The following is a 103,902-nucleotide window of genomic DNA, read 5'->3' on the forward strand; positions in this document are numbered from 1 at the left end:
CCTCTCGCTTACTAAACCTCCCTATTCATTGATACTCTGTTCAGGCAGCCGAAGCCAAAATATCTCCTTGCCGTAGATAGATGGAATCCCTTCACTGGCCTGGAAACGTAGCCCCCTCTTCCACTCTGGGACCTCGAGCAGATGAACAGCCTGCAAGGCTTCCCCAGTCTGAAATCATGTTAAAACCAATACTGGTGCCAGGCCCACATAGGATTCCCACATTGTTTCATTTGCAGAGTGTGAAGCTGAATGCTGGTCACATTGAACAAATGACACTTCATTGAACCCTGTGCACTGCTCTGTTCATGTGGCTGGGTTGCTTCCAGCCTTATTCCCCATGTTCCTTATTCCCCTGGTGTCATGTCAGTAACAGTCTCTCCAGGGAACACGGGCCCTCCAGCTCCAGTTCCACTGGTCAGGACACATCTTCCCTATTTTACAAATATTTTAATAGAAACATGAAAAACAAATAATTGATACTCAACCCTCACACCCAAAGGCCCTTCAGCCAGAGATTGCAAGCAAACAGCTGAGTTGGAGTCTTCTCGTTACCACAAACTCAGTTGGTTAGGTAGTCCTTAAGATAGTTTGCTAGACTCGGAGACAGAGAACAAAAGAATGGCCATACGGGGTCAGACCAGTGGTCCATCTAGCCCAGTATCCTGTCTTCCAACAGAAGCCAATGCTAGATGCTTCAAAGGGAATGAAACACAACAAGGAAATTTACTGAGTGATCCATCCCCTGTCGTCTAGTGTCAACTTTTGACATTCAGAGGTTTAGAGACACCTAGAGCATGGGGTTGCATCACTGACCATTTTCTTTTTTTGGATGAATTTAATCTGCAATTCATGGATTCATAGATATTTAGGTCAGAAGGGACCATTATGATCATCTAGTCTGACCTCCTGCACAACGCAGGCCACAGAATTTCACCCACCACTCCTACAAAAAAAACCCTCACACCTATATCTGTGCTATTGAAGTCCTCAAATCGTAGTTTAAAGACTTCAAGGAGCACAGAATCCTCCAGCAAGTGACCCGTGCCCCATGCTACAGAGGAAGGCGAAAAACCTTCAGGGCCTCTTCCAATCTGCTCTGGAGGAAAATTCCTTCCTGACCCCAAATATGGCGATCAGCTAAACCCTGAGCATATGGGCAAGATTCATCAGCCAGATACTACATAAAATTCTTTCCTGGGTAACTAGGATCTCACCCCATCTAATAGCCTATCACAGCCCATTGGGCCTATTTACCATGAATATTTAGTTACCAAAACCATGTTATCCCATCATACCATCTCCTCCATAAACTTATTGAGTTTAATCTTAAAGCCAGATAGATCTTTTGCCCCCACTGCTTCCCTTGGAAGGCTATTCCAAAACTTCACTCCTCTGATGGTTAAAAACCTTCGTCTAATTTCTAGTCTAAATTTCCTAGCGGCCAGTTTATATCTATTTGTTCTCGTGTCCACATTGGTACTGAGCTTAAATAATTCCTCTCCCTCTCTGGTATTTATCCCTCTGATATACTTATAGAGAGCAATCATATCTCCCCTCAACTTTCTTTTATTTAGGCTAAACAAGCCAAGCTCCCTGAGTCTCCTTTTATAAGACAAGTTTTCCATTCCTCGGATCATCCTAGTAGCCCTTCTCTGTACCTGTTCCAGTTTGAATTCATCCTTCTTTAACATGGGAGACCAGAACTGCACACGGTATTCCAGGTGAGGTCTCACCAGTGCCTTGTATAACGGTACTAAAACCTCCTTATCCCTACTGGAAATACCTCTCCTGATGCATCCCAAGACCGCATTAGCTTTTTTCACAGCCATATCACATTGGCGGCTCATAGCCATCCTATGATCAACCAATACTCCAAGGTCCTTTTCCTCCTCCGTTACTTCTAATTGATGCGTTCCTAGCTTATAACTAAACTTCTTGTTATTAATCCCTAAATGCATGACCTTACACTTCTCACTATTAAATTTCATCCTATTACTATTACTCCAGTTTACAAGGTCATCCAGATCCTCCTGTAGGGTATCCCTGTCCTTCTCTAAATTGGCAATACCTCCCAGCTTTTCCTACCATAGTGGGTCTGGGGGTTGGAAACATGGTTAGCGGGAGCTTCTCAGCAGGCCAGTGAATAAAGATGGAATCAGAGCATACCAAGGTGTCATAAATATAAAGGGAAGGATAAACCCCTTTAAAATCCCTCCTGGCCAGAGGAAAAATCCTCTCACCTGTAAAGGGTTAAGAAGCTAAAGGTAACCTCGCTGGCACCTGACCCAAATGACCAATGAGGAGACAAGATACTTTCAAAAGCTGGGAGGAGGGAGACAAACAAGGGGTCTGTGTCTGTCTGTATGCTGCTTTTGCCGGAGATAGAACAGGAATGGAATCTTAGAACTTTAGTAAGTAATCTAGCTCGGTATGTGTTAGATTACGATTTCTTTAAATGGCTAAGAAAAGAACCGTGCTGAATAGAATGACTATTCCTGTCTGTGTGTCTTTTTTGTAACTTAAGGTTTTGCCTAGAGGGATTCTCTATGTTTTGAATCTAATTACCCTGTAAGGTATCTACCATCCTGATTTTACAGAGGTGATTCCTTTAGTTCTATTAAAAGTCTTCTTGTAAGATAACTGAATGCTTTTTCATTGTTCTAAGATCCAAGGGTTTGGGTCTGTGGTCACCTATGCAAATTGGTGAGGATTTTTACCAAACCTTCCCCAGGAAGTGGGGTGCAAGGGTTGGGAGGATTTTGGGGGGAAAGACGTGTCCAAACTACGTTTCCCAGTAAACCCAGTTAGAGTTTGGTGGTGGCAGTGGAGATCCAGGGACAAAGGATAAAATTAATTTGTACCTTGGGGAAGTTTTAACCTAAGCTGGTAAAAGTAAGCTTAGGAGGTTTTCATGCAGGTCCCGACATCTGTACCCTAGAGTTCAGAGTGGGGAAGGAACCTTGACACAAGGTGATAAAAGGACCAACCTGTGGCATTGGCTTGATGTAAAATGAGGGATTCCCGCACCGCCCCCCCCCACCCCCATGGACAGAAAAATCATATGCTCCTTCATCTCTTGGCTGGCACTTCCACCTCAGCTGGACCAACCCACCCCATCAGGTACTTTGGGACAGGACCCTCCGTCAGCAGGGGAAAAGGGAGAGGGTCAGAGAGGAAATGTTTATTACTGTGCACTGGGAGACTGATGACCCCTGGGGTGCTGGAAGGCGAAGGAGGAATGGGATGAACAGTGGGAGGAGAGAATGCTGGCCCCAATTCCTCAAGCATGACCAGAGGAACAGGGACCAGGACCGGTTACTTTGGAGCAGCTGATAGACCTGGTGGCCACTGGTCTCAATAGCCACCTCCAGTACTAGCACAGAGCCCACTGCAGCATCCGCTCTACACGTACAAACCTTAGGTCTGGGGCTGCACTGTTCGCCAGGGTCCCACGTCCTGCAGCCAGAGCAGGCCCTGGAAAACTCTGCAGTTGGGTGGTCAGTGAACAGCTGTATGCGCTGGAACAGACAGCTGTACCCTGCGCATGCCATCCATGCAAGGTGGGCAACACATTCTGTTGGGGGCAGGAGAGCAGGGGGCCCACTTCTGATACCCAGTTCCCAGTGGGGGATTAATGATTTTGCCGCCCCGAGGCCCTGAAAGAATTGCTGCCTCTGGCCCCATATGAACTTGTTTTAGTTTTTTTTTTACAAATTTGTTTGAACTAAAATGAATCTAAATATCATTAAAATAATTGAACATTTACAAGTTTTCTTATAAATAAAATGACAAGTACAGCGGACCCTCGCTTAAATGCGCGTCTGTATAGTGCAATTTCGCTTACAGTGCAGGACCGCGCATGGATCCAAAACCCCGCGTTCAAGCGGGGGTCCGCTGCAGTTTAGGATTCTCGCAAGTGTGTTTACTAAATGGCGTCGCGCCGTCATTGGTGATTTCAATACGCCCTGTGATTGGTAGAATCGCGGTGTCACTGATGCCACGATTACAAAAATGCTGCTGTTATAAATTTGCTGCCCCTGCAAATTTGCCGCCCTAGGTGATAATAGGCTGCTGCCAGTTCCACCACCAGGGAGACTGACCTTGTGTCTCCGACAATTGCGCTGATCTGCACTCTTTGTCTTTCGTGGTCCTGTGTGCACCAACACTTTACTTCATTCTGCACATTGGTCAGTAGTTATCTGGGGACTGGCTGTGCTCCATCTGCAATGGCTTTAGTCATGTTTCTTTTATTTTCAGTCTGTTAGTTATATTAATAAATTGGCTCGTTTGGACAATACGAGGGGGTGCTTGCTGTAGAAGGAAGATGCAGGAGGTTGTGTCCTGAACTTTTCATAAAGTATCTAAATCTCATAATCACATAACACCTCTACCAAATTGACAACACGCAGTGTGATAGGTGCAGTACAACAATATCAAGCCTTACGGCTTCCCAGTCCCACAGCGCATGCCCCATCATGGCACTACAGGCCCCTATCCCAGCATCACATCTCCTCATACATGTTACCCTGTTTGCTTGCCTGGATCCAATCCCAGTGATGATTGGGGCACTGTCTGGTTGCTTGTACCAGGCCTACAAATCAGCAGCATCTTGACCCCACTCCATGCAAAAATGGTCGCCTTTAGGCTTACAGAGCGCAATCAGGCCCCAATCATACTGACGGTATCAGCCACACTCGCCACCAAATGGTTTCTAGAGAAAACCATCTCACCTTCAGCCTGCCCAATGGGCACTCCGTCACTATCCTGCCACAGCTCAGTGTGTAACGGAACCTTCTTCGGCCAGCCCATCTGAGGTCAGAGGACGGTTTCATAAGCCATGAGAGGACAGGGGAGGTGAGTCCCCCTAAACAACAGTGGGCATTGGCACCATTTTGATACCCATCTCATTTGGAGGGAATATGCTCTCTCCTTGACTGAACAAGTAAACCCCAGATCTCCTCATGCACCATGCCAGTCCTTCCCTGCTGGTGCTCATGAACCTGTGACTCTGTGGTTGACCCAGGCCTGCAGAACAAGGGAGTAGGACCCTTTGTGCTTTATATTCACTGGTCCATTCTTGCAATCAAACTATGGGTTTCTACTCAGGGTTTTTACCTGTCCCCTCGAAGGGGTTAACCTGCAGCACTGCTGCTGCTTGGTTCTCTCGGGGAGGCAGAAGGTGTTGCCCAGAAAAACTCTCAATCTTTTGGAATGGGAACTGTTGCTATGGGGAAACCAGCTTCCAAAGTAATTGGTGAACCTGGACAAATCAACAGGACTTTGGACACAAATTTAGAGATGGGAAGTTGATCTGGGGTTTCAAACTTTCCTTCTACTGAGGGAGTGACCCAGACTCTACTCTCAGCTCTGGAGAGAAAGAACCTGGACAATGTACATGATTTTAACAGGAACCATACTGGGCCCAGGTGCCTGACATGATTCTGCTACAGAAGAGTCCAATGAGATGTTCTGAGCACAGCAGGATTACCTGGCTGAGGGTGTCAGAGAAAAGGTGGAACTTGTATCACATGATCTAGAAACTCCAGAAAATAACCTGATAACCCTTATATGAGCTGCAGGAAGAATTTATGAACTGAGAGAGAACGTGGCTGGAACTGGCTGAGAAAGTCACCAGGCTGCAGATCGAACTAGAGAATGGTTCAGAGGGCTTGTGACAATCAGACAATTTCAATCAAATTAGCAGAAGATTTCTCTGCCCTAGAGTCACAGCTTCAGGATACACAGGAGCAGTTGCAGGAGGAGATGCACCAGAATCTGAGCCTCAGCACTAAGCTGAGGCAGATGGAGGAGGAGAAGAATCGCTTCAAAGAGCAGCAAAAGCAGAGCAAGCTAGGCCAGGAGGTCCACCTGTTGACTGAGGATCAGAGTAATCCTTAGTGACTGGAAACCCCAAGAGGAAGCTGAATATCGTTGCAGCCATTCTCAGTGCTAAAGGAGGTGAGTGTGTCTGTATTGAGGGAGGATCTGTCCATTAGCCATGCAAACCTAGTGGTCAGAACAGGAATCCATCCTACTTGTTGGAGAAAGAATCGGAGGGCTCATCCTGAGGCGTGGTCTGGAGAAAGCCAGGGATTGGAGCCAGGAGTCAGAATAGAACCAAAGGGCAGAGTTGGAGCCATGGTCAGGAGGCAAACCAGTGGTCAGGGCCAAGAGTCTAGGAATCAGGACTTTAAAGGCAGGCAAGGACTAGGGATGGAGTGAATCAGGCAAGGGTGGAGAAAAGACTCCAGAGGAAACAGGTCTTATGCAGCGGAGGGGTGCTGGTGAAACACATTAAGTATCAACTGTGCTGCTGTTGCTACTAGGACCAAATGTTGGTCTGCTGGCTGTTCTGACCAGTCAGGTAGCACGGTCACTTAGTGCAGCAGGTACATTGGGCCAAGCTGAGCTCATAGGGTTGCTGGGCAACTGAGCCCAGAGGCAGGCTCTTCCCCAAGGAGTTGAAAACAGCTTTACACAATTTTAACCAGGGTCACAGCCTGACCTCGCTGGCCATTCCACGATGTTCCAGACACCTGGTCCTTGGGCTATGCAGCAAGTTATCAATTATGATATATTAAAAACTCCTGGGGATCACCCTGGTTGTATGTATCCCATTAGGCATAGTGCTGGCCCAGCTTTGCGGACATCATTTGTGGATAGCAAGACCAAGGTAAGTGACAAAGATTTACTAGACCTTCTGATGCAGCCAAAGAAATGGCCACTTGGTTGGAGAATTTGACGAAGAGATGATCATGATGGAGCCTACTTTAGGTAAGGAATAGTTCTGAGAGGGGAGATATGTACTGGAGTATGGGCTCTTTAAGGCCAGAAGAGGAAGTGTAAGAGGCCAGTTACACCTTCTCAGGTGTCTAAAGTAACCAGACAGACATTGAGTCAGAGGACGATGGACCCAGGAATAGTTAGTGTCTGGGAGGCCAAAGGTATAGGTGAAACCCAGGTTATTGCTCCTTAGGGTCTGGGACAAGGCTTGTAGAAACAGCAGGGCAAGGCTCCTTTCTTTCCCAGTTACCCCAGACACGTTTGGGGTTATTAGACCCACCTGGGAAGTATTAAGGGAGTGGTGAGATGACTGGACAGGTGAATCAAAAGGAAGCCTCAAGATCAGTCAAGGAGGAACTGCTGGGAGCTCCAGAAAGAGGAAGAACTCAGCTATCACAGAGCCCCTAGATGGAGGGCTGTGAAACCCTGCTCTATAGGGTGTGAACTTGCAGGCCAGGGAGGCCAGGAATTGAACCCTATAGATGCAGAAGGCAGACTGTGGAAACCCTGAATCCAGGGGCTCACATTGAGGAGCTGAACTAGGTTGAATAAATTAGACCCCAAGAGAGGAGAACTATTGGTCGAAAGACTTTTTCCTGTAAGTGCGTTATTTTGGGGAATCCCAGCTGGAAACTGAAGGGCCACCCCAGACCACGTGGGAGTGCCCTGGGGCAGCACCTGTCCACAGTCCCAGTTTCGGATGGGATAAAAATTTCATATTTTGAAAAATTGCAAGCCAGGAAAACCACTTCTCACCAAGTTCTACTATTTAGGTTTGCTTGTTCCCAGTGTCCCTGTACCATGTCACTGCTTCCTGAGCACCTTGTCATTGCTTGGGATGGCTCTGCCAGTGCCTCTGCCTTAGTTTCTCCTCACCTGGGTTTTCTGTCTCTCCCAAGGCTTCATGTTGCTCAGTCCTCTGGCTGGGTCACTCTCCATCTTCAGCCCCATTCAGAGTACTCAATATCCAAAATCAACAGCACCTGGGCAGATAGTCTCAAGTTAACATAAACTAAAGAGCTTCCACGCCTCCCGTGCTCAGCTGACAGTTCTGCTCACTCTCATGGGAGCACGGACTCTCTGGGCTTTTCCCCACTGGGAGTCCAAATACAACACAAGCAGAAAGAGTCTCCTGCGCCCTCCTGGGCTTCACACTCTCCTTAAACAAAGTCTGTCTCGGTTCTTACCGGAGCGCTGAGTCCCAAGGCTTTTCCTGGAGCCTGGCCCCTTCTTTGCTAATGATGGAGAATTCACCACAGCCCTCAGAAGATCGTTCCAGTGCTTAATTACCCTCACTGTTAAAAATTCGTGCCTTGTTTCTATCCTGAATTTACCTACCTTCAACTTCCAGCTATTGTTTCTTGTTATACTTTGTCTGCAAAATATAAGAGCCCCTTATCAAAGTTTTAATCTTCATCTGTGTTCTTTTAGACTGTGATCAAGTCACCCCCTAACCTTCTCTGTGATAATCTTTCTTAAATATTGGGCACTGGAACTAGACATTGTACTTGAGTAGCGGTTGCATCAGTGCCAAGTACAGAAGTAACATAACCTCCCTGCTCCTACTCAATATACCCTACTTTATACAGCCAAGGATTTCATCAATTCTTTTGGCCACGGCATCGCTCTGGGAGCTCATGTTCAGTTGATTATCTACCATGAGCCCCAAGTCTTTCTCAGGGTCACTGCTTCCCAGGATAAGGCCCCCCAGCCTGTAAGTATGGCCTACATTCTTTGTTCTTACATGTATAACTTCAGATTTGGTCGTATTTAAACATACATTATTTGCTTGAGTGCATTTTACCAAGAGACCCAGATCATTCTGTATCAGTGACCCGTCCTTTTCATTATTTATCACTCTCCCAATCTTTTGTCATCTGCAAAGTTGGCCAGTGAAGACTTTATTTTTTCATGCAGATCACTGATAAATAGCATAGGGCCAAGAACTGATCCCTGCGGGACCCCACTAGAAACACACCCACTCGATGATAAATCCCTATTTACAGTTATATGTTGAGATCTGTGTTGACCCATAACCCCTGATCTGCTCTGAGGGTGCAAGATTACATTATGTGTCATGTACTGAGGCATATTAAAATGAGTCAAGATAGTAAAATATGTGCTAGTAGAGCTGTAATGAAAGACATGCAAGTCAGTAAATGAAAGAATCTGTATAACTACTAAGCTGGGCTTACCAATCCGCTGAGGCTTGTTAGTAGTTATAATAGCAAAGGAGTTAGCAGGGCAGCTTAATTTAAAGTTGTGAGATTTAGCAATAAAGTTTTCAATATGCAGCTTGGGATACCCAAGGACAGCACAGAAGCTGGAAAGAATAGATTTCTAGGGGACCTGGGGGTACCGGCTGTAACATGGACAAACTACATTTATGTATTGAAAGAATTGGGAAAAGAGTGATACAAAGAGCTTATGCAAGCGGAACCTAAATGATGGGCCCCAGAATGACAAATATGGGCAGTGGGCTGAGACCTAAATTAAAATGTTCCCAGATGTGTGGGAGATGTAAGGGGAAAGGGTGTAAAAAGATATTTACAGTGACATATATTACCTCACTTACCTCCTCTCTCTCATAAAAAGATGGTCAGACCAACCCCTAGTTGGAACATTGGTATGACAGGAAGGTGGAAAACAGATCCTCCCTGCCCATTTCCGGTGCTCTCCACTTACTCTTCTCTTCATCTTTGTCTCTAGTGGTCTCCATAATGCTGTGAGTATGTCAGCCTTGGGGTGCTTTGTTATATGTATTTGTTTCTGTATAATTATGCTTATTTTTGGATTTATTTGGATTTTAAATAAAATCTTCCTGCTCCTATTTATATGATTCACCCATCTCACTCAATAATAACCTTAGGTAGCTCCCTGAGTAAGGAACCTGTTACTAGTGACCACTGCAATTTGCACCCTAAACTTATCGAAGGCTAAACCTGTCAGGTAGCCAGTTTTTAATCCATGAACACAATGAAACAATTTATTAAAAAAAATTGTAATCTCTCCAAAAAGAAATATCAAGTTAGTTTCACAGGATCCATTTTCCATAAAGCAACATGGAGGTGGGGGAATGGTCCCATTATTGTGGGGAACTTTCCTGGTTTATACACTACCCCGGTGGACTTGGCTAGTGGAAGGATCTGAGTCCTCGCTCCAATTCCCTTTACCCAGAGGCCTGCCTGACCTTGAGGACTCCCCTTCCACTCTCCTGGGCAGCAGAGTCCTCATAACCCCGACAAGGCTGGGCCCAGGATTCCTGGGAGACTCTACCCCCAGTCTTGTCATGGTCACTTAGGACAGGGGCTACGATGTCCACACTTTGGGGTACTCTCTTCACACCAGACGCTTCCATGACTCACCAAGTATTACATATAATTGAAAACAAATACAATTGATTAAATAAAATAATAAAAAATAAGGAAAAAAATGTGACAGATTAAAGGAAAACAAGTAACCCTGCCCCATGGGCACGGGGAACCACAAACAGCTGTCTCTCGAATGTAAAGGAAGTTTCACAGTCTGCTTCAAACCTGTTCCAGTGCCCTGACTGTGCTGCAGGGATGCAGTGGGTTGGACACTTTCTCTGGTGGTGGCCACACGCCCTCAGGCTCTAGGTGGCAGGACCCATCTTCCCAGTGTCACACACACACCCCATCCCGATTAGGGTTTTCATCCCCCTCCCAGTCCAGCCTGCAAGACCTCTTGACTGGTGGCATCCTTGAGCTGTACCCTCACTCTCCAGGGTCCCCCCTCACTCTCCCCAGCTGCTCACTGCACCTGGCTCTGTCCTGCTCCAGCCCCAGTTCCCCTCTGCCTCAGTGCTGCCACTGCTCTGCCTCCAGCTCAACTCTTTGGGCTGCTCCTCTGCCCCCTCTGGCTCTGGCTGCTGCAGCTCTGCTCCCAGCTCAGCTCTTCTCTCTGGTCCTGGCTGTTGTGGCTCTGCTTCCAGCTCAGCTCAGGCTGCCGCTGCTTTCTCCTTAGCTCGCCTGCTCTGGCTAAGGCATCTCCAGCTCACATGGGGGATGGGACCCAGGGCTCCTGACTCCTTCATTGGCCTGCGTGCCCTGTCAGTCAGGCTGACCTGGGGTGTTAGCTTCTCCTCATTGGCCCTGGGGTCTGTCCGTCTCAGGGTCTTGATTTCTTATTCAGCCTTCCACTTTCTTTGGTACTGGGAGAGAGCCAGTCAAAAACCCCAGTAAGTTTCAGTAAGGGGACTGTTGGCCCCTTAAACAATGTTAATTCTTTATTAATTGAGTCCCAGATCAGAAGTTCTGTTATTTTTACCAGGGATCAATGTTGCTCTGACAGGCCTAGAATTACCTAAGTCATGTTATTTATACTTTTTAAATATTGGCACAACATTAGCTTTCTCCTCGGCTTGTGGGACTTCTACAGTGTTCCAAGAGTTATCGAAAAACAACATTAATGCTTCAAAGAACTTCTTTGCCACCTCTTTTAAAACTCTTGGTTACAAGTTATCCAGACCTGCTGATTTTAAAATGTCTAACAGCCGTCGCTGTTTAACATTCTCCTGGATTTCTGCTTCTTCATCATCCTCACGTGATATGATTACATGATCTGACCTTTTCCCAAATACAGAATAAAAGTATATCGTGAACATGTCTGCTTTTTCTGAATTGCTACTTTTTCTGATTCTGCCATTGCCATTTAGCAATGCACTGATACCATACTTATGATTCTTTTTGTTGCTAGTATATTTTACAAATTCCTTCTAATTGTCCTTAATTCTGCGGCCACAGATTTCTCCTTCTAAGCCTTTGCTTCCCTTATGAATTTTCTACAATTCCTAATTTCTCATATATATTCATACCTAACCTGTCTGCCACTTGTCATATATGTATTTTATCGCTGCAGTCACTTCTGTTCTAAGCCAGATTAATTTAATTTTTAACCGATGCAGCTTGCTTCTTTCTTCTTTAAGCCTCCTGGAAATAGACCAGTTGATTGGTTAATTATTAGTTATTATTATTATTCCTATTGTTATTACATTTATATTATTGCAGCACAAAAAGGCCCATTCGGGTCACAGATACAGACAAACTCCCAGCTCCTGAAAGCTTACCATCTAAAAGTCTCAAGAACAAATGCAGGATTGAAGATGGGAGATGTAACATAGAAACAAATTAACATGGTGAGGATGGGTACAATTTCCTATTTTGTTGCTTTTATTTTTAAGTCGGGAGAGGGCAGAGTGAGGGAGAATGGCAGGACTGGGCCAGGGAGGAGGGTAAAAATAAGGGGAGGGAAAGAAGAGGCACAGCCACACCCTATCAAGCCGCTCATTTTGGAGTAATTTGCCAGAATCACAACTGAGCTGAGTCTGAAGGAGGGATTTGAAGGAGGATTAGGTAGAGGCTGCAAACATACAGAAAGACCAGTGTGGGAGACAAAGCAAAGGTAAAAAGAAAAGGAGTACTTGTGGCACCTTAGAGACTAACCAATTTATTTGAAATAAATTGGTTAGTCTCTAAGGTGCCACAAGTACTCCTTTTCTGTTTGCGAATACAGACTAACACGGCTGTTACTCTGAAAGCAAAGGTAAAGAATTAAAGACATTTCCTTTAATCCAAGTAGAATCATAGACCCATAGAATATCAGGGTTGGAAGGGACCTCAGAAGGTCATTTAGTCCAACCTCCTGCTTAAAGCAGGACCAAGTATTTGTGACAGTTCTCCTTAAAAAGAGCCCAAGGTAGGTGTGGTGCTAGCCAGTCATCATTCTGTCCTTGCCTTGTGTCTGTTCCTTTATTGTCTGACTCACATGATTCAAGTAAACTTGTTTCCAAGGAGCCCTCCTTCTACTGACAGCACTGATGGGCATGGTGTATGCAGGACATCCTTAGGGTTGCCAACCCTCATGGTTTCGCTGGAAGTCTCCTGGAATCGGGCGTTATCTCCCAGAGGCTACTGCAGCCAATCCAGGAGATTTTAGGCATTAAAAGTCTGGCGGCGCTCCCTGCCTGCCCTGGCCACACGCCGCTCCCGGAAGCGGGCAGCACATCCCTGCAGCCACTGGGGAGGGGGCAGGGGGTCTCCTTGCATGCTGCCCTCACCCTGAGCATCGACTTCGCAAATCCCATTGGCCAGGAACTGCAACCAATGGAAGCTGTGGGGGCAGTGCCTGTGGGCATGGGCAGCACTGAGTCCCCCTGGTCTCCGCTAGGAGCCGCTGCCAGAGGGATGTGCCAGTCACTTTCAGGAGTCTCCTGAGGTAAGTGCCACCCGGCCGGAGCCTGCACACCTCACCACTTCCTGCACCCCAAGCACCTGCCCCAGCCCAGAGCCGACACTCTGCACCCAAACTCCCTCCCAGAGCCTGCACCCCCTCCCGCATCCCAACCGCCTGCCCCAGCCCAGAGCCCTCACCCTGCAACCAAACTCCCTCCCAGAGCCTGCACCCCCTCCTGCACCACAACCTCCTGCTCCAGCCTGGTGACAGTGAGTGAGGGTTGGGGAAAGCGAGTGATGGACAGAGGGCAGATGGAGTGAGTGGGGGCGTGGCCTCGGAGAAGGAGAGGGGCAGGGGCGGGGCCTCAGAGAAAGGGAGGGGCAAAGGTGTTTGGGTTTGTGCGATTAGACAGTTGGCAACCCTAGATATCCTGCTATTACAAGTGAGGACCACGGCCTACTCAGGAAGCCCTAGGCTGTGCCTCTGTCACTAGTGATCATAGTCAATGCAGGAGCCCCAGAGACTACATCTACCATCAATGGCCATGGACTCTGCAGAGAGCACGAAGAATTGTCAATATTGCAGATGGCACTGAGGTAATTTCTCTTCTACAACAGCTGATCTGAGTGGCACAATCTAGTTCTAGTGACTTGTTCTTGTCTACAGTTGGGCATGCCCTACAATGGGAATCTGGTCTTGTAGTGATCACCTTTGTCACAGGGAATTTTTTCCCTAGTTTAAAAAATTACCAGCCGCTAATGTCTCCCAACTCATGTTCAATACGACATAGAATCTATTGGGGCGAGAAACAGCACGGATACAGTTTGCAGAGAACTTTTCTCTCCCGCACCAGAGATGGGGGTTACCCGATGATCTGAGGCTGTGGTAAACCTGATGTCAGGAGGGGGCTCATCACTCATATATGGTGATGTTTGTTGCTTTCAAGTTTTATTGGATGTTTTAGCTGCGTACAGTCACAGATAAAACCACTGATAATAACTAAAAAGGCAGATGAGTTTGCTATTGGTTCCTTTGCACAGCTGATGCCACCCTCTGAATGTATATATTTCCCTTCCACTGCTTTGTTGTCACTTGTCAGACACAGCGGAGCCCTGGCAGGTGTTTAGGGGCAGCCAGTGCAGTGAGTGGGGGGACAGCAAGTCAGGCTGGCAATGAAGGCACATCTCTCCACTCCGGTGCTGTGGCTTCTTCTCCTCACAGTTCAGGACATAGCAGGTAAGTCTCCTCTGTGCTTCACCAGGGGAGCTGGGTTAACTGGAACTAAGGTGGTAACTTTTACAGTCCGCTTTTTACCATCTGCATTTGGCTCAGAGGTTGTGACTTTTCCTTTTGGGATTGGACCTTGCCACTGTTACCGAGGCTTTTACTACTTTGAGATTGGACTAATGCAATGACCTCTGTGTGGGGCTGCACCTTAAATCCATTCAGAGAATGAAGCTGGTGCAAATAGCTGTGACTCACCGAGCAGGGCATCTTGCTGGGAGCGTGTTACAGCCTGCTGCACGATCTGCACTGGCTGCCCAGCTCTGGGTGGAGGTTAAGGTGTTACGGTTTTGGTTATGAGATCAGCTCTCTCCCCGTGCCATACGGCCACAGCTGTGGTCAGCAGGGTGCCCAAGCTGGTTCCCGCTTTTATACAGGAGAGGGGTGGCTGGCTGGGTGCTCTTTGTGAGGGCTCCAGGACTCTGAAATGTGCTTATCCCTTTGAACAAAAATAGCCTGAATTTGGTGACCTTCTGGGCCCACTGGAAAACACAGCTTTTTGATGGGGCATTTGGGGAGGTCCCAGGCCGTGTGTCACATAATGAGAAAGGGGTGGGAAAGAGTTTCTGTGGGTGTCTGGCTGGCTGAGTTCCTGTTGAAATGGTCACTTAATGCTGCTGGGATTTGAGTGTGTTATCAATGGTGTCCGGCTGCCTAAGGCCTTGGCTAGGCCTCAGTTTAGTATTTTAAATCCCAATAAATAAATGTCTGGTTGGTCCAACTCCAACAGTTGCAAGGGTCAAGTCCTGGCTCCTCCCTCCCACATTCACTCACTGAAGCCAGTAGAAGTTTTGCAAGTGCGAGGTGAGCAGGATTTGACCCAGATATGCCCAGAGCTGATTCCCCACACTGAGGGGATGTGGGTGAGGGGATGTGGGTTAGGGTGCAGTGTGCAATGCCCTGTGCGCGTGAGGGTACTGGAAGCTCTGTCAATAGGAAGATTTATCCTGCAGGAGACCTGCCTCCTTCCCCCAGGGTTTCTGCTGGAGCAGAAACACTTTGAATCCTAGCTGGAGCCTAGGGAAGCCCGACCAGCACAAGCTGCATGGCAGAGGTGCTGTATCAGGACCTCTCATGGCCACATTGGTTTCATTCCCTCAAGGCCGCCCCTGCCCAGTTCCAGCGCTGCTCTCATTCCTCCAGCACAGAGGGGGCTGCAGGCTCTTTGCCAAGCTGTGTCCCAGCTCCAGGAAGACTTAACACCAGTGTGAGGGGAAAAGGGGCATGGGGGGCTGATCATGGGTTATAGCAGCAAGTGCTGGTGCAACGCACGGAGTGAATCTGGACCAAAGTCTCCAAAACAGATTAAAAATCATATTTAAAATTGAATGTGGGTCCGAGATATGATTCAAATAATACAAAAAGAAAAGGAGTACTTGTGGCACCTTAGAGACTAACCAATTTATGCATCCAGTGAAGTGAGCTGTAGCTCACGAAAGCTTATGCTCAAATAAATTGGTTAGTCTCCAAGGTGCCACAAGTCCAGCTTTTCTTTTTGTGAATACAGACTAACACAGCTGCTACTCTGAAACCTGTCAAATAATACAGTGACTGGAACCTGCTGGGCTGGTGTTAGCAGCACGAGAATGATCCATGTGTCTGGCAGGGCAGTGAACTGCTCAGCAGTAGCTGGTTCATGGGAACCCGATGTGCTGCTGCGTCAGCCTGAGAAACTGACCCTGACCTTGATAATCAGCAAGGTCAGTCCCAATTATTGTCTTCGAGAAAAACCTGCCCTGATGTATATTTCACAGACAGCTCAGTAACTGTAGTGCGTAGGGGGCTGGTACCCAGAAAATGCTGAGCAAACCAACCCTCTAGCAGGTTACTTGGTGTTTATATTTCAGATTCTCAAGAAGTTCAAATATAATGTGCTGGGGTTAGAGCCCATGACACAGCTGTGCATGACCAAGCAGAGAATTGTGAGGTGACTCCTGGTGATCAGACTGACAACGCAGGGGACAAATTACAGCTCAATTATTTGTGGGATAGTGTCATATAGCGATGCCAAGCACATGTTCAGTTGAATGTTATTTAGCTGGATTTATGAGCAAATGTGCACCATGCCCTGAATATTTTTATTTTCTATGGGAAATTTGACAGAGTGGCGCAGGGGAGTAACCATGCAGGGGAGATTGTAATGTAGCTACTTTTCCCTTTCTCTCAATGCCCCCGTACCCCTCCATGAGCCCTGAGTAGAGGCCAGGCCACTCTTTGCCAGAAGATGGTATTTCACAATGGTTGACCTCTTTAAATTGTGCAGACAAACACATTTGTAAAATGATGTGGCATCCAGGCAAAGAAATGAAAAAATACCAGAGATAGATCAAAGCTCATGATACTATTAAAACCATCCAGTCATGTTATTCAATCTGTCTTTACCCATCTACTCCTCTGCCAGAGTGGGGTGCCAAACTGCAGGCTGAAAAGTCACCTTTTAATGCACCCAAACTGCACTTACCCTCCCCTCACCCCTGAGACGGGGAACTGCCGTCCATTCTGCCTTCGTTCTGCCTCCTGGTTCATTTCCTCTGACAGAAGAAGGGCTGACTGGGATATAGTTTGAGACCCACATGAGCTAATTCACACTCGTACTCAGAACTTTTGTTACCGTTCAGGGGTGAGTTAGAGATACTGGAGACCTTCACACTGACATCAACCATTCACATCAGCTATAATGTCACCGTAACTTGACCAGATTGATTGAGTCTTTTGCAAACAACATTTCCCTGGCTCACCCCACCCCACCCTGCAACTTCTCTACCTGAGACTGTGAAGCACACCCCACAATCTAGAGGCTCCTCCCCTCCCCACCCTCCCTCCTGCTCCCCATATTGCAGACCCCATTCCCCTCCCCACTTCTCCCTCATGCCCCTCTGCTCCAGACCCCCACCTCCCTGCCCCTCCACACTCCTCGCCTCCCTCCTTCCTGCCTCCTTCTCCAGACCCCTCTGCTCCCTCCCCAGCTCTCCCTCCTCCCCCCATCTACACCCTCCTCCCCTCCCCAGCCTCTTGACCCCCACAGTAGACCCCTCCTCTCCCTTCCTGCTGACCCACCTTTCCAGAGCCCCCTTCCCTCCCCTCCCCATCCCTTCCTCATGCCCCTGCTCCAGACGCCCATCCTACTCTTCCCACTCCTCAGTCCTGCACACACACCACCTCCACCTCATTTCCTCGCAACCCCTGAATCTTCCTCCTGCCTCCCAGGACCCTGCTCCCCTCACTCTCCCCTCCTCCTTGCACAGGGTCTCTGCAGCCCCTCACAGTCCCTGGGTCCTGTCCAGTCCCCTGAGTCATACAGGAGCAGCCATGTTGCTGTGGGCTTCAGTCTCATTGAAAACAGTGGTAGGTGGCAGCCAGCTTTACTCAGGGCGGCCTCATTCCCACATGCTGACAGACTGTAGGGAGATGGCGGCATCTTGCTGGCTTCAGCCCCTCTGACAGTGACAGGAGATGGCGCCATTTAGAATAAGGGAAACTCGGTGAGTTGGCGCCTTTCATCGTGTTCTCACGAGACAGGTAAAAACACCCCAAATTGCCAGAGTGGGGATAAAATGGCGAGAGCTGCAGCAGTGACAGCCCCGAGTGGGAGGCCCTGAGACGGGATCAGGTGGCCCCATGAGGCAGCTCTGGGCATGTCCCATTCTCATGGCTCTTGGCCCTGATCCCCTGCTGCCAGGCGCGGACTCTGCTGTGATAACACTGGGGAGGGGGCTCCCTGCTCTCTCTGACCCTGCTCTGTGTCTCTCTTTGAAGGTGCTGATGAGCTGAGGCTGGCGGATGGAGGCAGCCCCTGTGCCGGGAGAGTGGAGGTTAAACACCAGGATCAGTAGGGTCGGTGTGTGATTCCAGCTGGGACATGGAAGATGCTGAGGTGGTTTGTAAGCAGCTGGGATGTGGATCTGCTGTCAGTGCCCCTGGCTGGGCTCATTTTGGACAAGGATCTGGACCAACTTGGCTCATTCTGGTTGATTGTGATGGTGACCAGTCAGCTCTCTGGGACTGCAGTCATGCAGGATGGGGTGCATTCCAGTGCTCTCATTCTCTTGATACTGGAGTGATCTGCTCAGGTAAGAACTTGGCCAACCTGCCCCCATCAGAAACTCCCCATGAGGGAGAGGGGACTAAACCAATGTGAGACATTCCTGGTGACTCAGAGCTGTATTGTGCCCTGCACTGGGCAGACGGGATGAGCAGGCTGTGCCATCCTCTGGGCCCCTAGCAGGGGGCAGCTGGGGCAGCTGTTGTGGGGTAGCCCCATTAGCAGGTGTGTGCTGATACGTACCTGGGTACAGCAGCCCAGTGTCTCCCCGGGCCAGCAGCAGCTGATGTGACCCTTCCTGTGGCTGCTGGAGCTGGAGCTGGGGCCAGGGGGGTGGGGGAGGCGAGTGCTGTGTAGCTTTCCCCAGAGTTCCCTGAGGCAGCAGGGGAGGAGCCCTGAGCCTGCCTGTGGCAAGGGGGAGGGGCCAAAACAGCTGGGGTAGGTGCAGGGGGCAAAAACTGGTTACACTGCACCACACAGCTCCCTCTTTCCCCCAATCTCCCCGGAGGGTCAGACAGGGAACTCCCACATGGTGCGTAGCTCTTTGCTCCACAGCCTGCCTGGCAGCCTTCCCACGCAGGGTGGGCTAGATTTACCCCCAGCACAGTGTCATGGAGACTGCACCTGGATCCTTCTGCACTCTGCATTTGGGAAATAAACGTGCATCAAAACTAGTGCAAGAAATATGCCTGTATTTGCACAGAGTGACTAATGCACTGAGAGAAACAGCCCCTGATGCAGGTAAGACTTAGTGTAGGACCATGGATCGCTACATCTGGCTGAACAGGGATAAAGCCTCTTTGTTCTGATTAGCTCAGTCTGCACCTCTCGGCTAGTCCCTGATGACCACCATTAGTGAGTTCGCACCTGAGTGCTGGGGTCAGTGGTTTACGTCTCCCCCTCCCACCTTACTATCACTTACTACTCACTCACTCACTTACTATCCTCATTCACAGGATCTCCAGAAACGGTGGGGAATGTTCACCCCTGCCCTGTGCCCTCTCGGCCCCGGCTGTGTCACCACATTCACCAGAAGCCCCCTCCCTTTCCCTCAGAAATATCCCTGGTACAGTGGGAACCTCCTCAACAGGCCCTTAAGTGGAGTAACCCCCAGCACACGGAAGTACGCTGGCTCCCCTCTCATTCCTGTGCCAGGTTCAGCACTTCTGCAAGGATCTACTGGGGCCAAGGTTCCCTCTCTGGGCTTGATTCTGAGAGTCCCATGTAAGGGGAGCCCTGTAGTTGAATGTCTTGGCTGATTCTGTTGTAACTGTCTGAGCTGCACTGTCCTTAGTTTCCAAACTTTTTGTCCCTGAAATACACAAGTGCAGAGAGGAGCTCGTTTGCATAATGGGAGGAGCCAAAAGCAGTAACCTTGCAGCCACACCCCCATTCCCTGCTGGGCCTGTTCTTGTCTCTGCTGCAGCAACTCTGGGATTGTAAATCCTGAAATTCTGGACCTGTCGCTGCTGCTCGGGAGAGTTGGGGAGTATCCAGAGGGTAGAAAGTAACTTGACTGGCTATTTGGGAATTAGGCACAAGCAATTTCCAAGGCAAATACTGAATAAACACAAAGTGGAAACCTATCTTTCTGAGAAACTTTCACTCCATCCATCCCCCTCCAGTGCACCTCCTTGCAGGGATGTAACTCATCATGATCCCAAAACAAATAATGAGCCACATAAATTGTGTCCCCTCATGTTAAGTATTGAAAATTATTTACCTTAGAAATAAAGAATTGTTGCCCTGAGGTTACAAAGATATTTAAGACATTTCCTCAGCACTTTGTTTCATGTGTGAACGATCAGTATGTGTCCTTCGTTTTGGGTCTTTATCACACATTGGCACTTTGATGGGTTCGGTCACAGAGACCCCCTATGACTGTCACCTGATGTGCTGAATTTACCTCTGAGCCCATTTTCCCTGCCAACTTGGGACTCCAGAACCCTGCCTTGTTGAGCCAGACACGTTAGCCTGCTGCAACACAGACCCAGGTCTTGTCAGTGCCCCCAAAGCTCCAGACCTTAAGCAACAACTGCCCAGCAGGTCATCTATCTCCAGCACCCAGACACCCAGCTCCCAATGAGATCTAAATCCGTTTTCCTCTGTAAAAAGCTTATACAGGGTAAACCCATAAATTGTCTACCCTCTATCACACTGATATAGAGATATGCCCAGCTGTTTGTTCCCCTTGGTATTAATCACTTACTCTGGGTTTATCAATAAACAAAAGTGATTTTATTTAGTATAAATAGTAGGATTTAAGTGGTTCCAAGTAATAACAGACAGAACAAAGTAAGTTACCAAGCGAAATAAAACAAACCATGCAAGTCTAAGCCCAATACATTAAGAAACTGATGAGAGGTAAATCTCACCCCCAGAGATGTTCCAATAGGTTTCTTTCACAGACTAGACTCCTTCCTAGTCTGGGCCCAGTCCTTTCCCCGGTACAATCCTTATTAGTTCCAGCAGGCATCTTCGGTGAAAAGCAGGGGCTTTCTCATGACTGGGACCGCCCTTGTCCTGCTCCACCCCCTTTTATAGCTTTGGCACAAGGTGGGAATCCTTTGTTTCTCTGGGTCCCCACCCCTCCTTCTAAATGGAAAAGCACCAGGTTTAAGATGGATTCCAGTATCAGGTGACATGGTCACATCTCACTGTAAGACCTCATTTTTCATTACCCATGGGCTGGCCTATACGTACACAGGCAAGCTTGCAGGTAAACAGAGCCATTTACAGTCAATTGTCCAAGTCAATAGGAGTCATCAGGATTTTACACCACCATTAATGGCCCACACTTTACATAATTACAGTAGGACCTCAGAGTTATACTTCAGATTTCTAGTTTCAGATACAAGAATGAAACATTCATAGAAATAGGATGAATATATTCAGTAGATTATAAGCTTTGTAATGATACCTTACAAGAGACCTTTTGCATCAAACATATTCCAGTTACATCCTATTCACATTCACAAAGCGTGTAGAGCGCAACGTCACAGGCACCACATCTGGGCCTTGGCAGGTGTCACAGATCTACAGGAGCTGTGCTATGCCCCAGCTTTTAAACAATCCTGGGGAAGAACCCCTTCAGTGTGCCAGATCCCACAAGGGTCCCACGCTTCCTTAAAGGTAGGTCACGTAGCCTCAACGCCTCCGAGACAGAGCCTCTGGGCTCCAACACTCCTGTTTCACCCCATATGCTCTGCCCAGTGGGTTCAACTGAGATAGACCCCTGCTTAGAGACTTTTATACTCATCAGGGACCAATGCACCACCCTAGACAGTTAAGTGACACATGTCTTCAGCTCTGCCCCAGTAGAGCTGTGTAATCTTATTGCACTGACTGGGTAGCAATCCTTAGCCAGTTAAGTCACTGCCCTGCCTACCATTCATAAAAATATTACACAGAATCCCCACTTCATCACCACAGTTGAGAGTTCTGCTGCCCAGATACACAGCTGCTGTAAAGTTGCCCAGTGTCTGTCTTAGGGCAAAGCTCACATGTATGAGCCTGCACAATGACCCTTCCCCATCCGGAAAAGCATTGGTTGGATGTTGAAAGGCCCCACTTTATCAGTCAGTAATCTTCTCAGCTGCTTTGCCATTTTCCCTCTCTCTCATTTCTCCTGTCTGCCCCACGGCTTTCACATTCTGCACCCACATGGAACCTGCCTGGGCAATTATCCATATCGCACCAAGGCAAATACAACCCAGTTCCCATAGTTAGGATCCTACCAAATTCACGGCCATGAAATCTGGTCTCCCCCTGTGAAATCTGGTCTTTTGTGTGCTTTTACCCTGTACTATACAGATTTCACAGGGGAGACCGACATTTCTCAAATTGGGGGTCCTGACCCAAAAGGGAGTTGCGGGGGGGGGTCGCAAGGTTATTTTAGGGGGACTGTGGAATTGCCACCCTTACTTGTGCACTGCCTTCAGAGCTGGGCGGTCGGAGAGCAGCAGCTGTTTCCCGGGCACCCAGCTCTGAAGGCAGCGCCCCGCCAGCAGCAGTGCAGCAATAAGGGTGGCAACACCACACCAGGCCACCCTTACTCTGCGCTGCTGCTGGCGGCGGCTCTGCCTTCAGAGCTGGGATCCTGGCCACCAGCCGCCGCTCTCCAGCTGCCCAGCCCCGAAAGCAGTGCCACCAGCAGCAGCAGCAGCACAGAAATAAGGGTAGCAGCATCGCAACCGCCCCCTACAATGTCCTTGGGACCCTCCCGACAATTCCTTTCTGGGCCAGGACCCCGACAATTACAACACCCTGAAATTTCAGATTTAAATAGCCAAAATCATGAAATTTATGATTTCTAAAATCCTATGACAGTGAAATTGACCAAAATAAACCGTGATTTTGGTAGGGCCCTCCCCATAGTCTACACGCCAGGCAGCAATCCTATATACACATGCAGTACACGGGGAGGGGGGAGCATAAAAACAGACTTGTCTCCCCAGGGGAGAACAGCGGCGAGGTCAGCACAGAGCATGGCCTTGTTAAAAATGGTTATCGAGTAGGACCCCGGTATACCAGCTTTGCACGTACTCCAGCCACTTGCATCAAATTTACCCAGGCTTGCACTGGAGGCTAAGCACAGTGTAGAGTTGTGCTAACCACTCCCTCCTTTGTTCAGCCTCATTCTCTTTTGGAGCGTGACTCTTGTCTCATTACCTGCAGCTAGACTGGTTGAGTTAAACCTTTTCACACAGGCAACAACCACTTCAGAGGTGGCGGGTCGGTGTAACTCACTAGTAGTGATGTGTAAGGACCACTTTACTCCACCTTTACACGAGTGCAGCTGCCTACAGATAGCGCTATGGAGACCTGAGCCCTCTGTGTGCACATAGCCCTGCAGTCACTGCTAGAGTTAAACATTTCTCACACTGGTGACCAATTTATCATCACTGGAGCTCTACGAGTCCCGCCCGAGACAGGAGGTCTTTGTTCATTCTTTGCAATGAAGGCCAGACTCTCCTTACTGCCTGGGGACAGACAGCTGCGCATGTCAGAGACTGTGGAGTTAAGTTAAAATTCCCTGACAAAGACTTCTTTTACACAGAGTTCAGGTTGCCCAAGGTATCCCATTCCCTTGGGTTGGGCAAAACTCAAACCCCTGAAAACCAGGTAATCCAGAGTTAAGGTGAATGCCAAGGCAGCCTTAACTCTGCCCCCTGGAGCTGGACTAGCCATTGCCATTGGGAATTGTTTTCAAGTGCTCCAGCTGCAGTCCCTGTGTTAGGTGTAGCTGTACTGAATGGTGGAGGCGATGAGTTGGAGCCACTTGGAAGAGCTGTGATTGTGATATGAGATCTGGTTCTGAGACACCCATGTGATCAAAGGGAAGAGATGCCAATGTACCCGGAGGGATCCAGTATGCATCATTTCAGCGCTGTGTTCTGCAGGGTGTGTCAGTGGCAGAGCATAGGCATCTTCTTGCCATGGGGATTGCAGCAGTGAGGTGGGAGATGGAAGCAGTCCATGTGTTTAATGATGGGACAGTAAAAGGACAGTGTAAGATGAAACACTAAGTAATGGGGAGGGGGTTGTGAGAAGGGGCAAAGGGGTTGTAAAATGTAACAAGTGTGGGGTTGTTTCTGACTGGGGAGGAGGGTCAGTGTTTGCAGGGCACTGGCCACTGCGGACCCTCCTCTGTGACTGTTAAATGTTTTCATTTTCTTGTTTGCAGATGCTCCTGTCCCAGGCCTTTCCTTTCCCTTGCAATGGCTCCCATTTTCCAGTTCATTTGCTGAATGTGGGTCAGTGTCATGGAGGGTCTCAGCCCAGCTTTGGGACCTGTGGCCGGGGTGGAGGCTTAGGTGGGAGGAATCTCTGATCCGGCCAGGAGTTTGCCTGCTCTGCGGGGTGGAAGGTTTCATGTTGATGCCGTCGTTCAACAGGGCAGTAGTGATGCTGGTGCTGTCTGCCCCATGGGGTGCTGGGACTGGGGCTGCCAGTTGCCACTATTGGGGGAAAATATTTGGGAAACTTAGTCATGGTCATAGAAACATTTAATGAAAATCATTGAATTAGTGAATTTGCCTGTTGGCAAATAATGTGTCTGGTTCTTTATAACCATTAACTTCTGCTCAAAAATTGTTTATGAATTTACACTGGGCTGATGGGCGTTCAGTGCCCAATTTGCTTTGACTTTCAGTGAGACTATGGATCCTAAGTGCCCAAGGGCCAGGTTTTAAAAGATATTTAGGTATCTACAAATGCAGATAGGTGCTCAGTGGGATTTTCAAATGTGCCTGGTGCCAAACTCCCAGGAGATTTGGAAAGTCCCAGTAGATGCCTGTCTGCACTCCTAGGTGCCTGAGTGTCCTTTAAAATCTGGCCCTGAGTCACTTTTGAAAATGACATGTAGGCTCCTAGGTTACTGAGGCACTTCTGAAATTTTTACCCTTAGACTAAAATCCAGACCCCCGTACCCAGCCAGAGTAGCTTGGGATATGCGCAGGGTGTTTATGGAGCCCTTTCCCACCCTCATAGGTTGACCAGGCAATGGGTTGATCGTCCCCACTCTCTGATACCCTGTAGATCTGGTGTAGCATAGAGGGCTCAGCCAAAAGCATGTCTCAGCCTTACACAGCACAAGAATATTGTATTATGGAGGAATTTCCTGTGACTCCATAGTTAACGTTACAATTATGGGTCCATTATAAGTTTTATTTTTAACTTTTCTCTTTTTAAGGAGTAATAAATTCCTATTCAAAAGGCACAAGGAAGAGTAGAATATTTTCCTTTAGAATTTCAAAAGTTTTAGCAGCTCCCCCTGGCAATGGGAGCTAAAGGTAAGTGTTTAATATTAACCCTCTGTGGATTGTGAGTGCATTGGGGAATTGGCGAAGGGGTGGAATAGGGGCGGGACTGAGGGTGGAGCGGGAGTTGAGCACCCCCTGGGACAATTGGAAGCCAGCACCTATGCCTGGATTACAATAACAGTCTTACCATGGAGTCACAGACAGTGCCCTTAGACCAGTGGTGTTCAACCTGCGGCCTGCAGGCTGCACATGGCCCATCAGAGTAATCTGTTTTTGGGCCGCAAGACAGTTGTTTACATTTGCACGGCCACCCGCAGCTCCCAGTGACTGTGGTCTATAATTCAAAATTGTAGCAGAGATGTAGTCATCTGCCAGTTTCCCAAAACTCTCTCAGGGCTACCCAGAATAACTCGGGGGATCTCCATCTTTTTGTTTACTTATTCCACCCTGTTAGAATCCAGACAGTCCAGAGATGAAGGATCCTTGAATCCAGCCTTATAGCTTCATCTCACAGAAAACAAGCTGGCAGGGTCACTACGCACATGAACTCTTCCTTTGGTGATGGAGAGTGAGGAATGCATTTAGAGTGTTTGCCTCCGATCATCACACACAATGACCACTTGCTTTGAAATTAGCACTTTTCTGTGAAAGTTCTTCATTTGCATTCCACAAGGCTTCTTTCTCGTTTGATTAGTTATTTCGTTACCGGGCTATACACAGTGGAAATGTTTGCTGTTGCATTATAACGGGATACAGATAAGGGAGAACCATGCAAATAACAGGGTTAGTTTTCTTGAAGATTAAACACTCTTATACATTTACTAATCATTTTGATCAATACTAATGCACACGTGAATGGGCCAGGCTGTGCATTTGTAAGCTTTCAGTGAGACCTGGGGCTTTGGCATGAGCTGGCACCTGGTCTGCGAGCATCACAATCAGAGTGCAGGCTCATCTGTTCGCTCCCGGCACTCTGTCCTAGGGAGACTGTCTTCCTCTATCAGGCCCAGGCAGTGCAGAAAGGAAACCTCCTGAACTGAATGTAGAAGGGACAAGAATCAGACCAGGATGAGAGGAGGAGGGTAGATTGGGACAAGGAGCCTGTGGGGTGGCCGGGGGGGACAGACGGACATTCTGAGACTGGATACTGGTGAGAAGGGAGAAACTGGGGCTGGGAGAGAAAGGGGGAGATGGGAACTGGCTGGGCAAGGGGACTGGGACTGGGAGGAGGGAGGGGGAGGAGACTATTACTGGCTAGGCAGGGTAAATAGAACAAGAGTCGGGGGACAGAGACTGTGACATGCTGAGCAAGGAGGCTGGGAGCTGGGGGAGACTGGGACTGACTGGAGAAGGAGGCTGGGACTGGGAACCAGTGGGGAGGAACTGGGGGTAGGTGAGGAGAGACAGACCAGAAAAGGAGCAAGAGCGTGGGGAGAGTCTAAGACTAACTGGGCGATGAGACTGGAATAAGCAGCCAGGGTGGGGTGGAGAAGACCGAGAGCAGATTGACATGAACATTTAGTGTGTGGCAAGCTGGGGAGTAAATCTCCCCTGCTCTGGTCTGCCAGGCACTGAGTGTCCATGGGGCCCGTGCTGCCACGCTCTAACAGTTCCCTCGTGTGCTTCGATCTGCTCCCGGTTCCCAGCACTGGGGAACTGTTCATGCACAGCAGCAGGGTCCACACGGACACTCAGGGTGCAGCAGGCTAGTGCAGGGTAAATTTACACCCCAGTGATTTACACCCCGCTCTATCTGCTGGATCTCTGGGCAGAGGGGGTGTGTTCATGTAACTCTCTCCCCCTCCCAGCAGCTGTCAGGGAAGAACTCAATCAGACCCTGCTTACACCTGCCATTTCCTTGTATTTTTAAACAATAAAAAACTGGGTTGGGCAGGAACTTTATAAAAATGTGCTTTATTGTCAGGACTTTGAAACTCTGCAGAAAACAGATCGACCTTCACCAATGTAAACCCCCTAATCTGGTACTAACAACTGCTCAATGCCTTGTGCTGCCCACCGAGCAAGTGCCCAGCAGGGTGTCCCTCTCCTCTGAACCTCACCAGAAGGAGGGAGCTGCACACAAACAAAGGGGTATCAGAGCAAAAGTCCCGTCTGTGCACCTTTCTGTAAAACTGCCGCTGCATCTCAGCTGGAGCTGCACGATTGCAGTGGGAATCAAGTTCAAGTTTGTTATAGGGCGTTTGAAGGGCCAGACTGCCTAGTGGTTGGTGCCCCTGAACTCCAGCCCCTGGTTTTCAAGGTCAATTTCCTCAGTCTTTTAGGCAGTGAGGTAGGAAAACCCAGGCCCTCCCTCTCTATCAGGTCCCAGCCCAGGGTCCTGTATGCATCAACCCCTAAATAGGGGAGGCCTCCCAGCAAAGAGTCTAAATCCACTGCCCTGGGCTACTTTCTACCACTGTTCCTTTCATTTGGGGCATGGCCCCCTAGTCCCGTTTGCTGGGTGGCTTGCATACCATAGCGCCCTCTCGTGGATCTTGAGTGGCCCCATGCTGTGGTCCCAGGCTCCTTCAGGTGGGGCAGCCACAAGTTTTGTGAGACTGAACCCCACAATATCTCTGGGCTTCAGGGACCAAGTTACTTCAGTTGACAGAGGCTCCTTGGTCTCCTCCTCAGTCCCCCTTGGCCAGGGAGCCAGTGCTTACTCCCTGGTGACTGCCCCAGCTGGCAGGCTAGTGACCTTCCCCTCAAGTAGGGAGGCAGATAGCTCCTGCCGCTTCACCAGTCAGCCCTCAACTGAGCCAGGCTCTCTCCTTTTCTACACCCCCCAAGGCCTGCCATTGGCTGCAGGTACAGCGGGGTGGGGCTAGTTGGGCCCAAAGGCTCCCTTTAACCCTTGCCGTGCTGGCAGGGTACTTCCACATGCCTCTGCTGAAGGTTGGACAGGAGGATGAGTTTTTCCATGTCCCTTATAGTTATGTCCATTCTTGTCACTAATCCCTGTCTTCCCTGGATAGAGGTACAGGGCCAGCTCATAGGGCCAAACCCAGGGTTCCTTACTCAGGCTGTCAGCTATTGACTGTGATGTGAGTTTGCTTTGTCCAGACTGAGTAGAAACAGAATAAAGGACTCAGGATTGGGCCGATTAAGGATTATTCCAGAAATAACCAGTCAGCCCTCTACAAACTGCCCTGTGCACTAGATATCACTGAGAACAAACACATACGAGAGCTGTGATGTTTCTGCACCAAGCAATTTTTCAAAGCTGCTCTCCTGACTGAATACTCAAAAACTTTCCAAAAGGTGGCAGTCGTCTTCTTATATGCAGTGTTGTTGTAGCCGTGTTAGTCCCAGGATATTAGAGAGACAAGGTGGGTGAGGCAATATCTTTTATTGGACCCATTTCTGCTGGAAAGAGACAAACTTTTGATCTGACAGAGTAGAGCTGTGTGTAAGCTCAAAAGTTTGTCTCTTTCACCAACAGGAGTGGGTCCAATAAAAGATATTACCTCAGCTACTTTGACTCTCTCAACCCCTTCTCGTCCAGCTTTCACTTCTCATTTCTGGTTGGATTCATACCAAACTTTGCCAAAATCATTCTCCTTTGCCAAGGTCCCCTGCCTCAGATGGTGCCCAAGGAGTGAATCAGGGATTCAGAGTCAAAGAGGCTGTTGTCTGTAGGCCCAAGCCTCATCAGTTGCAGCAGCAGCATTGTCATCATCAGTGATCCCTCCATTCAAGGATGATCTCTACCACAGATTTACGTATGGGTCCTGAGATCACTGAGGGATCCGATCCTGGAACCATAGATCTGCCCGCAGTAGGTATAGACATTGCCTGACAGGTCAGCTGCCTGCTGGGAGAAATTTCTTTTTCTTTCCTTTCTTCTTTCTCTTTTCAACTTTGAGGGCAAGGCACTTCTCCTCGAAGCGGGCCACTGCCTGATGGAGGATGAAGTGGCATTGAGATTTGTTGGTTGCTTGGTCCTCCCACCTTCTGATATCCACATGAGTTTTCTTGAGATACGCTTTCAGTGTGTCTTTGTAGGGTTTCCTCTGATTACCACGGGATCTCCGACCATGGGTGAGCTGAGAGTAGAGGCCTTGCTTTGGGAGGCGAGAGTCTGGCATCCGCACACAATGTCCAGCCCAGCGGAGTTGATGAGTGAGGATCATTGCTTCAATGCTGGTGACATTAGGTTCAATGAGATTGCTGGTGTTAGTCCAGCGATCTTCCCTCTTGATGCAAAGCATCTTCCAGAGGCATCTTTTGTGATACATCTCCAGACTCTTGAGGTGCTGTTGATAGAGGTTTCACATCTATAAAGGAGTGTAGAAATAACAATTGTCTCCTAGACCTGGATTTTGGTGTCCTTCCGTAAGTCACGGTCTGTGAAAACGCTCCAGAGCAGTTTCCCAAAGGAAGCAGTTGTGCAATAGATCCTGTGCTGGATCTCACTGTCAATTTTTGCATTTTGAGAAAGTTGGCAACCGAGGTAACAGAAGTCCTCAACTCTCTCCAAAGTCTGTCCCTTGATGGTGATTTGTGGTAGGTCATGTATAAGGTCTTAAGCAGGCTGATGGAGCACTTTAGTCTTCTTGATACTGAGTGAGAGTCATAGGCTTCAGTAAGCTTGTGCAAAAAAATCCAGTGTGGACTGCAGGTCATTCCGAGTGTGCGTGACGACGACACAGTCATCAGCATACTAAAGGTCAGTAATGGATGCCTTGAGCAGTTTAGACTTGGAACGGAAATGTCAAATATTAATAAGCCGCCCATCCATTCTGTATTGAATGTCAACTCCAGTGGGAAGGCGGTCTTTAAAAAGGATCAAAATGACTGCTAAATACATGGAGAACAGGGTTGTGGAAATAACACATCCTTGCTTAGCCCCAGTTTTGATGACGAAAGGATCCATCTCCAGGCCATTACAGAGAATAGTGGCAGTCCTCTCATCATGAAGAAGCCTTAAGCCCTTAATACATTTTGGAGGGCAGCCAAATCTGGCCAGCACCTTCCACAGGGCTTTGTGATTGACAGAGTTGAAAGCCTTTGTCAAATCAATGAAGGCCATGTGCAGGTCCTAATTTTGCTCCCAAGACTTTTCCTGGGTTTGGTGGGCAACGAAGATTATGTCAGTTGTTCTGCGGGATGGCTTGAAACTGCACTGAGATTCCGGCAATATTTCCTCAACAAGGGGAAGTAATCGGTTTAAGAGGATACGTGTGAGAATTTTCCCTGCTGTAGATAGCAAGGCAATGCCATGATAATTTCCACATTCCAACTTATTCCTTTTTTAAAGCTGGTAACAATGTTGGCATTTTTCAAGGCTTCCAAAAGCTTCTCATTATACCACATTTGAAGAAACATGAAGCTCCCAACAGCATAGCTCTGAGGATTTTTGGAGCACACAAGCCGCTTCACCACAACAAGGTGACGGTCCCCGAAGAGGTGTTGCAGCCATGGCAAGATGTGTAACCAATAAAATTATGCTGAAATTATACTCTTGGCCGCTGTGCACCAGAGTGGCACCAGGCACTAGACCTGAGATGAGGGAGACTCTTTCCACCTATTGGGCCCAGGCAGTATGGGGAGGAAGCTACCTGAACTGAATGCAGGCCAGGGTGAGAGGGAAAGTAGATAAGGATAAGGATGCAGGGGGAATATTCTGAGCCTGGAGGCTGGTGGATGGAGAGAAAGTGGGACTGGAAAAGAAAGCAGGAGATGGGGACTGGCTGGGCAAGGAGACTGGGACTGGGGGGAGGGGGCAAGAGACTAGGAATGGCTAGGAAGGGCGATTAGGACAGGGAGTGGGTGGGGAGAGACTGTGACTTGCTGAGCAAGGAGATTGGGAGCTGGTGAGACTGGGACTGACTGGGTGTGACATTCCCCTCTGGTGTTATCCAGACCAGTGATCTGCTAGGTCACCCAATCCTTGACTCTGGGAGCCAGCCTTACCCTGCTCTGCTGTGAGAACCCCCACTCCTGGGTTGCTCACTCACTGCCTCTGGCATGTAAGCTGCTCCTTGGATTGTACAACCGAATCATACTAGCCACTATCCCCAGACACAACCTGAGGAACCTCCATCTTGCAGTGCCCAGTTATGCCCGCTGGACACTGCAAGCTTATCTGAGTTCATCAATTTAACAAAGAAATTGATATGGACCAGGCTTGTTATCCCAAGGGGAGTCCCTGACACACTTCAAACCAAACACACTGCTTCAGGTAGAATAAACAAACAAATTTATTAACTATAAAGACAGATTTTAAGTGATTATAAGACAAAACATAATGTAATGATGTTGCCTCTGGCGGGACACAGCTGAGAGTATCAATTCAGGACAAAACCAACAAGGAGTTTGGTGGCACCTTAAAGATTAACAGATTTATTTGGGCATAACCTTTTGTGGGTAAAACACCACTTCTTCAGATGCATAGAGTGAAAATTACAGATGCAGGCATTATATAATGACACATGAAGGGAAGGGAGTTACCTCACAAGTGGAGAACCAGTGCTGACATGCCCAACTTGATCAGGGTGGATGCAGTCCACTCCCAATAATAGATGAGGATGTGTCAATTCCAGGAGCAGCAAAGCAGTTTTTGTAATGAGCCAGCCACTCCCAGTCCCTATTCAAGCCCAAATTAATGGTGTTAAATTTGCAAATGAATTGTAATTCTGGTGTTTCTCTTTGATGTCTGTTTCTGAAGTTTTTTTGTTCAAGTATAGCTACTTTTACATCTGTTATAGAATGTCCAGGAAGATTGAAGTGTTCTCCTACTGGCTTTTAACACCATTAATTTGGGCTTGAATAGGGACTGGGAGTGGCTGGCTCATTACAAAAGCAGCTGTTGCTAATCCTTTAGAAGCTAAAATCTAAAGATGTATTCATAAAAAGAAAGAAATGTAGATGAGCGCTAAAACTGGTTAAATGGAATCAATTACATACAGTAATGGCAAAGTTATTTTTTCAGGCTTGTAGCAGTGATGGAATAAAGTGCAGGTTTAAATCAAGTCTCTGGAGTACATCCACAGCTTGGATGGGTCATTCAGTCCTTTGTTCAGAGCTTCAGTTTGTAGCAAAGTTCCTCCAGAAGTAAAAAAGCAGTATTGAAGACAAAATGGAGGGGTTTCGAGGGCCTTTTATATTCTTTCCCTTTGTTCTCCTGTGCAAAATCACAGCAACAAGATGGAGTTTGTAGCCACCTGGGTAAGTCACATGTCCATGCATGACTCAGTTTGCAGGCAGCAGCCATTCCTCACATGCCACCTTGAACATCTCAGGAAGACTTCTCATATGTGGATTGGAGTCTCCCAAGGTCCATTGTTAGTTAAGTGTTTCTCGATTGAGCACTCAATCTGCAAATTCCTTTCTCAAGAAGCTGACCAAATGCTTCACTAATGCTACTTAATGACAAGTTTCAGAGTAGCAGCCCTGTTAGTCTGTATTCTCAAAAAGAAAAGGAGTACTTGTGGCACCTTAGAGACTAACAATGCATCCGATGAAGTGAGCTGTAGCTCACGAAACCTTATGCTCAAATAAAGTTGTTAGTCTCTAAGGTGCCACAAGTACTCCTTTTCTTAATGCTACTTAGAATCAAACACATTGAGAAACAAGTACATAGCCAATATTCATAATTTCAACTACAAAATTGATACATGCATACAGATAGCATAATCATAACCAGCAGATCAGAACCTTTCCATAGACACCTCACACGACAACCTTTGTACAATATTTGTTGCAAATGTAACACAGTGGTTGCAACAATGATTTATACAGTCACAGTTTATGTCAATACATAACAGATAACAAGTCAGATTTGGTCAAAAGAAATAAAAGCAAAACCCATTCTAAGCTGATCTTAACACTTTCAGTGCCCTTACAAACTTAGATGTTTCTCACCGCAGGCTTCCTGGTTACTCTTCAGCCTGGCTCTCCCCTTTGATCAGCGCTTCAGTGGCTTGGTGTGGTGGTGTCTGTAGATGTAGGTGGAAAAGAGAGGAAGACCATGGCAAATGTCTCTTCTTTTTACCATGTCCTTTCTGCCCCCATGGTTTTGCCCCTGCCTCCCCCCTCCTTTTCAGAGTGAGGTGAGCATTACTGAATCTCTCCAAGGAAGATTGAGCAATTCCCCTGGTTTGGCCTCATGCTGGTGAGTCATTCATTGTAACTCCCTTCCTGGACAATGGCTGTTCATTGGTTGATTGATATCCTGCCCAGGCATTGGTTACTTTCCTTGCTGTTGCCTCTGGGGAGCTCATATCTGGCTGATTCCCCAATTTACAGCATGTTTTAGTGACAACCATACCACACAATTCTCATAACTTCATATGCATTAATGATCTACACATATGAATAGAGAAATGACTTTCAGCAGATCATAACCTTTCCCCTGATACCTTAGAAGGCATGCTTTATATGTAAGATCACAATTATATTAAAATGAGGATTATGGGGGTTACAGCACACCCCCCACCCCAAAGTATAGAATGCCACACTGGGTGAGGAGTCTGGGACTGGGAACCAGTGGGAAGGAACGGTGGTGGGTGAAGAAAAACAGATCAGATCAGGAACCAGGGTGTGGGGGGAGTCTAAGACTAACTGGGCAAGGAGACTGGAATAAGCAGTCAGGGCGGGGTGGGGAGACTGAGAGCAGATCGACATGAACATTTAGTTTGTGGCAAGCTGGAGTGTAAATCTACCCTGCACTGTCCTGCCAGGCACCAGGTGCCCATGTGGATGGTGTGGCTGTGCACTAAGGCCTTGTCTACACTGCTGCTTAAGTTGATGTAAGTTACGTCACTCAGGGGTGTGAACCCCTGCCCCCCGCCTCCCCCAGAGCAACGTAACTGACATCAACTTAAAGCGTTGTCCACATCTCACTATGTCAGTGGAAGACGCTCTCCCACCAGCAGAACTTCTGCCTCTTGATGAGGTGGGCTCATTGTACGGACAGGAGGGCACCAGAGGCGTAGCCCGGTGGAGAGAACAGGGGGAGCGGACAGATAAAAAAGCCCCACCTGCTTGTACTCACCCGGCGGCGCTCCGGGTCTTCGGCGGCACTTCGGTGGCGGGTCCTTCACCCGCTCCGGTCTTCGGTGGCACTGAAGGACCCCCCGCCACCGAAATGCCGCCGAAGAGCAGAGCGAGTGAAGGACCCACCGCCGAACCCACCACTGAAGCCCTGGAGCGCCGCCGGGTGCGTAAAAATTGAAAAGGCTCCAAAAAATTAAAAAGGCTCCACTTCTGCTCGGTGGGAGAGTGGCCGCTGCCCCGCCCCCCCCCCAGCTACGCGACTGGAGGGCTTTCTCCCCTCGACGTCACCCGTCTTCACCAGACGTGCCCAATCGGCGGCGCTGCATCGACACAGTGGCACTGATCTTCCGTTTTTTCAGTTTGCTTTTTTAAAACCTTAAAACGTTCCATTACTTTTAAGGAACATTCAGTTTGCAAAGTTCAGGGATAAAGAATAAGGAAATAGCAGAATTAAAGTTGTCTTTGCAGCTCTATTTTGGCCCATCTTTACGTATGCGTTAAGATTCAGTCTTTCATGACAGGATAACTTGCTATTTTCTCCACAGGACCCCTGCTTCATTCAGCACACAGAACTGACAGTGCTCTGACTCAGGGTTGTGGAGTGAAGGAGGCTGTTGTCTACAGGACCCCTGCCTCATTTGTTGCAGACGCTGTGAAGTGTGCTGTGTGTGAGGCAGGGGATTGCAGAAGGAGAAAGGAGGGTCTCTTGTTAAGGCAGCTGAATGGTGCCCTGGAGAATTAGAGTCTATCCCTGCCTCTGCCACAGAGTTCCTATGTGATGCTTGGCAAGTCACTTCAACCAAATGTTTCACAGGTGGTCATTAATTGTCTGTACCTCATTTTATGGGTGGCCCCCTTGAGACCATGCACATCTGAGCTGAAGAAGTGCTGAGCACCCACAGCTCTAAACTGAAGGCAGTGGGAGCTGTGCTGCACAAGCCTAAGTCCTCTCAAAAGCCAGGACATGAGTATCTCAGGTTGGGCACCCAAAATCACTGGACACTTTTGATAATTTTGGCCATAGAGTGTCTCTGGGCTTTGGTTCTCCATGTGTAAAATGGAGATAATAACACTTCCCTACCTCCCCAGTGTTGTCAGCTGTTGGCTGTGTGTGTTTTCAGCTCTGCGCAGACAGCTGACGCAGCAGGCCTTGACCAAACTGCCTAAGAAGACCACAGACTCGGTTCAGTGGCAAAGGCCCTCGTTCAGGTTTATTGCTGACGAAGGACGGTACTAGCTCCCCGGATCAACGTCTACAGTTACACTGGCACATGTAGGCCCCTTACCATGGGCTTGGCTCAGTGAGTGGCGAGACTTTCCACTCCCCACTCACCCCCTGCACCCAGGCCAGAAAAAGACACCCGCCCCCGTGACCTGTCTTTTGTACTGTGATAAAATCAAGTTACACATTCCCCCTCTGATGTGGCTAGTAACCACCCTTGACCTTGTCCATGTTGGTTTGACCAAAACATCTCTATCCATCACCCTGTCACCCTGACCTTATCTTTCGGAGGGAGTAATTTTTCCCTTTCACCATCTTTGGGGAGTGTGTTTACACCATAACCCTGTCTCAGGGGTTCTGGTCCCACCCTTCTGGAAGGTGTTTATGCAAGTGCCAGTGCCGAGCACTTCTCATGAGTGTTTGTGGTTTTGCAACACCAACCATGCCTTTGCCAGGTTCATGCTCTGGACAATGGACCCGCACGCACAGTCACAAAAGGGGCTAATGAAGGTTTCACAGGCAAGTACAAGTCTGGCATTCTGAATGTCTGAGTGCTTCACTCTGTAAACGTTAACTTTCTTTCTGATTCATAGCTGTATAGATTTTAAGGACAGAAGGGAGCATTAGATCTAGTCTGACCTCCTGGGAAACAAAAACAATAGAATTTAAACGAATTACTCCTGTACTTCATCTGAACTTGTTTTTGGCTGAAGCATATCTTCCAGAAAGGCACCCAATTTTGTTCTGAATACTTCAGGAGGTGGAGAATGTTCTGCTTCTTTTGGTAGTTTGTTCCAATGTTTCATCAGTAGTACTGGAAACATGCATGCCTTGCCTCTAATAGGAATGTGTCTGTCTTTAACTTCCATCCATTGGTTCTTGTTATGCCTTTCCCCACTAGATTGAGAAGACCTTTACTATGCAGTGTTTTGTCCATGTGAAAATATCTAAACACTGAAATCAAGACACGTCTCGGTCATCTTTTTGATAAGCTAAACAGATTGACCTCCTTAAATCTCTCACTGCAGGGCACATTTTGAAGCCCTGGAATCATTATTGTGGATCTTCTCTGCACCCATTCCAATTTTTTAACATCCTTCTTACAATGTGGACACTAAAAGCAGATGCAGTATCTGTCTCCACGGTGCTGTACACAGAGGAAAAATCACCTCCCTACTGGAGCTCGTTGGAAATTATCTGGCAAACTAGAGTTTCATTGGAAAATGCCAGTTTGTTGAACTCAACATTTATCATGAAAGTGAACTGGGGTTCAATGAACTTTCTCGAAACCACAAGCACGATCTGGTGGAAATATCCATGGTTCCCTGCCAGGTTCCCTGGGGGCTTCTGTTTGTCCTGTCATGCAGATTGTCCCGGGGCTGGGTACTCCAGTCTTCTATGATCTGCAGCTCTGGGGCAGCCCCACCATACAGATTGCCCCAAAATTGGAGACCCTAGTCTTTCTAGGGTGTGGGCTCCAGGGAAGCCCTGCCAATGCTTTCAGGCTCTCTGCCATGGGATAGGAACCTGCAAGCCCTGGGAGCCCCAGCTCTAACCAAGGCTCGGCTCCAGGGTCTGCATCAGGGATCCTGGAAGTCCCGGGATGGATTCTGGTGTCCTAGGGTCTGTGGCTCGGGGCAGCCCTGCCTTGCAGAATGTCCCGGACTGGGCTATTTGCCTATTTTGGCTGCCAGCTGGCCAAGGAGTCTGGAAGCTCAGGGGTTCCCAGTCCAGGGCAGGCCACATGATGAGGCTGCCCCAGAGCCAGCAGTGGCTCTGAGAAATTGACATGCTTGTCCTGATGTTAACAGTGGTGAAACTGACAAGAATGTCAGTGTCACTCCGCATCTGTTGGGGTTCCTGGGAGCAAATTTCAAAGTTGGATACACCGTGGGTTGGAATTTCCAAAACAAAATTTTAGCCGGATTTCCAATTTGCAGGAAATTTTAAAATAGTGACATTTCCTGTACACTGGAAATCCTGCATTTCAGCCAGCTGTCCTCATTGCTCCCCTCTTTCTACATCCAAGGATCACCTTCGCCGTTTTTGCAGCAGCATCACACTGGGAGCTCACGTTCAGTTCTTTGTCTACTATGACCCCTGCAAACAACATGGGCTATATCTGTATTTCTGTGACTATTACGTGCACCTCAGTTCCTTTTACTGCTATTTTCACATTTCCTTCAGGGGTTCAAAGGGTAACCCCCGTCTGAGCTCCCCACATGTCCCAGGACGGCAGACAATGGTTTCATAGAACCCAGTTACTGGTATTTAACTAACAATACAGGTGTCAGGGCTTTGGAACTTTTGCATCTGCCCAAGCTGTGCACAAGTCCCCTTCCTTGGGATGGGCCCCTGAGATGAGAAATCTTAAACAGAGAGCTTGGGAATTGTTAACAGGGGAGCCCTGAGGAACAGAGGGGGTGAGGCAGGTTCTGTAGGGAGGGAGACTATAACACAGTCTCCAGGAGCAGGGGTTCCTTGGATAAGCTGAGTCAGCCTGGGTTTTGAGGGAAAAGCTGAGCTTTAGGTAAGACATAGGCCTGTAGGTCTTCAGTTGCTTTATTCTTTTCTCTGTGATTTCTGTGTTCCTGTGGATAAATAAAAAATAACACTGTCCTGGGTTCAGTACTCGTCAATATTTTCATAAGTGACTTGGTTGATGGAGTAGAGAATACTAGGACACAATTTGTGGGTGACACGAAGCTGAGAGGGGTCGCAAGCTCTTGGGAAGGAAGGGTTGAAAATCAAAATGATCTTGATAAACTGGAGAATTGCTCCAAAATCAGCAAATTGAAATTCAGTAAAGACAAGTGCAAGGTATGAGACTTAGGAAGGAAAAATCAAATAAAAAAAAATGGGGAATAACTCTCTAGGTAGCAGTTCTGCAGAAAATGATCTCGGAGTTATAGTGGATCACAATCTGAAAAGTTGTGATCCTCTTGTGAAAAAGAGAAATGTCATTCTGAATTATATTAACAAGAATGTTATATGTAATACACAGGAGGTAATTGTCCCTCTCTACTTAGCAATGGTGTGGTCTCAGCTGGAGTACTGTGTCCATTTTTGCTCATCATTGTTTAAAAAAGATAAGGACAAATTGGAGAACGTCCAGAGGAGAGCAACAAACAGAGTAAGAGGTTTAGAAAACATGATCTATGAGGAAATGTTGAAAGAATTGGACATTTTTAGTTTAGAGAAGAGCAGACTGAGAGGTGAACTGATAACAGTCTTCAAATAACTGAAAGATTGTTTGTTAACTGTTGTCCACATCCACCAAGGGTAGGACTCAACAATCATTTTAGATTGCAGCAAATGAGATTCAGATTAGATATTAGAAAAAAGTTTTGAACTATAGGGATAATTAAGGACTGGAACAGGGTATGTAGGGAGGTTGTGTAATCCCCATCATTGGTGACTTTGCACAAAAAGTTAGACAAACATCTGTCGGGGTGGCCTAGGTATATTTAAACCTCCCTTGGTGTGAGGAGATGGACTAGATCACCTCTTGAGGTTCCTTCCAACCCTACACTTCTCTTATTCTGTGGTTTTATCAGCTCTTGAGGCCTGCTGATATAAAAATAGTAAAGGCTGTTTAACTTCCTCCTGAGTTACCAATGGACTGAAGAGTAGTTTATCCTTTTCACATAATATGATACATCCTGTTTCTATTCAAAATCAGAAATATTTATTGAATACTTCTGCCTTTTCTTCATCGTTGTTAACAATTTTACCATCTTGATTTGCAGTGGAACTCCACCACTGTTAGGATTTTTTGTTTGTTCCTAGTATAAAAATGCCTTGTGAATCTCCTTAGTGCAGCAACCCATGATTTTTTCCCTGATATCATTAGCTTCCCTTATCAATTTTCAACACATTATAACATCTAATGTATATTAATTGTTATGTAATACCACTGTTTTCCATTTGTTATATATTGCTTTTTTATTTCTAATTGTGGCCTGCATTTTGCCACTCAGCCACGATTGGGGTTCAGGCAAAATGTTATGGCTGTCGAGCATCTAACTCCCTGAGGCCCCTTTGTAAATTCCTGCCTTCATTAAATTTCTATGACACATTAAGCCCCGGCTGGTTGGAGGGCATAGTGCCTGTTCCGGACGTGTGGAAATAAGAGATGGAGAAACATGGAGCACAGTCTGTGATGCCCACTTTGATCTCAAAGCCGCCAGCGTTATCTGTAATGAACTACAATGTGGAACAGCTCTGTCTATCCCAGGAGGAGCTCACTTTGGAGAAGGACATGGACCAATGTGGATTGAAGCATTCCGGTGTGCGGGGAATGAGTCCCACCATGCGTACTGTCCCCAGATATCGCACATCAGTCAGACCTGCTCACATGCAAATGATGCTGGAGCCATATGCTCACGTAAAAATTCAATGCAAGGTTTTTAAAATCCCAGTGATGTGAATTCTAGATTAGGGTGAAGCAATATACAGATCTCACTGTGTAGAGAGCTAGGGTAATAGGATGGCACCAGCTTCTCGTAAAACACAAATGATCCAAGATAAATAGAATCAGATCAAATCCCCCCTGACTTTCCTTTCTTTAACTGTTTGGTATAAAATAGCTCCAAGGCTCCCTCTCTAAACCCCTTCTCCCTTCTCCCCTGGGCACACAGGGTTCCGTCTGGTGAACGGCAGCACAGCGTGCTCAGGGAGGGTGGAGATCCAGGTTCTTGGTGCCTGGGGAACCCTCTGTGACTCACGCTGGGATTTACCGGATGCCAACGTTCTCTGTCGTCAGCTCGACTGTGGCTTCGCTGTATCAACCCCAGGAGGAGGGTATTTTGGGAAGGGAACTGGCTCTGTCTGGACAGACACATTTCACTGTAAAGGGACTGAACTCCATTTGGGCCATTGCCCTGTTACTGCCCTGGGAGCCTCTCAGTGCTCCCACAACAATGATGCCGGTGTGGTTTGCTCAGGTAAGTGTAATGCTGGATTAATGGCACTGGCCCCTCAGTGTGTGACACTGACCCTAGAGCGGGGAAACCTCAGGGCACAGCAAGGGGAGAGGGAGCTAGATTCTAAACCACGTATAATAATGGTAAATGTATTAAAAATAAAATTAAAGTAAACATGACCACAAAAAGAACAGTGATGACCCAGTAATGCCCTGGATTCTCCAGTAAAAACATCAGCAACTCTGTCCTTCCGCCGGGCAGTGGAGCAGGGGCAGCCCTTTGTCCTTCGGGTTTCATAAATGTCACCGATTCACTGTTCTCATCCTTCTCCAAATCACTGCTGTAGTAATTAGAGGGGGAGCTACTAGCAATTCCCAAGATGGAGGTTACATCACACTTTCTCTGATCAAATACTCATACCACCAGCTCTTGAGAAGATTGTATGCCTTCATTGTCTGCAGCAGGCCTTTGCAATTTGGCAAGGGATCAGTGCTGGGGCCAGGGAAGTGCCCTGCCCTAGTGCAGGGAAATCCCTTCCAGGTTTGGCTGAATTAGAAACTGCGGAAAATAAACTTTTCTCTTCTCTCACTTGAGTTCCTGAGGGTATTTTTGGGAGCTTGCCACAGAGAAAGTAGCACTTTATCTCACTTTGGTTTTTTTCTAACTTGTTCACACCTTTGCAGTTGAAAAAACCTCAGAAAGATTCCCCACCCCAGCCAGCTTTCTTACACTTTTCTTGATTTTTGCCAATTTTTTACAGTGGCAGAAAAGATGAAAAAGCAGAAAGGGGGAGAAAGGGGGAAAACCTGTAAACCCAAATATGAAAAGGAAAATTGATTTTTGCATTTTCGAAAAGTTAAAATGAATCAACGTTTTCGTTAGAATCTAAACAAAAATGCTCCTTCCATTTCCGCATGCCAGTCTCTCGGGTGTGTTTGGAAGCTGAAATCCTGCATGACCACACAGTACTTAGCAGGGAGAATGTTGGGTTGTCAACCAGCTCTAATATTTACCTCACATAAAAACGTTAACAAATTAAACAGTGTTATTAGTCAAAGCCAAAGGCACAAGAATTAGGAAATATCAGAATTAAGATTACCCGTGCAATGTTCATTCAGCCCCCCCTGTTCATCTACATTATGACACAGTCTAATTGCATGCACACGTCCTGTTATTCCTCTCCATCCCACCAGCTCCTGCCTCCTTCAGTGCCGTGGGAGGATGGTGCTCAGGGGATGGAGGAGCTGGAGAATCTTTGTTTTTATCCTCATCATTCAACCTGTGACCCAGGGCCTTATTCGCTCTACAGACCGTACAAACACTGCACTGAGTACAGAATTCTTCATTTCTTCATGGGCTTTTCCGTGGTCTCCTCACCGTAGTATCAGAGTGCACTACAAGCATTAGTGAATTTGTCTTCACAACACCACTGGGAGAGAGCAGACTGTTATAATGCCATTTCAAAAGTGACGTAGGCACTTAGAAGCCCAAGAATAACATTTTCAAAAGTGCCTAAGTGACTTAGGGACTTAAATCCCATTTTCTCCAGTGATGTAGGAGCCCAAGAACCCTGGAGACTTCACCTTCTTGTAGCCTAAATCACTGCTGAAAATGGCACTTCGGCTCCGACATCATTTAGCTGCTTTTGAAAATGTTACATACAATGATTAAAGCCAAACTTCCAAACTTGCTACTTATTTGGGATGATTGGGCACCAACCTGAAAGCCTCAGGGCCTGATTCTTCAGAGTGCTCACCATTTCTGTAGAGCTTTATGTGTTCAAAGTACTGTCCAGACATTGATAAACCCTCACCAAACTCCAAAGCTCTATTTTACAGCTGGTGAAACCGAGAGAGAAAAGCAAAGTGACATGCCCAAGGCCACCCAATGAGCCAGCCGCGGAGCCAGGATAAAGCTGAATATTTTGACTCGCAGCCCTGTGCTCGTTCCAGCCGATCATGTTGCCTGACTGTAGAAGAGCGGAGCAGCCACACCTTGTCTTGACCCGAGCAGCAGTTGTGAATACTCAGTACTTCTGCAAATCAGACCCCATAAAAATTGGCTTCAGAGACCTGCTCAGCATCACCTGTGAAGTCTGCGGCAGAAACAGGAACAGAACTGAGCTCGACTGAATGACGGTCACTGCTCTTAACAAGAGCATCCTAGTTCTTCCTGCGCTCCCCTGCTTGTTCTCTTCAGGCCTTCCAGTTTCTAAAGTGAATGAGGCAGGGGCCATACAAGCAACAGCCTGATGCTGCACAACCCCGATTTATCCATCCTGGGCACTGAAAGTGGCCAGGGTCCTGCGGGAAAATAATTCACTAGAAAATTAATTTTAGTGGCCAGCCAATCTGGTTCCCTTGTGGCTAAATGGAGCCTGTGTTATGGGTCTATAGATCCGTAGAGTTTTAAGACCCAAAAAGGCCATTGTGATCATCTGCTTCTCCCCTCACCACAGGGACCCCTCCTGCTTAGTGAAGTTTCAGCTCCCCTCTCTGTCCCATCTTCAGATCCATGTACAGAGTCTCCATAGGGCTCCTTGCCTGACTGGAACTGGGATCTTTAAAGAGAAACCTACTGCAGAAGCCCTGGATTTCAACCTTCTTCCTAATAATGGGCACGTAGCTTCCAGGACTGTCCCCCACAGAGCCCAGAGTCACTGGTGCTGTTACACACCATGACTAAGCCTATGTGGCCCTGCCCAGACCTCTCAACAGACGTCTACTCTCCTCTTTACAACTAATACCTTTGTACCCTTGAGGAAAAAAACCTCGCAGTTCTCATACTTCTTACAGAGGCTGCTACTGACATTCCTAACTAAATTCCCTGCAGCCCTGCCCTGCCTCTCCTAACTAGCTACCCAGCCCAGACCCTGGTTCTTGGCGGGAACTCCTCAGCACATGAAGATGCTGATTTCTCCCTACAATTGCTGGAAGGAGAATCCCTTCTAAGGAAAAGCACCTGGTCCCTTCCATACGAGCTCCATCCACCATGATACCATGTGGCCTTCCTGAGGGGCTGTGGTATCCAGTTATACCCATGAGCCTCCTCGGAAAACCCCAAATCTACTCTCTACCCTCATACTACACTGGCTGCATGCAGGCATTCTCCTGCCCAATCTTAGGGTGAACTCCTGGTTCCATTGAAATCAATGGAGGTTTTTGCATTGCCTTCAGTGGGGCCAGGATTTCACTCTTAGCCTTGAAATGTTATTTGGGTTCCAAGATCCTTGAGCTGTTTGGATCCAGTGCACACACACTGCACCCGTCAGGTTGCCATACTAGTACATACTGTGCTCAACACAGCCAGTGGGTGTGCCCTGCACTGACTCTGCTGTTGTCTTTTCACATTGTCCTGGCTCCACCTGTGCCTGACTCAGTAATTCCTAACTTACCACCTTGCTGTAGGACTCTCTGATTCTGAGACACACGCAAACATTGAGATTCACATCCGAAGGGAGTCACAATATCCACCAACAGAGAATGTCCTCTTCCCCTCACCCCCCGCCCCCACAACCTGCTTAGTGTGGTGTGAATTGATCAGCTGGAATCTTACCTTGGACTCAGAGATGACACCACACTTCAGGGGACAGCTCCAGTCAGAACCACCAGTGCCGGGAACCATCTAACACTAGGAGCTCCTGCACTGGACTCAGGGGAACCAAGAAAGTTGCCACCTTCTGCGTAAGGATCAGAGGGAACGAAGTAAATTCACCAACAATAACCTGTTCCTGACCATCATGAGCCCTGCTCTTCCATTGGCCAAACTCCCCCAAGGCAAACTTGCCTAAATCATTCACGACCCACCTGCTAAGTGCTTGTGCAGACACCGTTCACTTGCTTCCAGGCATTTAAGCCTGGATAAAGTGACTACAAATCTCAGCAGCCGTTCCACCACCACACAGAGAGACTATTTTCCCAATCAGTAATCTGCAGGAATTCCCTCGCTCACTCATTTAGAGCAGCTGCTAGCAAGCCCCGCTGTCGAGCTCAGAGTGTTACAATCCTTACAGCACCTTCTACTTATAGAGTCAAAAAATAAGTGTCTTCTGACAGAGGTGGTTCCCTTTAACTCTGTGACACACTCTGATCACTGGGTGATAACTTCTTATTGAGAAACAGTCCATAATTTCATGCACACTCTGTATTATTTCTAGTGTATAACAGAGAGTGTTATTCAATGTATTTCCCATCTCTCGTGAGCCCAGGTCTCTCTGAATCACTCAGACTGCTGAATGGAGAGAGCCGGTGCGATGGTAGAGTGGAGATTTCCCTCCGTGGTGTGTGGGGCAGAGTGCTGGATGACCAGTGGGACATGAATGATGCCAGCGTGGTGTGCAGGCAGCTCCAGTGCGGAGTTGCTGAGAAAGCTTGTAACCCCCCTAAATCTGAGCGAGGAACAGGCCCCGTGGGGCTGAAAAGTGTCCGATGTGGAGGAAATGAGACTCATCTGACTCTCTGTGACAACTCCACGTCTGAGACAGCCCAGGCAGGAATTGCTGAGGACGTCGGTGTCGTTTGCTCAGGTGATTCATTTCCCAATCTAACAAACATTTTCTGTTCAGTAGGAAAATATATATTAACAGCTGGGATCCATCTCTGCAGGGAGCTGGCGGATCAGACTGGTGAATGGGGCAGGTCGCTGTGCCGGGAGAGTGGAGATTTATTACAATGGCAGCTGGGGGACAGTCTGTGATGATTTCTGGGATCTGTCAGACTCCAATGTTGTTTGCAAACAACTGGGATGCGGACGCGCCATCAATGCAACTGTCTCTGCTTATTACGGGGAAGGATCCGGGCAGATCTGGCTGGACGATGTGAACTGCTCTGGGAAGGAATCCGATCTGTGGGCGTGTCCTTCCGGGGGCTGGGGCCAGCACAACTGCAGACACAAAGAGGACGCGGGAGTTCTCTGCTCAGGTGTGGTTTGTGAATGCTCTTCTGAGCCTGGTTACCAGGCAATTTAATGGAGGGGGCAGATGTTTAAGGAGCTCGCTGAGAGTGATACTCTCCCCGACTGTCTCTGCCTCCTTTTCCCCAGTGTAATTACCTGCCAGGGTCACCATTAGAAAGTCCTCATCTCCCTCCCAGAGGTATCGGAGATATTGCAAGATTTCCCTAATGTTAGAAGGCTGCGTCTCAGGTGTCTGAAGGAGACTGTATCATGGAAAGCAGTGACTGAAAAGGAGGTAGGGTCCTAGTGGAGAAATACCTGAACATGAGCTCCCAGTGCCATGTGTGGCAAAACAGGCTAATGCGAACCTTAGATGTTTGAACAGGGGAGTAGGAGTGGGGATTAAATTTTACTGTTGTATATGGCACTGGTGAGACAGATACTGGAATACTGTGTCCAGTTCTGATGCCCACAAAAATTGGAGAGGGAGCAGAGAAAAGCCACAAAAGTGATCTCATGGTTTGAATAAAAACCTTATGGTGAGAGATTTAAGATGCTGAATCTGTTCATCTTAACAGAAAGATCAAGAGGTAACTTGATTACAGGGCATAAGTTCCTTCACAAGGAGAACATACCACTTACTGAAGGATTCTTTAATCTAATGGAGAAAGACAGAACAAGAGTCGACAGCTGGAAGCTGTAACCAGACAAATTCACATCAGAAATAAGGCCCACCTTTTTCACGGTTAGGGTGATTAACCATCAGACCAAACTACCAGGGAAATGGTGCATTCTGCATCTCTTGTAGTCTTCCTGTCTAGACTGGATGCGTTTCTGGAAGCTAGGCTTATGTCAGACTCCATTTATTGGGATCTATGCAGGTGCTTTACAGAAGGTCAGACGGTTTGATCTCATCATCCCTGTCATGCTGTCTGGAGCGGCTCACAGCTCTGAGTGCCCACCTCCGGGCAGACTGTGAAAAACAAGCAACTCCCCGAACTGGTGCTTTGTTCTATAATTAGATTTCACCAAACCAGTAACAGATGTGAACTTCTGGGTCACTACATCAAGCCTACCATGGGGTCACAGACAGTCCTCTTAGACCAGTGGTCACCAACCGGTCGATTGTGACTGATGGTCGATCCTAGAGCATCTCCCACTCAATCACGATCTCCAGTGGCACAGCGCGGCTGCCGCTAAGATAGGCCCCCTGCCTGTCCCGGCCCCACACCACTCCTGGCAGTGGCCGGCTTGCCCCTGGAGGCAGGGGGACAGGGGTCTCCCTCCGTGCGCTGCTCCTGCCTGCAAGCACCGCCCCCCAGAGCTACCATTGGGCGAGAATGGGGAGCTGTGGCCAATGGGAGATGCAGGGGTGGTGCTTGCAAAGAGAGGCAGCGTGAGGAGCCACATGCTGCCTTCCGGCCCCACAAATAGGGGCTGCAGGGACGCGTTGGCCCCTTCTGGGAGCGATGTGGGGCTGGGGTAGGCAGGGAACCTGCCTTAATGGGTAGGCGGGGAACCTGCTACGCTGTGCCACCGACCGGGAGCCACCACAGGTAAGTGCTGCCTGCTGGGAGGCGGCACCCCGACCCCCAGCCCTGATTCCCCTCCCAGAGCCAGCACCCCAAACCAGCCCTGAGCCTCCTCTCAGAACCAGCTCCCCATACCCCCTCCTGCAGACCGATCCCCCTCTTACACCCAAGCCCCAGCCCTGACCCCCTTCCCAGAGCCATGACCCTGAACCCCTCCTGCACCCCAACCCCCTGCCCCAGCCTTGTGAAAGTGAGTGAGGGTGGGGGAGAGCAAGTAACTCGGTGGGGTCAAAGCGATGGGAGGAGGCCTTCTGCATGTATTGCTCCATGGGTGTGATAAGGCGATTAACCAATTGTGATAATCCTTGATGGCCCATCTGATTTTGATAGTCATTGGGGATGGATAGGGGCGATGATTCCCATGCCTGAGTTCACAAATTCAGAGCAAACATTTTCAGTTATAAAGCAACATTTACATATTTTCTTGGAGCACGGACCACAGACATTACAATTGAGATTAATGCCTGCAGCAACTAACAACCATTTCATAGACTCTAAACACAAAATACATTCTTACAAGATTAACACATGTTTTGAGCAAAACTAACATACATGTGACCTGGTCAGTTCTTAGCTAATGCCTGCAGCCTGGGCAAGAGCTGGCATCTGGCCTGCCAGGGTCAGAATCTTTTCGGGCGTCAATCTATTACAACCTGTATGTAGCTGCTGGTAAATGGTGGCCTTCCAGAGATGTCCACTGTATTTCTAATGGGCCTGTGGTGCCTAAAGGTGTCTCTGATTCTTGGAGTGATTCTCTCTGACACTTGCTCCTGCAGAATGATGCACAGAATTGTTAGCAATCAATGGGATTTCACTCTTCAGACCCCAGTTCATTTCAGAATCAGATGATTTAAAATCCCCTTTTGTGCATTTCCTTCTAGAGTTCACAGATCTGAGGCTGGTGAGCGACAGTGACTGTGCTGGGCGGCTGGAGGTTTTCTACAACGGGACGTGGGGCAGCGTTTGCTCCAATGCGATGTCTGGAGTCACTCCAACAATTGTCTGCAAACAGCTGAACTGTGGGGACGGAGGGCAGATTGCAAGAGACTTTGAATATGGACCAGGTTCTGGTCCCACGTGGCTGGACCACATTGCATGCAGTGAGCAGCACGGTTCCCTCTGGCAGTGCCCGTCAGAGCCCTGGGATCCAAACTCATGTGATAACCGAGCAGAAGAGACCCATATTTCTTGCACTGGTAAATCTGAAACTACCTGCATGCGCGTGTGCACACACACGATCGCGATGTGTTTAATTAATTGAAGGGTTAGCATAGAACGTGTTGTTGTTGTTCACGTCTCAGCGCAGTGTTTAAATTCTCAGCACAAGATATAAGCATATTTTCATGGTCTTTTATAGGAACAAGCATTTGTCTGATTAACAACAAACATGGAAGTTAATCAATTCATTATAATAGAGACCGGTGTTACACAGTGAGATAAGGTAGTCTGAGAGCCAAGAAAAGCCTCTCCCTAGAGACCGTCATGAAGCAGCTCTGTGCTTATTAATCCTTTTGGGATTAACGATCAGAGATGGGCCCAGGCTGTGCAGTTTGGGTCAAGACTGGAATCCCCCACAAGTCTGGGTGCATGTCGGCCTGTGTGTCTGAGTAACAGCTGAATAGCAAATTAATTAGGTATTAAATAACCCAAAGTTCACATTTCAGTTCATACAGTGCTGAAATTAGGGGGTTAAAATACAGATAAATTCTACTCCCACATCACACGCACAGCCCAGTGCATTGACCTCTGCACTTTCTCTCCATAGGAAGAAAAGCAAAACCACCTCAGACCCTGTTTGTCGAATGCCCGAACTCTACAAGCTGCACAGGTATCTCTGCTTCTCACTGTTTCCCTCTTGGTCCCGAAGGACTTTCCCAGCTGTCCCAGTAACACATACGTTTTCTGCATTTCCAGACCAGGAGAAGTTACGCATCGTGGGAGGAGAGGACAGATGCTCGGGGAGAGTGGAGGTTTGGTACCGTGGCTCCTGGGGAACGGTTTGTGATGACTCCTGGGACATGGTGGATGCTAACATTGTGTGTAAACAACTGGGCTGTGGATTTTCTCTATCTGCCCTGGGCGAGGCTGCATTCGGTGAGGGGACTGGTCCCATCTGGGTGGAGACGTTGAATTGCAGAGGGACAGAGTCATCTCTCTGGGACTGTCCTGCCAAGCCCTGGGGTGAGAGTAACTGTGGTCATAAGGAAGATGCTGCCGTGAATTGCTCAGGTGAGTGACAGGAGATGTTTCTGCTACATGCTGTAATTTTCAGGTAGGAGGATGGATCAACCCCCCCCCCCCAGCCTCTTTGGTCCCAGACCAGGCCCTCCCATCTCCTTTGTGCTGGAGCATCCTGGATCTTGTGCGATGGATCCTTTCTCGGGTCAGATTGGCTCAGACATCAGTCCACAAGCACCCTGCATCCATCACAGGCCCCACTGTGCTGGTTTGTTACTAGAGTCCTCATTGCTGCACAGAGCACAAGGGACTTGAGCCCTAAATCACTAACAAACAGGCCCTTTGCTGCTGTGAAGGACTTTGTGGTGGTGACAGCTGCACAGTGCCCCCAGGGACTCTCAGAGGTGAGGTTCCCCCAGGGAACAAACACGTCACCTCCCCCTTGCTCCAGACTCCAACTCTCCTCCCTTTCCCTTTGCAGGTCTGACAGAGAGGACAGATTCTCTGAGTACCCCAGGTAAAGCATCCCCCTCCTCCCATCAAGGGTTAAATTTCCCTGGGGCTGGGTCAAGGCAGAGGAGCTGCAAGCTGCAGCCTGAGGGAAGGAGCTCCTTTCCATGGCCTGTGACATCTGAGGACAAATGATACCCGGGTGGGAGCTGCAGGCCCTGCTGAGCAGGAGGATTCCTGTCTTTTGGCTCCAGCTGACAGGGCAGGGCCAATGATTTAAAGAGCAGCCTGTGAGCTGCCCCCATGGTGCACAGACTCTGTCCCAGCCCATTACCCTGCTGTCCTGGGCTGTGCAATGGGTGACTGGGGAGCTCCCTGGGGGCCCCTGACTCTCACAGGATAATCTCTCCCTGTCGCATGTTCATTTCCATCCAGCTCCCCCGCGCCGCCCTCCGACTGACAGTGGGAGAGTCACGGTGCCCGTGGTCGTCTGCATTATCCTGGGGGCCCTGCTCTGCCTGGTCTTAATCATCCTGGGGGCGCAGGTGCAAAGTGCCAGGGCACAGCTCAGAGGTGAGTCCTGATTGGTGTCACTGTGTGAAATGTTTCTGCAATAGCAGGGGGGCTGCAGGGTGTCAGGGTGAGGGGCGATACCAAGCTGGGTGGGGTGGCCGAGGGTGCCTAACTCCTCTCTCATTTAATATTTCATTAACTGTCTGGCAGTGGAACTCCCCAGCCATCAAATCTGGAGATGAGACTGGCTAGGGACGGTCACAGTTTCAGAAAAGCTGCACCTGTATCCCCCCACCTTCCGGTGATCCATTCCAGGAGTGCCCAGTCAGGCCTCGGGCCTCCAGACATCACCTGTCTCTGGGTAGAACCCCCCATCCCACCTCCTACTGACCGGGGGCTTTAAGGCTGCACAGCCCCCTGCCTTCCACTGTGATACACCCAGCAAACCAGTCTGCCTACAGGCCAGCCCCATGCTGTGCGTTGTCCACAAGGGCTATGAGCAGTGTATTGCCAGCTGTCACAAGTCACCACCCAGCTCTCTCTCAGCAGACTGCACCTTGTTAGTAGGATAAAAGCCTCGCAGAGAAAACATAAAAAGAAAAGGAGGACTTGTGGCACCTTAGAGACTAACAAATTTATTTGAGCATAAGCTTTCGCGGGCTACAGCTCACTTCATCAGATGCATGCAGTGGAAAATAAAGTGGGGAGATTTATATACACAGAGAACATGAAACAATGGGTGTTACCATACAGCACTGTAACAAGAGTGATCAGGTAAGGTGAGCTGTTACCAGCAGGAGAGTGGGGGCTGGGGAATCTTTTGTAGTGATAATCAAGGTGTGCCATTTCCAGCAGTTACTGTAAATGGCCCACTTGATTATCACTACAAAAGGTTCCCCCCACCCCACCCCCCCCGGCTCTATCTGATATGCCCACATATCTATTCAGGGGACACCATCACAGGCCTAATAACATCAGCCACACTATCAGAGGCTCATTCACCTGCACATCCACCAATGTGATATATGCCATCATGTGCCAGCAATGCCCCTCTGCCATGTACATTGGTCAAACTGGACAGTCTCTACGTAAAAGAATAAATGGACACAAATCAGACGTCAAGAATTATAACATTCATAAACCAGTCGGAGAACACTTCAATCTCTCTGGTCACGCGATTACAGACATGAAAGTTGTGATATTACAACAAAAAAACTTCAAATCCAGACTCCAGCGAGAAACTGTTGAATTGGAATTCATTTGCAAATTTGATACAATTAACTTAGGCTTGAATAGAGACTGGGAGTGGCTAAGTCATTATGCAAGGTAACCTATTTCCCCTTGTTTTTTCCGACCCCCCCCCCCCTCAGACATTCTTGTTAAACCCTGGATTTGTGCTGGAAATGGCCCAACTTGATTATCATACACATTGTAAGGAGAGTGATCACTTTAGATAAGCTATTACCAGCAGGAGAGTGGGGCGGGAGGAGGTATTTTTTCATGCTTTGTGTGTATATAAAAAGATCTTCTACACTTTCCACAGTATGCATCCAATGAAGTGAGCTGTAGCTCATGAAAGCTTATGCTCAAATAAATTGGTTAGTCTCTAAGGTGCCACAAGTACTCCTTTTCTTTTTGCGAATACAGACTAACACGGCTGCTACTCTGAAACCTCACCTTACCTGATCACTCTGGTTACAGTGCTGTATGGTAACACCCATTGTTTCATGTTCTCTGTGTATATAAATCTCCCCACTGTATTTTCCACTGCATGCATCCGATGAAGTGAGCTGTAGCTCACGAAAGCTTATGCTCAAATAAATCTGTTAGTCTCTAAGGTGCCACAAGTCCTTCTTTTCTTTTTGCGGATACAGACTAACAAGGCTGCTACTCTGAAACCTGTCACTATGAAAGAAAACATAGAAAACAATAAAAAATTCCTCCACACTTACTGAATGTATCAGAAATCATCTGCCTTCCTCATGGGCAGCCTGGGAGACAATGACTCTAATCGGATCTCATGCTTCAGGGCTTCAGCCAGTCGCCCGCGGGGGTCTGGAAGGAATTTGGGGAAGCCCCTATATTTGTTTTTCATCTTGTTTTGTTTCTTGCCCTCCCCTGAAGCATGAGACATTAGCTACAGAGGGATATGTGACACTGGATGGGCTGGACCACCGCTCTGAGGTGGTATAGAGAAACCTCTTTCTAAGATGTCTCCCTGGTGTGTCTTTTCCACATACTCAGGGTCAAACCAATTGCCAGTTTTGAGGTCAGGAAGGAATTTTGCCACAGATCAGACTGGCAAAAAGGGACCTTGGGTTTTTTTTATCTTCCTCTAAAGCATGGAGCCTGCCAGGATTATCTAGGCATCCCTCACCTCGTCAGTTCCCTTCCATTGTAGGGACCTTGGGCATCGGTGGTACCTTAGTCCCCAGGGTTGTCCCTATGGGTGTGCGGGGCCTGGGGCAGAAGTGACAAATCCATCACTTTCGGGACCAACCTGTCAATTCCAGGACCGACTGCCCCAGCCAATCAGTCTGCCCGTGGGGGCCTCCAAAGCACGGGGTCCGGAGAGGTCGCCCCGATTCGCTGTACCCAAGGGATGGCTCTGTTAGTCCCTTGTGTTTTCGACCTGTGGCACACAAGAGTTTATTCTCCTGAGGACTAAAATGCTTTAGTCTAAGTGCATCTTTGGGCTCAAACCTAGGGGTATCTGGGTGAATTGCAGTGGCCTGTGTTATACAAGAGGTCAGACTAGATGTTCTAATGGTCCTGCCTGGCCTTAAAGTCGATGAAAAAAAAAAGGTTATCACCATTTTGCAGATGAGTGTAAACACCAGCATGGGTGAAGAATTATTTAAGCTGCTCCAAAGGGGAATAACCAGGAATAATGGGATGAGATTGAAAAGGGAACAGTTAAGATGAATTTGAGGAAGCTTTCTGACAGTGGTCTACCCCTGGGAACCATCATCAAAGGGATGCTGTGGAGAGGGATGCTGTCCCTGTCACCTTGCTCATTTAAATCTAGCCTGGACACAGCAGTGGGAATGTGCTGTAGGGCTCAGGCTGACACTGGGCCCATGGGGGAGGGGCTGAATGAGCTAACAGTGTTTCCCAGCTCTGGTTTCTCTGACCCTGTGCAAACCCTGCCCTTTGTTTTAAGGCTCCAGAAGACCCTTGGATCCCTTCTCTGAGGCTGTGTACGAGGAGATTGATTATAACCTGTTGAGAGAGAAGCGGGAGATGTTCAGTCGCTCAGGTCTGTGGGTCTCACTCCTAACAGGGAGTAGCTATCTAATGCCCTTAGATGGCCTAATGTCCATCGGAGGCCCTGACCCAGAGTTAAATCACTGCAGCTTCAGCCCTGTGAGCTTGTCATTGGAGCTGGGCACAAGTCTCCATTATGAAATGTTTTGGTGAAAAATGCAGATTCAGAGACACCGAAACATTTCACAAATTCCTGTCGATTTCACCCAATTGTTCCAAGTGCACACAGAACGATTCATTTCATTTCAACACTTTCTAAAGAAAACATTTTGGTTTTTTTTCAATTTGATATTACTTTTCCATCAGAAATTTCCTTTAATTTTATCTATCTATCTATCTATCTATCTAATCCATTTAAAAAACCCACATATCCAAAAGAACATCAAATGGTTTCATTCAACATGAAACCATTTTTTTTTTACTTTTGCATTCACCAAAATTTCCAAAAAAGTCATTTTTGGCTCAACCCAAAACATTTTTTATTGTATTATTATTATTGTTATTTTTACAGTTGCCAAAGAACCAAAACATCTGTTTTTTGCCAAGCTCTAGCATCTGAGGTGACATCAGCAGTTACTCATGTAGACTAGTGATGCCAGGAGTCCAGTTTTCAACCAGAACCCCCAGTCGAAGAGGGACCCTGGCGGCTCCAGTCAGCGTCGCTGACCGGGCCGTTAAAAGTCCAGTCAGTGGCACAGTGGGGCTAAGGCAGGCTCCCTATCTACCCTGGCTCCGTGCAGCTCCCAGAAGTGTCTGGCATGTCCCTGCAGCCCCTAGGCGCAGAGGTGCCCATGGAAGCTCCGCACGCTGCCCCTGCCTCAAGCGCCAGCTCCACTGCTCCCATTGGCTGAGAACCACGGCCAATGGGAGCTGCAGGGGCAGTGCCTGCAGGCACGGGCAGCGCGCACCGCGCAGAGTCGCCTGGCTATGCCTCCGCCTAGGGTTAAGACCTTCAGGGAACAGCGCAGAGCCAGGGTAGGCAGGGAGCCTGCTTTAGCCCCCACTGTGTCACCGACCAGGAGCCTACTGAACTAAGTGCCGCCCAGCCGGATCCCACACCCCGAATCCCCTGTTCCAGTTCAGAACCCCCCTCCCACACCCTCACTCCCTCCCAGACCCTATACCCTCCACCCGCATCCCAACCTGCTGCCTAGGCTCTGAGCCCCCTCCTGCACACAAACTCCCTCCTGGAGCCTGCACCCTGCACCCCCTCCTGAATCTCAACCCTGCCACAGCCCTGATCATCCTCCTGCGCTCGAAAACCACCAGCCCGGAGCCCCCTCCTGCATCCCAAACCCCTCATCCCTGGCCCCACTCCAGAGCCCACACCCCCAGCCAGAGCGTGCACCCCCTCCCACAACCCACGGCCCTGCTCCAGCACTGACCCCAATCCTGCACTCCAAACCCCTTGGCCCCACCCCAAACCCGCACTCCCAGCTGGAGGCCTCACTACCTCCCATACCCCAACCCCCTCCCCCAGGTCAGAACCCCCTCCCACATCCAAACTCCCTCCCAGAGCCCGCATCCTGATCCCCCTCCTGCACCCCAACCCCCTTTCCCAGCCCTGAGCCCCCTCCCACACCCAAACTCCTTCCCAGAGCCCGCACACCAAACCCCCTCCCACACCCGAGCCCCTGCCCCATCCCTGAACCCTCTCCCAGAGCCCGCATCCTGCACCCCCCTGCACCCCAACCCCCTACCCCAGCCCAGAGTCCCCTCCTGTACCTCAAACCTCTCATACCCCACCCTACCCCAGAGCCCCTCCCACATCCTGAAACCCTCATTTCTGACCCCACCCCAAAGCCCACACCCCCAGCTGGAGCCCTCACTCCCTCCCGCACCCCGACCCCTTGCCCCAGCCCAGTGAAAGTGAGTTGAGGGTGGGGAAGAGTGAACAAGAGAAGGAGGGGAGCTTGAGTGAGTGGGGGTCAGGGCCTCAGAAAAGGGGAAGATAGGGACAGGGCCCCTGGAAAGCGGTGGGGCAAACATGTTTTGTTTTGGCTCCCTTTCCACCATGCTCTACGAGCCTCAATTGTAAGGACAGTTAATGTCACTATGCCCGTCCTGCAGCCTTGGTGTGTAACCAGTGAAGGGTCAGGAAAGTGACTGTCTGAGGCCAGGCTAAACTATCATTTGAAAATTGCTCTGGAGCTTTGGGGCAGGGGATGTTCTGTATCCCCCTCCCACCACAGCCACTGGTCTGCTGGGTGGGATCCTTCCTGACCCCAGAGCAGAGAGATCAGCCCAGGAGAGCCTCATGGCTTTGAGTCCCGGCCCTTTTATCCTTTGTGCCCTTTTGTCTCCATGTCTGATGGGAACATCCTGCCCCAGGGCTGTGCTGTGGTGGGGCTCTGGGAACATGCTCAGTGCATCTCCCAGCACCACTTCCAAGATCATAGACTATGCTCTGAGAGTGAATCACAGACTCTGCTCTGGGCCTGTCTTGGCCTAATCTGGAAACACCATGGAGAGCTGATGAACTGATTCATGGGGGAGGTGGATATTTACCCTTAAGCAGGAGGAGTCCCCTCTGTGGCTGAGGTGGCCAGGACCATTGTGGAAATTCCCTGGACCAGCAGCCAGACATGTGCCCTTCGCTCACCCCAGGATATTTCAGGTCAGATTGTAGAATCCCTTCAGTCACATTTACCCCAGTAACATGGAGATTTCTCTTGGGAACGCTGTGTCAGCCAGTCACTGCTCAGAATCGCTGTGATTCAGCATCTTCTCTGGAAGGAGGAATAGACTGAGACTGGAAATCCCGCTCCAGGCCCCGGATGTGTTCCCAGTCCCACAGTTCTGCTGTTCTCACTGTGATGAATTTCTGGTTCTTGTCTCTCCAGTCTCCTATTCAGATGACTCAGTGACGAAGCTGCAGTATTACACCGGGGACAGTGAGGGGGAAAACGATCCTGGATCAGAACAAGGTAATGGGGAGGAGTAGACTTAGGCTGAGAGACCCAAATCTGGGCAGAGAACAGAATTTCTATGATGCTTGCCAGCCATTCCCCTTCCCCTCCTCCCCCCGCCCTCCGCCCCACGGTTCCCATTTTACACAGTCGGGTCTACTCCCATTGAACAGGATTTCTGTCAGAATCTCAGGATGGAAACATGTGACCATCTCCTGAGCACAAATCCCTCTGAGTGGCTCCCAGTGGCCTCCCCAGGTGAGGAGCTGGAGGAGACGGGGTCGTTTCCTTGGGTGTCAGGCATCAGTGCCCAGCAGGGCTCATCTTACACCCATAAAAGAGAGGGGAAGATTGTCCTGTGTTGTTATTACAGATGGGCTCAGACCAACTCACTGATCTGAACCCACCAGAACTTTGTGGGAGGTGGGATTTGCAGATCTGACCCCAGCTTCGTATCTCAGTTTTGCAGCTGGCACCTGTCACTATATCAAGCTGAAGTAAAACCCTGGTTGTGAACTTCCTGGCCTAGGCCCATCTCTAACTATAAATGGGGCGGCATTTCTAACCCAGCTGCTCTCAAGGGGGTCTATGAATTTGGGCCCTGTGGGAGTTTTGCCTGTGGCTGGGGGAGGAGACACTGAGCAAATGAGCCAGTTCTCCTGAGAAGCTGGAGCGCCGCTAAGCTGAGCCCTGGGCTGCCTGAGAGGCTAGTGGAGAGCAAGAGCTCACAAAGGATCAGGCCAGTCACCTCCCAGCGGGAGATTTAATTCCCACGCATAAATGCTGACTTTTGGGTTTCCAGGTGGGTGCTTTCAAAGAGGCGTGTGTTGGGGGGGGTGGTGGTGGGAGGGAGCACTCTGCCAGTCTTTGCGGGAGGCTCTTTTCAGCATGTTTAGACACTTCTTTCATATTCTAGTTATTGAATGTTTCTAGCATTAATATCTTTACTATTTTAATAATGATTCAGTTGTTATGAACTACACAATTTCTTTCGCATGAATTACAGTCTATTAAAATCATTGCAATCACCTACAAGCTGTCTTCACTAACATCCCAATCTTATTTACATCTAGTTCCCTGGTATTGTCTTGATGCATGTTAAGGACAGCTACATTCTTCAGTTGCATCTGTCCCATTGATGACTGAAAATAATTTTTAAGTCTTCTGAAGCTGGAGAATGAGTTCAGGATGATATAGGCACCGTGAGAAGGATTCTTATAAATTTGCAGTGCTCTGGAAACATAGTGCTTCCAGAGTACTGCAAATGACTCCACGATCTCTTTCTTGAGGGGTAACAGCTAATTCAAGCACCCTCATTTTGTATGTATAGTTGGGATTATATTTTGCCATGTGCATGACTTTGCATTTAACATTGAATTTCATCTGCCATTTTGTTGCCAAGTCACCCAGTTTTGTAAAATCCCTTTGTAACTCTTTGCAGTCAGCTTGGATTTAACTATCTTGAGTAATTTTGTATCATCTGCAAAGTTTGCCACCTCACTGTTTACCCCTTTTTGCAGATTATTGATGAATATGTTGAACAGCACCGGTCCCAGTACAGACCCCTGGGGGACATCACTGTTTACTTCTCTCCATTTTGAAAATGGACCATTTATTCCTCCCCTTTGTTTCCTATCTTTTAACTGGAGTGCCTGGGAACGCTTTCAGGATCACCATCAAGCGGAGTGCCCCAGGGGTCAGTCCTGGGGCCGGTTTTGTTCAACATCTTTATTAATGATCTGGATGATGGGATGGATTGCACCCCCAGAAAGTTCGCAAATGAGACTAAACTGGGAAGAGAGGTAGATACACTGGAGGGTAGGGGTAGGATCCAGAGTGACATAGACAAATTGGAGGATTGGGCCAAAAGAAATCTGATGAGATTCAACAAGGACAAGTGCAGAGTCCTGCACTTAGGAAGGAAGAATCCCGTGCACCGCTACAGACTGGGGACCGACTAGCTAAGCAGCAGCTCTGCAGAAAAGGACCTGGGGATTACAGTGAATGAGAAGCTGGATATGAGTCAGCAGTGTGGCCTTGTTGCCAAGAAGGCCAATGGCATATTGGGCTGCATTAGTAGGAATATTGCCAGCAGATTAAAGGAAGTGATTATTCCCCTCTATTCGGCACTGGTGAGGCCACACCTGGAATATTGCATCCAGTTTTGGTCCCCCCCTCTACAGAAGGGATGTGGACAAATTGGAGAGAGTCCAGTGGAGGGCAACGAAAATTATTAGGGGGCTGGGGCACATGACTTACGAGGAGAGGCTGAGGAAACTGGGCTTATTTAGTCAGCAGAAGAGAAGAGTGAGGGGGGATTTAATAGCAGCCTTCAACTACCTGAAGGGGGGTTCCAAAGAGGATGGAGCTCGGCTGTTCTCAATGGTGGCAGATGACAGAACAAGGAGCAATGGTCTCAAGTTGCAGTGGGGGAGGTCTAGGTTGGATATTAGGAAACACTATTTCACAAGGAGGGTGGTGAAGCACTGGAATGGGTTACCTAGGGAGGTGGTGGAATCTCCATCCTTAGAGGTTTTTAAGGCCCGGCTTGACAAAGCCCTGGCTGGGATGATTTAGTTGGTGTTAGTCCTGCTCTGAGCAGGGGATTGGATTAGATGACCCCCTGAGGTCTCTTCCAATCCTAATCTTCTATGACTCTATGATCTAATTATCTTTAATTAATTTAATTTAATTTAATGAGAAGCCTTTTGTTGTCTTCATCACCCTGCCTCTGTTTATAATCAAACTCCTTGCCCCAAGGGCAGAAGTTGTTACCAGCACAGAACTCATCACTTTCCACGCTCAGGCTCGGGCTCCTGGGTGCTGAGCAGCCACTATTTTTTTCCCATGGGTGCTTGAGCCCCGGAGCACCCACGGAGTCAGCGCCTATGTGCAGAGGGGAGGTTCCCCCTCCTCAGTGTAACAGGAAAATTCAAACCTGTCTGCAGAGATCATCTGGATTCACACAGGCCGGCTCTGGCCTGGCAGTGCCCGTGTTCCAACCTGTTATCTCAGCACAGGCCCATATCCTGCTCCCCTGGAAACACATGAAAGTGCTGCTGTTGGATTCTGCAGGGATAGGATTGGCCCCGAGTTATTTCTGGGACTCCTGTTTTACTGTAGTTCTCTGACTTGTGCCCTTCTCACCCTGGGCCCCTGCGACTTCCCCTCTCACGTGCCATGATACACAGCTCTAGTTAGAAGGGCTACTTGCACTGAAGAGATGCTGCTGGTGCCATGAGCTGAGTGTGGTGTTTGCTGTTCCAGAGAGAGCTTCCCCGGGCGGGTCTCAGTTGAATTATGATAACGTGGAGGAGCCTGCCTTGAACGACGTCCCCCAGACTCCAGACGGCCGAGGTGAGCAGTGAATCCGCCTCCTGGAAGCAACGTCACCGTGACGAAAAACTAACTGTATTTTCCAGTAGGGACAATAGTGGTTTGTTAAGAAAACCAGGAAGTTCACCCACCAGTATTGTGTATTGCCGTAATGCTGGGGGCACTGACCAGGTGCATTACAAGAGCTGTGAGGAGGCCCAGGGGTAGGGAAGTGTGATGTCCTAGGTCATGACAGAGGCCCATTGCAGGGATGGAAGGGGCATTTGTGACCCTCACTGCCATGAGCGCTAAGGTTACTAACTATTTGTAAAGACAACTCACCGAAGCAGAGATCTCTACAGTGCAGCAATGTTCCTTGCCAGCCTTTCCTGACATGTGTCTATTGCAGCTTATATACACCTGTGTGAGAAACGTTGTGACAGGGGGTGGGTGGGATATGGAGATTTTAAACCCAAGGGCCCACATCCCACCCTTATTTGCTGGCTCAGCACCCACTGGTGTCAGTAGGTTGGAGACTGATGGCAGTTTATGGGGTGAACTTTATGAGGAGAACACACTGAAAAGACATTATCTTTAAAATGTCAAGTTTAGGAAGCCGAGAACAAATTCTGGGCAATTCCAAGTCATTTAAATTTGTAATTATGATAATAACATGCCTTGTGGAGTAATCCCTCTGGACTAGATCCCAGTCACCTCTTTCAATAACTCCCCCTCTGCCTCGTCATCTGGGAGCTCTAGGATCCACTCAATCAGCAATTGAAATGTATCAAATCAGTGTGATATGTGAAATCCCCCAGTCGAAGGGTTCCAGGGGACTTCTCCTCTTCCCGTCCTGAGGGTGGAAGTGCTGAGAGATCCCCAGGGACCAGTGAGGCTGGTGCATCTGCAGCTTGTAGATTATTTCTATCTTCACTGTGAATATTCTCTTAATTACTTCACATCTTCACATTAGATGCCCCTGCCCTGCCTGGAGATGTCCCAGGGGATGGTTATGATGATGCCAGAGAAGTGTCTGACCCTGAAGGTGACACTGGCTTGGGGCAGAATAATGAGGAAGGCACTGAGGCGAGTGACAGGAATGGGGATTCACAAACAGGTGAGTTTGCACTTCACACTGTCTCTGCAGAGTGGGAGGGCTGGAAATGTGAGGTGTGCAGCAAGGGAACAAACCCGGCCAACCCAGTGACTGTGAGAAAAACTCTCCTTCTCTCTTCTTTTCATTCCCTCAAAGCAGAGGCTTCAGTGCCTGCAATGGTGACAGGAAAAGTGGGGTCCTTGCTGTATGATATTTCATGGTCAAACCAGCAAGATCCCTCAATCTCTAGGTTCAAATCCTTGTGTGCCTGCCACACCCTGGATTACTGGATTGCTACCAATTTACTGCGCTTGTATCTTTTGGGCAGAATCTTATAAACCAAAGTCCTGTTAATGCTGCGCAAATGTTAAAGAGCTTGTGACGCTTCCTGTAAAAATTGGGCATTTGCCCATTATCCTTGGCCAATATCTCCCCTCCCCTCCCCATTGTGTCATGAGCAGAGACACCACCAGCTACCCCAGAGGAGGTGCAGTGGTGATGAAATGTGCATTACTTCGTACTTGATAAGAATTATGTGTTCATGTTTGTTGTTAGGGCAGAGTGAATTATACAATGTCCTTAACTAAGAGCTCCTTGCTCATAAGTGATTGGGTTTTGTACATGAAGTGACAGGTAAATACAGTTGTCACTTGGCACCTTTAAATGGTCAGGAAACCAAGGGTTTTACTTCCAGAATACGTACAGAGGTGATGGATTAAAACTTGTCATGGACCCAATCAGAAGAACGAAGAGGGAACATTTTCTAACCCATATTGCAGAGTGCGCTCCACCCTTGCAATGCAGCCAGACCTCGCTGTAAAATGGATCCACTGACTGGATGTGTCTCCCTTGGTATTTTCAGGTTGGAATCTGCACTCACTAAGGAATGAAGGTGTATCTGGGATGGAGAAGGAAACCCCGTTCCTGCCTCCTGGAGACACAACTTACGATGATGTGGGACATGGTGACTCTGGGGGTTCAATATCGTAACAATTTGATTGGACAAAATAACCTTGTGATGATGGAAAAGCTTTGCCTTTTTCCTCTGAGAAGTGTTTCCTTTGGCCTGATGCCCAGAGACAGACCCTGCCTGGTAGATAGACAAAGCAGGTGTTTTTATAGAATTTGTGAGAAGTTGCAGGAAATTCAATGGCGAGTCGGAAAAAGTTCACAAATTTCCTCTGTATAAATTCCCACTGATTGGCCAGGATGGACTTTTCCTGCTTTTTTATCCCTGTAATTTCTTCAGCTTCATTTTGTGCCTTTTTCTTATTAAATCCTTTCTGAAAGTCTTCCCCATAGTGGAAGTTTTTCTTGCCAGATGAATTGTGCAGTTTGCAGTGTTCATGATGGGGAGAGGCTGAGATTGAACAAACCAAAAGATAAGGATGGGCCACCTCTGGGTATGGCTGGCTGTTTGATGGGAGGTGAGTTTACACTGAATGTTCTATCAGGCATGTGGTAAAAGTGAGAAACCAGCAAGAGAACATTCTGAGATGAGCAACAAGGTTGTTCCTAAACTGAATTCAGATTTGAAACTTTCATTGAATCCAAGGAGATAAATGGGAAATGTTCCTTGGATAATTCACACCTGAAATTAAACAAATGGTGAAAAGAATTCCCCATTAGCGATAAATACAGAGGATGAATATTTCTGCTCAGATGATAAATGAATTTTATAGACAATAGTGACAAGGGGAAGGTTAATCAGAGTCTGGATTTCCACTGAACCAATAAGGCTACAACAAGTAACAAGTCACTGAATTCTCACTAGAAACCCTGTTAAAACTAATCGTCTTCGCACAGTGGCATGTTCATTTCCATGACAATCTACAAATATAGTTTACAATCAATGCTGAGCTGAGTACTGACCAGTGCAGAAGCCAAAAGTGTTTGAATGAATCCTCAGTGAAGTAAATACCAGAATGCTTGCAGAGCACATCGCTATTTCACAGAGGTGTCTGTCTTTCCTTCACCACAAATCCTGCATCCAGCTTGGTCACTTCATCTGTACATGGCTACAATGGAAATAGAAAAGGTCCAGTCGAGAGTCAGGGCTGTTCAGGCCGAGTGTCTGGGGTGCCTCTCCAGTCCAATCTCTAGTCAAGCAGGAGGAAGACTTGTCTGTGCCTGCCATGGCTCAGATCTCACCTCCACTGGCCCTGGGCAACACAAGTCCTCCCCTCTGTGCCTCACAGGCCCTGCTGTTACCACACAGCTTAGAGGTAGGTGTACACCAAGGCTCGTGCCCTCCAAGCGTCTCCCTGCACTGTCCAACTCAGTGCGAGATTTAGAGTTAGTGGGGCCCTGTGCTTAGCTTCAATTTTGGGGCCCTCCTTGGGACCCGGCCAAGAAAAAGGACATTGTCTCTTAGCTCCCTCCTGTCCCCATTTTTCTTCATCCTCCTCCTATAAGTAATAGGAAGTAAATGAAAATAAAGTGAGGTACCTTGATTGTTTTTGTAGTCTAACTTATTTTTCCACAGGCCACTTAAAAATTGCAGAGGGTCTCAACGGACCACTTAATGATCTTTCTAAATATTGTTTGTTCCATTAACTAACTATTGGAAAGTGCTTTGGATGAGAGCTCTTTATAAAAAATAATGTAAAAAAACATTGGGGTGCGGGGTCTGGCCAGGACTTAGGGTGTGGGAGGGGGCTCAGGGCTGGGGGTTCAGGGTCTGGGAGGAAGTTAGGGTGCAGGAGCAGGCCAGGGGTTGGGGTGCAGGGTCTGGCCAGGAGTTAGGGTGTGGGAGGAGGCTCAGGGCTGGGGCAGGGGGTTGGGCTGTGGAGCGCTTACCTGGGGCAGCTCTTGTTCGGTTCAAGGGGTGGAGGTGGGGATGTGGGGAGGGTGCAGGAGTCAGGGTGGGCAGGGGCCTTGGGGTGTGGGGGGCAGGTGTGTGGGGGGGGTTGCAGGAGTCAGGGAGGGCTGGGGGCTGGGGGTGTGGGGGCAGGTGTGTGGGGGGGTTGCAGGAGTCAGAGAGGGCAGGGGGCTGGGGGTGTGTGACGGGGTGCAGGAGTCATGGCTGGGAGTGTGTGAGGGGGTGCAGGAGTTAGGCCTGGGGGTGCAGGGTCTGGGAGGGACTTAAGATGCAGGAGGGGGTTCAGAGTTGGGGTAGGAGGTTGCGGTATGGAGCGCTTACCTGGGGCAGCTCCCATTCGGTGCGAGGGGTGCAGGTGGGTATGTCGGGGGGGTGCAGGAGCTCCTGTTTGGTGCTCAGGTTGGGGGTGGGGGGGTGCAGGAGTCAGGGCATGAGGTGTGGGGGGGCTGGGTATGTTGGGGCGTTATAGGTGTCAGGGAGGGAAGGGGGCTGGGAGTGTGTGAGGGGGATGCAGGAGTCAGGGCAAAGGACTGTGGTTGTAGGGGTGGGGTCGTGGCGGTGCTCCCAGCTCCCTGCCCCATCCCACTCCAGCTCCCTGCCCCATCCCACTCCAGCCCCCTGCCCTGAGCAGCCCATGGCACGGGACTGGGGGGGTATGTGAAGGGGGAGTACAGGTGCCCCGCCTTTGCTCCGCCCTGCCCTGATTCCAGCCCCTGCCCCAAGGTCCCGCCCCCACGTCTTCTCCGCCTCCTCCCACGAGGGTGCTGTGGCCCCTCTCCTCCCGCTCCCTCCCGGAGCGACCTGAGTGCCGGCAAACAGCTGCTTGGCGGCGGGGGAAGCGCTGGGAGGGAGAGGGAGGGGCACGAACGCAGCACGCTGAGGGGAGGAGGTGGGAAAGAGGCGGGGGAGGGGGGAGCCTGGCTGCTGGTGCCTGCAGAGTCTGCGGCAGGAGCCCCAGGAGTCGGCAGGACCAAGCTTCTGCCCCCACAGCTGCCTGGCCCTGGGGCCCCCTGTCATTGTGGGGCCCCATGCCAGGGCACCCTGTGTTTTACTGTAAATCCTCCTCCGGTCCAGCTCCTCATCCCCAAGACACTCACAGTATTCATGGATTCATTGCTTTAAAAGAAGATGTGGAACCCAGCTTAGCAGTTACACCTCCGATCACTGCTCCACTTATCATACATCACTTAGATATGCTTCTAGTTAAATCAAGTGTAAGTTTATTTAACAAAGACAGAGATTCAAGCAGTAGCAAGCAGAAGTATTGCAAAGAAATTATGTATAAAACAAAATTGTAACATGCCTTCTGCAGCCCAGATTTAATTAACAAGACACTCTCATGTCTTGTAGAATAATCCTTACCCAAAACGCTTGCAGCGTTTTACAGCCTCGCTGGCTGTGACCCTCCTTTCATGAGTCAAGTACGCTGGCAGCTTGCCTCCAAAGTGAAGGATCCCGTGTGTTACTTTGCCCCCCTAAAAATATACCAGTCCCATCGTTTGTCTTGATTCATAAAAAGGACACCCCCCGCTCTTTTGTTTCTTCTTGTAGAAGTTCTCTCTTGTAGATTTTGCAGACTTTCCACTTCCTCTGGCTCGGAAGACAAATAGGTTTCCATTGTGAGGAGTGCAATACACAATACAAACGACCAGACAGGGAGATAGGTGTCTGTTACCCCCTGCTTGAGAGGACCATTTCAGAGGTATGTCACCTCCTGGTAACCTGCCTTAACTCCTTAAGTATCATCTGTACAGACATTCTGCAATGGTTATGACAACTGCTGGGCTACTGGCTCTTGGTAGATGCCTCATATGCCACCCATTAGTGAACTATGCTGCCTATATCTGACCCAGGGAATCCTTGTGAAATACTGTGCACCATCGGGTTCCTGGCTCACACCAGTTCCTTCCTCCGGCATTGTGACCTGGTGCATGGGGTCGCAGAGCCACTTGATTTTGGTCCTGCTGCCCCTCCATCATCTGTCATTATGAATGGGTGTCCAGTCCAAACCTGAGAGGTGCTGCAACACCGTGAGTCAGGCTGCGATGCCACTTACTCAAATGTGGCCCAGCCACCCCCTTGACTTGATGGAGGAGCGGCCAGGGCACACCTGGGAGGCCCTGCATCCCCCTGTGCCAGGTCACAGTGCCCGGAGCAGGGAGCTGGGCCCAGCCCTGCAGGACGGGAACCTCCACTGCAGGCTCTCCAACCCCAGAACCCGCCCCACCCGCCCCACTCCTCCTGTACAGGCCAGGATTTGGATTGTGGTGCCAGCGTGGAGGGTGCATATAGGTCGTGGTGGGTTGCAAGAAAAGCAAAGTGCAGTTAGTGGGTTGTCTTAGCAACAAGTTGGGGAACCGCGGCTCTAATCTACCAGCTCAGGTACCGGAACAGTGACACTGGGGCCGCACAAGTTTCAACGCAGGCTAGTCCCACCGGTAATTACCCAGGGTTCTGGGTGGGCTGGTAGAGACATGATGAAGCACATGATGCCTGATACCTGAGCTAGCTACATTAAAGCTCGTGCTGGTACGTCCGCTCAAGCTGTGATCACACTTTGTGACTGCAGTGTAGACGTACCCTCCACAGTGAAAGGAAAGCAAAAGGCAGCTGAATAACGTAGCTGAAGTCGATGTACTTAGATCTACTGACCGCAGTGTCTTCACTGCGGTGAGTCGACAGCAGACGCTCCCCCGTCAACTCCGCCTGCGCCTCTCACTGCGGTGGAGAACCAGAGTCGACGGGAGAGCGCTCGGAGGTCAACTTATTGCAGCGAGACTACATCGACCCCCGCTGGGTCGATTGCTGCCCATCGATCCAGCGGGTAATGTAGACAAGCCCTCAGAAAAGTCTGCAAAGAAGGCTGGACATAAGAGCAACATCAGACATCTCTATGAAGCTGAACTGGGTGATTTCAGATGATCTTAGCCTCGACCCCAGTCTGTTGTTGAAGGGGTCCAGACTAGTCATCCCCACATGGGGGTGAAAAAGGACATTCTGCATAAACTGCACGGGGGCCACCAAGCCAGACCAAAATGTGCAGAAACAGCTCAACAGTGGCCTTCACTGAGAGAGGTGAGAACTCTGAGACCTGCATTCACATGAGAACCAACCAACCAGAACCATCATTTCCTTCCCTCTCCCAGACACACCATGGTGGAAAGATCTTCTCCAGCTGGCTAATCGAACCTCCCTTCCATTCACTGGCTGCTTGTCAAGATTTATTGAAATAGCCAAGGTACTGACCACTACATCACAGACAGTGGGGTCAGAAGGAAATCCATGTTTGACTGCAATGGAATCCCACTGTAAGTCTGCTCTGATAATGATCCTCAGTTACTATCAGACACTGTTAAATTTACAAATCCCTGCAATTTCACTCATTACATCAGTTGCCAGTTTTCATAAAACCATGGGGAAGCACAACTCTCTGTGAAAACAGTGGAACAAATTCTTACAATATCTGGCCCTGTTCCCCTGCTTGCCAGCACTTCTGGCAAAAGAATTCAGGCCCAATGAGGAGCTGAGTTGAGTTCCATCATCCCAGCCATCCCTTCACTATTAGATCTTATTTGGACTGAATTTCTAATGCTACAAAGAAAGGAAAAACAATCTAAAAGCCGTCAGAAGAGAAACTTTGTCAGGAGTCACAGACTCAAAGCCCTGAGGGAGCTGAACGCAGGAGATCGCGTGTGGTTGAAAGGCTCTGCAGAAGAAGGAATAGTACAGGCACAGCTGAACACCCCTCGATCTGACCCTGTTCGAGTTCTGGAGTATCATTTCACACCAGCTTTTTTCAGCAGGTAAATCTCACGGAGCACTCAGATCCGTACTTCCGGGCTGAACCTGTGAGTAATGAGCCCCCTGCTCAAATAGACCATCCACCATCTCCTGCGAATTTGACTGAAAGGAGACAGCCAGCTAGATCTAAGAGCCTCCCTCCTTCCTGAAAGATTAGGTCAGACCTTGGATACCTGAGGAACTCAGGGATTTGCAGAACAATCCCCTGGCATGAGACTGAAGGGTCAGGCAGTCTTCCCAGCCTTCACTGGGCTGTTTTTAATAGTCTGTGTTGATGTTTAGTGCATGGCTGGATTGATAAATGTTTTATTTTCCTTCCCTCCTCACAGAGGATGATTTTGTCTAGGGACACATTTTAGAGAGGCCACTAGGGGGCCTTACAGAAGAAGTACACAGCTGCAGGCAAAGAGGAAATTAAGGTTATTCTGTTATTTACCTTCCCTTTAGCGCCCTCTGTGAATTCACCCGGCTGGGCTGGAAGGCTGCAGAGCAGCAATGAGATCGATTCATGTCACTGGGATCAGGCAGGTGTTGAGATGTTAATGGCTCACGCTGCTGAAACTCATGCAGGAGGCTCTAGCTGTCTGCCACATCAGCCATCTCTCCTGCAGGGAGCTGAGACCCTGCATTCACTATGGCACTAACCAGCTGTTCGCATCAGCACATCTGTGGCACTGGACTAACACTGTGAACTTCCTGAGCCCAGCCTGGATCTGTGCTGTTGGTCACATGCACAGGAGGGGAGGGGTTCTCCAAATGCAGCCGGAGAGAGAAAATCATGATAAAAAAGGCTTGTAAATGGTGAACCCCTTGTGGGAATTAGGCAGGCAGTGATGTTGTGGTAAAAAAAGGAGGTGAGTGAACTCCCAAACTAAACTCCATATTCCTCAAAGGACACCAGGATAAACGCTGTTTACCCTCATTTAATCCCAACTACATGACTGCAGGCTGGTGCAGAAGGCCCAACTTGGATGCCTAATTCAGGCTGATGGTTTTGACAATCAGGCACTGAGCGTGTTCCCCACAGAGAGTTTGCAGGCTTGGGACTCTCTTTTATTAGGTATTTGTACAGCCCGCAGTGTACAATGGGGCCCAAATCCTGACTTGGGCTGTTTCCCCTTTTCGACCCAAGCAGCTTGTCAAAGTTTGGGGCTCTGGGGCTGTTCCAGCTGGAAGCAGAACTTGTTGGTGTCTGGTATTTTCTTTGGTGCAATCTTGGTTTTTTACAAGGAATGTACAAAGTCTTAACACAGGAGGGACTAAGAACTGAAGGAGCCATTTTTTAATTTACTAGCCTTCAACTTCCTTAGCTAACTGACCCAAATGCTCTCTTTAGCACAGGGGTCTGCTCTGTGAAGGGCCTGTCCAGCCAGGGAGCAGGAGGCTCTGGCCTAAGGAGAAGCTCAACAGGCAAGTGTAGGGAACCAGCTGATCCAGCTAAGCAGCAGCTAATGTGTGGCTCCAGTTCCCACCTGGAAGATGTAAGAGAGGACCCAGGCCTGGGGGGAACAAAAGACAAACACTTCCCTGAGCAGTAGGAGGAGGCTGCAATAGTGTAGGGCCCTGTAGCTCCCTGAGGCAAAGGGAGGGCTGTGACCCTTTGAGGTATTGGGGCTAGAGGACCCTGAAGTATCAGCCCAGGTCAGGACTATCACTTGTGTTACTTTTCCATGTGCCTTGTCTTTGTGTGGCAGAGGAATAACAGAGGTGACTAAAGCAGAGTCAGGTGGGGCTGGTTGTTTTGCCCCCAGGCTGGTGGACAGGCCCAGCGGAAGGGTGGAGATTGCAGGCTGTGTCTGCCACTGCCCAGGAAACCATGGATCTTGAATCCTCTTTACAATGGAGGGGGGAGCAACTGTAGCTACAACATCAGCAGCTGCAGCAGATTGTGACCCAAAAGCAGCAGTTACACCAGAAGCTTCAGCCACAACAACAACAGTGCCAGCAAAAACAGCAGAGAGCAGCAGTGGTTTATGCCTCATCTGGAGAACTGGAGCCCACAGGTGAGTGTGGGGCTGTGGTTTCCTGAGTGGGAGGGAGAAGTCTTCACCAAAATGGGGACAGAAGATGTTCTTGAGGCCTTCCTAGGGACTTCTGAGCAGCTGGCCAGGGCATACTATTGGCCCTGGGAGAAGCGGGCCACTGAGATTGCTCCCTACTCAGCAGGAGAGGCCTAAGCAGTGTGTCATGACCTGGGGGTTGAGATGGCTAAGGACAATGGGACACTGCAGGAACCCTACTAGCCTGCCTAGGACTTCATGGAGACAGCTATCATCGTCCTTTCAAACATGAACCCATTGGCTCTAGATTCCCACCAAGGGCTGCAGCCCAGCAATTCCAGGATTTGTGTTCTCTCTGGCTGAAATCAGAGATTTATTTGCCAGTGGAAATGGTGATGTTAGAACAGTTTTGCCAAACTATCCTGGGGTGGCCCAAGTTGTGGGTTGGCTGCCACCGGGTGACTTGTCTGGAGGAGGCAGTCTGCCTCGTAGAGAACTTTCTGGAGACTGAATTGGAGCGTGAGCCTCTGGGAAAAGCTTAGGAGTACTTGTGGCACCTTAGAGACTAACAAATTTATTTGAGCATAAGGTTTCATGAGCTACAGCTCACTTGGCAATCAAACGCCCACAGATCTCTAAAGGGGCCGAATTGGTCTATGTAGAGTGTATTCATCGGGATGTTTGGTCCTACTCTGTGGCTAAAGTCAGGTTAATGGTCTGGAGCAGCAGGTTGAATGTCAGTGGCGATGGCCTGACTCCTAGCCTACCTGATGGTACTGGGCTGGGACTGGGGACCTGTGGGGACCTGTAACCAGTCTTGTGAGGGTAGCTGGGAAGGTGGGGTTGGCACTTAACGTCCTCTTGCCATCCCAAGTTAAGCTTAAAGAAATGTTCCCCTTTTCTGACCCTGAGCTGTTCGGTTCCAAACCAAAGTGCTGCTGGGAGCAGTGTCAGGCCTGAAGGGTCCGGGTGCAGTGTAGTCTGGAGCTCCCTGAAGAGCAGCCACAGGCACAGCCTCCTCCTCGGGACAAACCACTGGCCTGAGAGGAAGGGCCCAACTTCATCCAGAGTCAGAGGGAGGAGCCAGTCTTGAGTCTTCCGTATGGCCGGTTCACTTGGGCACATGTATTGTTGGTTGCTCCTGACCGGGATGCCCAGTACCCCCATTTTGAACTAAAAGGGGATCTCTTGGGTGTGTGTGTGTGTGTGAGAGAGAGAGAGAGAGAGAGAGAGAGAGAGAGATCCGGGACAAAAAAACCAGGGCCTGCCAAACCCAACTCCTGGTCCTTAAGTTGTATTAGAACTAAGTGTTAAAACCTGACCCAAGATGTACCGTGGTCCTGTCACTTGGGAATGGAAAAGACCCAAGGGAGTATTCTGGCCCAGTTCTTTTGCCCCTTGGATTATTGCAACCTCAGATTATTGTTCATCCTGTCCAGAATGCCAACTGGTGGTCCCACAGCCAGCCCACAGGGCCCCTCAGTCCTCTTCTATTGCTGAGCAGCCCTTTTGCCACCATTGGGGTCGACCTCTTGTGGTCCCTGGAACCAAGTTCAATCCGATGTCAGTTTATGTTGGTGACTGTTCATTATGCCACTTGGTAACCCGAGCCATAGCCCTGTGCTCGGCAGTGTCCCAGACACAATAGCTACCCAATTAATGGATGTGTTTGCAAGAGGCGGGTTTCTAAGAGTTCTCCTGACAGACCAGGGCACAGGCTAGGGAGCTGGGGGTATTTTGGCTGGAGTTTCTCGCTATTGTTAAATCATAAGTGTCTCTGGGAGCATTTATGCAATCTAGCTGGGTGTGGGGCTCCACGTGCTGTTGTGCTGAGTGATAGCAGCACCTGGAGGGGTTTACTGCTTGTCACTAGCAAGGCATTATGAGAGACAGCCCAGGCTGGAGAGTTAAACGAGCACAGCGGTACCCCAGTTCCAGGCTGCACCGTGGGAATGCCCATTACATAAGGAATTCCAGAATTGGGACAAAATGTCCCTGTATATGTAGTTTGCAATTCAGGAGGTCCCACAATCCTCCACCAGTTTTTCACCCTTTCAATTGCTGTACAGCAGACAACCCCAGGGGGTAGTGGATCTTTCACAGGAGTCCTGTCAGGAACAAGGCACATCTAGCCAGAGAGTAATCCAGCATGCCCTCAAGCTGAGAGACAGATTGGATCTGGTAGGGGACTTTGCCAGGGGGAAGCTGAGAGTGTCACAGCGCTCCCAGGAACAAGAGTGCAATAGAAACTCCAGCCTCTGGGTTTACCAGCCGGGGGCTGGGGTTCTCCTGCTGCTGTCCCTGCAGAATGCAAACTGCTGGGAAAGGGGCAAGGGCCTTTTGAGATCGTGTCGGGTGAGCTACAAGTTTCAATTGCTGGGCAAGCACTGCGGGTCCCAGATAATATGTCAAGCCGCTGAAATCCTGGAGGACCCAGAATGAATGTCTTGCCCACATCCCAACACCAGAGGCAAAATTGGGTCCCCAGGGGTCAGAGACCGGGTCTTTCACAGAGATGCCTTTCGGAGAAAACCTGTCCCTGGCCCACCAGGAGGAGGCCAGAGAATTGGTCAAGCATTTCACAAATGTCCTTACTACTAAACCAGGGTGGACTCAACTAATCGAACACCTATACATCTGAAATCTGAGAGCTATGTCCACAAGGGCTGCTTCCAGGGACAGGAGAGGTTAAAGGACACAGCCAAGAAGGAATTACAAATTGTGTTGCAATTGGATGTATCTGAGGAATCAAAGAGCGACTGGTGCAGCCCAGTTGTGCTGGTCCCTAAGCCAGACCACAGCATTTGCCTTCACATTCATTTTCACAAATTTAATGCAGTGTCAAAATTTGATGCCATCCTATAGCCCGGATCAGCGACATGCCTGAAGACCTGGGGAAGGCTCATTACATCACCGCTCTCAGCCTTACAAAGGGCTATTGGGAAATCCCCTTGTCACCTGACTCCAAGGAGTTAACTGCACTCACCACGCCCTATGCGCTGTACCACTTTCAGATCTTTTCATTAAGGCTCTATGGAGCTCCTGTGACACTTCACAGACTCATGGATAAAGTACTTCTGCCCCACAAAGCATATGGCACTGCATACATAGGCCGTGTCTGCACTTACAAGCTTACAGCAGCACAGTTGTACCGATTCAGCTGAATCGGTACAACTGTGCTGTGCGGAGAGAGCTCTCCTGTCAACTTAATAAAACCAGCTTAAGAAGCTGTGGTAGCTGTGTTGGAGGGAGACACGAGTGACATGAGCGCTTATGCCAGCAAAACTTCTGTCACTCATAGGGGTGAGGGAGGGGGGTGTGTTTTCACATCCCTGAGCAACAAAAGTTTTGCCAACAAAACATGTAGACATGGCCTTAGATGATGTAATGATCTATTCCACCGCCTGGGCAGTGCATCCACATTGTGTCGGTGCAATAGAGTAACTCCCAACTTAATGTCCTCTCACTTAACGTTATTTTGATCTTACGTCCCTGCTCCATTACAGAACATGCTCCATTTTAAAATTTGTGCAATGCTTTGCTATATAGTCGTTCGGCTGCCTGCTTTCTCCACAGCTGGCAGCCCCCCATCACCTCCCATATGCCGCCCCCCACAGCACCTCCCACCTGCTGGCAGACCCTGCGGATCAACACCTTCCCTCGCCTCCTGCCCATGGCAATCAGCTGGCTTGCGGCATTCAGGAGGGAGAGGGAGGATCAAGAACTCGGTGCGCAGGCTTCCTCCCCCCCCCCGCCTCCTGAACACCGCAAACTAGCTGATTGTCATGGGCAGGAGGCTGGGGAGGGAGTGGGGAGGCTGCGCACTGGGTCCTTGCTCCTCCCTCTCCTGCCCCCCGAGCACTGCAAGCCAGATGATTGCCATGGGCAGGAGGGAGGGGGGAGGAGTGAGGAAGTGGTGCTCCTCCCCCCCGCCTCCTGCCCGTGGCAATCAGCTGGCTTGCAGTGTTCAGGAGGCAGGGGAGGGAGGGCGAGCATGCGCGCCATGTCCTCGCTCTTCCCCACTCCCTCCTGCAAGCCGCAAGCCAGCTGATTGCCACGGGCAGGAGGCTGGGGAGGGAGGGAGGAGGAGCAAGGACGTGGAGTCAGGAATGAAGAGGCGGGTTAATGGTGGGGGCTTGGGGGTAGGGGTGGAGTGGGCGGGCCAAGGGTTGAGCTGCCCGCTACTGGTGCTTGCAGAGTAGGGGAAGCTGCTGCTGTTCAACATGCTTCTCCTAGCCTACAGCACCTTCAGCCTCCTTGCCTGCCTCATCTCCAGTGCCAATGGGCTGTGCCTGTGTGGGGTAAGGTGGGGGACCTCCCAACTATAGTACCGTATGGCAAAAAAAAATTCCCTGGAACTTAACCGCCCAATTTACATTCATTTTTATGGGGAAATTGGATTCGCTTAACATCGTTTCACTTAAAGTGCATTTTTCAGGACCGTAACTAAAAGGTTAAGTGAGGAGTTCCTGTACTCCCGTCCCTTTGAGCTGTGAGTCTCACAGCCAACCCGGCCAAGTGCCAGACTGGCTGTACGGAGATGAAGTACCTCAGCTATACACTGGGGAATGGGAGGATCTAACCCTTAATAGAGAAGGTAAAGGCCCTCATAGAATGTCCTGTCCCCACCACAAAGTGGCAAATAAAATCTTTCCAGGGGTTGCTACGAGCTATCAGTGCTTCATACCCCACATTGTTATGATTACAGCCCCACTGGCATAGCTATTGTGCAGCCAGGCACCCCAAAAGATGCTGGGAACCTCTGTGTTTGTGGCTGCGTATGGTGAAATAAAGCCAATTCTCTGCAGTGCCCTGGTACTTCACAGACCAGACCTTAATAAAGAGTTCGTCTCACAAATGGGTGCATTGGAATGGGGTCTGGGGGCTGCACTCTCACAGGAATTGGAGGACAGAGACCACCCCATTTTGCACTTGAGAAAGAAGTTGCTGCCCCAAGAACAAAAGTACACAGTGATAGAGAAATAATGCCTTGTGGTAAAGTGGGCCACCCAGGACTTTCGATACTATTTATTTGACTCTCATCATAGACCACTCACCTTGAAAATGGCTGCATGCCAGGAGAGACACAAACCCCAGGTTGCCCCGTGGTACTTGGCTCCACATCCTGATGTGTTTACATTTCGCCATCGAGCCAGTGCCACACGTATGAATGAGGACTTTTTTCATGAGATGGGGGAGGGGCTGGTAAGATCAAGAGAAGTCTCCAAGTCCATTCCAGGGGGAGGCATGTAGCAGGGCAGTCTGCCCTTTAAGGGGCTGAGGAGCCCGGGAGCAGCAAGGCCTGACCCAAGCAGAAGCCGAGCAGCAGATGTTGGGAACCAGCTGATCTAGCTAAGCAGTAGTTAATGAGTGTCTCCCATATCCAGCTGGAAGATATAAGTGAGGAGCCAGGTCTGTAAGACGGGGGCACCAGGACAGACAAACACTTTCCTAAACAACAGCAGGGCAGGCTGGCAGGCCAGCTCTGTGGTCCCTCTGAGGCTAAGGGAGGGCTGTGAGCCGTGAGCTACTGGAGAGTAGAGGACCCTGCAGTATCAGTCCAGGTCAGGACTATCACTCTTGTTACTTTTCCATATACCTTGTGTTTGCGGGGTAGAAGAATAACAGAGCCTGTGCAGAAAGCTAAAACAAAGTTGGGTGTGGGTGACTGTGTTGCCCTCCACCTGATAGTCACACCAGACTACACACTCTCTTTGGATTTTGCCAGGGTCACATTCTTCTCATTCACAGACTACTGCTTGGCGCTCTTGCGTTTTCTTTCTGCCTATCCCACTCTTCTTGTCTGTTCTCAGTTTCTAAGTGAACTCTTTTCCCCCACTGCTCTTTGTAAAACACTACTCAGCCAAAAGCTCCTGGGTGATGTGATGATGCACTCCAGATGCTTTATGAAAATATTCTTATGAATGTGATGTAATATGATGTAATATTACATATTACAATATGATGTAATATTATGTGATGTAATATTCTTATGAATGTGATGAATATGATGTAACTGGAATATGCTTCATGCAAAAGGTCTCTTGTAAGGTATCATTACAAAGCTTATAATCTACTGAGTGTGGTCATCCTATGTGTATGCATGTATCATTCTTGTATCTGAAGCTAGAAATATGAAGTATAACTCTGAGTTCCTATTGTAATTATGCAAAGTGTGGACCATTAATGGTGGTTTAGAATCTTGATGGCTTCCATTGACTAGGACAATTGGTTCTAAATGGCTCTGTTTACTTGCAGACCTTCCTGGGGTTGTGCAGGCCAGCCCAGGAAGAATGGAGGCTGGGGTCTCACAGCACATGTGATCATGTCACCTGATTCTGGAATCCATCTTAAATCTGGTACTTTTCCGTTTAGAAAGAGTGGTGGGGACCCAGAGAGACAAAAGATTCCCGCCTTGTGCCAAAGCTAAAAACGGGTAGAGCAGGACAGAGGGGGCTGGCAGTCATGAGAAAGCCCCTGCTTTCCACCTAAGATGTCTGTTGGAACTAACAAGGACTGTAGCAGGGGAAAGGATTGGGCCCAGACTAGAAAGGAGTCTGGTCTGTGAAAGAAGCTTATTGGAACATCCCTGAGGGTGAGACCCAACCCATGACAGGTGGATTCACAGACACCTTTTGTCTGAGATGGGGGCTTATGCTGACTGTTATGTTAACTGAAACGTGAGTTCATACTTATCAGTGTCCAGGGGGATTTAACTCAACCCATGATAAGGTTTCACGCAGTTCATATCAAGGGCCTTCTGAACACTACACTAGTACAAATAATGATAAATAGAATGCCTCATTTTAAAGAGCTATGGATATTCTACAGCTCCGACTGTCTGGCCTATCTCAGTGCAATGGGTTTTGCACATTTTCATAATTTATACATCAAATACAATATAACGCCCCCCTCCCAACACTGCAATATCTTGGGTTGCAACATCTGTCACATCCATTCTGTAAATTCTCAGAACTAGGCGAAATCCAGACATTTTCTCTGTGCTGTCTAAGAGCACATCTGGAACCAACATCTGGTAAACATCTAGTTTCTGCACTATATCCCAGAAGTACTGTTGGTGGTGAGGATACGGTGGTTTGGGGGTTGTTGTTTGTTTGTTTTGGGTTGTTTAATAATAGTGTAAATATATCATTTATTTTTGTGCTCACAAACGGCTGACTCATTTTCACTAAAAACAAATGTAAAACCCCTTAAGTAGAGACCAGTTGTGGAAGAATTCAGCCTGAAACATAAAAAGCTATAAGGAGCTGAAAAGGGACCCTTTCAAATGGAAATGCTCAGGCAACACTGACCATAGCCTGCAGCTCAGGGGTTGCTCGGCGCTCCATCTACAATACACAGAAGATGACCACCATCCCGCCATACAGTTAGATGTGGCTATCAATGGTCAGCTCTTGGAGTGAATTCACTCAGTTTTGGCAATTCCTGGGATAAATTTGATTCACTAGATCTGGTGACCTCAGTGACCCTAATTTCTCCCAAGTGGAGGCTTCCTAGTGGAACTGTTTGAATAAAGAAAAAGATTTACATATCATCTCAGACAAACAGCTCCAACTCCATTTGCTGTGTTCATGAGGTCAGGCCACTATTCAGGTGACTGCTTGGGACTCTCCCAATTACTTTCCAATCTCATGAATATCATGAATTTGTCCTGGAAATACATTATTGGCAGGGCCCTTCTTAGGATTTATGGGCCCCTACGCAGTATTATTAAACTGGTGCCCCTATGGCTGAGGGTAACCCAGGCTCAAAACCCCAGAGGGGGCGGGAAGGACGAGGCAGCAAAGGATACTGAACTGTCCAGCCCGCCTTAAGGGGGCGGAGAGTCATATTTCCCCGCAGAGATGCCCGTACCCTCTCTCTCATGCAGAATGTGCAGCACCGATGCATACCGCTCTGTGAATACGGTCCCTGCCTAAGGAGACTGCAGTGAGCACTGGGTGTGTGGGAGCCAACCTGCTCTTACCTGCTGTCATGGGTGGTGGGTGAAGCTGCCGCTTTAGGAGGCTAGCTCCCCAGCCCAACTCTTCTGCCTGTGGCCCCGCCCATACTCCACCCCTGCTCTGCCCAAGGTCCCACCCAAGCTCTGCCCAGGCCCCTCCCTCTCCCCACTGTCTCCTGCCTCTCTTCCCTCCCCATCCCTGTTCACCCCCTTCCAGCCAAATCCCTGAAAAACCGAAATGAAGCAAATAACATTTGAAAAAAAGCACTCTTCTGCAATTTCTTTTTAAAGAAAACGGAGCATGTTTGCCACTGCATGCCAGAAGGTGAAGCCTGGACATGCAGAAGGTACCTAATTAAAAGCACTAAATTTGGGAGTCCTGGGTTTTTTGATATACCCTGAAGTTTGTCAGAGATTTATCTGCAAAAACTGTGTAGTAAGGGCAAGTCAGCTGCCCTGCTGAATACAACATTAAATATTATGGAATACGTGATGCAGCTCTTCTCTGTTTTACATTTTCTTAATCAGTATTTCTAAAATGATTTTATATTTTAAATGTACTCTTAAGCCTTCATAAAGTAATCATTCCAGATTGCTACATATTTAACTCACTGAAGCAAAGAGATTATTTCAAATTAATCAGTCAGAGAGGTTTAGTGTGTTCATAACAACATTCATTGCTTTTAGAAAAAGTGAACACTAATGTACTTTGTGTGATCTCCATAACAATAGACATGTTTATGAAGCGTCACCAACTTTAAAAAATGTGTTTCCAAAGATTTTTGGCATAACGAAGGATTTTATATTTTACTAAGGTACTGATGTTGCTGGAGGGTTCTCTTAAAATTAGTTCAACAAATAGTCGGAAGTAAAGAAAGGGAGACTCGTTTGTCCAGCTATCTGTCAGGAAAGGGGTGTTATCCCTTTAAGGGCTCTCTTCAACAGGAGGGTGAAGGGAGAAAGGGATGGACAGAAAGAACAGTGTTGCAGGGCGGCCCAAGTTTCCTTCTCCTTGTCCCTGCGCCCTGTGCTTGGGCTGGCCAAAGAAAGGGTCTCAGAGGTCTCTTGCAGGTGCTTCACCCGTGTTCTTTTATTTACAGTGGCGGTACAGTCCCAATTCCCCCAACACCTGTCCCCACTTTGACCCCTCACTGGGTCATCTGGCCTTTGAGGCTTGTGTCAGCCAGCAGAGTCAGAGCCTCAACCCTCCTATCTTCCTCCCTGGCTATCCCCCTCCCTGAGCTTTTCCCTGGGTTTATACGCCTGCCCACTCATCAACCCAGCTGGTTCCACTCGGCTCAGCAGATCACCCTGAGCCTGCCCTCATTAGGGCCTGCAGCTGGGCTTCCTGCTAAGGGTCTTGGCCCACACACCCAGCCACCCTACAGGAAACAGGGCGAAGCCAGGTCTTTAGTAGAGCACCCAAAAGTTTTATACCTCTGCCCTGCGACAGAGAGAATTACTTCTCTTGTCTTGCTTACAATACTCCTGCTAATACATCCCAGAATAATGTTTGATTTTTATGCAATATCATTACACTGTTGACTCATATTTAGCTTGTGATCCACTATGACCTCCGGATCCCTTTCCGCAGTACTCCTTACTCGGCAGTCATTTCCCATTTTGTATGTATGCAACGGATTGTTCCTTCCTAAGTGGAGTGCTGTGCATTTGTCCTTATTGAATTTCATCCTATTTACTATGTTACCAGATTTGCCTGTTACTTTGGGGTATTCCCATTTATTAGGGTTACTCTTCTTGGGGGCGGGGATGTTTCTATAATTATATTAATGTTCTGTTTGTGTCACTTGTGTTTTTATATGCAGCTCTACCTTTTCCTTCTGGAAGTCCCCTCCCAATGGAGCTATCTCTGTGGACCTAGGTTACCCAGGGCTGGGTTCCTCCAGCCCCAGAACCGGATGAACACACACACACATATTAACAGAGTAAGTCTGAGCGGACTGGGTAAATCAGCACTTTCAAGCTGTCACCCTTTTTGTCCCTGGACTCAATGGGACCACCAGGTCACTGTGCTCTGGAACTACCCTCCGGCCCTCAAGAGAAACTTGATCCAGGACATGCAAGTCCTCCCCCCACTTCCAAGTACAAATAGTTACATGCCACGGATGGGGCCAAGCTGATTGCCTCCCTGTCAAGGTTCCTCCCCCACTCTGAACTCTAGGGTACAGATGTGGGGACCTGCATGAAAAACCTCCTAAGCTTATCTTTACCAGCTTAGGTCAAAACTTCCCCAAGGTACAAAATATTCCACCCGTTGTCCTTGGACTGGCCGCTACCACCACCAAACTAATACTGGTTACTGGGGAAGAGCTGTTTGGACACGTCTTTCCCCCCAAAATACTTCCCAAAACCCTGCACCCCACTTCCTGGACAAGGTTTGGTAAAAAGCCTCACCAATTTGCCTAGGTGACTACAGACCCAGACCCTTGGATCTTAAGAACAATGCACAATCCTCCCAACACTTGCACCCCCCCTTTCCTGGGAAATGTTGGATAAAAAGCCTCACCAATTTGCATAGGTGACCACAAACCCAAACCCTTGGATCTGAGAACAATGAAAAAGCATTCAGTTTTTTACAGGAAGACTTTTAATAAAAAATAGAAGTAAATAGAAATAAAGAAATCCCCCCTGTAAAATCAGGATGGTAGATATCTTACAGGGTAATTAGATTCAAAAACATAGAGAACCCCTCTAGGCAAAACCTTAAGTTACAAAAAAGATACACAGACAGAAATAGTTATTCTATTCAGCACAATTCTTTTCTCAGCCATTTAAAGAAATCATAATCTAACACATACCTAGCTAGATTACTTACTAAAAGTTCTAAGACTCCATTCCTGGTCTATCCCCGGCCAAGACGACTACAGACAGACACAGACCCTTTGTTTCTCTCCCTCCTCCCAGCTTTTTTGAAAGTATCTTGTCTCCTCATTGGTCATTTTGGTCAGGTGCCAGCGAGGTTACCTTTAGCTTCTTAACCCTTTACAGGTGAGAGGAGCTTTCCCCTGGCCAGGAGGAATTTCAAAGGGGTTTACCCTTCCCTTTATATTTATGACACTCCCAGTGGGCTCTGATCAGTTCCGAGGATCCTGATAACTTCATAGATGCTCAAGTTGCTCAAGTGCTACAAATCCCTCTCTGTTTAAAGCTTACAGCATTTCTTGTAGAAATGATATAGGGGTCCCTCCTGTCTTCAGGGCCAGTGATACAGGAACAGTACTGGTAGAGACCATAATTCAGAGCCATTGGGAAGTGCTACAGTTCAATGTGATCTATTCTCCACTCCTCCCCCTAATTCTCTGCATCACCTGACTGGAGCAGCATAACCCTTTTCTCCTGGTGAGAAAAGAGGATCAGCTTCCTCTCTGAATACTGCCAAAGGGCCTGACTGCATGCACCTAGCCCCAGACTTCTGGTCTGGGTCTCCTGCAGCCAATTTGAAGCATCTGTGTGGGAACTCCAGTTCATGGTGGCTAGACTGAAGTGGTCCAAGCCTCAGTCCCCATATCCCTGAAAAGTATTGGGATTATGCAGACATTTTTTAAAGAAGAATACAGACATGCTACCTCTGTGCTGGGACTATGACTGCCTCATGTTAGGGGGCTTATTCCTTCACCCACTTACTTCCCTGGTCCTTCTCACATGAACAAAGAGCAACAATACCCAAAGTCCAAAGGTGCAAACAATTCGATGTTTATTGGGGTGAACTTCCAGCAAGCATGATTCCAGTTTCCTTCCTTAGTATCCTCCTTCCCAGCTCTGACACCACAGAGCCTTACACCTGTGTTCCTGTTCCCATTCCTGCCCTTTGCCAAACATGATTCCAATTTCCCCAGCCCCATTCCCTGTTCCCATTTCCCCTTTTAGCAAAACATGATTCCAATTTCCTTACCCCTATTCCCTGTTCCCATTTCCACCACCCGCATGCCCACCCCCACGCCCACGCACTCACTTCCTGATTGACTGCAGACTATATAGTAAAACTTGACTTCTGCTTTGCTATACCTTAACCAGTCATGTTCCTGAAATTTAACTAACCAATCCTAACATATTGTAACACGATTATGTAACCAATTATATCCCACCACCTTAATTAGTTTACACCCAGCAAAATTAATTATACAGCAGACAGAAACAATCACAGAACCAGACAGAGATTATACAGACAAACAATAGCAAAGTGGGACTATAATGACAAAACAATACAGAAGTGAGGATTTCACATCCCAGCTATTGATAAGTGAGTTCTTGCCAGACAGGATGCTATCAAACTAAGTTTCCTTTTACATTTTCTAGGCACTTCCCTTTCTCTGGAGGTGACAGGCACTATCAGGACAGGATTGTATCCTAACAGCCCAATAGCACCTTATTTCAATGTGACTAGTTTGGAATGTGAGGATGTGACCATTTGCTTCCCAGCTTATGGCTGCCTCTGTTGCTTAGCCAAAGGCCTTAGCCTAAGAACAGGGCTTCAGACTGTCACAGTAAGAGAAGGCCCTTACACCGGCAGATAGTGATTTTGATTCTCTTTTGTACCTCTATAACTAGCCAAGTGATAAGAATACACCTAAATTCTTAGAGTATAGGCCTTTACAGACAGGCCTGAATATCTATATCCTAACACCTCATAGACCTGCAGCCCACGGCAAATGTCCCTTATGGACAGATCTATGTGATGTCTGAGCCAGAATTAGCAGCCCTTCATGTGTACATCCAGGAGAACCTGGCCAATGGCTTCATCTGGTGCTCCACCTCCCGAGAAGGGGGGCCAGAACTTTGTGTTAAGAAAAAGGACCGAAAGTGACATCTTTGCATCGTCTATCAGGCCCTAAACTGGGTGACAGTCTGAAACCTGTATCTCCTGCCCTTAATCTCGGAGTGTGCAGTTTGCAGATAGTATGCAGCATGCCTGAATTTTCACCAGACTGGACCTCTGTGGTACGTAGAAACTATTTTGCATCAGGGCAGGAGACGAATGGAAGACTGCCTTTTGATCCCGTTATGGGCACTTTGAATATTTAGTAATGCCATTTGGGCTGACCAACACTCCGGCGACCTTTCAATACTTCATGAATGACATATTTAGAGACGTCTTAGACCAGTGGGTAATCATCTATCTCAATGACAACTTTGTGTTTTCACATAATCCTGAGCAGCATTGTTACCATGTTTGTTCCATCCTGGAAAGACTACAGAAGTATGGCCTCTGACAAGGTGTCCAGATGGACCCCCAGAAGGTAGAGGTCATCCACAGCTGGGCCATGCCCAGGTCCCACAGGGAGTTACAGCACTTCCTGGGCTTTATGAATTTTTACGAATGGCTCATTCCAGGCTTCTCAGGGCAAACAGACCCCTGGACGAACATCCTCCTCCAGGCAGATAAATTTGTTTGACTCCCAAAAGCTTACCATGCTTTTGAACAGCTCAAGACTGCTTTCACCACTGCTCCCATTCTAGCATACCTGGACCCGGGCCAGGCATTCATAGTAGAAGCCGATGCCGCTAATGTAGCCATTGGGGCCATAGTCTCTCAGAGCCATGGTGCATAGCAAGTATTGCATCCGTTTGTCTACTACTCCTGAAAACTCATCCCTGCTGAGTAGAATTAGGATCTATAAGGAACTACTCACAATTAAATTGGCCGTCAAAGAGTGAGAAAATTACCTCAAGGGAGCCCAACACACAGTGCAAGTCTTTTCTGACTGTAAGAACCTTGAATATCTGCATAAGGCTCGAGCCTTGAACTAAAGACAGCTCAGGTGGGCATTATTCTTCTCTTGGTTTGATTTCATCATCACCTATCACCGGGAACCAAGAATGGGAAAGCCAATGCCTTATCCTGAAAGGGGGAGTGCTACCAAGAGGGTGAGGAGCCTAACAAAGAAACACCCTGTCTCTTAAAACCTCACAACTTCCTTAGTGCCACAATATACTAAGACCTGTGTCAAGGTTCCTTCCCCACTCTGAACTCTAGGGTACGGATGTGGGGACCTGCATGAAAACCTCCTAAGCTTACTTTTACCAGCTTAGGTTAAAACTTCCCCAAGGTACAAACTATTTTACCCTTTGCCCTTGGACTTCCACTGCCACCACCAAACTTTATCTTGGTTCCTGAAAAAACGTAGTTTGGAAACGTCTTTCCCCCCAAAATCCTCCTAACCCTTGCACCCCATTTCCTGGGGAAGGTTTGGTAAAAATCCTCACCAATTTGAATAGGTGACCACAGACTCAAACCCTTGGATCTTAGAATAATGAAAAAGCATTCAGTTTCCTTACAAGAAGACTTTTAATAGAAGTAAAAAAGAATCACCTCTATAAAATCAGGATGGTAAATACCTTACAGGATAATTAGATTCAAAACATAGAGAATCCCTCTAGGCAAAACCTTAAGTTACAAAAAAGACACACAGACAGGAATATTCATTCTATTCAGCACAGCTATTTTCTTACCTATTTAAAGAAATCATAATCTAACACATACCTAGCTAGATTACTTACTAAATTCTAAGACTCCATTCCTGTTCTGTCTCCGGCAAAAGCATCACACAGACAGACCCAGACCCTTTGTTTTTCTCCCTCCTCCCAGCTTTTGAAAGTATCTTGTCTCCTCATTGGTCATTTTGGTCAGGAGCCAGCGAGGTTACCTTTAGCTTCTTAACCCTTTACAGGTGATAGGATTTTTCCTCTGGCCAGGAGGGATTTTAAAGGGGTTTACCCTTCCCTTTATATTTATGACAACCTGCTTGATCTAATCTGATCTGCTTCATGGGGAAGTCCATTATCACAGGAGGTGGCAGAACCAAAATGCAATGTTCCACACATGGTGGGATCACTTATCTCGATGGGTGCATATTCATTCCACCAGGATGCCCCTGGCTAGAAGTGCTCCATCTCTGCTCTGACATTTCATTGGCAGGCCACTTTGGCTACCTTAAGACTTTCCACCCAGCTTTCCATTTCTTCTGGTGGCCCCAATTGTGAGCTGAAATCCGAGATGACGTTGATTTTTGTGACCTGTGTGTGCACTCCCAGCTCTGTCAAAGAGGAGCTGCTGGGAGCCCAGAAAGCAAAAGAACTCAGCTAGCGCACAGCCCCTAGAAGGAGGGCCGTGAAACCCTAATCTAAAGGGGTGAAATTACAGGCTGGAGAGGATTTGAACCACACAACCCCAGAAGGCAGACTGTGGAAACTCTGACCCGACGGGCTCAGAGACCCAAAGAGAGGAGGACTTTGCTTTGAAGACTTCTTGCTGTGAGTGGATTATTTTGGGGAATCACAAAGGAAAACTGAAGGGCCACTAGAGACCACAAAAAGGGGCCCTGGAGCACCTGTCTGTAATCCAAATTTGAGATGGGATATATATTCTATATTTTGAAAATTTGCAGGATGGGAAAGCTGTTCCCCACCCACCAGCTCTACTATTTAGATTTGCTTGTTTCCTGTGTCCCTGTAGCAGGGTTGCTGCTTCTGAGCACCCACCATGGCTTGCGATGGTTCTGCAGGTGCCTCTGCCTCAGTTTCTCCTCATCAGGCTTTTCCGTCTCTCCCAGGAATTCACGTTGCTCAGTCCTCTGGCCAGGTCACTCTCAGAGTTCAGCCCCATTCAGGATACTCCAAAGTTCAAAATAAACACCACCTTCGGCAATAGTCTCAAGTTTTTCTCACTTTCATGGGAGCACGGACTCTCTGGGCTTTTCCCCACTGGGAGTCCAAGTACAACATAAACAGAAACAGTCTCCTGCGCTCTCCTGGGCTTCACACTCTACTTAAACAAATATTTTCTTACTCCTTACCACAGCCTGACTCCCAGGGCTTCTCCTGGAGTCTGGCCTCTTCTCTGCCTTGGCAGGTCACTCCCAGCATGACCTAGCAGGAGTCCTTTTCAGGGTCTCCTGCAGGAAGCTTTTTGCTTTCTGCAGTTCCTGCAGCCGTTTACCACTGCCAGTCCCCCTTCCTGATCATGCTGCTGGGCTAAATGAGGCCAGATTGTGTCATGTGACCCTCTGTCATTGTCCCCACCTGGAGAGTGTCACAGGTGGGCTGGGCCCATTTCCCCTTTAAGGGGCTAGTCATTCTGCAACAATCCCATTTTCTTGTCACCTGTTGTTTTCGTGGAGAAGAGGTGGGAAATATGACCTGCAGATTCATTCCTGGAACTTCACTGATTATAGGCATTTGTCTCCTGTCCACAATTCATAGACTCAGAGATTATAAGGCCAGAAAGGACCCTTGTGATCATCTAGCATGACCAACCTAACACAGGCCACTGGAATTCCCTGAATGAATTCCTGTCTGAATAGAGCTTAACTTTTAGAAAAACATCCAATCATGGTTTAAAAATTACTTATGATGGAGAATTCACCACTGAACTTTGTAAAGGTCATTCCAATGGTTAATTGTCCTCATTATTGAAAAATAGTGCCTTATTTCTAGCCTGAATTTATCTCCCTTCAACTTCCAGCCACTGGATCTTGTTAAACCTTTGTCTGCAAGATTTAAGAGCCCCTTATCATAGAACCATAGAGAGACTTTAGGAGGTCATCTAGTCCAACCCCCTGCTCAAAGAAGGACCAACCCCAACTAAATCATCCCAGCCAGGGCTTTGTTAAGCCGGGCTTTACAAATCTCTAAGGATGGAGATTTCACCACCTCCCTCAGTAACCGATTCCAGCGCTTCAGCACCCTCCTAGTGAAGTAGTGTTTCCTAATATCCAACCTAGACCTTCCCCACTGCAACTTGAGACCATTGCTCCTTGTTCTGTCATCTGCCACCATTGAGAACAGCCGAGCTCCATTCTCTTTGGAACCCCCCTTCAGGTTGTTGAAGGCTTCTATCAAATCCCCCCTCACTCTTCTCTTCTGCAGACTAAATAAGACCAGTTCCCTCAGCCTCTCCTTGTAAGTCATGTGCCCCAGCCCCCTCATTATTTTTGTTGCCCTCCGCTGGACTCTCTCCAATTTGTCCACATCCTTTCTGTAGTTGGGGTCCCAAAACTGGATGCAATACCTGAGATATGGCCTCACCAGTGCCGAATAGAGGGGAATAATCACTTCCCTTGATCTGTTGGCAATGTAGGTTCTTTGATATTTCTTCTTAAATATTGGGCACCAGAATTAGACAGTTTCTCCAGTAGTGGTCGAATCAGTGCAAACGACAGAAGTAATTTAACCTCCCTGCTCCTGCTCATTATTTCCCTCTTTATACATCTGAGCAATAATTCTTTTAGCCCGAACATCACACTGGGAGGTCATGTTCAGCTGATTATCCACCATGAGCCCCACGTCTTTCTAGGGTTGCCAAATGTCTTATCACACAAACCCAAACACCCCTGCCCCTTCCCTGAGGCCATGCCCCTGCCTCGACCTTCTGTAAGGCCCCACCCCTGCTCAGTCCATTTCCTCTCCATCTGTCACTCGCTTTCCCTCACCCTCGCTCACTTTCACCGGGCTAGGGAAGGCGGTTGGGGTATGGGAGCGGATGCAGGATATGTGCTGGGGAGTGGGGCTGAGGAGTTTTGAGTGTGGGAGGGGCTCTGGGCTGAATCTGGAGCAGGAGGGAGTGAGGCATGTGGGCTCCAGGAGAGAGCTTGGATGCAGGAGGGGGCTCAGGGCTGGGAGTGGGGGTTGGGGTACAGGAGGGGGTTTGGGTCTGGGTGGGAATTTGGGTGAGGGAAGGAGCTCAGGGCTGCGGCAGGGGTTTGCGGTGCATGAGGGGGCGAGGGGTGCAGGCTCCGGTAGGGAGTTTGGGTGCAGGAGGGGGCTTAGGGCTGGGGCAAGGGGTTGGAGTGCAGGAGGTGGTGAGGGGTGCAGGGTCTAGCTGGGCAGCGCTTACATCAGGTGGCTCCCGGAAGCGGCTGGGATGTCTGGCTCCTAGACTCAGGGATGGCCAGGTGGTTCTGCGTGCTATCCCTGCCTGTAGGCGCTGCCCCCACCGTTCCCACTGGCTGCAGTTCCCGGCGAATGGGAGCTGTGGAGTTGGTGCCCCTGGCTGGGGCAGCATGCAGAAACCCCTGGCCGTGCCCCTGTCTACGAGACTGCCTGCCCCGCTGCATTGCCGGACTTTTAGCCACCTAAAATCTCCTGAATTGGCTTCAGTAGCCTCCAGGAAATCGAGCCCGCTTCTGGGAGACTCCTGGCCAATCCAGAAGGGTTGGCAACCCTAAGTCTTTCTCAGAGTCACTGTTTCCCAGCAAAGGTCCCCCATCCTATAAGCATGGTCTACATTCTTTTTTCCTCGATATATAACTTCACATTTAGCCATATTAAAGCAATATTATATGCTTTACCAGTTTACCAAGTGATCCAGATCATTCTGTATCAATTACCTGTCCTTTTCATTGTTTAGTACTCCCCCAGTCTTTTGTCATCTTCAAACCTTATCAGAGATTACTTTATTTTTTTCCCAGGTCTTTGATAAAAAACGTTAACTAACATAAGGCCAAGAACTGATCCCTGAGGGGCCCCACTGGAAACACACCCACTCAATGATAAATCCCAGTGTACAGTTACATTTTGATACCTGTGTTGACCTGTAACACTGACCTAATCTGAGTGTACAAGATTCGATTATATATCACATGTTAAAGCGTATTCAACTGCTTGAAGATCGTAAAATAGAAGCTATTAGAGCTGTAATGCAAGACTTGCTAGTAGGTTTACAGAAGAATCTGTGTAACAACTAAGGAGGGCTTAACAATAAGCTGAGGCCTAGTGGGTCTCTTAGTAGTCATGACAGCCTATGTAGGAAAGGAGTTAGCATGACAGCGTAACCTAACGTTATAAGATTTAACAATAGTTCACAATACGTAGCTTGGGATACACAAGGACACCACAGAAGCTGGAAGTAATGGATTTCTAGGGGATTTATGGGGATTTGTAACATGGAGACACCACATTTATGTATTGCAACCACTGAAAAAAGAATGACCCCAAAAGAGCTAATGCTAGCAACCAGAATCTAAATTATGGGCCCCGGAATGACAAATATGGACAGTGGGCAGAGACCTAAATCAAAGATGTGTGGGGGATGTGAGGAAAATGGTATAAAAAGATGTTTGCAGATAAAGATATTATCTCACCTATCTCATCCCTTTTATAAACAGATGGTCAGACCAACCCTTTCTTGAGACATTGGGATGACAGTATGGTGGAAACAGACTGTCACTGCCAACTTTGGGAGCTCTCCACTTACTGTTCTCTTCATATTTATCTCTAATGGTCTCCATAAGATTTCAAGAATGTGAGCTGTGGGGGTGTTGTGTTATATGTATTTGTTTTCATATAATTATGCTTGGATTTATTTGGATTTTAAATAAATGTAAATAAAATCTTCCTATTTCTATTTGTCTGATTCACCAATCTCACTTGATAATAATCTTAGGTAGCTCCCTGAGTAAGGAACCTGTTATTAGTGACCTGTTCAATTTGCACCCTAAATTTATCAAAGGCTACACCTGTCAGGTTGCCACTTTTTAATCCAAACCAAGTTGAAGATTATTTATCAACAAAATTTGTAATCTCACCAAAAAGGGACATCAAGTTAATTTGACAGGATCCATTTTCCATAAACCCATGTTGTTTGGCATTAATTAAATTATATTCATTTAATTCTCTATTGATTGAGTCCCATATAAGAAGTTCTATTATTTTCCCTGGAACAATGTCAGCCTCACAGACCTATAATTACCTTCAGGGGTTCTCAAACTGGGGGCGGGGGGGCATGACCTGTGCAATGTGTACCTTAAACTTATCAGTGGCTTCACTTTGTCAGGTAGCCAGTTTTTAATCCATAACCACGGTGATGCTATTTATCAAAAAACTTGTAATGTCACCAAAAAGAGATATCAAGTTAATTTGACAGGATCCATTTTCCATAAACCCATGTTGATTCACATTAATTATATTACACTCATTTAATTGTGTATTAAATGAGTTCCATATTAGAAGTTCTGTTATTTTGCCTGGAATTGATGTAAGTCTCACAGGCCTACAATTACCTAGGTCATGCTGTTCAGCCTTTTTAAATATTGGCAAAACATTAGCTTTCTTCTAGTCTTGTGAAGCTTCCCCAGTGTTCCAAGAGTTTCTGAAAACCAATATTTATGATTCAGGCAGCTTCTTGGCCACTTCTTCTAAAACTCTTGGTTGAAAGTTATCCAGACCTGCTGATTCTAAAATGTGTAATGGTAGCCGATGTTTAACATTCTCCTGAGTTGTTTCTTCATCATCATCCTTATCTTCATGTGATATGACTGCATCATCTGACTTTGTCCCAAATATGGAATAAAAATATGTAGTGAACACTTCTGTTTTTTTTTTTTGCATTGCTACTGATAATTCTACCATTTCTGTCTAGTAAATAGACTGATACCATTTTTAATATTCTTTTTGTTGCTAGTATACTTTACAAATTGCTTCCAATTGTCCTTAATTCTGGCTGGCTATAGATTTCTCCTTGTATGCCTTTGCTTCCCTTATCAATTTTCTACAGTTCCTGACTGCTCATATGTACTCATTCTTATCATATATATAATTTTAATAACAGCCTTCAATTCCCCCTCCAAGGGTATGTATACACTTCGAAATTAGGTAGATTTTATAGAAGTCGGTTTTTAGACAGGTTGGTTTATTTTTAACTAGTGCAGCCTTCTTCTTTCAACCTCCTGGTAATAAAGCAGGAGGTATATTAATTATTCTTAATAATCAAATAGTTATTTCATGTATATTATTGTAGCACCCAAAGGCCCATTCAGGTCACAGATATAGACACACTCCAAGATCCAGAAAGCTGTCAGACCCATCAGACCCACTGATGCTAAAACACTCAAGAAGAGATGCAGGATTAGATATGGGAGAAATAACAAAAAAGCAAATTCACATGGTGATGATTGGTGAGTAGTATAAGGGCCCTACCCCCAATGAAATGTTAGCCCCGCCTCTTGACCCCTTAAATCCCGCCCACCTGTCACAGGAAGTCCCACCCCTGGGGTATTACTTCTGGGGTCAAGCTGGACACATGACCGGAAGCAAGGTGTGTCATGTGACCCCTCTAAGAACTCCTTCCACTGCCCTCTACCAATCAAGAGGGGTTTCAACCACTGGGGACCACCTCTGAGAGGAGATTTGACCAATCGTGGGGAGTTCCAAGGTGGGGTGACCCACCTGGAAGTGGTTCATGTGACCCCTCTAAGAATTCCTCCCACTGCCCTCTACCAGTCAGGATGGGTTTCAGCTGCAGAGGACTCCATGAGAGCAAATTTTACCAAAATAGGGCAGGTTCTGGGGCAGGATGAACCACCCAGAAAAGGGTCGTGTGACCCCTCTAAGAACTCCTCCCACCACCCTCTGCCAATCAGAGTGCGTCACCACCACCCCAAAAGTCCCAGCGCCTGGCAGAAGAGGCCATCCCTTATCAAGAATGCATGTTTTAGAAATCATGGAAATGGGATTTCTGAGAGGAAACATGGACTCCTTCACCACCCCCATGAGAACTTCAGACTTTGTTTTAGCCCCGAGCACTTTTGGACTTTTGTGGAGAAAGCGCTACGTCAGCGACAGTTCCGATGAGGGCCCTTTGACTCAAAAGTTGATGGATATACCGGAACCCAACCCCAAAACCCGACCCCTAAACCCAACGGCTTGTGAGGACGACCGACGGGCATGACGGCATCTCATTGTCCACCCCTATGGAGGAAGGCGACCCTGGCCGGGGGCGTCACTGGTGGACAAGGTGAATGGAAAAGATGTCACTCAGGTAAATGAACAATTAAGAAGTAATGTTAGAGGATTTGTGTGCATAATGGGGTTAGGAACCACGGTTACATAAATCTAAAACAAACAGTGGGAACTTACACTGTTTCTTTTTTGAAAATCTCTTGACAGCTCGACTATATCTTTCTAGAGGCCTTTGCGAACTTACACATCGGTATCCCTGTGGGGGTGTCAGCTGTTTATGCTCCTGCCTGAGACAGGGATCTGGCAAAAAGAACAAAATGGAGGAATGAACCAGCTCAGACTCCCTAATGGTAGAGGTCATGGCATCCATTTTTGCAGGCGGCTGTGAAAGGTCATGTTAAACCAAGCGATTAATAAAATTTATTTCAATGTGTCAAGGTGAATGTGTCCCCGCTCCACACTCGTGTTAGTAAAAGATGATACAAGTAACAGTCATGTCAACGCATACGGCTCTGTGAAAGAAAATATATTATACCCGCAAAGGAAGTTGGGAGCTTCAGTGGGGTGAACCCTCTTTTTCAAGTGGCCAAAAAGCATATTAAAAGTTTAAATAGAAAACAGGTAACAGCTTGGCTTTCAGACCAGGATGCTTACATTCTACACAAACCGGCTCGAATACGTTTTAAAAGAAACAAGACCATTGTTTCAGATGTGGACGTGCAGTAGCAGGCAGATTTGGTGGACATGCACCAGTTTTCCAAACACAACAGCGGTTTTAAGTACATCTTAACAGTGATAGACATTCTATCCAAATATGCCTGGGCCTTAGGCCTAAAAGACAAGATGAGTGGTGAGGTCTCCAAGGCCTTTAAAGCTATTTTCAGTGAAAGTCATGTGCCTCAAAAATTACAAACCGATCGGGGGAAAGAATTTTGCAACAAACATTTAAGCAGATTGATAAAACACCATTTTGTTACTAATAACAAAGTCAAAGCAGGGGTTGTGGAGCGATTTAACAGAACTTTAAAAATGAGGATGTGGAGTTATTTTACAGCCCATAACACCTTTTGTTACATTGACATGTTACCTGACTTTATAAAGAGTTACAACCACAGCAGAACTATACGTACCAGACCCACTGATGTTAACCCTTCAAATTCTCTGAAGGTATGGAAAACGGTTTATGGAGACAGTTTAAAATCAAACTGGTTGTTGCCCCTTTTAGAAAAGGCGACGACGTGAGAAAGGTTATGAACAGATGTTTACTGATGAGATATTCATAGTGGATGTAGCCTTAACCAGAGGCCAGAGACTTGTATACCGATTAAAAGATTACAAGGGTGAGACAGTTACTGGATCTTTTACCCTGAAGAATTACAAAAAGTAAACCCCAAACGAGACAGGATTTACAGGATTGAAAAGTTTCTCATGGAGAAAGGAAAAGGGAGAAAAAAGCAGCTACTGGTGAAATGGTTGGGATGGCCCGGTAAGTTAAACAGCTGGGCGGAAGCTTCTCAACTCTGTGACATTTAGACACGAACGAAAAAGATTCCTCCTGTAAAGACAGAGATAGAGAGAAATGAGCGATGGTGGGTTTTACATCACTTTGCCCAGCAATGCCAGCTCTGAAACTTTTCCCCAAAACACCAGCTCAAACTTTACAATACAGCTTATTAAACTCTTTGATCTCCTGGGTGCCTGGGAGGTGTGGTTATTGGAAATACAATACCCGCACAGCTGGAACACGATCAATGAAGACACCCCTTTCGAAATCACCTTTGGAGATATGACGTGGAGTTTCATCCTGTGACGAGGTTATTACTCGTCCATACCCAAATTACTGGATCATGTGAACAATACCGTGGCTTGTTACCCAGGATCGCCTGAGGTGTTCATGAACTATGATCCTGTGGGTAGAAAAGTTAGACTTAAATCCATCGATTTTACTGATATGCTTTCTACCGGCAATAAACCTCATTACGTCCCTGTCAGTAAACTCCACAATGACACCATCACCATTGAAAGAAAGACAGATCAGGACAAACACGTCTCATTTTGCTTTGGCAAGGTGATCATCAAGCTGCACCTGCATCCCCGGAGATTTCTAAAAAGCAAAACACTATTTTGGCAATCCTAGAAATTATGGCAACCCCACCAACTACACAAACTATTACAGAGCTCAGGCTGGATACGCCCTACCTGGATATCATGGGGCCCCCGTGATGTACAGGGCTGGCATGGGCGAAATATTCCATAACCTCTTTCGAAAAGCCTTACCGCTTTTGAGAAGGGGGCTAGAGATTATTAAACCCTATGTAAAAACCGCCACTCAAAACATAGCTAGAGACGTGGTAGGCCATGTCCCCCTTGCTGTTCTGGAGAAGGTGGGGAATCCAGCTTCACAGGAGGGATCGGGGCTGATCTACATTAAAAGGGGGAAGAGAAAGAGAAATGTGTCATACCCGCGACGCATAGGTCCCCCAAAACCCTTTTAAAGAAGGGCTTTGACGCGCAGGGCCAGCCATAAACGAAAGTCCAAGAGGAAGCCTGGTAAAGAGGAGACGCTCTCTGCCTGGTAAAAGAGAGATATTTTAATCAGCATGGCTTTTGTTCACTGCAGGTCTGAAGAGTGCACCAACTCTGAACAAGACTTGTTTCAAATAGCCCCTGTGCAGACCAGCATTGAGAAAAGCATCTACATCGAGATTCCGCCTCTATCGGCCGTTACGGACAGTGGCGTAGCTGTGGGGGGAGCGGGGCAGCGGCCGCTCCCCCGCTGAGCACAAGTGGCGCCTTTTGAATGTCTTGGTGCCTTTTCAATTTTCCCCTGTTGAGGGAACAGGGGGAGCGATCCCTCTTACTCATCCGGCGGCTCTCCGGGTCTTCGGCGGCAACTCGGCGGCGGGACCTTCACTCACTCCTGGTCTTCAGCGGCACCCGAGTGCCGCCGAAAACACCCGGAGTGAGTGAGGGTCTGCCCCCGGAGCGCCACTCGGTGAGTAAATGCGCCATAGCGGGTGGCCCCTTTTTTTTGGATCGCTCCCCCTGTTCCCTCCCACCTGGCTACGTGGCTGGTTACGGAGTCTGCCCCCATTGACTTTTTATAGCAGGGAATGACATCGATTTAAACAGCATGCTGCTGTACCTGTGTTGCAAGATTGTAGAAGGAGACGGAACTGGACTTGCCAGGGACGCCGAGGTGGGGCCTGGTGAATTACCCAGTGGCCTCTATTTTTAGCCAGTTGGATGTTCCACTGGGAGACCCCCTAGTAAGCCAAAGCAACAACTGTCACGATGCGGCCTCTGGCAGGACGCAACTGAGAGTATCAGTTCAGGACAAATTGCTTAGAGCAGGACTCTTACAGCCCAAGGCTGGGTGCCCTTTATTATCAAGGCACACCAAACCAGCCAAACAGAGAGGACTTTGGTCTCATCCCACTGGCTAACCATAAGTCATACAAGCAATTCCCTTAGACACTCCAGTTTCCCAGTATCGCCACCAGTGCCACTCTTTATGGGGACGAATGGTTGTGAAAACCAATAGCCCAGTAAAAGAAAAAAAGGTTCTCCCGATCCCAAAGGACCAAGCCCCAGACCCAGGTCAATATACAAGTCGGATCTGACCCACAAATCATGCTGTTGCCAATCCTTTAGAATCTAAAATCTAAAGGTTTATTCATAAAAAGAAAGAAATATAGATGAGAGCTAAAACTGGTTAAAGGTATCAATTACATACAGTCATGGCAAAGTTCTTGGTTCAGGCTTGTAGCAGTGATGGAATTAACTGCAGGCTCCAATCAAGTCTCTGGAGAACATCCACAGCTTGGATGGGTCATTCAGTCCTTTGTTCAGAGTTTCAGTGTAGCAAAGTTCCTCCAGAGGTTAGAAGCAGGATTGAAGACGAGATGGAGGAGATGCAGCAGCCTTTTATAGTCTCTTGCCATTTGGCCTCTGCTTCTTTTGTTCCAAAAACAAGCTATCTAGCACATGGCATGGAAAAACCTTAGAGTTCTGTCCATAGGCATGTCCCTGCATGCCTTGCTGAGTCACAAGGTGTATCTGCCTTCTCTCACTAGGTCACTTGAATAGCTGATGGTCCTTAATGGGCCATCAAGCAGGCTAGGCAGTGCTGACGCCAGCTTGTCTGGGATGTCACCCAGAACCATAGCACAAGTTTGAAATACAGACAGTTTAGAGCCAAGACTTGTAACTTTAAATACAGAAATGATACATGCATACAGATAGCATAATCATAACCAGGAAACCATAACCTTGTCTTAGACACCTTATTTGACCCCCTTTATACAAGATTTGGTGCCAATACAGGACCTTGATTGCAACAATGATCTATACAGTCCCAGTTTGTGTCAATAACGTCACATACCCTTACAGGGCCTTTATAGAATTGGTGCTCAATTACAGTTACGACACCCTCGCCACACAATTTTCTGCCGGCCTGTTTTACAAAGACACTCCTGGACAAATGAAGAAAGGGAGTTGGATGGCGGGACTCTAGGGTTTGAGAGGCATGGAAAGCTGATGGACCAGAGCAGGATGGTGGAGCTATTGGGTCATTTACACAGCGACCTGCTTTTTCAAGAAAAACTTTTGTTGAACAGAGTGTACGTAAAAATTAAACTGACGCGCAGCAAAGACGCCTTTTGTTTAATGGGTGATGTGGCCGAAGACTTTAAACTGCCGATTTTATCAGAGTCCCTTTTTTTTAGTGAAGAAAGTACGGGTGGCCCCGGGCATCCGTGTGGGGCACACGGAAACCCTGCTTACCACTAATGCTAAATACCCCATGGACCATGTGGGAATGAAAGTGTTTAGCATCCCCGCGGGCAGCAGGGTTAGTAACCAGGAGAATCTGGTTTGGGACAGTTACCCAAAATGCTTGTTCTAGGATTTGTGGATAATGATGCCTTTAGCGGAAGTTACACTAAAAACCCCCTTTCATTATAAACGTTACAATATTAATTTTGTGGCCTTGTATGTGGATGGGGAACAGATATGAGCCAAGCGTCTGCAACCAGACTTCGAGGCCGGACGCTGCGTAAGAGAATACATGAATCTGGTACAGACGGCTGGTAAACACATAAAAGATTGTTTTCTGTTAATCAACCATGAGGAGTTTCCACAGGGTGACACCTTGTTTGCCTTTGACCTGTCTCCCGACCAGGAATGTGCTGATCACTATTCCCTGATTAAAAGAAGGAACCTGAGAGCAGAAATAGGTTCTGGGACGGCTTTGACGGTCACCGTCAAGATGATCGTGTATGGGGTTTTTGATAACGTCATAGAGATAAATCAGAGGAGAAACGTTCTCTTTGACTAGAGGTGAATATGGACACCATGCAGCTCTCACGTGTCTTATCAATGGACTCTTACACAAAAAAGAATTTCTTAGATGTGTTCCCTTGTGATTGGCTCCCTTGTGCCAAACTGTCTCAGAGACCCCTAGGTTTGGTGGTCAACACGCATCTGCACAACCAATCGGCTAAACACTGGCTCACCTTGTATCTGGCAGAGTGCAATCATGGAGAGCTTTTGACTCATACAGGCATCCCCCAAGCTGTCTGTTGTTTCCTAGAAGCATTACGAACTTTTAAACAAAAATGCCACTGACATTGTGTTTCACAATAGACAATTACAAGACCCCCGCTCTGTCGCCTGTGGCTATCTCTGGGTGTTTTTCTTACATCGTTGTAGCAAGGGTTTATCTTTTGACCATTTTAAAATTGTATTCTAATGACTTAGTGCAAAACAACCAGAGGGTGATGAATTTTGTAAAAAAATTATAAAAGGTAAATTCTCGGGCATGTCTAGCCTCACTCAAAACATGTTTCAGCAAACCAGACGTGTGTATCTTGCAAGGATTTTCATAGCCATGTTACCCAATAAAGCACCCCAGGTGAGGGGTTTAAAGACAATTGATGTTTGGTGGGTTTTTGTTCGTTTTTTTTTTAAAGAATGACCAATTCAGAAAATTACACGTAGATTTTTTTTAAAAAAAAAGTATAGAAATGTTTTATTTAAAGCAAAACATTACCAGTTTTAAATATATTTTTTTAGAACATGAAAAACATTACACACTGAGCCATTTGGGTTTTTTCGCCAATTTTTGTTTTTTAGATCGCAAAAAAGGGGTCACGGTTTCTCGATCCACCCCTGGTGTTGGCAGTCAAGGCCTTTGAGCTTTCCAAAAGATCTCTGTTGGCCAGGTTGCCCATGACGGAAGATGATACATTCAGTTCCGCCATGGCATTCATAAACACATCCCATCCTTTAGATACATGTCTGATGGGAACAGAGTGCATCTGGGTTATGGTCCTGACTAAGTCGAGCATGTTAGAACCATTAACCACAGAGCCTTTGTACACGAAAGCCCCTTTATCATTCCATGAAGAGATATTTTTATCCTGGCCCAGTTTATTTAGCAATACTAATGCATTTTTTCTTATTCACATTATCCAGCACCTCCTGAGCAACAGAGTCTGAGGTCGTTGGTGTTTCTGGGGGTTTGGCAGTCACATTCTGTTCCTGTTCCGGTAGAAACAGACTTATTTCCCTTTATCCGTATCACTCTGCTTCACATACGTTTGGTACCTTTGAAGCACGGCACTGTAAAGCTTAACCTTTTTGTATTCGGCTAAGTCAGTTCTTTGAAGAACAGACTTCATTTCAGCATCCAGGAAATGAGTTGCGGTCGTTCTGATATTTTCCTCCACAGGAAGGGGAGCCCTTAATTGCTCCAGCTGGTGGCTGGGCACCAGGTAATTTTTTTTTCCATACTCCATTATCGATTAGTCAAATGCCCTGTTATCAGAGAGGTAGCAAAACTTAACAGAGGTCCAATAAACCCCCCACACTGCTTCACCAGATGCTGCTTTCTTTTAAGTGAAACCCTTTGATTACACAGAGTTTTTTATAAGCACACTTGATCTTGTGTCAAAGGTACGTTTCCTTTTAAGGTATTGAGTGCTCTTTCTGAGATGGCCGCCACTAAATCGACAGAGGCCGAACACAGTATACCCCTCCTTTGCTGCGGGGACGATTTGCGAAGTAATTTTCAAAGGACCAGGTTTCTCTTCACGCAGCTAGACATGTTTTCAGTCAGCAACCCTGGCTGTTAAAAAGGGCCTGTTGTCTCAAAATTTTGACATCCTGCTGAAAGGAATACATGGGCTCTTTCTGCAAGTCAAATGTCTCATATCTGGTCCTGATACCAGTCAAGAAACTCTGCTTTCTTCCTTGGCATTATGCTTTCTACACCATAGTGCTCAACACTGGGCATGGGCCCCATGTAATTTTGATTTTCTAAAGTGATAAAAAAAATGTGGAAAATACCCTTTGCACCCTTCAAACCCCATCTCCTGCGGGAGCTTGCTAAGCTTCATGGGCAAGAAGTTTAAAGAGTCTATAAAACGAATGCCCAGGGCCTTAACTTCCACAGACATTAGTTCACTACCCTGAGTGATGAGTTCTATGCACATCTTTTCCTTCAGTAACTGTCTAACGACGAATTACTCATTGTAACCTTTGGAACTGTGCGCTAGGAACGTGTAGTCCCGGAACTCTTTGCCAATAAAGGTCTTAACAAAGATAGAAAGACACTCACAGCCCTTAAATTCTCAGGATTTTTCCGGCTTTAGGGACATAGCAAAAATGTAATTGGGCACATGCAACCCCATTTCCTGCGTGCATTCAAAATCATAAAAAATATACTTTTGGGCTTTCTCATGCGATCCACAAAACAGAGGTGGCTGTGTACATCACCAGTGATCAAACCCTGACACTGCTTACAGCGCCTCCCTTTACACCTGTGCCGCTTGTCCACGTAAGACTGACACTTATCACACAAAGTTTTAGGCCGGCATTCGACTGTTTTTTTCGATGCAGAGTCGAGGTGTCTGTCTAAACACTCCTTGGACCGACAATACAGTCGCCAGCTAGGACACCTCAGCGGCACGCCCATGCTGTCCAACCATGTTACGCTCAAGCAGAGGTGGCAAGGATACCTGCAAGAGTGGTCGTGACTGTACACCATGTGGCAAAACTCACAAGTTTTCACACCAAGCAACTTTTTCACGTCCAGAACCCCATAGTAATGCTCATTGTACAACAGGATCAAAAAAGTCTTGGGGTACACCGGGCCCCCCGGTTGAAAAAAGCACCATCCCCCTTTTGCCGCAGAAAGCACCACGTGTATGTTGACTCCTAAATGCTGTTCAAACCTTGCTGCGACACTGAGCAGAACCTTTTTTTGATCTGACCGCCCCAGTTTATCATGCAACTTTCTCACCCCCGCTAACAATTCCACATCCGTAGGTTTACGGTGGGACAAGATGGCCAAGAACCCGCCCGCAAAACACAGGTTGGTACCAGTGTAAGTCAGGTCTAATAAATATTGTCTCTTTTTATGGACAGTTTGACTACGGAGGATAGAATTTAAAACTCTACGACTGCCCCTGCCCAAGTTTTTTTAAATTGTCACAACAAGACGCAACGTCCCATCGACATGCAACTCTCTATTGCTCTGTAGCAGCTTTCAGGTCTGATTGAAGAAATCCTCAGCAGACAGCTCATCCCCAGTTCAGAACGAAAACAAAGGGTTAGTTAAATTGCGGCTCTAAACGTAACTGAACATTATCATCCGGGCCTACTCTACCATTAACGTCATCGAGAACTAACTGTATCCCCCTGTGTATGGCTTCAACAACCTGCTGAGCTGAATTTATTCGCTCAAGATTGACAGAACAAAATTCCTCACAATACACTGACCCCCCAAATCTAGGTCATTCACGTTGCCAACTTCTCACTCTCTCCCTATATACCTCTGCATTTTCAGGGTTACTTGGGGGTTCCTCTACGGGACCATCAGTGGCATCTTCTACATCACATGTTATTTGAGAGTCAGATTCCCAGGGGCCTCCATGAGGGTCATCAGGAGTAGACGGAGACCCATCTAGAGAGATTTCTGGGGAATTTTCTAAATCAGACTCTGTGTAAGAGTCACCACCACCCCGCAGGTCAGATTCCATCTCCCCATTTTCAGAGAAGCCAGTCTGAGAGCCTCCAGTAGGGGGCATCTCTTTGTTTTGTATTTTTCCTCATTACCTCTTTAGCCTTTTTTAAAATTTTTACAGTGACCCTGGCCTGGAACTTTTTGGCAGCCGTCTGTTTATCCCCCAAGCACTGTCCCCCGTTTTGTTTACACCTTAGCTGATGTGTACCCTTGAGAGTGCCCCTTTTACCCAATGCAGCAAAAGCCTTTTAATAAAGGAGGGAAACAATGCGGCATTATGTTGGGCAAATACCACAAACAGGATTCATACCAGGTTTCAGAGTAACAGCCGTGTTGCATAGTGAGCTGTAGCTCATGAAAGCTCATGCTCAAATAAATTGGTTAGTCTCTAAGGTGCCACAAGTACTCCTTTTCAGGATTCATACCACAAACCATGAGCAAAAGACCCACCCCCAAGTGTGTTTGGCAGCGTCTCTTTCCTCTCAGGGTCTTAAGTCCAGCAACCCAAGTCACCCCACCCACAGTTTCTGACCTTGGTCAGTGCAGCCTCCAGAGTTCAGAAGTTCATCTGCAGAGTTTACCTCCTAGCCTGGGTGCAAGTGGAGGGAGGTATGGGGGGCATCTTACATGTTCCACTGCTTGGGTCGACGGCCGAGTACCACACCTCTCCATGGGGTCCTGCTGCAGTCTTCACCGCCAGCTGCACCTCTCTGCTGCTATCCGCTCTGCACGCCTCTCTGAAAGCCATCCTGCTGTCCACTCCACTCTGCATGCCTCTCCACCAGCCATCCTGCTGTCCACTCCTTTCTGCCAGCCACCCTGCTATCCACTCCACATGCCTCTCTACCAGCCAGCCTGCTATTCACGCCTCTTCACTAGACACCCTACAGTCTGCTAGTTGCTCTCCAACTTGTCTTTAGGCCCTGTCCTTAACACAGCTCTCAGCAGGTTTAGTTAATAGTAGGAGAGCCTCAGTGCTGGTGCACCACTACCCAAGGTAAGTCTAAAGCCTAGACTTAAGTATCACTGGTTTCAGCTCTACAGCATGTAACAAAACTCTTAATGAAATCAAAATTAGCTCTATTGTTATACAGAAGAGGTAGAGAATCACAGTAGTGTTTCAGAGTCCCAAAAAGCACCCACACTGCCAATTACACCAATCTCTCTCAAGTCATTGGGCTTTGGAACCCATGTCCCATGCCTAGCGAGTACTGCTTAGTGGAGGGCGAGTCCCTCCATCATAAAATGCCAAGTACAGTTCTACTGTCCCTGATTCACATAACCAGGATAACAACCCTCTATTACTCCTGCCCCAATAACAAAGAGACTGGGGATCCCACAGCAGCCAAAGTGACCATTTGGGCAGGCAGTCCATCGTGCTAGGCAGGGATGGTGTGCCCATGCAAACGAGATCAGCCCCTGAAGTCCTTTTCCACAGCTCACCACCAGATGTCAGTGTACAGCTCATTCTGACTCTGCTTACATATAATATATATTTTTAGAGTAAAAAACAGGGAGCATACCTCCTCTTGCAGTCCAGCAGCAATTCAATTCAAGATAGTTTCTGTTGAAAGAGGACAGTCTCCAAAAAATTTAAGGTTTTTATACCATCCTAACTTTTTGTTTCAAACAGACTTCAAAAGTCTGTAGTTAGCAGGTTGATTTGATCACAACTCTGAATTAATAGATTCTTAAGGACTTTAGGCCCCCCCGCCCCTAACATTCCCTTTTGTGATCTGGGGTGGGGAAATTAAGTTGTCTTGCAGATATGAGTGACTGTCTTAGGGCTTGTTTGTTTGTTTTTTAAACATGTTTCTTTCATGCTTAAAGTTTGGGGGTTGTTTTTGAAATAAAATGGGTGTATCCCAACCATAGTAAGCACCCTACAAATACCCAGAGCTTTTAAATGTTTGATTGTCTTTAGAGAACATGCTTGTTCTAAAGTATGGTGAAGGTTTGTGAACCCTTAAAACATTTCAGTTTTGGGTTAGACCATTGTTTATTTCTGTGAATATATTATTTTAATGACTTTGACTTGCTAGAAAGAGTGAGCCATAGCATTCAACTAATCATAGAATATCAGGGTTAGAAGGGACCTCAGGAGGTCATCTAGTCCAACCCCCTGCTCAAAGCAGGGCCAATCACCAATTTTTGCCCCACATCCCTAAATGGCCCCCTCAAGGATTTAACTCACAACCCTGGGTTTAGCAGGCCAATGCTCAAACCACTGAGCTCTCCCTCCTCCCCAGGTTATATTTAACTCCTGGGTTATATTTAAACTATCCAATAGAGTTCTACCAACTCCTGGGGATATATTTAAACTGTCCAATAGCATCTGCAAATTTTTGAGGTTTTATTTCATTTCATATTAATCAGAGCTCACCATCCTCACACACCCACCTCCCTTACTGTGTGTGTACACCCGTCAAATTTAATTACTGATCACTAATATGATTAACCCTGATGGCAACAAGGATGGGTAATCTCAGTCACCGTGGCTATTCCGTGGGGGGTTGGTTAAAACCATTCAGTTCAATACGGTGGGTCAGCTTTATTATACTCAAACACATGTTTGAACAATCCCTATTTTTTTTTAAATTGTAAATATTACCCAAAATTGAGCCAGCTAGTAAGCTTAGGGAGAACTAATGACCCACCAGAGTTTAGCAGAAAGCAGCACCTTTATTATCCTGATAGCTAAGCTCAAAAGAAGGGATGGGGGGTGGGGTGTCACACTCACACTCACATACTCATGCTCACAGGACAGGCACGGCACTGGAGATGTCAGGATACTTCAAGTTAAGTGTCCCACAGTGCAGCAATGGATGGTGCAATGAAGGTAAGTCTTCCCGAGGCACGATGCAACGCAACACGGGGAACCACTGGCCAGGCAGTCTGCGTGAAGGGCCTTCATGGGAGGTCCAAGATTGTGAGTGCACTTCTGAGCACATGGACCCTTCCCATTTTAAGGACCTGCTCCTCATAGCCTGTGACTAGAGATGACTTGGCTGCATCTGGTTGGTCACACTCCACCCAAGCCAGTGTCCGTGCAGGGTCCATGCATTGGGTGTGTGAGCGCTGCCTAATTAGAGTCCCAGACACCTTGTCTACCTGGGAGCTCTTCTGATCTTCCAGCTGTTCAACCAGCCCATTCATCCCACAAGCATTCCAGGAGGGACAGGGAGGGGGAAAGCCATTTCACAGGTATTCAAAGAGGGAGAGGAGACAAAGGGGCCGGGGGGAGTGTAACAGACCTTTTGAGCATACAGGTTGTACATAGCATAATCATACAGAGCATACAGATCACTGCTGCACCTACCACAGTAAACACATTTTTAGGGTCCCCCTCCCACACACAAGATTCTACAACATACAATTCAGCTTTTTGCTGTAAATGGGTCTCTTTTACACAAAGACACAAGAGCTAGGTTCTCACAAACTATTTTTTTTTTATTTAAAAGACATACAGCTCCTTGAAAACAAACCAAGATGCTCCATTAAAACTATTAGCTCACTCAAGGGCCACAGAGACATTCTAACAGAAACACAGATAGCCACAAAGCCCTTTTCAATAGATTTTTTTTAAAATTTACAACTACCAAGTTTTATATCACATGTTTGTCCCCTCACCATTTTCTAACTTAATCCTTTTAGATTTCTTAAGCAGGGTTCTGTAACTTTTTGTGCGGACCAGATGATCAATATAACACTATATATATATATAACGCATCTTCCGGTTTGGTCATTTTCTTTAAAACACTTCAGGGTCTCCACTGAATTGCACAGCATTTATCAAGGTCACCCCTTGCACTAAATATTCTTGAGTTAAGCACAGACATTGCATAGCATCACCTATGGCAATAACAGTGTTTAAGAAGCTTTCCAAACACATCTCAGCACACAAGCCCCGGAGCTTGCAGTTTATATCCATTGAAGTCCAGGCTACACAGTCATGGTGCCGCTGGCCTGGCACGTCTATGACATAGCTCTCACAATCTTTGAAAATCTTTCCCTAAGACAGCGATTAAGGACAGCATAAACTACAATGCGTACAATAAAAGTATGTCTTTTTTACGCTCACGATGTGGCAGTGGCTCAGTTAGTTCCATGCCAAGCCTCCTCTTAAACTCCTCATAGCTGTCATCCTCGGAGTCCTCTTCAACAAT

General features: G+C 47.9%; 1 pseudogene; it reads left to right on the forward strand.

The window, feature by feature from the left end:
• Positions 1-14,150: 14,150 nt before the first annotated feature.
• On the forward strand, positions 14,151-61,418 carry LOC144268954 (antigen WC1.1-like; annotated as a pseudogene).
• The last annotated feature ends 42,484 nt before the right edge of the window (positions 61,419-103,902 follow it).

Source organism: Eretmochelys imbricata, chromosome 1 (assembly GCF_965152235.1).
Source record: "Eretmochelys imbricata isolate rEreImb1 chromosome 1, rEreImb1.hap1, whole genome shotgun sequence".
NCBI lineage: Eukaryota > Metazoa > Chordata > Testudines > Cheloniidae > Eretmochelys > Eretmochelys imbricata.